The sequence below is a fragment of the Hyperoodon ampullatus genome (genome assembly GCF_949752795.1).
Source record: "Hyperoodon ampullatus genome assembly, chromosome: 5".
In the NCBI taxonomy this organism is placed as follows: domain Eukaryota; kingdom Metazoa; phylum Chordata; class Mammalia; order Artiodactyla; family Ziphiidae; genus Hyperoodon; species Hyperoodon ampullatus.
This window is the reverse complement of record NC_136918.1, coordinates 21,874,114-22,018,292: the sequence shown is the minus strand read 5'-3', so window position 1 is coordinate 22,018,292 and position 144,179 is coordinate 21,874,114. Positions and strand designations below refer to the sequence as shown.

General features: G+C 44.1%; 2 protein-coding genes across 5 annotated transcripts in view; one reads left to right on the top strand and one right to left on the bottom strand.

The window, feature by feature from the left end:
• Positions 1-75,446, top strand: part of RARB (retinoic acid receptor beta) — a gene marked incomplete at both ends in the record, with an annotated part of 424,884 nt that extends 349,438 nt beyond the window's left edge. For 2 of the 3 annotated variants that reach the window (XM_079705320.1, XM_079705321.1), the window contains 5 exons: positions 48,162-48,322; positions 55,391-55,567; positions 72,443-72,647; positions 73,459-73,617; positions 75,250-75,446. In XM_079705320.1, the coding sequence (XP_079561446.1) occupies positions 48,162-48,322; positions 55,391-55,567; positions 72,443-72,647; positions 73,459-73,617; positions 75,250-75,446 (899 nt within the window). The remainder of the gene's footprint in view (positions 1-48,161; positions 48,323-55,390; positions 55,568-72,442; positions 72,648-73,458; positions 73,618-75,249) is intronic. The other variant, XM_079705322.1, reaches the window with a different exon arrangement.
• A 1,304-nt stretch (positions 75,447-76,750) lies between these two features.
• Positions 76,751-142,195, bottom strand: TOP2B (DNA topoisomerase II beta; the record flags this gene model as incomplete). 2 transcript variants are annotated; one of them, XM_079704491.1, is made up of 36 exons in its annotated part: positions 76,751-77,254; positions 78,212-78,306; positions 79,864-79,986; positions 82,379-82,489; positions 83,702-83,778; positions 84,702-84,903; positions 86,358-86,519; positions 86,742-86,886; positions 89,003-89,197; positions 91,019-91,102; positions 91,262-91,417; positions 94,230-94,321; positions 94,466-94,661; positions 95,659-95,859; positions 96,451-96,585; positions 98,847-99,078; positions 99,647-99,795; positions 99,999-100,120; positions 101,508-101,622; positions 101,720-101,812; positions 102,144-102,253; positions 103,535-103,640; positions 103,727-103,837; positions 104,771-104,896; positions 105,029-105,186; positions 105,502-105,640; positions 107,538-107,675; positions 107,758-107,859; positions 109,738-109,911; positions 113,294-113,506; positions 114,211-114,308; positions 115,157-115,302; positions 120,695-120,758; positions 122,082-122,172; positions 123,043-123,213; positions 142,124-142,195. In XM_079704491.1, the coding sequence occupies 36 exons, from the start codon at positions 142,193-142,195 to the stop codon at positions 77,090-77,092; spliced, it is 4,869 nt and encodes a 1,622-aa protein (XP_079560617.1). In that variant the 3' UTR covers positions 76,751-77,089. The 2 variants fall into 2 exon arrangements, with proteins under 2 accessions (XP_079560617.1, XP_079560618.1); XM_079704492.1 differs by having other exon boundaries at positions 123,043-123,198.
• Positions 142,196-144,179: the final 1,984 nt, after the last annotated feature.

Below are 144,179 nucleotides of genomic sequence, written 5' to 3'. Positions count from 1 at the left end.
GTTCTGGCAGACCAATCTCAATCTTTAACAGGGTGATATCTAAGCTGGTTCCTAGAAATGTTCTCCTTCCTCAGGTGGGTCCCTAGTTTCCTATGATTCCTCACTCATGCTTTTAGTGATGGAGTTCTGCTGGTGAAGGAATTGCATCATTTATCAATGATCTTATCAGAAAACCCTGTTTGTGGTTAAGCAGGCAACTGGTGGTGGTCCTGTGTGTGTAATAACCTGGGAGCAAGATGTGGAGGCTTGCACTGGGCCAGGCAGTGTGCTGATGTTCTCATACGATACTTCAGTTAGTCCTCAGGACTGCCCTATGAGGGTGACACCACCCAGCCCCCTGTACAGATGGATTTGGAACCTAAAGCTTAGAGAAGACAGGTCACTTGCTTGAGGTCACAGTGGGTCAGTGGCAGGCATGATTTCCTCCCAGATGCAGATGTGCAGTTGAGAACGTTCCAACCAGCCAGCCCTCCAAATTCTGGGTCTCTGTGGTGAGGTAGTGGCCACAGTTTTGCACCTCAGCTCTAAACACTCACTATTCGAGCATCATTCCTCAGTGAGGCAAAGGCTCTGGAGATTCCCTGGGAGGCACCTGCCTGTGTAAACCCAGTGGTGGACCCTTGGTTGTGACTTGATGTGCTCCCAGAAAGACTAGCTGGGAAGACTTTGATTGAGAAGCACTGAAAACAGTAGTGAAAAATCAGTGTGTTTCAAATAAGCCAGTTCCCTTTAGGATGGAGGTCAGCCGTGGGCTCCATTCCAACTCCAGGCTGTCTGTGGACTGGAGTTTCCTTAAGTACAACGTGAAGCTAAGGCGACCTCAGGGGTGTGTAGTGAGAGGGTTAGCTTGTACAGGAAGCATTTAGTCCAGAACCTTGCAAGCGCAGGGTAAGTGGAAGAAAGGACAACCCTGTTGCCAGCCAGGGTTCTTGGCCTCCTTAATCAATAGAAACTGATTAGAGGCCAGACAAGAAATTCAGGCAAGGCTTTATTGGGGCCCCTGCTGCAGCAGAGGGGAGCGAGGACAAGTACCAAGTTCCCTTGCTCACTCCCCAAGTTGGCGGGGAAGGCGAGCTGGTTCCTTATATGGGGTGGGGGGAGGGGTGTGTCCAGGGCTCAGGCCAGAGGTGTGGCTTAGGTGGTCTGCCCACCCCCTTTGGTGGTGCTGAGTGCGGGAGGCATGCTCAGTGCCCTGCTTTTGCTCCTGACACCCTGCTTTTGCTCCAGGCTCTTCAGAGGTGGCAGTTGGGCTCTTTGGTCTTTTTGTATCTTGTTGTCTGTAGTTTTGCCCCAACTGTGCATGCACGCAGTTACTTTGAGTCCCTCATAGTTTCTTTGTATTCTGTAGCTGGAGGAGATGTTTGTCCAGGTGCAAGCCCTGCAGCAAAGGGGCCCAGGTCCCAGGTCCCAGCCTGTCTCATTACCCTTATGTCTCAAGGCAAGGGGAGCTTTTTTGAAGGTAGCTAGATGTTCTTGGCATTCCTTGAACAAACCAAAAGGTGATGATTGCTCCTTGAGGGAGTAAAAATTAACTGCAGGTCATTAGCTTGGCCTCCACAGAACTTCAGAGGAAAAACAACCAGTTCACTCCATAAACCTCAGGAGAAAAGCCTTTCCCCCCAGATTTCTCGCTTTTGTTTCCTTCCCTCCGTCTTCCCCATTCAAAGCCTCGTGCGCGCTGCCACAGCTGCAGCTCCAAGTCCCCTCACCAAGCCAGGCGGGAGGCCTGCAGAGGAGATGCCCACGGGCTGAGCCAGAAGCCTCAGGAAAATGCTTGCCAAACACTGAAGTTTGGGGGCTTCCCTGGTGGCGCAGTGGTTAAGAATCCGCCTGCCAATGCAGGGGACACGGGTTCGAGTCCTGGTCCACGAAGATCCCACATGCCGTGGAGCAACTAAGCCCGTGCGCCACAACTACTGAGCCTGTGCTCTAGAGCCCACGAGCCACAACTGCTGAGCGCCTAGACCCCGTGCTCCGCAACAAAAGAAGCCACCGCAATGAGAAGTGCGCGCAGCAATGAAGACCCAACGCAGCCAAAAATAAATAAATAAATTAATTAATTTTTAAAAAAAAGAATGAGCTGCTGAGCTTATTGCAAATTCTAAAAATTAAAAAAATAAACAGTGATGTTTGACTAATCGGTCACATCCGGGGCGTTGGCACCAGGAAAGAAGAAAGTAAAGAGGCTGGTAGATGTGGAGAAAGGAGGGGTTGGGCCTGAGCGAGGCATGGAGGTCCGGGAGGAAGGGCCTGGCCAACGTGGGGCTCAGGGTGTTGTTCAGATTGCTTTGAACTGGTCCACTGACACCCCAAGGTCTAGGGGGCTGTGCCCGGGTCCCGGAGTCAGCTGGGGGTGAGGTGGGGACTGGACTGCAAGGCAGGCTCCTTCCAGCTTAGTTCTGTCTGGAGAAGGACTGGGGGAGGGGCGGGCTGGCTCCCTGCCCCATGGTTCCGCCCTGGCCACCCCAGTCCATCAGACAGACCTGTCTCTCCCTGTCCTCCTCCTGTGAGCGCCCCTCACCTCTGGGCCTTCATCTCCCCCTGCTGGGGAGGCGGGGGTCCTGCCACGTAGAATAACCTGGCCCAACCCCTCCCAAAGGGAGCCAGCAACTCTTGGAAGGTAGGCTTTCTTCTTAAAATGGACACATGAAGACGCCCCTCATTAGCTATGATCTAATCTCTTCACCGTAGAGTTTTCTGTCCTTCACGTTTGTCAGCCGCGTCGTTCTGTTGTGTTGTCTCTTGGTCACCGTGGTCTTTCTGAAGCCAAAACACAAGTCACTCATGACTCTCCCGCTGAAAATGGTGCCACAGGATGATGAGATGAGAAGTAATTGGAATATTATTCACAGGAGGGGGACTGGCTGCAACACATTTAAAAATGAATTTAGGATTATTTGGTTAAGTGGCATATGCTTAATCACAGATTAAGGATATTGGGATATCTGAGACCCAGTAACAATTCTCTCTCTCTCTCTCTCTCTGTATGTATGTAAATACCTAGTGTGTGTATATATATGTTTCCTACTACAAAAATGTGTACAAGAATGTTCTTAGCAATGCTATTCAAAATAGCAAAATGGGCGGGGAGGGATAAATTTAGAGTTTGGGGTTAACATACACACACTACTATATATAAAATACATAAACAACAAGGTCCTACTGTGTAGCACAGGGAATTACACTCAATATCTTGTAATAACCTATAAGGGAAGAGAATCTGAAGAAGATATGTATGTACGTGTGTGTGTATAGATATAGATATAAAACTGAATCACTTTGCTGTACACCTGAAACTAACATGATATTGTCAATCAGCTGTACGTCAGTAGAAAATAATAGCAAAATGCTGGAAACAATTCAGATTTCAACAACAGTAGAACACATAAATAACGACAATGAAATTGTCTAGTTGAGAATACAGATGCATCTCAGGTTTTATCCTCACATAAGATTAAGTCACCAAAAATATATGAACATTTTCATTTATATACATTTCAAAACATGCAAGCCGAAACAACCTTTTCTTTATGGATGGAAATGTGGTAAAATTTAAAAAGAAACCAAGGAAATGATAAACACACAATGTGGAGTAGGGTTATTTCTGAAGGATGAGGAGATGGGAACAGAATGGAGGGGTCACCCAAGAGGCTCCCAGGGTGTCCTTGAGCTTAGAAGTACGTGATGGAAATTTGGGGGGAGGACGGTGGAACTATTCTATATCTTGATCTTAGATGGTGTTTACATCACTATGCGTTTGTGTAAAAATGTGTAGTCATTCATGTAAAAAAAAATGGTGAATTTTGGAGTATATAAGCTATAGCTCAATTGAAAACCACTTGTTAAAAAAAGTGTACAGTAGGCACACAGGTGTGTTTATTATATTGTGATTTCTTCATACTTTATATGTAAGTTGTTTCCTTTCTTAGCTACTCAATCTACTGAAAAAAGCAGTTTTTAAAACCCCTCAGTGGCTTGCCATTCTCCTCGGGTGAGCGGCAGACCTTCCGCGGGACGACGGTGCTTCGTGCCCTGCCCCCTGCCTGCCCCCCCCACCCCGTCCTGGGCTCACGGCCCCTGCTGCCTGTCCTCCTCTTCCACATGCTGGCTTTGCTGAACTGTGTTCGTCTGTGGGCTGCTCTGTATCACCCTGGGCTGGAAGCGGCCTACATTCCAACACGTGGTCTGGTACTTCATAGAAGTTCAGCAAAGATTTGTGCAGTTTTGTTGAGGTACAGGCATCCTCTTTGATTCTGTAGGACGAAGAGTAATGGGGAGAAAGGCACTGGGGATGAAGTTCCCTCAGAACATGCCCTGGAGGCTCCATGTCTGAAATGGGTCTCGCTGGGCTCCAGTCAGGGTGCTTGGCAGGGCTTTCTCCTTCTGCAGTCTCTGCGAGAGAATACACTTCCCAGTTGTTTCCAGCTCCGAGAGGCTGCCTGCATTCCTTGACTCCTGGCCCTTTTCTTCCTTCAAAGCCAGCAGTGGTTGGTCACGTCTTTCTCATGTCGTCCCTGTGATTCTAGCTCTTCTGCCCCTCTTCCTCATTTAAAGGACCCTGGTGATCACATTGGTCCACCTGGATAATCCAGGCTAGTCTCAGTGTTTGAAGGTCCGTTGATTAGCAGCCTGAATTCCCCCGTGTAATTTAACATATTCACACATTCTGGGGATTAGCATGTAGACATTTTGGGGAGGTGGGTCAGGAGCATGATTCTTCCTACCACACAGGGCAAAGAACAAATAAAATTCTCCACTGCAGTTTAACAGAATGACAGCAAATGCTTCCTCCTGTTTTCAGGATCTCATCAGGTGGACTGTTGTCTTCGTTTGTGCACAGACCCTGACACGCGTCGCACGAGAAGCAGACCCTGATTTGAGTGCATACAGTGTTTTTGTTTTTTTGGATAATCTCTGGAAACACCGGCGGGAAGTGGAGGGAGATAGGGAAGAGAAATACAGCAATAAGAGCGTGTCATCAAGGTAGCTGCTCTGTGTGCCAATGGAATCCATGCTGGGGACTAGAAAACATGAACCTCAGAGTCCTCCCCTGACAAGTGTTAGTCTTCGGGTGAGGGTTGCCCTTGGGGGAACTTAATTCCCAGGACCTGTGTACACGCGCACTCCGGGGCCAAGGAAAGCCGTCATTCAGAGAGATGCAAGTGTTGGCAGTTGGAGGTTGGGTCAGAATACACTGAAAAAGTCAAGGCCAAGGGGGTACATATACATACATGGGGCACCAACAGTTGTCGATTATAACTTGCGTTGGTTTCTGGAAATCTGAATGTAGTGAAGTCATGGTACTGAGTAACTAAGGACCATGGTACTGGTCCTTTAGTGATAGTTCAGGAACTTTCCAACATGTTTTCTGAAGGATTCTACAGAGAAACCCCAAGGCTCCTTGCAGGACAGTCCCCATCCATCCCTACTTCAACCAGACTCACTCAACTTTCTGTTTTCGACTTTGATAGATTTTTATAAGAAGAAGAAAAAGGTACAGACACAAAGAAAAATAAAAAACCACTTTCTTGACCTACAAATTATAAAAATTGTATGTCAGGAATCTTCTGCCAGGTAGGAATTCGAGAGAGCAGAGGAGAGCTCAGTGTCCTTTCCCTCAGGGTCTTGCCGGAGGGACTGGAGCAAAATCTGCATTTAGTGTTGTTGGTAAAAATAATCTTCCCACCCAGAAAAATGTAGAAAGCTACATTGTTTGGGATCTTTGGACTTAAATTCGTTTCCACACAGGCTGGAAGGTAGGAGTGGGGAGGGGAGATTTTGAGCTGTTTTATTTTAATGAAGTGTTTAAGGCTGAAATAATGGTTCTATATAGCTTTCGACATAATTTATTCTATTCTGTGTCAATTTGCCTGAAGAGTGTAATGCTGTTTGGGGGGAGAGCAGCAAAGGGCTCTCACCAAGGCATGGGCTGTAATTTACATCTAGAAAGTCTACATATTCCATAATTTTGGTGTGCTATGAATTAATGGAGTAATATTGAATATCTCCAACCCCCTTATTATGGCTTCTCACTTGAAATATGTTTTCAATATACATTTATTCAGCAGTGCTTAAACATGGTAAGTCATCAACACATGCTTTTTAAATCATGTGGCTTCATTTTTTTCCTGCTTAAATGTCAGGTCAGATGGTTATTAACAGCAGAGGCAGCGGTGCGGTGGGTAACAAGGAAAGAGGAGCCATTCAAAAACAAGGAGTATTTTTTATTTTAAAAGAAATGTCCTCTATTTATGATACTGTTTCCCTAAAGTGAAAGAGGAGAGAGCATTTAGAGGCTTGTGGTAGTTTCTCTGGTGACAATTTATTTTATGTGTGTAGCACATTGCCTCCCAAGAGCAATGTGTGTTTGAAATCTGCCATATACTATGTGAATACACTTAAGCAACTGATTTGGTTAGTAGATGCTCTTGGGCTAAGATCCAGCTCTCAGATAATTAAGAACATGGTCCAAATGGCTGGAGCCCTAAGAGGCTTCCTATAACTGTCTCCAAAGTGAGAATTTACCTTCATTCTTGGTGGCAAGTGGCCCAGGCACTGAGCCACAAGATGAGGGAATTCCTCCCAGGGAATGTGATGAAGTGTTTTGCAAAGAGAAGCTTTGCTCTCCAGTACACTTAAAGTTCACTCTCAAGGCCAGCCTCTCCATGTCTGGTGCTGAACCTGCCTGAGTCCTGTGCTTGCAATTTCAGCATGCTGACACCAGGTGGCAGGCAGTACTGAGGTCCCGCCAGATTTCCTTTCATACACAGCCAGGGTTCCCTTCAGTGCAGCTAATGAGTTGACAGGTATTGAGGAATCAAAAGAGAATCTTTATGAAAGAATAATACTTGCTAAAAATGCTACAGAGGCTACCTCCACTTTTAAATCTAATGTATTCATTGCAAAGCCCACGTCAGTGTACACTAACAAAAAGCTTTATCTATTTTTATAAATATTGACGTATTGAACATAATTATAATGTGGTTTTCTAGGGGGGAACATTATTGTGTTTACATAAACATAATATGCTCTAGACCACAACTCAATAAGATGTATCAAGTTCTGGATACATAGTTGTTCTACTAACCTTGAATAAGAAATCCCCACAGATAAAGTAAATAATATATTGGTATCAGGAAATAATGGAAAGATTATAATAGTAAAGTAAATCTAAAAGATTGAGATAATGGGCCAAACTTAATGCCTAATGCGCTGCCTGGCTTGTGGCTTGTTATTTCACGAGAGGATAGAATAGTTTCTTATTTTACATCTTGTGCTTTTGGTTTTCCATGAGAAGTAGAAGGACATGGAGGGCTTCCCTGGTGGGGCAGTGGTTAAGAATCCACCTGCCAATGCAGGGGACACGGGCTCAAGCCCTGACCTGGGAAGATCCCACATGCCGCGGAGCAGCTAAGCCCATGTGCCACAACTACTGAGCTGCGCTCTAGAGCCCACGAGCCACAACTGCTGAGCCTGTGTGCCACAACTACTGAAGCCTGCATGCCTAGAGCCCATGCTCTGCAACAAGAGAAGCCACCGCAATGAGAAGCCTGTGCACCGCAATGAAGAGTAACCCCCGCTCACCGCAACTAGAGAAAGCCGGCACGTAGCAACGAAGACCCAACGCGGCTATAAACAAACAAACAAACAAACAAATAAATAAATAAATAAATAAATAAAAATTTTTATTAAAAAAAAAGGACATGGAATACAGGGTAATGTTTGGATATATTTTATTGGTAAGCAGGGGGAGGGGAGATTGCATTTTATATGCCAGCAAATAAAGCAAGTACTTCCTTTGCAAATGATATATCTAGGTTTCTCCTTTGTTGGTTTGATTCTGCTCACTCATTAGCAGAAATCATAAAATGATCTGATAGAAGGAGCAAAAAGTAACCTGTAGGACTCTAGTAGACAGTGCTAAAGGAATAAGAACACCAGTTACAAAGTTTGAGTTAAAAGCAGGAACTGTCTAATTTGAAAGTTATTAAGTTATATAATTGAGAGCACAATTTAAAGAAATATGAACTCCTGGGCAAAATTAAATGCCTTCCTTTCTAACACTTTACCTCTTCTGAATTGATCTCAAATTAAACCTTGGCTTCCTCTCTCATGGTGGTGACACTGACTCTGCTGAGTCCTCCATGCTCTTCTGGGGCTTCTCAGAATTCCTCCATGGAATCAAACTTAAGTCCTTCCTCGTGTCTCCCGTGTATCCAAATTTAATAAATGCTTTCGCTGTGTGCCACCTGAAGAAACCCCCAGATTATGTTTCATTAACTCACCTCTAACTTCTTACAGTATTAAGGGTTCAGTTTATCCTTTCATAACCAATCATCAAAAAGAAAGATTCAAGGCTTCCCTGGTGGCGCAGTGGTTGAGAGTCCGCCTGCCGATGCAGGGGACACGGGTTCGTGCCCCGGTCTGGGAAGGTCCCACATGCCGCGGAGCGGCGGGGCCCATGAGCCATGGCCGCTGAGCCTGTGCATCCGGAGCCTGTGCTCCGCAACGGGAGAGGCCACAGCAGTGAGAGGCCCGCGTACCGCAAAAAGAAAAAAAAGAAAGAAAAGAAAGATTCACTCCATATGAGCTGGAAACCCAGCTTTCCCATTTGCTGGCCGTGAAACCTTGAGCATTTGTAAAATTAGAGTACAATAATACCTACCTTGAAGGTCAGGAAAGATGGATGGGAATCTATGTGCAGCACTTAGGTTCTGTGTACCTGGTTCATTGTAAGTAATCAACTCAATAAATGTTAGTTATTATCAATAGCACTATTATTATTAATAATGGGTCTTCAGTTACCCTTTCTAAATTTGAGGAGTACTCAGGTTCTTAAACTTGGGTTTTTTTCTCTCTTTTCTTAACTGAAGTATAGTTGATTTTACAGTGTTTCAGGTGTACAACAAAGTGATTCATTTATATATATATTCATTCCATTATAGGTTATTATACGATATGGAATATAGTTCCCTGTGCTACACAGCAGGGCCTTGTTGCTTATCTATTTCATGTCCAGTCGTGAGTCTCTGTTCATCCCAAACTCCTAGTTTACCCTCCCCCTTTCCCGTTTGGTAACCATAGGTTTGTTGTCAATGTCCGTAAGTCTATTTCTGTTTTGAAAATAAGTTCATTTGTATTATTGTTTGAGATTCCACATACAAGTGATATATGGTATTTGTCTTTCTCTGAGTTACTTCACTTAGCATGATAATCTCTAGGTCCATCCATCTTGCTGCAAATGGCATTATTTCATTCTTTTTTATGGCTGAGTCATATTCCATTGTATGTATGTACCACATCTTCTTCATCCATTCCTCTGTGGATAGACATTCAGGTTGCTTCCATGTCTTGGCTATTGTAAATAGTGCTGCAGTGAACGTAGGGGTGCATGTATCTTTTTGAATTAGAGTTTTCTCTGGATATATATATGCCCAGGAGTGGGATTGCAGGATAATATGGTAACTTTTCAGTTCTTTAAGGATCTTATACTTGTTTTTATACTGTAAGTAAAAGCAGAGAAAGGTCCCTGCTTCACAGATCCTATGGGATCACCACACTTTCCCCTTCCACTCAGTGTCTGGGTGTCAGCACACACCCAGGGGCCCTTAGCAGTGGCTTTCCTGGGCCCCCTTGGCACGGTGTTTGCCGAGCACACCTGCTTGGATGCAGACTTTTTCTTGTCAGAGACCATATTTCGTTTCAAAGAAAATGTTATAAACAAACACGTTAACCATGGTTCAGGTTTGTGTTTTGTTTTCTGTAAACAGTCCTTACGTGAAGAGGTTCCTGCTTCTGTCTCTAGGCGGGGTCTGGGGTGCCCAGTTAGTCCTGCAAAGACCCCTCCTTCAGGATGCAGCACCATTCCTCGGGAGCCTAAGCCATCTTCTGAACGCTTGCCAAAAACATGGAAGAAACGGCCCAGCATCCAAGTGGCTCTGGAAGCTTGGGATGATGGCAGAGAGGCCACCATTGTCTGCTGTGAGGACAACCTCTGGCTGTGACCTTGGGCAGATAAGCTCTCCATGCCTCTGCGTGCTTGTCTGTAAAATGGGAGAATAGGAATTCCGACCTCACTAGGTTGCTGTGCAAAAGAAATGAGTTATGTATAGAAGTCCTTAAAGAGGCGCCAGAGCAGCTGGCCAGCAGTGTCAACCAAGGGAGAAGGCTCCTGAAAATGCTGACAGGGACCCCAGGGCCCCGGGGCATCCACGCTCCCCACTCACGACACAAAGCTATCTTTTTCTCCTACCTGCTGTTTAACCCAAGTGTTAGGGTTGATGGGAGCACGAAAAAGCATCTAATCTCATTTTAGAGTGGTTGGGTCTTTGCTGCAGTCACACAACTGGTCAGGACAAAAGCAGGCCGGCAGCTGTGGCTGCAGAATCCAGGTCTAGAGCTCCTGACACCTGCCCTGCGACATCCCCGGGGAACAGGGAATTCCAAAGTGTAAATGCCCAGGACGGCTTGGCAGGTCCAGTCTCTTCCACCTGGGAGCTTCAGTGGAAGTTAGATGATGCCAGTTCATTCCAACCACACGGCGGGTTTATTGCAAAGCCCCCGACGGGGTAAAAGACAAAATGGAATTGAGACATTTGTAGGATGGAAAAATGTTCCAAGTCAAACCCTTCCTCACAAAGGCGAGTGCAAAACTAGTTAATAACATTTGTGATTTCAAAACAAAAATAATCAAAGGTTTTTTTTATCTCTGGGCTCTGGCCCTGCGCATGGGGAATTTAGTTTGGTATAGCTAAACTGCAAAGAAAAATAAAATGCTGAAGTGTTGCTGTTCTGAACAAATGTGGCTGGGTATTTCGGGAAGAAGTAGTATCTCCGAAACTGATGGGTGGATGAGGTGTAAGGGGTGAGGTTTGTGAGGTAATGGGGAGTTACCATCCGAGTTTTATGAGCCGCTGGGGAAGAGGGGAAGAGCATGACCATGAAACAAGAACTGCAGAAGCCCCCGAAAAAGAACGTCGGGGAGCTTTCCAGTGAAACTTTGGATTGAGAAAGAAAATAAACCCATGTTGGACTGAACAAGATGGCAGATCCAGTTCAGAAAATTGAGTAAGAGACTACATTCCCAGAATCAAGAGAAAAACTCCTCAAGGGCTTCCCCAGGGAGCCCCCGGAGGGAAGTGCTGACTCAGGACCCTCTGCAGCCTGCTGGGGAGGGGCTGCTGCCATTGGAGGTTGGAGGGGTGGCCTGGAACCAAGTCAGGAAGAGACCCCAAACCCTCAGGGGCAGAGGGAGTGGAGTGTGCGGCTTGGCCCTAGTGGAAAGGAGAGAGGCCTGTTAACAGAAGAGCGGCTGAAAGCAAGAAGCATCTGGAAAGGCCATTGAGTGCTTTAAACTCATGCCAAGCTAATTGAGTAATGTGACTGTATGTTCTTGTAAATTATTTCAACTGTGTGTAGTTCTTCCCCTGAGATTGGCTTCCCCTGAAGGTCAAGTTTGGTCGTGTGCTTGCAGAGGCTCTGAGTGGGCTGGAACTGTGTGTGTGTGTGTGTGTGTGTGTGTGTGTGTGTGTGTGTGTGTGTGTGGCGGGGTGGGTGTGGGTGTGTGTGAGCACACACGTGGGTTATTGATCACAGTCTGCATTCCCAGTACTATGCATGGACTGATCCGATGTTCACAGTTTATTCCTTTACGTGGCAGATGTTATAATCCCGTATTGCAGATGTAGACACAAGGCTCTTTTGGGCTGTTTGGCTGTAGCACTGTTCATTCCTAACCTCATGCTACCATGTCATGCAGATGCTCATGAATGAGAGGACTGTGGGCCAGTGTGTGTTTCTGGGCTCTTTGGGGGTTTTTTTGAGCTATAACTCCCCATCCTCTGCATTTATTTATTTATTTATTTGGCCACAGGGCATGCGGGATCTTAGTTCCCCGACCAGGGATCAAACCCGTGCCCCTTTCTGTTGAAGCTCAGAGTCTTAACTCCTGGGCTGCCAGGGAAGTCCCTGTTTCTGAGCTCTTTTATCAAGAGGGCCTCTTCTGTTGGCCCAGGCTTGAACGGTGGTGTCATTTGACTTACGAGGCCCTTCTTGAAACCCTAAAACAGACCCTTTCAGCTCACGAAGTGGGGATGAAAGTCATAACCATGATCAGAAGGAACCCTCTTGCAGTTCTTCGCACGGGACTTGCCCCCAACCCTGGTCTCCCACCCCTTCGCTCTCACGGACGGCTCCCGAGATTACAACTCGCCAATTCTGTTTCTGCATGGAAGTCAGAGAATCTAGGTCAGTTTATCCAAATAGAAAGTGTTGTTTTATTGAGTTAACTCTGTGCAAACTGTTGCCTCAGTGCTTTATAGAAACAAAGTCCCTTGTGTCTGGGGCATGTTCTCAGACAGTTTTCAGGGGCCTCCAGGTAATCGCTTAGATTGAAAATCAACAACGAAAACCCTTCTTTTTTTTTTTTAGAAATGGTGGTTCCCGGTAGAAAATGTCTGTCCTTTTAACTGTTTTGTCAGACACTAAATGAATCCAGCCCCTTTGATCGTGAAAGGACGTGAAGTGAGATTGCAGTGCCGCTGCATCAACGTCCAGGAAAGCTGGAGTGTGCCTGACAGAAAGGGGGGCCCCAGACCCCCTTCCTGATTGCAGAATTTCCTTATTATTCCCATCATCTGGCCCAGTAAAGATCATCAAACCCGAACTGATTATCAAAAGAGAAAGGGATCCATTTGGTTGCTAAACACCATTATCTTCTCATCAAGGTTTTAGACGTGTTATCATTGTGATGTTTTACTGTTTTCACATTACAGTAATGCCGCTTTAGAATAATACTTTTTAACATTTTAGAGTTACTCAAAGTCTGGTCTGGGGACCAGAGCTGGCCGATGAACTGTAACCAGATGGGAAAGGTAGGTATGAACAGAAGTGAGGAACAGACTGCACAGCACAGGGGACTATATTCAATCTCCTGGGATAAACCATCATGGAAAAGAATATGAAAAGGAATGTATATATATGTGTATAACTGAATCACTTTGCTGTGCAGCAGAGATTAACACAACATTGTAAATCAACTCTACTTCAATAAAGTTAAAAAGTGAGGAACAGACATTGAGAAACTCTGAGCAATTTGATACTGCTGTAACACCCAAGCAGCCTTTCATTTTTCTAGTGATTCATCTGTATTGTATTTTATACAAGTATTTGTCTCTTATGGATTAGAAGTGGACAAAACAAACAAAAATCCTGGTCCTTTCCCACAGATAGGTTGGGAAAAACTGTTGTTACAGCATCCATCAGCCCATTTCATGCTGTCCCCAGTTCTGTGAGGGACACAGGGATTACGTATTAAGCCCCATTTTACAGGTAGATGCACCCAGGCTCAGAGAGGTGAAGACACCTGGCCTGTCGCCTGTGTCTCCATCTACTGCTTCTTACCTGAAGTCAGCCGTTCTCTAAGACACCACTCTGCTAACCACAGAGCAAGCTCAGCTGCAGATATTCTTGCCTAAGGTTTTTTTTTTTTTAAGGAAGGATCTCTGTGGACAATCAGCCTTGAATGATCTATGAACAGATGCCCTTGGATAACATCTGAGTTCTCCTAATTCAGAAAACCATTGAGACCCCAACAGATGGGCCAGTTCCCTGTGTTTTCCAAAGCAATCGAAGGATCATAGCTGCACAGAAGCTTAAGGTTTGGAAGAGACCCCAGGGGGCCGTGTAGCCCTTGGCATTGACCTGCCCAGTGGGCAGCCCGTCTACCGTGGGAGGGATGCATCGTGGCGGACAGCATTCTGCTTGGGAGTCAGCAGCGGCCGTTAGAAAGTCCTTCTTCATGTCAGGCCCACCTCTCTCTCGCTAAGTCTTACCTGTTGGCCTCAGGTCTACTCCTTCATCCTACTAAGTGCCAGGATTTGGTCATAGGCACTGTGCTACTTCTGAATCTTCTTCCTGGTGTGATCTGGCTTCCAAATCCCACCCTCAGTCTTCCTGTCCTGCTCACCTCCACTCTCTGCATTCTTTAGTCAGTGTCCCCCCAAAATGATCCTGGCACTCCAAAAGCAGTCTGTCCAGGATATAGAAAAATGACCATCTCCCTCAGTCCACACACTGTATCTCTTATCATGCCAACTAAGACCGTATTACTGATTTTGTGGCCGTATCTCATTGCTTTCTTGTACTAGATAAAAATGCTATGTCTCTTTAATGTAACACCTTCATTTGGGAAGTTGTTCTATACATTGACCCACTAATTTATTCATTCACTGATTCCTTCTTTCACCCACCATCCAACCAAGCGTCCATCCAGCCAACCAGGGGAATTCTGTCCTAGCTGCTTCAGGATTTTAATCCTGTCATTTATTTCAGAAGAAATCATACTCAGTGGGAGGAAAGCGGTTTAGGCTTTTCATCATCCCAGTTAATTTGCTCTGGAGGTTCAGTGTCTGGGCACCAGCTCTCCGGTCCACACCTCAGGGTAAGGTTAGCCAGTTAACCAGGTCCCAGCTAGTTGGGGACTGGAGAATCGGAGGCTATCAGCGAGCTCCCCAGGTGGACGCTTCGTTGGTTTTAGCTGCGTCCCTAATCCTCCTTCCCTGTAAGAGGTGTTGATCAAGGATGTCTCTTTGCTGTGACCTTTGTGACCATGCAGATGCCGTGCAGATGGCACATCTGATTATCCCCACATCCCAGCCTCTGACGGTGTGGCCACTGTGTCCTAGAACCACAGCAGACATCGTATGAGGGTAGCCTCAGAGGGCCGGGATGGAAGTGGAGTGGGGGACAGTCATTCACATGATCGGCTCACATGTGATGATAAACACGTCTGCACGTCTGCAATTAAGAGCAGTAGTAATAGAAGAGTTTAAAGAGAGAAGAAAGAAATCACCCCTCCTCATATGTTGGCTGGAGTTGAGTTCCTCGTAGAACCCACCTCCTCTGGGGATGCCTGACTCACGACCCCCTCACTTCCGGACGCCTCGCATCCTGGCCTCTCCCCCAACCACCCTACAGACAGAAGAAAAACCTCTTCTTCCAGGTTGATGAATGACCTGATTCAGAGGTCAGCAAACTGCAGCCAGTGGGCCAAATCCAGCGGGTCACCTGGATTTATACATTAAGTTTTATTGGAACAGCTGCACCCATTTGTTTCTGCTGATTGTCTGTGGCTGTTTTCCCAAATCAACCACAGACCTGAGTCATTGTCACAGAGACTAGGTGGCCCCAAACCCTGAAATATTTACCCTCTGGTTCTTTACAGAAATCAGTTTGCTGACCCTGCCCTGTGTTAATAAATCCATGGATCTGGCCCCCACTGGTCCTGAGTCCCTGCCCATTCTCCTCACCTCTCGGCCGCTTCCACCTCTCACGACCACCCCTCATGGCGATGTCTTCCCTCACCCCGTACAGTGAATTCGCACTGTCGTCTCCTGCTCCCTCTGGCCACGCTTCCAGCCTCCATGCTGACCCCGCTACAACTGGAAGCATGCACAGGGGCGCAGGTTTCCATCTTTTGGGTCACTGCTGTCCCCGCGGTGCCTGGAACAGTGCTTGGCACATGTGTGGTGGATGCATGAGCGCGTCTAGCTCTGTCTAGAGGCACATTCGACCAGAGCTCACCTTGCGGAAAAGTCCTATTTGGACCTCACAGGTGAACAGGTGGATCCCAGAGGCAGTCACGGAGGAAGGCTTAGCTTGGAATCACCAACATATCCCCTTACACGGCCGAGACCCTGGAACTTCAGGGAGTTGCTTTCCATTTCATTGGCCCCAAATCTGAGCCCTTATTCTTACTATGGCCATGATGCTTCTGTAAATCTCCTCTACTCATCTAATTTGTCCCAGTCTCCTGGACCACACAAAGGACAGTAGCTGAGACCCTGGTAAGGGTCACAGGAAGAGTATGGAACAAACAAGCAGGCCACAAAATGGTTCTCTGGCCCCTTCCTCCACAGACGCCTGGGCCCCTCTTTGTCCAGCACCAGGTACCAGACGGGCTCTGCCGTCCGCTTGGGGGAAGGTGGCAGTTTCTCCTCCAGTCTTTTTGTTTCTGACTTAGCTCATGTTTGTCAAATAAATTATCATCTGAAGAAGGAAGGAAGAAAGAAAGGAAGAGAGGAAAGAGAGGGAGGGAAAAAGAAATAAATATAACTTAAGCCTTTTATCATCAAGGTCAGGGCTGGCAAGGAGGTTTTATTTTCTATGCTAAGGCTGATCAGTAGGCAGTGGCTGCTGGGATCTGCTTGGGTCACTGGGTTGAGAAGGATTCTGAGGCTGTATTCAGGTTCAGTTCAGTGAGAAAAAGAGCCATAATCCATTAGCGACATCTGCCGTGGGCGTGAAAGAAGAGGGTTGTGGCTTGCAGGCCGTGTTTTCCATCTCACTTTTAGACTATTAAAACAATGGCTACAAAACCTTTTTCAAACTCGTTACGTGGATGGGACATTGGGCTGCCTGCTTTGCTGCCACCATCTTCCTTTTTGTAGTGTCGTTGAAGCCTGCTGCCTTCTCCTTTAAGCTACCAGGATTTGGTCTTTAATCCGTGGAACAAAGCATTTTGCCACAGGAACTGAGGGTATTTATAATGGCCAAAGATATACGTGGTCATCGACTAGTTAGTGGTAATCTTTAATCATTAAGCTACATTCACTGAATACAGAGGCATAAAATGCCAGAACAAGGGGTTTTGTGTTGGGGCCAAAGAAATAGAAGATGTTTCTCTAAGAGAGTCTTAGCTGGTACAGGGTGAAACTTCCATGCTTCCAAGTTAGACACTCGCTTTTGACATGGGCTGGACCCAGATGTGCACCTGTGAAGTCAAAGCAGGGCTTTTCTTTGATGATGATGATGATTAGGCTGCACCGCGCAGCTTCTGGGATTTTAGTTCCCTGACCAGGGATCAAAAGTGGGCCGTCGGCAGTGAGAATGGTGGTGGGGGGGTCCTAACCACTGGACCGCCAGGGAGGTCCCAAAGCAGGGCTTTTCTGATGGTACCCGATGCCTCTCTGCAAGGTAGCACGTAAGGGACCTTTCATCCAAATTCAGCCAGATTCATCCGTTTATTCATTCCACGAGCATTTGTTAGCTGCCTGCTGTGTGTCACACAACTTTCCAGGCACTGGGCATCCAGACAGAAATCCCTGCCCTCAAAGAGATGGCTTTCTAGTGGGAGGAGACAGACAATACATAGATAAATAAAGTCTATGCTAAATAAATTAATGAGAAATGCTAGTGAGGAAAATCAAAGAGGCACAGGAAAAAGGGAACCTCGAGCAGGCACTGGGGGTTGGAGTGTTTGCTGGTTTAGTTGGCGTAGGGAGGAGAGTAACACCTGCGGATATCTTCGGAAAGGGCGTCCCAGGTGTGAGAACCTGCAAGTGCAGAGGCCCCGTTGTGGTCAGGGACCAGCAAAAAGGCCAGTGCATCTGGAACAGGGTGAGTCACAGGGACAGGGGCAGGGAGGAGACGGGGTCAGAGACGTAACAGGAGGACAGAGAGGACAAAGATGCTGCTGAAATCATTACATTTCTGTTCCTGCGCCGAGAAAAAAATATATGTAATCTTGGAAATTTTGACCATCTGTCCGTTGACTGGAAACTTAATCTTTAGAGAGACAACAAATGTCACCATCGATGGAGAGAATAGTGATTGCTGTTCTGGATGAGCAGATTCCTGCATTCCGTGAGCGTGGGGTCTGAGATGACACGTTAGCAATAACAGGAGTTTTCTTTATAATTCTTTTTTCTCTCCCGTGATCTGTTTGCATTTAGACCAGCTAAGAATGGCTCTCCTGTTTTTCCCTAACTCTTTCACCTTGACTATTTCCCCAGTTTTCTTTTTTTCTCCCCAGAATTTTCTGCAGGTATCCATCAGTCAGGGTTGTTTGGTTACAAGAAACCGACTTGGCCAACTTAAGCAAAGAGGAATTAATTAGAAACCTACTGGGGGCCCCCAGAATAGACTGGAGGCTGGAGAACCAGGTTTGGAAAGGATCCGGAACCGAGGGGCCCTGGGAGGCTGGAAGGAGGCCTCCTTGTGGACCGTTTGCCCAGAAAGCCACCGCCAGAAAGACCGAACCCTGGTCAGGGAACTAGATCCCACATGCGTGGCACAACTGAGGAGCCTGCCTGCCGCAACTAAGACCCGGCATAACCAAATTAATTAATTAATTAATTAACTTAAAATGTCTTAAAAAATAGGTATAAAAAATTAATTCACACCCATAGGCAGGAACATTATGCCACCATTGAAAGCAGTTTTTTCACGATGTGGGGAAATATCCACACTGTTAAATATAAATGAAAAACAAGATTAGAAAATTTGGATATTCTATGATCTATAATAAAAAATATATATACATATATAAATGCATGAAAGGAGCAGAGGAAAATAAAATATTAACAGGGCTTGTTTCTGGGACGTGGGTTAATTATAATTTGTATTTTCTTCTTTGCAGAGTTCATTATTTTTCAAATTCTGTGCAGTGAGCCTATGTGGCTTTTTTTTTAAAGCTACCCTATTTTTTTCTTTCAAAAGAAAGTAGCTTAAAAAAAAAAAGAATGTAGATTTTTCTCTTTATTAAAATTCTCATATTGTATGGACACTCTGGGAAACTAGTTGACCAATACCTAATTTAGCAGCTGTCTTCACTGAAAACCAGTGGTTACCTGGAAGATTAAGGAAGTTAGTTCCTCTAGTGCCTTAGGCTCCTGTTCGCACTCAGAGATGTTCAGTCGAAAACCAAAGAGCTCTCCCCTCCCCCTTCCCCTCCCCCCTCCCCCCTCTTCCCCCGCTTCTCCCTCCCCCTCCTGGTAAACTGCGTAAGTGCGTACCTAGAATTTGCGAAGCAGAGGAAGTTAGTTGCCTGACTTGTTTGATGTGATCATCCCCAAACTGCTGCTTCAGTGATTATACATTTCGGGCAGTGTCTCCAAGGTGCTGCTACCTTGCCTGAGCATTGCCAAATGCCGTTCTTTATGGCCTCTCTCTGCAACATTTAGATTTTTGTCCTAAACTGAACAGCAGCCTGTGGCAGAATCTGCGGTTGTCATAGCTGTATTCAATTCACCTGAACTGATGGTTTCAAAAACTAGGGTCTGAGAGTTTAGGGAATTCTTCTAATTCTCTGTACATCTCCCAGCGGACATACCTCCACACTTTGCTCTTAAGGAGGAATGCAGGGATGGCTCGCCTAAACACCAAGGGAACCTTCTTTTGTCTGCTTAGTCCCCGTCACCTCTAAAGATGCCCCAAGAGTCTTGGCCTCTGCTAGGGCCAGGCCTCTTCCCTGCCATGGTTTGCTCTTGTGTCCTCTCCCGAAGCAGATGCTGCAGAACTGGGTTAAGGGGGGTTTAACACCCTGTGATAGGAATGCACGATTCTCCGCAGGCCCAGCCAGTGCTCAGATGCTCACACAGCCTCACCCTCAGCCTCCTGGGCCTGTGCACATTTGGCATCGTTCCGAGTAGCTGGTGAAAACGGGGAAGCAGTGCGGCCCTGGGGTCAGGGCTTTCTTATTGGACAGGTGCCCCTCACCGCTAGCACAGCTCCAACACAGGTATCTGTGAGCCCACCTACCAGGGGCAGTGCCTGTCACCCCTGCCCAGCACTCAGCCCCCCTTCCAGAACCTTCATCAGCAACAAAGACTTGTCCCAGGCCCTGGATGCCCCGGCAGTGTTCTGGGTGGTGGTGATTGCATGTGAAGAATTCCTAAAATCCCTGCCCTCCAGGAGTTTACATTCTTTGGGGAGAGAAAGATAATTTAAAAGACAAATAAAGGGGCTTCCCTGGTGGCGCAGTGGTTGAGAGTCTGCCTGCCGATGCAGGGGACACGGGTTCGTGCCCCGGTCTGGGAAGATCCCACATGCCGCAGAGCGGCTGGGCCCGTGAGCCATGGCCGCTGAGCCTGCGCGTCTGGAGCCTGTGCTCCGCAACGGGAGAGACCACAACAGTGAGAGGCCCGCGTACCGCAAAAAAAAAAAAAAAAAAAAAGGAGACTGAACTGGGACAGGGACTAGGAGTGTTGGAGATCAGGGCTGCAGTTTTTGATGAAGTAGTCAGGGCAGGCCTCGTGAGAACGTGACGTTTCAATAAAGACTGGAAGGAAGTGAGGGAGAGAGCAGCCAGGGTATCTGGAGGAGAGGGTCCAGGCGGAGGGAACAGCTCATGCAAAGGCCCTGAGGTGGGGGCATTCCCCAGTGTGTTTGAGGGCCAAGAAGGAAGCCAGTTGTCAAGAGGGGCATAAATAGGGACTTTCCTGGCAGTCCAGTGGTTTAGACTCCGTGTTTCCGATGCACGGGGTGCGGGTTCAATCCCTGGTCAGGGAACTAACATTCCACATGCCACACAGCACGGCCAAGAAATAAAGAAATAAAAAAAAAAAAAGAGGGGCATAAACAAGCAGGCATAAGAGAGGAGATGGAATCAGAGAGGCCCAGGGGCTTTGTCCAGACTTCTGCTCTCACTCCAAGTTTGATAGGAGGCTGTCAAGTGTTCGGGCAGAAAGGGGACATACTTGGGTTTTAATAGGTCCAAGATGGTTGTTCTGTTCAGACTATACTGTCGGGCGTCAGGGCAGAAGCAGAGAGAGCTCAGGAGGCCACAGAAGGGAACCAGGTGAGAGACGGTACCGCTCTGACCGGTGGGAGTGGTGAGGCAGTGCTGTTGGTGATGGGAGTTTGCAGTAATCAGTTGACAAGTAGCTGCAGGAATTAGAAGAAGCTCACCATGTCAGTAACATGTTCTGAAAGTCGCCTTACAGTCTGAGAACCTTCTTAGTGTTAGGGAAAAGCTACTTTCCTCTGAAAAGAAAAAACAGAACAACTACATTTTAAAAAGTAATGGAGGCAACAGTAGCTCATTGCAGATGATTTGGAAAGGACTGGAATTTATAAAGAAGATCTAAATCACAATGACTCTCATGTCCCAGATATAAGTCCTATGAATATTTTGATTTATTTCATTCTGCTCTTTTTTCAATATGTGGGTATTCCAGTTTTTCTGACTTTCTTTTTTTAGTTAAGTTTACCGTCGTGAATATTTTACCATGTCATTAAATAGTCTTTGAAGAGATGCTTTTTGATAGCAGTGTGATGTCCTTTCCTACGGGTATGAATTAATTTTTAGAGCCATTTGCTTATTGGAAGTTGCAACTTGCTGTGTGCAGCCTCGGTGGTTCATGGCTTCCTGAACTTCACCCCCAAATCACATGAGCTTCCCTGCCACGTCCCGGGCAGCATTGATACCCGAAGGCCTCCTCCCAGACAGAACCCCCCCGGGAGCTTCCACGGTGTGGAGAGCAGGGCAGGTGCCCTTTTCTGCAGCAAGGTGGGCAGGCGGGCAGGCGGGCAGAGGCAGAGAAGGCCCAGAAGGGCTTCTGCTCCAAAGACGCACTAAGACAGGTCCCTCCTCCTGGGAAAACAAGAAGGAGACGTTGGGAGAAAACCGAGGGTCACTGCCCAGCCACCTGCTCAGGAAACCCAGGGCCCGGGAGCGGAGGGGCCCCCACCCCTGAGGACTTAGGGAGTGATGGATGTCAAGTTCTGCGTCATGGCAAACGCTCAATAAATGTCATCTTCCCCCTTCCCCTACCATTGCCAGGAAAATACCAATATTCCGTAAAGTCAGTATTCACGTATGCCATTCTCGGGGGCCAAGCTGAGTTAGTGGATGGTCATTCCACAGTACGGAATGTCGGGTCAGCTCAGGAAGTTCCCCTTAGATGTCACCTCAGTAGCCCTCGTCCTCACCTTGTACCATGTGAATGTCCTCAAGAGAGAAAGAGTCCCCAGCCGGCCAGTCTCCTGGCGACCTCAGGTGGAATTCAGTAATTGTCGATTGATGGACCAATGTGTTAAGAGATGGGTGGATGGAAGAAAGGAAAGAAAGAAGGACTGTGGGACGGGTGGAAGGAGGGGTAAATTAACAGTTGTACCTTTTTTTTCTTTCTTTCTCTGAAAAGATGTGAGCAGAATCATGTTTTTTACATAAGCCAGAATCTTTTCCTCTTTTTTCTCAGGTGAAATAAAAACCCAATATGGAGATTCCTAATTTCCGTTGGAAGAAAGTAAACAGCCATGTGTGATCTAAGTAGCATATTTTATCTGTCTGAGCTGAAGATGGGTGATTTTCTAGCTTGAGTGACATATATTTGTGCCCCGCCCCTGGAAATATGTTGTCCTTGCTGCGATTCATTTAGCTTTTTTTTTTAAGTGGACTCTGGTTTGTGTGCAGTGGATGAAGTAATTGGAGTGAGTGCTTCTCCCAAGAGACAGAATCAATCAGCATCGTAGAAGATGGTGACATTTTAGAAAGAAACTCTGAAGAAAATGTCAGGCTTAAAAAATTAAACACACTGACTCCAGATTGATTTTTATTACACTCAGATGGATACCCTGATTGACTATCAGTCTTACAAATGTTTAGCACAGTTCTCACTTCTCTGATAATCAGAATAATCTAATTTTTAATGTCATTTAATGTACTCTATTCAAGGTTATAATAGATCATGTTTCTAATAAAACCCAGCAATTATGGAATGAATAATACAGGAAGACTGGCATTCAGATTCCCTGGATTATAAGCAGCACAGAGAGAAAGTCTTAGGCATGCCCATTCCTTTATTTTTTATTTTTTTATTTCATAGGAAAACATTTTTTATTGTAAATGGGATCTTTTTTTAAAATTCATTTTTATTGGAGTACAGTTGATGTACAATGTTGTGTTAGTTTCAGGTGTACAGCAAAGTGATTCAGTTATACATATACATCTATCCACTCTTCGTTAGGTTCTTTTCCCATATAGAGTATTACAGAGTATTGAGTAGAGATCCCTGTGCTATACAGCAGGTCCTTGTTGGTGATCTCTTTTATACATAGTCGTGTGTGTATGTCAGTCCCAGTCTCCCAATTTATCCCTCCCCCGCTTTCCCCCTTGGTAACCATAAGTTTGTTTGCTACATCTGTGAAGCCCATTCCTTTAAATGTGAGGTACACTCTGAATCACTGACTGCATTATATAGGTTATCTCTTTTCCTGCCCATGATCTGAATGGAACTTCACCAGACTTGGCCAGAAAAAAAAAAAAGAAAATTCTTGGGAGGAAACAGCAAGATTTGAATCCTTCTAATGTATGCTATTAGTGCACCTGGAGAAAAGTGACAGGTAGCCAGGTTATTTATTGAGTTTCTCTAGTGATTGCTGCTTTCTCTCCATTTTTGATATACACCCCCTGGAGAAATACCATACTTTAGTTCTAAATATTTTTCCAGTAGCCACTGAAGCAGCAGCTGACATTATGGATGTTTCAGGGTGAGCCACAGGGTATCTAATTTGGAGGAGGTTTGACTCTGTATTTAGAGCCTAATACTTACCTGACTATGTTTCCTTTGGTTTCTTTTTTTTTTTTTTTTAAGGCCTACTCACTTCTTTAGGAATAAGTTGTGCTCTTTATATTTGTGGCTTGTAACCAACTGCAGTCATGTTGGCATCTGGGTAGGGATGGTGGGTCCCTCTGCTATGGCTTGGGGTTTGGTCGGATGGTCTGGCGTGTGTGACGCACTGTCACACCTGGCCACCCAATGAGCAGTGGCACCTCTGGGGTCTCCCCTTTCATGCTGGGCTCTCTGTGAGGGGTCCCAGGTAGGGCAGAGGAGGCCACAGGGGCTGTCAGGCTTCAAGAAGTTTAAACTAAAGGGAGAGACCTTAGACAGAAGGCTCCCCCCGCCCCCAGAATTGGTCCTGGAGGTGAACCTGACAGAATGAGAACTTCAGAAGGGCGGAGGCTTCCCGCAGATCCTCAAGAGAGCAAACGACGGGCGGGTCCAGACGAGATGCCCTCCACAGAGGTGAAGGGTCCTGAGACAGAGCCGTGAGGACGCAGTGCCGTGAGGTCGCAGGGGGAGGAGGGCTGGGCAGACAGCGCGGAGGGGCGAAGGCCACAGGCACGCCTTCCTCCTGAGATCTTGGGTGAATCAGATCCCGGAAGACCACCAGAGCTCTCTGTGTTTGTGGCCGGTCAGAGCACATCTTGGAACATGATTGTTTTTTGTTCTGCGCACCTCATTTTCAGAGGGAAGTCATCTAGAACAGAACATTATCCAAAGCCGGTTGAGAGGGATGATGTGGAATCCAGCTGTCCCACTATGAGATATGACGGAACACGCCGGAAATTCAGAGGGTGGAGAAATTCAGCTGTAGGGAGAAGATAATTGCTCTGAACTGTGTGAGGGGCCATGAGCAAAAAAGAAAGTCACAAAGTGTGCTACCATTAATCGAGCACTGAAGCTTTTCATAGCCTCTGTTAGATGAGCGCCATTCCTTACTGGTCACGGTAACTGACACTGAGAGAGGCCAGGGAAATTGCCCGGATTTACGCAACTCCTGAGCCAGAGTCGAGATGTAACCCAGCTCTCCCCCAGCGCTTGTGACCTATGCCATAAGCAAGAGCTCCAGAGACTGATTCTAGGTGATCATTAAGGTCCCTTTGCAGCTGTAAACCTCCTAGGCCTCCACTCAGGACACATGTTCAAAGTCATTTCCTGATATTCAGAAATATTCCAGGCATAGGGAGGGGGTCCTCTCTCACAGTACCCCAAATAAGGTGGGGTTAGTCTGGGAGCACTTGCTGCTTAAATCAGGTGGTTTGAGAGACCAAGGGCCCCTTTGCAGTTAGGGTCATTGGCGGTAAAAGCTGTGTACATGGTTGAAAATGGCTGGCTTACCATCCTGCACTTTCCTGGAGCCTCCGGAAAGGGAGTGAGACTATGTGCGTATGTTGTGTGTGTCTGTCTGTCTGTCTGTGTGTTTGTCTTAGGGGGTTGAGGAGGTCATGGCCTGAAAAATTAATGAGAAAAATCATCATCGAAGGCTTTAGGGACAGGGTCTTAGCGGGGTACTGAGGGTGAAAGGAGAGACCTTCAATGATGTGCCGTAGCGAGAACCTAAGGTTCCCTGAGCGCTTCACTGAATGTTTTAGCCAGCGAGAGAGAATGAGTCAGGAGACCTCTGCGGAAACAGACAGGCTGTTTCTACTTTACTTTTTATGGTATGATAGTGTGTTTGCCTACCTTTCGCAGATGAGCCATTGTCTGCAAAACATCATTCACAGAGAGGACGCAGGCAGACAGAGCTGACCTTGGCGGGTACACAGGATGAGGGAGAGGGAAGGACAGGCCCGCCTCTGTCACTGGGAGAGGGCCCCTGGCTGGGTGGTGGGTCCAGTCGCTGAGCTGGCAGCACCAAAGGGAAGGAGCCGTGCAAGGGCAGCTGGAGGGGCCCCTCTTAGGAGAGGATCAGTGTGAGGGGTGGAGAGGTGTCTAGTGGGCAGTGCGGTGTGCACGTCTGATGCTTAGGGGAAGTCAGGGCCAGAGGTGGGAACTTGAGCCTCCTGGATGTACGTACTTGGTGGTGGAGGGCTTGGGCCCGGATCTCAGGAGACGTGAAGAGTGAGAAGAAGGCTAGGGGTGCTCCCAGGCGTAGGGAGTCCTTTAAATGGGCTTCCAGAGGGACCTCGTGGGGATCCCAGGATGCAGCTGCCTCAAGTTCAAACAGGCCCTCCATCTCCTCATTATAAATCTGGGAGTCGGCAGTAGTTCTCAGGGAAGAGAAGCCCAGTCCACATTCACCAGCATTTCTCTTTTTGAAGTTAGTTAGCTCAAGGCACTTTTTAATACCACGTTTCATAATTGTTGCTATTTTTTTTTAAGTCCGGACACATCTTAAGAAAGTGCCATAACTTACGGACCTTTCCCTGTTTTTAAATAAAGTGGCTACCAGCGAGAGCCCTGGGATGAGAGGGTCAAGCTGACAATCATAGGTGACCAAGGGCCCCTGTGCAGTTAAGGTGCCTGGTAGCAAAAAGTCCATGTGATTAAAAATGGCAGTTCCCGGAACAGCCCAATCATTGTACAATTTCCTGAACTCAGTCAAAAGATGACGGGGTAAGTGGGGGAACAGGCCGGGCAGGGGATCCAGCGGAATTAATAAAAAGAATGTGACTTTAGAGTCCAGCATTCCTTTCCAGCTTAGGGTCCGGCCCACCTCATCTGTGTGCAAAGTTATGCCACATGTGTCTCAAGACAGTGGAAATGTCTGGGGTCGGGGCGTGGCTTAGGTGGGAGGGTTGCCGGCCCCTGCTGGAAGGGACCTGGTCGTCAGTGGAAAGACGGAGGGGGCATCCTTGTCTCGGTGGCTGGTTAGGGCTGCTTAGGCCAGGGTGACCCCCCTGCTCGTGTTCTGGACGTTTCCAGGGCGGCTGGCTCTGCTTTGAGTACAGGAGGGTCACCATCTCGCTCAGCGTGGTCCAGCTGACAGGTTTTCAGGTCCCTTCTCACCCTTGACTTCTCTCCCTGCTAAAATCTGCAAGAAGGAGACAGAACCTCGCCCCTCTAAACTGAAGCAAGGGTGTGAGAAAAAGTTATGGAAAAAATGGAGCTGGAAATGTTTACAGATGGAAGAATGCGACTCCCTTTTTGACACCTTCCAAAGAAGCAGCGGGGAGTGCAATGACTTTGGAGAAACTTTGAATACATATGTATTAAGGAAGAATAAGGACTTTGGAAGGAGAACCCCTCTTCCCCCCCGCCCCCCAGAGTCATCTGTGGTGTTGCTTCACCAGATTCTAGAGCAGCGATACACCACGTTTATCACGTCTCGTTTGTCTGTGCTCCCTCCCCGGACAAACGTCTGCATCCGCCTTTGCAGCACTGCCTGCTGAATGCACTTCTAGGCATGGTCGTTGGCTGTCACTACACCCTGGCGGGTTTCCAGGCCAAGCTCTGTTAAGATGTCCTGTGAGAAGCGGAACTCCCATCACATCCCTACAACACCTCAGAACACCACGACCTCGAGTCCCTGAGGCTTTCTGCCCCCACGATCTTTGTTCTCGCTTCCCCAAAGCCTGGAATGTTCTCCTAGTTCAGTGCTATCCGCTCCGATGTTCCTTCCGCGGGGAGGGTTTTCCCCGGCCACCTTCCCTCTCCTGCCTCTGCTCCACTGTCCCCCGCTGCTCTCGGGGTGACGGCCCTTTATTCTGCGTGCGCTCTAGGAGACCCTCTAGCTCTCCACCAGGGTCTGGACATACTGCAGGCCACAGTCAGGGGCGGGGGTGGAGGAGTCCCCGGAAGAAAATCTGTTGGTGGGGGCAGGGCTTTGGTGCTGGGCAGAAAAAACAATTGATGTCCAGTCTGTTGCCTGATCGCTGAAATAAAAGGGAAGAACAAACACAGGAGAGTGGGTGTTAAGTCATTTCTTGTTTGTTAAAAAGACTTTCTTCCTGGGAATTCCCTGGCGGTCCAGTGGTTAGGACCTGGCGCTTTCACTGCCGAGGGCCCGGATTCAATCCCTGGTTGGGGAAATAGGATCCCTCAAGCCGTGCAGCCTGGCCAAAAAAACCCCAAAAAACAACCAAAAAATACTTTCTTCCCTAATTTGGATTTACTCTACAAACAACTTCTTACAGATGAAGGACATTTTTTAGAGTACGAGTCTGCAGACTACAGCCTGTGGGCCAAGTCCAGACACAGCCTGTTTTGGTGAAGTTCTGTTGGAACACAACCATGCCCTTCCGTGCACAGAGCCTCTTTTGCCCCGTGATGGCACAGTGGTGGCCACAGAGACTGTGAGTCCTGCAAGATCTACGATATTTACTGTCTGGCGTTTTGCAAGTGAGTCAGCACATAGCTCATCTAGCTTGTGTCTTTAATTTAGGAGAAGCTCTTTTGCCCCAATATATGCGATCCTTTCTGCCCCCAGTTCTTTAGAGGACCTGCTCCATCACCGCTTCCAGCTCCCTCCCCAAAATCCCCCCATCACAGAGACCTTGCTGCGCGCCCGGTGCCCTGCCTGCTGTTCCTCTCCCCCGCATGCCCTTTCTCATAACACCGTCATTATCCGATGGTACACTGTACATGGATTTGGTCATTGTCCACCTTTCCCAAGAAGAAAAGAAACTCCCAGAAGCCGGGGACATCGCTTTACACACTGTTACCTCCCCAGCACCTAGAACAGTGCCCGCGACAGAATGGGAGCTCAGGACGTGCTCTAAAGTTCAAGATCACCTTTAGGGTTGCTCGCAGGCAGCCACAACTTCCCTGAATGTCCTCTGATGTTTCTTGGACGTCTGAGTTGGGACCCTGCACCGCTTTCTCTTCCAGGCCCTGCTTTCCTCTCCCCCGGGTCCCGAGGCTGCTGCCTCTACCCGGAAAGCATTCTTGGATGGCTTTTTTATGAAAAGGAGAGGAGAGCACGCTGTTGGGCGTGGGTTTAGAGGAGAGAGAAGGGAGGGCAGGGGGAGCGGAGTGGGCGGCAGGAACGGTGTGTGGTACTTCCTGGGCTTGTTGTGGGTTTTTTTGATTCCTTAGCTGAAGCTTCCCGGGGATAGAAACTCAGTTCTCTGTTTGCGTCAAACATTGAGTATGTGGCTCTGAGCCGTGCCAGGAATGGTGACGACGCTTTCTTTTCCAGATGAGTCGCTGCAGAAATAAATACCTGAGAATTAAAGTGTTGTAGGCCAGGAGGAGGATTTTTGTGAACTCAGTAGGATTTCAGCAGTCCTTCCCAGACGAAGACAATTTGGGCTGATGTGTTTGTATTGAGACACCGTTCACTCGGGGAGGGTGAAGCTGGCCACGATTCCGGCCACCACTTCACACACTGAGGTGGATGAGGCGGGCAGGGGGGGTTAGTTCTGCTGTTTCATTTTTCACATTTTCTTTTAATCACACGTGTGGCCTGCGAGTCACCCCTTGATGGCATTCAGGGAAGCCAAGGCCAAGGAGAAAAATTCCTTAATTATAGTCCTCGTTGCATTCTTGTTATTAACACTAATCTTTTCTTTAAAGGAAGCCGTTTCGAGAATTCTTTGATGAGCAGCGTGTAGTTTGGAGCTAGAACTGGGTTTGAGTTCTGGCAGCTGCGTGGCATTTAGCTTCTGTTTCCTCCTGTGCAGATTGGGGACTCATAGTATCTCCTTCCAGTTAGGGTGACAGATAATGCATGTCTAGCACTTGACGCAGCCCAGGGAAGACACCCTCCCTCCCAGACGGGATGGGGCTGGCTGTGACCGTGATAGTTCCTGTTAAAGAGAAGACACCAGCTTACAGGCCGCAGCCCCCGGTTTGGGAAGCTGGTCTGTGACCGGAAGATTTTGAGTTGGAATTTTCACACTGGGTTGGAATTTCTCCCACCTTTGCATTTCAAAGCCAAGGGCAAGGAGCAGTGGATATTTTCTCACTGAGCCTTTCTGATACCCAGGGTCGACCGGTCCTGATTCGGGCGCGTCCCGGGAAGGCGTGCAGGGTGGGGCCTGCAGTACGCGTGTGGAGTCAGTTCCCCCCTGTGCGCTTTGCCCCCTCACCGTGGTCTTGTACCCTCACCCAACTATCCCGTGGACTCGGGGACTCTGGTTCCCTGTGGCATCCCCGGTACCTGGATCAGGGCCTGACACCCAGAGCTGGTGGTCACGGCTCAGGAACTGTCAGTAGTAGCAGGAGTCCGGATGTGTCGAGTTCCAGATTGCTGCGTGTGCTTCAGATTCAGCTGATTCCCGGACGTCAGGAAGGGGAAGAAAGAAGCCCAGAGGGGTAAGGGGCTCGCCGTCCCCTCCCACGGCCACCGCTCCCATCAGCAGACTTGCCCTGAGAGCCTGTCTCCACATACTCACGCCTCCTGGGCCAGGGCCCAGAGAGCCAGCTGCCCACCGCACGCTGCACCGTGCCCTGGGGGCACAGGCCCTCCCCCATCGCGCAGCTCGGCCCTGCCCGCTGCCCGGCACCCTGGACCCCTCACATGGGCCCTCCCCATGGCCCCTCTTCTCTCGCTGGGAACTCCTGGCAACCGCGTGAGTGATGTCTCCACCCAGTCATTTCTTCCCCGTGGACAGAGCTGCCCTTCTAAAAGGCAGCTGTGGTCCTGTTGCTGCCACTGCGCCCCTGGTGAACCTAAACCCCAAGTCTCCTTGGCAAGGTTCGCCGGCCACAGGAGCCGCGGTCCGGCCTGCGCCTGGAACTCAGCCCCGGCCCTAGTCTCTGCGGAACTTCAAAGCTGCCCTGTTGCTTCCACGCAGGGTTTCACACCTGCCCTGTCTTCTGCGGGGAAAGCCCTCCCCCCTTCCCACCTGTGGCCACCTGAAGCCTCCTCCTGCGCCTGCGTGGTGGGTCTCCACGTAGACAGTTCCTGCGTGAGTGTGTTAGCCTTCCGGGGAGCCCTCGACAAGGGACAAGGGACAGTTGCAGACTCTCTGGGAAATCCACGCAGCCTTTTTCTGTTTGTAGGCAGGGGTGGTTTCCCGGATGTCTCTAACAGGTTTGATTCTAGAAAGGCAAGTTTTCCAGTGCCTGGACCCAAGTTTATTTCCTGGGTTGGGTTTTTTTGTTTGTTTGTTTTTTGTTTTTGCGGTACGCGGGCCTCTCACTATGGCGGCCTCTCCCGTTGCGGAGCACAGGCTCCGGACGCGCCGGCTCAGCGGCCATGGCTCACGGGCCCAGCCGCTCCGCGGCATGTGGGATCTTCCCGGACCGGGGCACGAACCCGCGTCCCCTGCATCGGCAGGCGGACTCTCAACCACGGCGCCACCAGGGAAGCCCCCTGGGTTGGGTTTTGAAGGGCTTTCCCTGACCGCCTCTTAACCCTCCCCGCCCTCTGGCGGGGCTTCTATCCTATATTGCTCTGCTATAAACGTTCTCTTGAAAGTCACCACTTCCTCAGTCGCCAGACCATGAACTTTGCTCCCTGTCCGTTCTCTCTGACTCTCGGCACCATTGGACACTCGGCCAGGCTTCTGCTGCTTCTCCGAATCCTTGTCTCCGTTGGTCACTGTGACTGTGTCACCCCAGCTTTCCTGCCCTCTGTCCCTCTGCTCCGTTACAGCCTCCCGCCCCCCTTCCCGCCAGCGACAGCCCACACCCAGAGAGCAGTGCCGGCTCCGCCTTACTCTCCTCTCTCAGCCTCCCCTGCTCGTCCAGGCTCCTGACCCCGACAGGCATCTGGGAGGTTCTGATTCCTGAGCCTCTGCAGCCTCTGGGACGGCTGCCTGCTTCCTCACTCACCTGCCCTTAAGCCAAGCTCATCGTTTTCCTGCCCAGTGCTCGATTCCCTATTCCATCCAAGCTACCTTACTTCTCTCCTCTCTGCCATACCGTCGTCATCCCGGAGCCACAGTGCAAATCTCCCCGTGACCTCTAGGAGTCCCCTTCTCCCCTTTCTCCAGCCATGACCAGGTCCCGCGATTTCCCTCCCAGCGCCCCCCTGCATATCCCACCTTCTTTCTCTTTCCATGTATCAACCAGTCTTCGCTCCCCACCTGTCCCCAGTCTCCAGTTTTCCCTCTGGTCACACCAGCCGTCCTGCTCTCCTACAGACATGAGGTGGTCATTCCTGGAAGGATGTCCTCATGTCCCCCACATGAAGAAGGTTCTTCCCACCCTTTAAAGGCCATCGCAGAGCTAACTTCCTCGCGCGGCTGTGTCGGGTCCAACCCTGAGGCCTTGGTCCACACCGTTCTCTTCATCTGGATTGTCTCCCTAACCCTCCAAGTCCTGTCCATATGGACTGTTTGTTGAGCATCCCTTCTGGAGGCTCTGTGCACCGGACACCCGGGTGACTGAGCCTCACTCACACTCCTGGGGGGCGCGCAGCTCCAGAACCCTCCCTGGAGGGGTTGTCATGACGCCCACACGCTGAGTCGTCAGCTCCTGCATCTGTGGGACTAAGTACCGTCTTAAAACCTACTCCTTAGATTTTGTATTCCTGTTGTTTAAACGTCTCTCTTCTGGCATCTAGCTCACTGAATGATAACTTTTGTTTAGGTGACTGTATCTTTTACTAGAATGTGAGTCTTTTGAAATGATACCCTTTCACTCTTGTTTCTTGAACATCTATCACAGTGTCAGGTACAGTGTAAGTACTCAATAACTATTTGAACAGATAGAGAAATAAATGAATGGATGGATGAATGGACAGATAAATTGATGAAATAATAGACAGAAGGACAAATGGATGGATAGGCCAATGGACAGATCAGTGGAGGAAGATGGGACATATGGATGGATGGACAGAAGGGTGGACAGATGGATGGATGTAGAAAACAGCCTGCCGTGAAGACTGAAACGGTTAGCCTCACACCCAGTATAACAATTCCTTTAAAAATAACCTTGAGGGCTAAGCCAGCCTTTAAAACACTAACAGTGAGTTTAAATTTATCCATAATTATTAAGAAAGGAGATTATGGTTAATTGACTAATCATATCCAATAGTGGGCTAGCATACATCTTATATACGGACTGCTGATTCTCTAAAAGTTAAAATTAATAGAATGCATTTAGAACAAAAGCATTTAGAACAAAATGCATTTAGAACAAAAGTACTGAACACTGCACTTCCTTTGTGATTCTGAAAACCCTTAGAAACCTTAGTGTTTGCAGGACCCCAGTGAGAGTCACTGAGGGGAGTGCAGGCTGACATAAACCGTTTAAAGGCCTTAAAGTCTGAGTTTTTCATTTAAACTAATATGTAAAATCAGCACCCACACATTCACATGTAGACCATTTCTGTAATGATGTGGATTTCTAAAATGTATTTGACGATATGCAGGAGCTTCTCTACATTAAAGCCTAAATATGGTATTTGGCCAACATCAGGCAGACTCGCAGACCATTTGTCTGTCTCTCAGACAAGATTCATCAAGTGTGGCAAGCAATATCTAAAAAGCTGGATCCCAAGGAAGCGAACATGGTCACGTCTGTTTGCTAAGCCAACTTCACGTGGAAAGTCCTGCCATAAGAAATGAAACCATTGAATGTTTAACAGCTGTCCGGTTTACCTCTCTCCATTTTCCCCTAATCACTAGTGATGTAGCCCCAGGTGGAGCACTGATCTTGCCGTGGATAAAAATTCTTTTTTCTCCCTCATTTTCTCCCTCCTTCCCCTACTTCTTTCCTTCTTTGCTTTATTCCTGTCTACTTATCCTGCTGTTGTAGCATTTCATATTTCAAAGCAGTCCATGTACAGCAAACCCTTAGAATCTTCATTACCTATCATGTACATTTTATTTATTGAGGGAGAAACCATGCTTTATTTGACTCAGAATCTTCAGTAGCTACAGGACTCAATAAATGTTTGGTGAATAAGCAAATCGGTGTAGGACTCCCACTGGTTTCGTACCATTACACTGTGTTGCACTTATTTACATGTCTAAATATATATTACGAATCCTGTGTATGATGGAAAAATTCATTTCTCCATTTTTCAGATGGGAAACTGAGGCTCAGGAACATTAAGAGACCACCCTGAGTTTGCACAGTTAGTAAATGATGGGCTGAAATTTGGGCCTTTGGAATTTTACCCCAATGTCATCCCACTTTTCCAGGGTACCTTTCATGTTATTTAAGACCCCTGGGGAACATGGGTCTTCATTAATTCCATACTTTATGTGCGTTGTCAGTAGCCAAGCCATGGAAACAACCTAAGTGTCCATCAACAGAGGAATGGATAAAGAAGATGTGGTACATATATATAATGGAATATTACTCAGCCATAAAAAAGAATGAAATAATGCCATGTGCAGCAACATGGATGGACCTAGAGATTATCAAACTAAGTGAAGTAAGTCAGAAAGAGAAAGACAAATACCATATGACATATGTGGAATATAAAATGTGATACAAATGAACCTATCTATGAAATGGAAACAGAATCATGGACATGGAGAACAGACCTGTGGCTGCCAAGGCAGAGGGGGCGTGGGGGAGGGATAGATTGGGAGCTTGGGATTAGCAGATGCAAACTATTATATATAGGATGGATAAACAACAAGGTCCTACTGTATAGCACAGGGAACTATATTCAGTATCCTGGGATAAACCATAATGGAAAACAATATTTAAAAAAAGAAAAAAGAAAAAAATATATATATAACTGAATCACTTTGCTGTATAGCAGTAATTAACACAACATTGTAAATCAACTATACTTCAATTAAAAATACATAAATGATTTGTTTTAAAAAAGAAATTACAATCTTGTAAAGTTTTAGTGCAATATCAAGAATATCCACAATTATTTGCTAAGTCTGTTAAAATACACCTCCCTTTTCTTTCATATATTCCATGAAAAGAACATATTACAAGAGACTAAATGCAGAGGCAGATACGAAAACCTAGCTGACTTCTAGTAAACTAAAAATTAGGGAGAAAAAAAAATTATGTGTGTTGTAACAGATGCGGGCAGGATTTTGAACCTTGAATTGAAGGAATGACAAATTGTTTTCTTTTTTGCCTTAATTGCTGAATAAACACAACCACTGATTCGGATATATCATGTGTGAAAGAGCATGTGGGCGTGTGCTACTGCTGTGTAACCCATCCTTTACACAGACTGTATCTGTTAGCTATCGCTGTGTAACAAACCACCCCAAAGCTCAGTGGCTTGAAACAGTAAGCATTTATCATTGCTCACAAAACCATGGATCAGCAGGGTGGAACTTCTGGGCTCACTGGGCCCTCTCATAAGTCTGTGGTCAGCTGCAGCATGGGTGGCAGTACTGCCCATCTTGCCTGAGTGCTCTCCCAGGTTCAAGGCTAGGCTGGCTCTAGGTTGATTTAGGAACATCTTGGCTGGGCTGCTGGTCTCTCCTCCTCCAGCAGGCTAGCCCGGGCTTGTTCCCACACAGGGGTGATGCTCTAAGAGGGACCAGCACAGGATCTCTCTGGGCCTAGGCTGGCACAACATGACTACCACTGGTTTCTGTGGGTGAGAGTGCATCACAGGCCAGCCCAGATACAGGGGTTGAGGAGCAGTCTCCACCTTTGGATGGAGGAGCTGAGGCATCACAGTGCAGAGGGCGTCCACAGGTGGAGCACTGAGGCATCATTTTTTTTTAACATCTTTATCGGAGTATAATTGCTTTACAATGGTGTGTTAGTTTCTGCTGTACAACAAAGTGAATCAACTATACACATACATATATCCCCATATTCCCTCCCTCTTGCGTCTCCCTCCCACCCTCCCTATCCCACCCCTCTAGGTGGTCACAAAGCACCAAGCTGATCTCCCTGTGCTATGCAGCTGCTTCCCACTAGCTATCTATTTTACATTTGGTAGTGTATATATGTCCATGCCACTCTCTCACTTCGTCCCAGCTTACCCTTCCCCCTCCCCGTGTCCTCAAGTCCATTCCCTACATCTGCGTCTTTATTCCTGTCCTGCCCCTAGGTTCTTCAGAACCTTTTTTTTTTTTTTTGGATTCCATATGTATGTGTTAGCATATGGTGTTTGTTTTTCTCTTTCTGACTTACTTCACTCTGTATGACAGACTCTAGGTCCATCCACCTCACTACAAAGAACTCAATTTCGGTTCTTTTTCAGGCTGAGTAATATTCCATTGTATATATGTGCCACATCTTCTTTATCCATTCATCTGTAGATGGACACTTAGGTTGCTTCCATGTCCTGGCTATTGTAAATAGAGCTGCAATGAACATTGTGGTGCGTGACTGTTTTTGATTTATGGTTTTCTCAGGGTATATGCCCAGTAGTAGGATTACTGGGTCATATGGTAGTTCTATTTTTAGTTTTTTAAGGAACCTCCATACTGTTCTCCATAGTGGCTGCATCAGTTTACATTCCCACCAGCAGTGCAATAGGGTTCCCTTTTCTCCACACTCTCTCCACACTGGGGCATCTTTAGGTGAGCAGCCCTTCCTGGCACTGCACTCCTGCTGCCCAGTTCTGAGGGCTTGTCAAGGGGTCCTGTGTCCCCAGGGGAATCACTGAGGCCGTGTCTCAGAACTTTCTCCAAGCGAAGTGCCTCGTTTCTATTTTTTTTAATTAATTAATTAATTAGTTTTATTTATTTATTTTTGGCCACGTTAGGTCTTCTTTGCTGTGTGCGGGCTTTCTCTAGTTGTGGCGAGCGGGGGCTACTCTTCATTGCAGTGCACGGGCTTCTCATTGTGGTGGCTTCTCTTGTTGCAGAGCATGGGCTCTAGGCGTGTGGGCTTCAGGAGTTGTGGCATGTGGGCTCAGTAGTTGTAGCTCTCAGGCTCTAGAGCGCAGGCTTAGTAGTTGTGGCACACCGGCTTAGTTGCTCAACAGCATGTGGGATCTTACCAGACCAGGGCTCGAACCTGTCTCCCCTGCATTGGCAGGCAGATTCTTAATCACTGCGCCACCAGGGAAGTCCCCTCATTTCTATTTTAAGAAATGTTTTAAAAGGGAAAATAGGAGAATGTCAACCAGAACTGAAATTCGTTTTCTGAAAATTAATTGGGTTTAGAGGACCATAGGAGTGAAAACTTTGGCTGCTAGAATTGATCTTTTTTTTTTATCGGAGTATAGTTGATTTACAGTGTTGTGTTAGTTTCTGCTCTACAGCAAAGTGAATCCATTATACATATACATATATCCACTCTTTTTAAATTCTATTCCCATATAGGTCATTACATAGTATTGAGTAGAGTTCCCTGTGCTGTACAGTAGGTCCTTATTACTTATCTATTTTATATATAGTAATGTGTATATGTCAATCTCAGTCTCCCAATTTATCCCTCCCCCTCCCTTATCCCCTGGTAACCATAGTTTGTTTTCTACATCTGTGGCTCTGTTTCTGTTTTATAAATAAGTTCATTTGTACCCTTTTTTTAGATTGCACATATAAGCGATATCATGATATTTTTCTTTCTGTGTCTGACTTACTTCACTTAGTATGACAATCTCTAGGTCCATCCATGTTGCTGCAAATGGCATTATTTCATTCTTTTTTATGGCTGAGTATTATTCCATTGTATATATGTACCACATCTTCTTTATCCATTCCTCTGTGGATGGACATTTAGGTTGCTTCCATGTCCTGGCTGTTGTAAATAGTGCTACAGTGAACATTGGGTGCGTGTATTTTTTTCAGTTATGGTTTTCTCTGGGTATATGCCCCTGAGTAGGATTGCTGGATCATATGGTAGTTCTATTTTTAGTTTTCAAAGGAACCTCCATACTGTTCTCCATAGTGGCTGCGCCAATTTACATTCCCACCAATAGCGTAGGAGGGTTCCCTTTTCTCCACACCCTCTGCAGCATTTATTGTTTGTAGTTTTTTTGATGATGGCCATTCTGACCCAAGTGAGGTGATACCTCATTGTAGTTTTGATTTGCATTTCTGTAATAATTAGTGATGTTGAGCATCTTTTTGTGTGCTTTTTGGCCATTTGTATGTCTTCTTTGGAGAAATGTCTATTCAGATCTTCCACCCATTTTTGATTGGGTTATTTGTTTTGTTTTTGATATTGAGCTGCATGAGCTGTTAGTATTTTTTATATGTTGGAGATTAATCCCTTGTTGGTTGCTTAATTTGCAAATATTTTCTCCCATTCTGAGGGTTGTCTTTTTATTTTGTTTATGATTTCCTTTGCTGTGCAAAAGCTTTTAGGTTTAATTAGATCCCATTTGTTTATTTTTGTTTTTATTTTCATTACTCTAGGAGATGGGTCAAAAAAGATCTTGCTGCAATTTATGTCAAAGAGTGTTCTGCCTATGTTTTTCTCTTAGAATTTTATAGTATCCAGCCTTTCATTTAGGTCTTTAATCCATTTTGAGTTTGTTTTTGTGTATGGTGTTAAGGAGTGTTCTAATTTCATTCTTTTACATGTAGCTGTCCAATTTTCCCAGCACCACTTATTGAAGGGGCTGTCTTTTCTCCATTGTATACTCTTGCCTCCTTTATCAAAGATAAGGTGACCATAGGTGCTTGGGTTTATCTTTGGGCTTTCTAGCCTGTCCCATTGTTCTACATTTCTGTTTTTGTGCCAGTACCATACTGTCTTGATTACTGTAGCTTTGTAGTATAGTCTGAAGTCCCAGAGTCTGATTCTACCAGCTCCGTTTTTCTTTCTCAAGATTGCTTTGGCTGTTCGGGGTCTTTTGTGTTTCCATACAAATCTTGATGGAGATTGTTGTTTAAGATATGACAGCCTGTAACTTACTATGAAGAATGTATGTGACACAGAGCAGGATACAGGCTCATCTGAAACCGTCTGCTGGGAAATTTCTTTTTGTTATGTGGAGCCCCCCGCCCCACCTCACCATCAGATACTGCTTTGAATGAAGTCTTTGTCTTCATGAAAAGAATCTAAAGGGTTATACCAACACCTCTGCTCAGTCATGTCACTCTGGATACATGGCCCTTATTTTAAGACTCTAGATTCCTGACTCTCAGACTGCCTGCAGTTTTACCGAGTCAAAAAAACCCGCTAAACAGCCTCTCCTACACACGAGGGCAGGTTGAGCTCTGCAGAGCGAACTTCAGCTTATATAATAAAGCATGTCCTGCCCATGAAAATGGTTTATGGCAGTGGGGACTGAACTGTCCTTTTCTAAGCTGGCGGTTTTTACAGACGAGGTGAGTTGATCATGCAGTGGGTGTGAGTTTACTCCTGATTAAAAAGCAAATGGGGGACTTCCCTGGTGGCACAGTGGTTAAGGCTCCGCACTCCCAATGCAGGGGCCCTGGGTTCGATCCCTGGTCAGGGAACTAGATCCTACATGCATGCCGCAACTACGGAGCCGGGGAGCCACAACTAAGGAGCCTGCCGGCCGCAACTAAGAAGCACACCTGCTGCAACCAAGACCAGGTGCAACCAAATAAATAAAATAAATAAATAAAATAAATATTAAAGCAGAAAGGCAAAGGACCACAGCCTCGGTGTCTTCAGTTTCCATTTTTTAGCATCTAGTTTTATAGCATCAGTAAAGTCCTTCATCTCAGCCCTGATCATGCTGGATGACTCTGCCACAGACAGAGCCAGGGAAACACCACCACCAGTGGACAGATTTCGTGAGAGCCATCCTTTGCCAGGGCCCCTTGCTGCCAGAGGCAATGAGCAGAGAAGGACCACGGGTGGTGGAGGAAGGCATCCAGAGGCCGCCTGCACTTTCTCGACTGCTCATGACCAAGTGCTTACTTTTATGCATAAGGCAGGAGTGTTTGTCTCCAGAGTTAAACTTAGGATATTTCCTATAGTTCATCCAAGACTCTTCTCCAAAGGAAAGGATTTGCTCCTTATAGCAGAGCCTCTAAACTCCAAGTCTCCCTGCAAGAATGCCCACCACCCTGGGCCTGCTGAAGATAAACGCGGCCGCACCAGGCTGCCCCCGCCAGCCCCGACAGAGGAGGAAAGTGTTTGGGATTATGCGACAGAAGGAACGCAGTTCCCTCGAGAGGAGATCACATCTCCATAAGTAAAAGCAACCAGTGAGAGGAAAGTGTATTTAAAATCATTTGGAAAGTTTTGTTAGTAGAATATACCACTTTAACTAAAAGAAGGATTTGGCCTTTGTACATTCTGATATTTGGGGATTTTCTGTAAGTGCTTGGGCTGAGCTGGGCTGGTCGATCCTGGTTAAACTCTCAGCATGCTGTGTCCAGACTATTCCCCCCAAGACTTGCATATTTAATATTCTCTAAAAATTCTAAGTATGCTCCCTTGCTCCGTCACCACGAGCGCCATGCCGTTCCTTACGCTTTGCGTTTGTGCTGGGCCCACATCACTCTCTGAAATCCCTGCACATAGGCTGCCACGTGGCAGACTAGAGCAGTCCCTGGAGGATGCTATTTTGACCTCCATTTCAAAACCCCAAAATCAAGGTCCAAACACAGGGGCTGAATTCATTTAACAGACTCTCATGGGTGCCCTGCCCTCAGCCTGGTCCAGAAGGCGTGTGTCTTGGTAGCAGTGGAGAAAATTTAGCTGCAACCTCACTCACTAACCTCCTTTCTCTGTGTATTTGTTCAAATTTCTACGAGCGCCTCCGTGGCTATTGCTGAATCGGGAGAAAGACGCAGTCTCCACCGCGCAGGGGATTCTGACATTAGGTCTGTTTCACTCACCCCTACCCACGCAAGGTCACAGTGGGACCTGCTCTGTTAATTGGTTGAGTCCCAACCGCAAATCCTGAAATTATGGGAAAGTATTTCTCTACTAGTTACAGATCCACCTGCCTTCAAGTTCACGTGTATAATTAGTTCAGAAAATGATGTTTAAACAAGATGAAACTACATCTGTATGTTAGTTAGAGACCCTCCCCTACTCACGGCAAGCCGATAGCTCTCATCACCGACTGTGGTCCATTATTCTTACAGTTAGTAAGGAGGTGAAAAGTCAAGTTGAAGGAATTCCAGACTTTAATATTCAAACGAGAATAAATAGACCATTATGCTTCCTTTGCTAGACTGACTATAGAGAATTTTAATGGACAAAATCACTGTTGATTGTATTTTCCTTTCCTTTTTTTTTTTGATGTGAAAGAATTTCTAGTGAAGCGTTGTTTCATCTCTTCCTGAATCCAAGTGAAGTTTCTGAATTCCGCATGTTTCCTGCATTACGTTTTTATTGTGTGCATAGGAATCAGTATTCCAGATATGTGCACAAGCGCACACATTGAAATGAACATGACTTCATTTATTTTCATGATTAGACATTCAAAAAAAAGTGCTTGGGTGTCTGCTTTCTTATTCATAAGTCGAGATCTGTACATCAGAGGTATTTGTATAAGTGGCACTTTTATTACATTCATTTCATTTGTAATATGATAGTGGATCTTAAATATGTTACTTTTATGCCACCATATCTGATTTGTGGCACTTAGCCCTCACAAGGAGAATACTTGATATCTTCTGAAGCACCTTTCGTCCAAGAAGCACTTTGCAGACACGGAGCCGGGCTCTACCAGGTGTGTCAATTACACTCGTGAGCCTTTGCACGCCTCCCGCTTTATCGGCTGCACTGTTGGGGCCGAGAGTGGCCATGAGTCCCTTGCAGGCCTGGAGCTGATGATGAGACCTTTAATTTCTGGAAGAAAGAGGCTCAGGTGAGCTCTGCGTTGCTGCACCCAGGCCCTGATGGCCGACAGAGCTCCGCATCTGCCACATGCTCACCCTTCACCATGGGCCAGACAATGTATCAAGCCCTGGGGACGCAGACATAATAAAATATGGCCCTTGCCTTCCTGATGCTCACAGACTAGGAGGGGAGGGCCATGTGGAAGAGTAATTGCCCACCTACACCGTGATGGGGCGCTGATGCAGAGGTGACAGTAGGTGCCCTCCTCCTGCCCACCCCCGCCACCGGCCCTCCCGGGGATGCACCGTACCTGAAAGCAGTTGTCAAACCCCCAGGCACGTCGCAGGACTGGACACGTGCCAGCCAGTTGCAGTCGGGCTGAGAGAAGAGACCACCCCTCACACATCGCAGGCGGCCTTCAGGGCTGAGCACCGCCCACCCCAGACTTGCAGAGAAGAGCATCGTGGGCTCCCCACCTACCAGCCCATCCCTCCATCCCTCCCCCATCCCCCCCCCTTCTCCAGCATCAGTTCCCGATCCTGGACCACCCGCTGCCCCCTACACACACAATACACACACACACACGCACACGCACACACACGTGCACACACGCAGTGCTCCTGCAGCCTCCTTCACGACACTCACCGCATCGTGGCGTCACATATGAGTGCGACAGATACGGCTGAGGGCCCCGGAGCCAGGTTTTCTGAGTTCAGAGTTCACGCCACATCACTTAACAGGAGGGGGCAGGTTGCTTACTTTCCTGTGCCTCAGTTTTCTCTTGTGCAAAATGGGCATAATAATGATACTTCCTTGTCAGGCGGCTGTGAACGTTGAATGACCTAATATGAATAAATGGCTTCACCGAGCGCCCAGAGCTGCTGGGAAGCTGTATTAACCTTTTCAGTCTTATCATAATTAACACTTTAGGGAATTCCCTGGAGGTCCAGTGGTTAGGACTCAGAGTTTTCACTGCCATGGCACGGGTTCAATCCCTGGTTGGGAAAGTAAGATCCAGCAGGCCGTGTGGCATAGCCAAAACAAAACAAAACAAAGAACCCACAAAAAACAAGAAAACACTCTAGTACTAGAGTCTCAGTATCTGTAGTGATAGTGAGGCCAACAGTCCTATCAGTGTCACTGCTATCACATGATTCATGACTGTCTCCCACCATGAGTGAGCCCCGAGGCAGCAGGAGCCAGCTGTGTGGTCTCCACTCCGTCCCCACGGCGGATGGCACGGAGTGGAGGCTCACAAAACATTTGGTGAATGAATGAGTGGACAAAGCAATGGTGCACCTGCTCACGTGGTGCCGCTATCAGCCGCCTTCTCTGAAAGCATCATTGCCACTTACAGCCACGGACCCACAGTGCTGCCCACAGGTCGACCCACGTCCACGTGGAAGGGCTTCCATCCTCCTTCCTGTGTGACTAGCACACAGAAGCTTCACAGGAGACTCACCCTTCCCACCCAGCCCACCATCCATCGAGGAGAGAGGCTGTAAGAGGGGCCGGCAACTCCGGGGTGGGGAGTGGTCAGATCCCCGGACCCTGCAGCAACTGTGAGTGGCCCCCCTGCCCCGCACTAGAGCCCCGCACAGGGGCGAGCTCCTGCCCCGCCCTGGCAGCTGCTGACATGAGTCCCCCGAGACAGGACGGAGACGCCTCCCCAGCCCTGCACCGCTTCATCCCTGGCACAGGGAGGGCCCTGTGATGGTCTCCTCTCTGACCTGGATGCCGCAGCCCAGCAGGCAGGCAGCAGAGCCACTACCCAGGAGCTTGGCCTGGCCCCACCGTCTCAGCTCCAGGCTCACCCCTGCCTTTCCTTTGCCATGCTGAGTAGTACAGTGATCAAGCCTCCATGTGCCAGGGTCCCATCCCGGCTCCATCCTTTCTGTTTGTGTGACCTTGGGCAGGTTCTTAACCATTTTGTGACTCAGTGTTCTCATCTGTACAATGGGGATAATGGTACCTACCCCATAGGTTCTTCATGAGGGTTAAATGAGTTTATTTATAAAAAAGCATTTAGAATAGTGACTGGATATAGAAGGCATCCCTTATTCTGGACATTCTGGCAGCCTTCCACCCGCCTGGCCCAGATACCACATCTGTGCTCCACAGCAGTTCAAAACCATTGAGCAAAGCGAAATGCTGAAGCCAATGTTTAGAGAATCCATCCATCAACTTAGGAGCCTCTACATAATTGGGGTGTTATCGCGCACGGGGTGGCTGCAATTTGCAGTTGCTGAGGAGTCTGCGATAGTCCCAGGAATCCTTTGGTGATGGACACAGTTGGGGGCTGGGGATTTTGCTTTGGGAGGGCAGGAGCCATCTGGAAGGCAGCATGAGGTTATGCACTAGTCCTCTGGCAACCAGTCAGCCGGTGAGAGTGCCCCAAGCTTGGGCCCCGGAGCACAACAGATGGAGCTCTGGCTTTGCAAATGAGGAGTGCCCCCGACCCGGTGCCCTGCGGCACTCTCCGAGGTCCCCTTCCCACCTCACCTCTGCTTTCTGCCTGGGTGCAGATGCTCAGTGGTGGCAGCTCACAGAGCATAACCCTCTAGAGCTGTGGTTGCTCCTCTGAGTTTAATTTTCCAGGGGGCCATGGGTGGGCTGTGTGGCAGTGGATGATGCTTAGGCGTGCTGGGGACGGACTGCAGGTACTGTGTGTGCCCCCTGTCTTTGCTTTTGTGTGTCTTCCACTGAAATCTTGACGAGTTTCAAACAGAGTGATCTTGGGCCTCGGGTTTCTAGAGTGTAGACATGGAATTATAATGCCCACCACTCCTGGTTCACTGTGGAATTTAGTGAGCAAGAATTCTTCAGTTACGTGAAGGAGGGGCTGGCCCTCGCTGAGAGATCGGTGAGCAGCATTGCTGCCGCGGGTGAGTCAAGCGGTCCAGGTGCCATCGTGGTCAAAGCAGGTCCAAGTGTTGGTGTGGCCTCCCACCGGGGCTTTGAGTTTTTGTGGTTGTTCTTGTTGTTTTAAGATACAATTCACATAGCATAATACTAATCCCTTTAAAGTATACAGTCCAGTGGTTTGTAATATATTCACACAGTTGTACGGCCATTACCGCTGTCTTATTCTGGAATATTTTCATCTCCCCAGAAGGAACCCTGGGCCCAACTGGAGTCACTTTCCATCCCCTCACTCCCACCCCAGCCTTTGGCAACCACCGACCTGCTTTCTATCTATGAATTAGCTTGTCGTGAACATCTCATAAGAATAGAACCATACAATACATGGCCTTTTGTGACTTGCTTTTTTCACTGACATCATGTTTTCAAGGTTCATCCATGTTGTAACATGTATCTGAATTTCATTCCTTTTTGTGGCCAATAATATTCCACTGTCTGGATAGACCAGTTTTGTTCCTCTGCTCATCAGTGGATGGGCACGTGGGCTGTTTCCACTTCTGGGCTGTTGGGAATCACGCTCTGAACGTTTGTGTGCAGGTCTGCATGGATCATACGCTTAAGTTTGTGAGGACCTGCCAAACTGTTCTCCTCGGGGCTCTGTTTCAGAAGGACCATCTTGCTCAGACAGGACTTTAGTGTTAGCTGAAGGAGAGGGTTCTCGGCAGGGCCAGGAGGGGGCAGGGGGGCTGGCAACCTGCCCTCAGAGCCACGGTGCTCACAAGGCCTCGGGCCGCAGCCTCCCTGTCGAACGCAGATGCCCACTGCCTTGGGCTTGTCTCCCCTGTGCTGACCGTGTTCTCTGCATTCTCCCCACTTTATTTTTTTTTATTTATCTTATTGAAGTATAGTTGATTTACACTGTTGTTACTTTCTGCTGTACAGCAAAGTGATTTTATATATATATATATATATATATATATATATATATATATATATATACATACACACATATATTCTTTTTCATATTCTTTTCCATTATGGTTTATCACAGGATACTGAATATAGTTCCCTGTGCTATACAGTAGGACCTTGTTGTTTATCCATCCTGTATATAATAGTTTGCATCTGCTCACCCCAACCTCCCATTCCTTCCCTCCCCTGACCCCCTCCCCCTTGGCAACCACCAGTCTGTTCTCTGTGTCCATGAGTCCACTTCTCTTTTGTAGATAGGTTCATTTGTGTCATATTTTAGATTCCACATATAAGTGATATCATATGGTATTTGTCTTTCTCTGACTTACTTCACTCAGTATGATAATCTCTAAGTCCATCCATGTTGCTGCAAATGGCATTATTTCATTCTTTTTATGGCTGAGTAATATTCCATTGTATATATGTGCCACATCTTCTTTATCCATTCCTCTATCGATGGACATTTAGGTTGCTTCCATGTCTTGGCTATTGTAAATAGTGCGTCTGTGAACAAAGGGGTGCATGTATCTTTTTGAACTAGTTTTCTCTGAATATATTCCCAGGAGTAGGATTGCTGGATCATATGGCAACACTATTTTTAGTTCTTTGAGGAACCTCCATCCTGTTTTCCATGGTGGCTGTATGACTTTACATTCCCGCCAACAGCGTTAGAGGGTTCCCTTTTCTCCACACCCTCTCCAGCATTTGTTATTTGTAGACTTTTTGATGATGTATAAGTCTGATTAGGTCCCATTTGTTTATTTTTGCTTTTATTTCTATTGCCTTGGAAGACTGAACTAAGAAAACATTGGTTTGGTTTATGTCAGAGAATATTTTGCCTATGTTTTCTTCTAGGAGTTTTATGATGTCCTGTCTTATGTTTAAGTCTTCAAGCCATTTTTTATTTTTTGCAATATATGTTTTATTTATTTATTTTTGGCTGCATTGGATCTTCGTTGCTGTGTGTGGGCTTTCTCTAGTCTCAGTGAGCAGGGTCAACTCTTCATTGCAGTGCGCAGGCTTCTCATTGCGGTGGCTTCTCTTGTTATGGAGCACGGGCTCTAGGCACACAGGCTTCAGTAGTTGTGGTGCATGGGCTTAGTTGCTCTGCGGCATGTGGGATCTTCCTGGACTGGGTCTCGAATCCATGTCCCCTGCATTGGCACACGGATTCTTAACCACTGTGCCACCAAGGAAGTCCCCTTTAAGCCATTTTGAATTTATTTTCATGTACGGTGTGAGGGTGTCTTCTAACTTCATTGATTTACTCCAACTTTCCCAGCACCACTTGCTCAAGAGACTGTCTTTTCTCCACTGTACATTAGTGCCTCCTTTGTTGAAGATTAATTGTCCATAGGTGTGTGGGTTTATTTCTGGGCTGTCTTTTCTGTTCCATTGATCCATATATCTGTTTTTGTGCCAATACCACACTGTTTTGATTAATGTAACTTTGTAGTATTGTCTGAAGTCTGGGAGGGTTATGCCTCCTGCTTTGTTCTTTTTCCTCAGGACTGCGTTGGCAATTCTGGGTCTTCTGTGGCTCCATATAAATTTTAGGATTATTCTAGTTCTGTGAAAAAGGTCATGGGTAATTTGATAGGGATCACATTAAATCTGTAGATTGCTTTGGGTGGTATGGCCATTTTAACAATATTAATTCTTCCAATCCAAGAGCATGGGATATATTTCCATTTCTTTGAATCATCTTCAATTTCCTTTATTAATGTTTTATAGTTCTCAGTATATAAGTCTTTCACCACCCTGGTCAGGTTTATTCCTAAGTATTTTTTTTTTTAATTTTTTTGATGTGATTTCGAAAGGTTTTTTTTTTTTTTTTACTTTTGCACTCTCCCTGCTTTAAACCATGCTGCCTTCACCTGTGTCCTGCACCTGCGGGAGTGGTTTGGGCACACAGCTAGCCTTCCTGTGAGGCTGAGACACCTCAAACTGTCTTTATGCACTCGCCCTAGTCCTGGAAATGTTCTGAGCCAAAGAACAGTGTCATTTCAGAGTCCTGGAGAAGAAAATCACCTGCACAGGTTTTCTTCTCAAATGCATCCACTTGGTTACAAACAAGCGAGTGGACACGACGAAGGGTCGTGCCAGCTGTGTAGTCATGGGCACATCCCTTAGCCTCTCTGAGGCTTTGTTTCTTTGTCTGTAAAATGGGTTTAAACTTGCCTACCTGGGAAGGGGGTGAAGTGAGGCACTCTAGACACGGCTCCCAGTATGATGCTGCAGATACTCAGAACTACCCTCCCCACTGCAGGTGTGAGGCGCTTATACGGACCACTCAGACCCCTCCCTTTTCCCTCCCTCCCCATCTCTTTCCTTTCACCTTTTCTCCTCTCCCTGCGCCTGTGCCTTGCTTTTACTCTGCCCTCAGCTCCTGCCCCAGGCGGCCTTGTGGTCCTTACGGTGTGGACCCAGACCCAGACACCTGCCAGCTCTCAGATCGCCCCGGGGTTCTCAGGAAGGACCAGGCCGAATCCTCTTAGAGCGGATCAGATCATGCCCTGGGTCGTTTGCAGCACAGACTCCCAGGTCAGGGTGGTGGCAGACACAGCAGGCAGTGTCCAGTCTGGCAACCCTGGGTCCCCGGGCAGTGTGGGTTGCATGACCTAGTTTTACTGTCAGCCTCCCTGGGTCCCAGGTTCCTTCCCCAGGAGACCCTTGCCAGAGCCAGAGCTCTGAGTGCCCCTCGAATCTGAGTCATCTGAGAGGCTGTGCTGTGGGACGACCACCCAGCATGGAGGCCAAGACCATGCCCATGAGGTCCAGGGCCAAAGTGTGGGGATGAGGGCTGCGGGCAGATAAAGGATGAATGAATGAACAGCTTTCCAGGCTGAGGGCTCATGATGCATAGATTATTACTTTTTAAAACTGTAAGTAATAAAAGACTGTATGACTAATACAGAAAGTTTAGGAAGCAGAAAAACATGAAGGGACAACACCCCAAATCCCATCCCCTTGGAGATGAATTTCTTCGAAAGTGTCAGTTAAGGGAATTCCCTGGCGGTCCAGTGATTAAGACTCTGTGCTCTCACTGCTGGGGGCCCAGGTTCGATCCCTGGTGGGGGAACTAACATCCCACAAGCTGGGGCCAAAAATAAAAAATAAAAAGGTGCCAGTTAATTCAGAAAACTGAAAAGCAAAAAAATGAACCAAAAGGCCCAGCTAGGAATCCCTGGCTCCATTCTGGGACGTGTCTCCCAGGAAAAAGGGGTTTCCCTGGAGCTCCTTTCAGGCCATCCCCTCTGGAACTGCGGGGAACCTGCCCGGAAAAATTCTTCCAGGAACGAGTCCAGATAGGAAGTTCCCTCCGAACAAACAGGCTCTAGGCCCTCTGGGTGAGCTGAGCTCTCCTTAGGAACCGGCTGGCGGCTGCAGCGCAAACAAGTTCCCCGGCAGCTACCCCCTCGCCTCGGGAGATGTGCTGGTCGGATCTCCTCCCCCCGACCCCCATCCCTTCCCAGGCAGCATCGGGTAGCGCAGCCCTGGCCACGAGTGACCCTGGTCTGTCTGCTCTCTCGTCTGCAGCGGTCAGGAATGACAGAAACAAGAAAAAGAAGGAGCCTTCGAAGCAGGAATGCACGGAGAGCTACGAAATGACGGCCGAGCTGGACGATCTCACGGAGAAGATCCGAAAAGCCCACCAGGAAACCTTCCCCTCGCTCTGCCAGTTGGGCAAGTACACCACGGTGAGAGGCCCCACCCACCCCGCCCCGCCGCGCACGCGCACTCGCACGCAGACGCGCACGCAGACGCACGTGCGCACGCTCCCCGCCCCGAGCCTGGCAGGCCCGGGCGGAGGAAGGAGACGCCGCGGCCATTCCTCCGTGCCGTGGTTGCAGCAGCCGCTGAGTAGGGTGGGCATTTCCTCCCGCTCGGTCAGGACGCACAGGTTGGGCACGTGCGAGGCTCCGGGCCAGGGTGAGTGAGACGTGGCTGCTGCTCGCGGGGACCCACAGCCGCGTGAAGGGGCCGAGGAGGGCCAGGGAGGCGGCCGGGAGTCCCGGCGGCGACTCCCGTGCGGAGCCTAGCGGGGACGGAGGGCCGGGCTGAGCCTTTCACGGTCCCCGCTCCAGCTGGAAGAGCCCGCCTGGGGGACTGGGCCTCACCCGCCCAGGGTCTGGCTCCACAGAAGGTCTGGGCGGGGGGCTGGGAAAGCGAAGGGGGACCGAACTGGGAGGTCCCCCTCTGCTCCCCCTGGGAATGGCCTCGCTGAGGGAGAAGTGAAGAGAAGGGGGTGAGGGACAGGTGAGGTCACAAGGCAGGAGGCCTTGTCGGCTGGTCTGGATGTGCTGGTGGAGATGTCTTTCGGTACTTGAATTTTTTTAGTGGCTTTTCCAAGTGTTTTTGTGCGCTGACGTGTATTCCCAGCATGTGGCGCTCAATAATATTCGTCGACTGAATGAGTGAGTGCAACTAGAATGTTGTTCTGGCCTCTTCAGTGGCGCACGTTGCCCGCCCAAGATGCTGGTAGACGCGCTTTTTAAAAATCCAAGTATTGCAGTGTTTGCTGGTTTGATTGATTGAGACGTGCTAGAAAAAGAATAGTAGGGAAGGTCATGGGGATAAAAAGGTGAAATGATGATGCGGGCAGGGGCGAAGAACAGCAAGTGGGGCACCGAGGCTGCACAGTGGGTGGCACCAGCTTCTAAAGAGCTGGCGCTGGACTTAGCCGCAAGTCCCCTGGCTGAGCTGCCCAGAGAAGAAGAACCTAAAGCTTGCTCCCCAGTCCTCCGCCAGCTTACAAAGCACCTGGCAGCTATTAAAATGCAGGTTCTGGTTCAGCAGGTGTGGGCGGGCGTTGCTCACAGGCTCCCAGGTGCTGCTGGTCTGCAAACTACACTCTGAGTAGCAAAGGCCACGAGCGTACTTCGAGTAGCGAGGCCCAGGGCGATTTTCTGGGCCCCCAGGCCCTGGTGTCAGGGACAAGGAGAGACGCTGGCCAGTCTGTGAAGCTGCTGACCTGGCCTGCTGTTGACTCAGCAGACGAGTCCCCCTTGCGCGCAGGGGCGCCATCCAGCCCAGACGCAGGACCGGGCGGCATCTGGAGCCTTGAGGTCGGCCTGCGAGGGAAGGCAAGCCCAGAGACCTGGGTGGCGGGTCATGCCGTGAAGTCAGGAGCAGGGGTGCTAGGAATGAATGTGGTTTAAATCCTGCTCTGCCGCCAACCAGCCGTGCGACCGTGTGCATGTTACTTCACTTCCCTCGGCCTCTTATTGAATTTCAGTCTGAAGTGGTGGAGAGAAGTCGACACTTTTGATCAGGAGTCTTTATTGTTGTTATAGTCATCATTACAGCCAGTACTCGCTGAGCGTTTCCTCCGTACCAGGGGCCGCGCTACGTACTCTCTCTCTCGCTGTGTGAATTCTTTTACTCCTTACGGAGCCAGCGCGAGGCGGGTGCAGCGCCCCGTATGACAGAGGGATAAGTCACGTTCCCCACGCCCCGTAGCCAGCGGATGTCCTTGGACGTGGGCAGTCTGACTCCGGGGCAGCTCTTCTAACCCCACACGGCACACCGTGTCTCAGGAGGGTGGGTGACAAGGCAGGGTGGAGACAGGGGACACCAGGCGTCTAGCTAGGAGGACGGGGCTGTTACCCAGGGATAAATCAACTTTCCCTCCAGAAGACAGAGTAAAAGAGAACAGTCCCAGCAGGGAGGGCTTCCTGGAGGTGGAAACTTGTAAGCCAGGTCCCGCGGTAAGGGACAACCCGTGGGGTCATTTGCAGCCCCCCTGGGGCCCCGGGTTGGGGTGTCAGGGTGACCTCGTCCGTGCCCCAGACTCTGCCTCACCTGGTCACCAGGTGAAGTGGCCGCCACTCTGGTCTGGAGGAGGGCAGGGCAAACACAAGTACACACGCCCTGGTGCGGCCTAGGACCAAAGCGCACCCTCGGGACCGTCTTCCCTCTGCGGGTCAGCACAGCCAGGGACTCTCCCCCAGGCCTCCTGGCAGAATCCGAGAGCCTCTCCTTCTGGATTCTCTTTGTGCCCGAGGTCTGATTTCACCTGCTTCCAGGCCAGTGGGGCCGCTGCCAGCATCCGGCATCCCGCATCCCTGTGGCTCATTCTGCAGCCCCACAACGCTGCCTCAAGGCTTTTTGCGCCTGTGGGGCAGCATGCTTCACACGGGGGCAGAGGGGGGCGGGGTCGACACTCCTGGGAGCAGCCCCGGCCTGAAGGCTCCCAAAGCTCTCCAGAAAGGTGGAGCCCGGTGCCCACGGCCCTTCCACTCCTCTCCCAGTGCTTCCCAGGACCTTTGCCCACATAAGCTGCTCGCGTTGGAATCCTAGTCTCAGGGTCTGCTCCCAGCCCCAGGCCGGGGCTTCCCCGAGAGCCACCAGCGCCCCTTCCCTGATCCCTCGGTCCCCAGTGAGGGCCCTTAGTCCTAAGCACTTTGCAGGGGCATTCCGCGCCTCTTTGGATCCAGCAGGGAAAGTGGCCATACCCGTCCCGTCTCCAGGGGACGATCCCTAACCACGGGGTGGCCTGACGCCCTGCAGGCACTGCTGCTTCCTCCAGTCCTTCTCTGTGCACAGATCTAGCTCTGTTTTTATTGTAAGCAACTCGCAGTCCTTTCGGGAAGTAGGCGCAGGTGTAAATGAAGAGCAGCCACCATGACGCGTCCTTTGCAGACACTTGGCCACGGGGCGAGCGCTTTCCATAAGGAGCTTGTCGACGGGCAGCTGCTTCCACTGCGAGGGGACTTCGGTGCCTTTGCCCAGCTGGCTTCCCTGTCAGGTGGCCTTGGAATAAGTGGGCAGGGAAGAATTAGAAAGGCAGCTAGCTGCCAGCCTACAGATCATTGAAAGAGTAGCTCCTTTTTCTTCCTGATTAGGGTTGGTTTGGGACCCTGGTCAGGACCCAGCAACGGGAGGGGAGGGCAGGAAGCTAGCGCCCACCCTCCACGCCTGGGCCTGGACAGGGTGCTCACCTGCAGGCTCAGCGCCGGGCTCCTTGGCGAGGCTTCTGACCAGTGACCTTTCTGAAAAGCAAGGGGGCACTCTGGGGACCAGGGTGGGGCTGTGGACGATGCACTCTCCGAAGAGTACCCAGCCCGGCTCTGGGGGTGTTTGCTCTGCTTCCTCGGCGACCGTGACGCTGGCATCCAGGCTTTAGGGCTTCCTAGGCCCAGGTTCACATCTTGCCTGTGCTGCTTGGGAGCTCCGTGACCTTGGAGTCGTCGTTGGAGCCCAGCTCCTCATCCGTGTAACGGGAGTCAAAGCTGTGACTCGCTCGTGGGGCTGCCGGGGAGGGTAGATGAGGGAAGCATACCGGTGCACCCTGTACCGTTTCTGGCCCAGAGACATACAGAACAGACAGGTCTCCTCCTCCTGACTCTGTATGAATGCTTTGTCATTTTTTGGAGCCACATGCGCAGTCCTGGCAGCGTAAGTGTGGCTGGGACAGCAAGGCAGTCTCCCGGGGGCGCGGCCCAGCCTGGGCTGTCAGCTCCCGCTTCCCACCGTGAGCGGCTGTGCACTCCCTCGCAGGCCCTGCAGGACACGGGCTGCTGTCCGAGGGCTCGGGAGGTGGGGCTGTGGAGACGTGAGGAGCCCGTAATCCACCCACAGGATCACGAAGCCACCCCGAATCTAGCATGTGGAACGCTGGACACCCTCCATCTTGCAGCTGGTTCCCTCAGGCCACACCCTGCCCTCCACCAAGGCCCCTGCATTCTGAGACCACCTGGCTGTCCAGAGGGGCCCCTCCAGCCTCCTGTCCTGGCCCAGGCATCTTGGGGGGGGGGGAGGGGTCCAGGAGCACCCCTGAAACATTAGCTTCAGGGAAGTCCTGCACCGTCTCCCTTGCTTCTAGCCAGACGTCCAGGAAACACTTGGGGGCCCTCAGAGCCCCGCCCCTGCCCCGTCCCTGTGTCTCCCCCTCAGTGGCGGGGCGGTTGCCACATGGTTAGAAGCGTCCGGGTCTCAGTACCACATGGCGTGTGTGTTGGGGCCTCTGTGTGTTATCCTCCTGCGGATGGACATGCCCAGCTGGCAGTTGGTGTGTGTCTGTGGACCGTGGACGCCGGCCACGCATCACGTCCTCGTCCTGGCAATGCCGAGCGTCTTTCAGCCTCTGGGGTTTCTCACCAGGGGACAGGCTTCCGGAGACAAAGTTCATTCAGGCCGTGTGGTGCCCCAAGAGGGTGGGCCCAGGGCCGCAGCACGAGCTGCCTCTGCGCTGGCCGGTGGGCACTGAGGCAGCTGCCAGGTGAGGGTGTCCTGAGAACTAGAGGGAGTTCATCATACAGCGCTTTGAACAGGGCCTGGGTCCCGGCGAGCCCCGGGGGAGGGCTTGTTCCACGAGAAGTGTGGCCAGTGGAGAAGTGGGCCGTGGATGCCAGGAGCATCCTCAGGTGGAGCTTGAAAGGACATCAGCTTCTCAGGACGGTCGGGGGGCAGAGACTCTGGACCCGGGCCCCCGGGTGTTCCAGCCACCCCTGGGAACCTTCGCTCCTCATTCCTTTTAAGACTTTCTGTGTTTCCTCCTTGGCTGAGAAGGAGGACAAGCAGCCCTGGCTGAAGCACTGTAGGGCCTGCAGCTGCCCCAGATGGGCTTAAAGACACCGCGATTACACCTCCATTCATGGGCCTCGTTCTGAAAGTACCGCCAGTCAGAGAAGCAGCAGAGAAGCGCACGGCAGCAGGAAGGGGTCCGTTTGCTTGACCAAAATGGCCCTTTAACTGGATCTCATGGTGGGGTTGGGCTTCGCCGCTGCTCAGGGGGGCCGGGGGGCAGCGGCTGCCTCTGCCCCTCTGCTGTGCTTCCGCTCCCCTGAGCTGCCGGCGAGGCCCCTCCCAGCCCGGGCCTTTCCCTTTCTCCCTCTCCCCTGGTTTCGGGATCGGCCCCCGCCCAGGGCCCCCCTAACCGCCTTCACTCCCCCTGGACGGGCCGAGCTCTGCCCTGTCTGTGCTGGAGGATAGCGTATAAGCCATTTTAAAGATCATGCTGTGTGAGTCCAGCAACCGGAACGATAAGACGCCAGGTTATTCTGTGTTATCTCAACTGCCTCTTCCCTTCGGTTTGCATGGTGCTGAGTTAGATTCACATGCCGTTAAGACGGCTGTGCGTTACTTTTAACAGAAGGGTGGCGGGCCCGGTGCGTCATGAAGCCTCCTCGTACGAGGATGATGGAGGCCCTGTTCACACGTGCTGGGCCGGGCAGTGGATGGGCGCTGCGGTGACATGACTTCCTGCTGTCCGCTCACCTCTGTGCCCCTCCCCTCCCGCGTCATCTTCCCACAAACCAGACGAGCCGACGATTACGTTGAATTACAGACCCAGTGGCCACACGCTTGGGCTCAAGCTCCTCCGGGTGCGCCGTGTCCCCAGGTCCTTGGGGACGGATGGGGTGAAGTGACGGGCAGGACGCTGGCCCTTCCCGCAGGAGCGCCATGGGGCGGCCAGCCTCCACCTGTTTTAGGGCCTCTGTGCCACCCCATATGCAAACTTCCCTTTCCAGGTTCCCCGCCAACCTTAAAAACACAGCTCATTTTATAGACACCGTGGATGTGTCCTCGGGTGTCGGGCCCAAGCGCCAGCCTCGACCTTGCCAGTCGCTGCACGTCTGGCGCCCCCCGGGGCCGCCAGAGGCCGCGGCCCAGGGCAGCCTCGTCCTCGCGTGGTGGTTGCCCTGAGACATCCTACACGAGTGTGGACTCATGGAGGCCTCATTCACTCACTCATTCACTCAACAAACGTTTTGAGCCCCTGCCGTGTACCAGGCGCTGTTCTGGACACTGAGGACGCGGCAGTGACAGTGAGGCAGGAAGTAAACGAGAGTGTGCGTCGGGGGCTGAGGGCTGGGGCCGCAGAGCAGATATGGAGGCCACAGAGTAGTCGGGCGGGGGCTCAAGTTTGCCCAGCCGGGAAGGAATGAGGGGTGTGTCTGCGGGCAGAGCAGGCCGGGGGGAGGGGCACGCCCGCCAGTCCGGGGACAGCAGGGCCCTGTGGAGCCGGGGGAGACGCGAGAGAGCGGACCCGCCTTGCAGGCCGTGGACAGGACTTGGCCTTTCCGTCTGAGTGAGGTGAGAGATCACTGCAGATTTTGAGCAGCACAGTGACTTGCTCTGACTTGTGTTTTTGAAGGATCCCTTTCTTCCTCTGGTGAAAGAACGGACCGTGCGGAGGTCAGGGTGTAGAGTGAGGGTGACCCGTGAGGAGCTGTGGCAGTAATCCGGGCGGGAGGCGTTGGTGGCCGTGGAGGCGGGCCCCCTTCTCTACGCCGTGACTCGCTCTTTGGGTGGAGAACGCGGAGCTCTCCCACCTAAACCATCTCAAACTGTGACTGAACGTTAGTTAGAATTCTTCCTGTTGCAGGTGATAGAAACCAGACTCAAACCGACTTAGACTAAAAACTAAAATCCTGGTGTGGGTCAGGCGTGGTTGGATGCAGCGTCTCGGGAAGGGCCTCTCTTCCCACGGTTCGCCTCGGCTCTCCTGAGGCGGCAGAGCCGCTAGTCCATCCAGGTTACAGGTGGTGGCTCCTCCTCCCGTTTACTTCATTTACTAGCTGCAGTGATTGCCGAACCAGAGGTTCCCACATCTGTTAGTTGACTATCCAGCGGCACAGAGATAAGATTTTGAGCATTTTTTAAAAAATGACGCTAAGCTACAAGGTCAACCCTCCCCCACCTTCCGGAGCCTCCCTGTGGAGAGTGAATTGTCAGCACGTTCGATGGGAAGCGTGTTCGGTCCCCTGCCTTCCACTTGGCTTCCCAGAACTACCCCTGACGGTGTTTTCTCTCCTTCGTAGAATTCCAGTGCCGACCATCGAGTCCGACTGGATCTGGGCCTCTGGGACAAATTCAGTGAACTGGCTACCAAGTGCATTATTAAGATCGTGGAGTTTGCTAAACGTCTGCCAGGCTTCACCGGCTTGACCATCGCAGACCAAATCACCCTGCTGAAGGCGGCCTGTTTGGACATCCTGGTATGTGGCCTGAGCCCGCCATCCGGGTGGGCAGGGGGGAGGGGTTGAGGCGCTCTGGATCCCTAGCCTCTCCTTCTGCTGCCCGATGGCCAGAGGCGTTCCCGGAGCTGGACAGAAGCTTCGTATTCTCTCCCCCGTGTGGGCACCCCTCTGCGTGGCCTGGGAAAGGGCCCCAAAGCCCTTCAGTGCCACACTGTGGCTCCAGGGCCCTGGAGGGGTGAGGCCCGGCCCAGCCCGGCCTCTGCAGGCCTCGGCCCCCGTGCCAGTGTCGTCGGGCAGGGAAGCACTAGAGGTGGCAGGGGCGTGTCCCGCCTGGGGAAGTGTGTGCTGGGCCTCTGGAGGAGGTGGGGGGCAGCCCCCAGGGATGCGTCAGAACGTAGGGAAGGTAAGATGAGCTTCTGAGGTGCTTTAAAAGCATAGGTTTTTCTTCTTATTACGTCTTTCATAGCTTTGGGTGTAAACAGTTCTGCAAAGCAAATACAGTAACTGTAATTAGAGACACGCACACACGCCTCCCACGGTCCCTCTCGGGAGGAGAGGGGGCTCAGGATGGGGCAGTTGTGCAGGAAGCGCGAATGTTTGTGTGTCTTTTCACCGGGAGCCGGATCTTAGGAGGAGTGGTAACGGTTACTCTGTGACCTACAGGGGCCGGGGGTCACAAGGGTATCTATGATACTTTTCTTCTCATGAAATCAGAGGGTCTTGGATGGACCTAGGAACATTCAGAAAAAATGGAACATCAGAGCAGCATTAATCTGTCACATACCGGGACTTCCCTGGTGGTCCAGTGGTTAGGACTCTGCGCTTCCACTGCAGGGGGCACGGGGAGCTGCTCCATCCCTGCTCGGGGAGCTAACATCCTGCAAGCCACACGGCCAAAAAAACCCCCAAAAAACAGAATCTGTCACATACCCACACGCTGTCAAGTTTGCAAACCTCAGCTCATCTGAGCTGCACGTGACAGAGTGGGCCGGGGGTGGAGACCCAGCCCATTTTACAGGAGGAGCTGCAGACCAGGTGAGTCACCTGAGTGCTGGGTCGCATGCCAGTGGCGTGAGAGGCATTGCAGCTCTGAGGCTCTAGCAGCACAAGCGGGGGCTGGGCCTGGGGAAGAGCCCGCCCGGCCCCCAGGGTGAGGGGCAGCTTGCCTGTGGGTCACGATGTAGGGATGAGTTCTGGGAGCAGTGAACAACGGGGCGCCGGTGTGTCCTCACGAGTGCCGAACGCGAGGCGCTCAGCCCAGTTTCACCTGAGCCGCTGGACGCTGCCACACGGCGGCACCGCGACCATGGGGTCCTGACCCTGTGCCGCATGGCCACTGCGGGGCCTGGGACCTCCCGACGCTCTGGCTTTGGCCTGTGCCTGCTTCTTGGTCCTCCTTTTGTCTGGTTGCCAGGTGGCGGCCGTTTGTGATTCCCTCCCCTGCCGCCCTTCGGGAAAGGACGGGTGAGAGGATGCTCTGAGGTCCTTGGGGTGGGGAGGGCCTTGTTGCCACGGCGGCAGGTGCTCAGGTGTCAGGGCCCCACCCGGGCCCAGCAGCCGTCTCCCCGCGTCTCACGCTGACTCGGAACCTGGCAGCTCTCCTCCCTTTGCCCTTGGGGGACTTGGGAAGGACAGGAGCCACTTTCTGTGACCCCTCCTGGCCTCAGTGTACCCGTGTGTAAGATAGGAATGCGAGTCAACCAGGGGAGGCCCTTTTTTGCAGGCTCACGCGGCCCTGGTGGAGCATGGATCAGGTGGGGGGCTCGGCAGTGAAAGCAGGGACGGGGTCGGCAGGGCACGCAGGGTGGAGTCCAGACTCTGGGCCGGGAGACCTTTCCACTGCTCCCACTGGCCTCTCGGGGTGCAGTGTGGGGTTGGCGTGCAGAGGGGAGAAGCCCTAGTGGGGGCAGGGCAGGATCTCCAGTCAGATGAGATGGGCAGAAGGAATACTTATTTGGCCCCAGACAAGTTCATGTCCAAAAATTTCTAGCAAAGGCACAAGATCCTGAAAAACGCACAACGTCAGAGAGCATCTCTTGAGTGTGGATATCAACCGGCTGACGGGAGAGGCGGCTTCTCAGCGAAGCCACTGGCGTGTGGCGGGAGTGGGCCCGCGAGGCGCGAGGGTGGGCACACATGGGCTGCAGCTGTTCTCAGGCCCTAGGAAGGAGAGTCCCGGGGCACCAGGCCTGGCCGCGTGCTGCCCCCGTGGCCACCAGCGCCTGTGCTCTGTCTCCTGCAGGACAGGCCGAGGAGGCCTGGGCAGGGGCGGGTCTGCTTGACAGTCCCTAGAGGTCCACCCACCCTCCCCTCCGCCATCCCCCCGCGCCTCGCTCCTGCCCTGCCTGGCTTCCAGCACCATCTGTGGCTCTGGGGCCCCGCTAGGGAGGGCTGTTCCTGCGTGAACCTGTCCCCCCAGGGACTCGGTGGAGACAGGACCCCGGCCTGAGAGGGGCCAGCTCTGCTCTCGGAGGCCCAGCCGCCTGTGCTGTTGCAGGATCCAGGGTCCCTGTGAGAAAAGCCACAGCCTGCCAGCCTCGGGGCGCTGAGCGGTCCCTGCGAGGTGGGCGTGCTGGGACCGGACTCGCGGGCTCACACCCCGGCTCTGCGCCTCCGAGCAGCCCCGCTGAGGTGGGTGTGACGGTAGCTCCTCCCCAGTAAGGGACAGTGGATGGGGTTAGTGCACGGGAAGCACTTGGCTCAGTATCTGGCACTCAGGAAGAGCTCCTGTGCCGTAGCCGTCATCCTCCTCACCACCACTGTCATCGCCGCTAAGCCCAGAGCGTCTCTGTGCACGTTCATGGACACGCGTGTCTGCACGTGTAAGTGTGTACACAGACGCCCACACACCGCTGTCTGGAGCTGTGCTGGAGTGTAGCCGGTCTGAGTGCTGTGGTGTTAAAGGAAGTACGTGGTTTCAGACTTAGTGTTTAATAATACGAAATATCTCCTTGATGAGTCTTTATGTTCTTAAAACAGTAGGTTGGATCTGTTAGGTTAATTAAAATATATTATTAAATTTTTAAAAAATTTATTTATTTATTTATTTATTTTGCGGTACGCGAGCCTCTCACTGCTGTGGCCTCTCCCGTTGCGGAGCACAGGCTCCGGACGTGCAGGCTCAGCGGCCATGGCTCACGGGCCCACCGCCCCGCGGCATGTGGGATCTTCCCGGACGGGGCAGGAACCCGTGTTCCCTGCATCGGCAGGCGGACTCCCAACCACTGTGCCACCAGGGAAGCCCTTAAATTATTTTTTGATTTTTTATTTTATATTGGAGTACAGTTGATTTACCGTGTGTTAGTTTCAGGTGTACAGCAAAGTGAGTCAGTTATACATACACATCTATCCACTCTTTCTCAGATTTTTTTCCCATATAGGTCATTACAGAATATTGAGTAGAATTCCCTATGCTATACAGTAGGTCCTTGTTCATTATCTATTTTATATATAGTCGTGTGTATATGTTAATCCCAAACTCCTACTAATTTATCCTTTCCCCCACCTTTCCCCTTTGGTAACCATAAGTTCGTTTTCGAAGTCTGTGAGTCTTGTTTCTGTTTTGTAAATAGGTTCATTTGTATCATTTTTTTTAGATTCCATATATAAGTGATATCATATGATATTTGTCTTTCTCTGTGTGACTTGCTTCGTTTAGTAAGTATAGTCTATAACTAGGTGCATCATGTTGCTGCAAATGGCATTATTTCATTCCTTTTTCTGCTGAGTAATATTCCGTTGTATGTATATACCACATCTTCTTTATCTGTTCCTCTGTCGATGGACATTTAGGTTGTTTGCATGTGTTGGCTATTGTAAATGGTGCTGCTGTGAACACGGGGGCACATGCATCTTTTAGAACGATAGTTTTCTGAGGATATATACCTCGGAGTGGGGTTGCTGGATCATATGGCAGCTCTATTTTTAGTTTTTTAAGGAACCTCCATACTGTTCTCCATAGTGGCTGTATCAGTTTACATTCCCACCAACAGTGTAGGAGGGTTCCCTTTCCTCCACACCCTCTCCAGCATTTATTGTTTGTAGATTTTTTGATGATGGCCATTCTTACCGGTGTGAGGTGATACCTCATTGTAATTTGATGTGCATTTCTCTAATACTTAGCGATGTTGAGCATCTTTTCATGTGCTTTTTGGCCACCTGTATGTCTTTTTGAAGAAATATCTATTTAGGTTTTCTCATTTTTTTATTCTATTGTTGTTTTTTTGATATTGAGCTGCATGCGCTGTTTGTATATTTTGCAGATTAACCCCTTGTTGGTCACTTTGATTGCAAATATTTTCTCCCATTTTGTGGGAGAAAATGGTTTTTTTTTGTTTTGTTTATGGTTTCCTTTGCTGTGCAAAAGCTTTTAAATTTAGTTAGGTTCCATTTGTTTATTTATTTTTTTATTAGTTTCTGCTTTATAACAAAGTGAATCAGTTATACATATACATCTGTTTCCATATCCCTTCCCTCTTGTGTCTCCCTCCCTCCCACCCTCCCTATCCCACCCCTCCAGGTGGTCACAAAGCACCGAGCTGATCTCCCTGTGCTATGCGGTTGCTTCCCACTAGCTATCTACCTTACGTTTGGTAGTGTATATATGTCCATGCCGCTCTTTCACTTTGTCACAGCTTACCCTTCCCCCTCCCCATATCCTCAAGTCCATTCTCTAGTAGGTCTGTATCTTTATTCCTGTCTTACCCCTATGTTCTTCATGACATTTTTTTTCTTAAATTCCATATATATGTGTCAGCATACAGTATTTGTCTTTCTCTTTCTGACTTACTTCACTCTGTATGACAGACTCTAGGTCCATCCACCTCATTACAAATAGCTCAATTTCGTTTCTTTTTATGGCTGAGTAATAGTCCATTGTATATATGTGCCACATCTTCTTTACCCATTCATCCGATGATGGACACTTAGGTTGTTTCCATCTCCGGGCTATTGTAAATAGGGCTGCTATGAACATTTTGGTACATGTCTCTTTTTGAATTATGGTTTTCTCAGGGTATATGCCCAGTAGTGGGATTGCTGGGTCATATGGTAGTTCTATTTGTAGTTTTTTAAGGAACCTCCATACTGTTCTCCATAGTGGCTGTACCAATTCACATTCCCACCAGCAGTGCAAGAGTGTTTCCTTTTTTCCACACCCTCTCCAGCAGTTATTGTTTCTAGATTTTTTCATGATGGCCATTCTGACTGGTGTGAGATGATATCTCATTGTAGTTTTGATTTGCATTTCTCTAATGAGTAAAGATGTTGAGCATCCTTTCATGTGTTTGTTGGCAGTCTGTATATCTTCTGTGGAGAAATGTCTATTTAGGTCTTCTGCCCATTTTTGGATTGGGTTGTTTGTTTTTTTGTTATTGAGCTGCATGAGCTGCTTATAAATTTTGGAGATTAATCCTTTGTCAGTTGCTTCATTTGCAAATATTTTCTCCCATTCTGAGGGTTGTCTTTTGGTCTTGTTTATGGTTTCCTTTGCTGTGCAAAAGCTTTGAAGTTTCATTAGGTCCCATGTGTTTATTTTTGTCTTTATTTCCATTTCTCTAGGAGGTGGGTCCAAAAGGATCTTGCTGTGATTTATGTCACAGAGTGTTCTGCCTGTGTTTTCCTCTAAGAGTTTGATAGTGTCTGGCCTTACATTTAGGTCTTTAATCCATTTTGAGCTTATTTTTGTGTATGGTGTTAGGGAGTGATCTAATCTCATACTTTTACATGTCCCTATCCAGTTTTCCCAGCACCACTTATTGAAGAGACTGTCCTTTCTCCACTGTACATTCCTGCCTCCTTTATCAAAGATAAGGTGACCATATGTCCGTGGGTTTATCTCTCGGCTTTCTATCCTGTTCCATTGATCTATCTTTCTGTTTTTGTGCCAGTACCATACTGTCTTGATTACTGTAGCTTTGTAGTATAGTCTGAAATCAGGGAGCCTGATTCCTCCAGCTCCGTTTTTCGTTCTCAAGATTGCTTTGGCTATACGGGGTCTTTTGTTTCTCCAAACAAATTTTGAAATTTTTTGTTCTAGTTCTGTGAAAAATGCCAGTGGTAGTTTGATAGGGATTGCATTGAATCTGTAGATTGCTTTGGGTAGTAGAGTCATTTTCACAATACTGATTCTTCCAATCCAGGAGCATGGTATATCTCTCCATCTATTTGTATCATCTTTAATTTCTTTCATCAGTGTCTTATAATTTTCTGCATACAGGTCTTTTGTCTCCTTAGGTAGGTTTATTCCTAGATATTTTATTCTTTTTGTTGCAATGGTAAATGGGAGTGTTTTCTTGATTTCATTTTCAGATTTTTCATCGTTAGTGTACAGGAATGCCAGAGATTTCTGTGCATTAATTTTGTATCCTGCTACTTTACCAAATTCATTGATTAGCTCTAGTAGTTTTCTGGTAGCATCTTTAGGATTCTCTATGTATAGTATCATGTCATCTGCAAACAGTGACAGCTTTACTTCTTCTTTTCCAATTTGGATTCCTTTTATTTCCTTTTCTTCTCTGATTGCTGTGGCTAAAACTTCCAAAACTGTGTTGAATAAGAGTGGTGAGAGTGGGCAGCCTTGTCTTGTTCCTGATCTTAGTGGAAATAGTTTCAGTTTTTCACCATTGAGGACGATGTTGGCTGTGGGTTTGTCATATATGGCCTTTATTATGTTGAGGAAAGTTCCCTCTATGCCTACTTTCTTCAGGGTTTTTATCATAAATGGGTTTTGAATTTTGTCGAAAGCTTTCTCTGCATCTGTTGAGATGATCATATGGTTTTTCTTCTTCAATTTGTTAATATGGTGCATCACATTGATTGATTTGCGTATATTGAAGAATCCTTGCCTTCCTGGAATAAACCCCAAACCCCACTTGATCATGGTGTATGATCCTTTTAATGTGCTGTTGGATTCTGTTTGCTAGTATTTTGTTGAGGATTTTTGCATCTATGTTCATCAGTGATATTGGCCTGTAGTTTTCTTTCTTTGTGACATCCTTGCCTGGTTTGGGTATCAAGGTGATTGTGGCCTTGTAGAATGAGTTGGGGAGTGTTCCTCCCTCTGCTATATTTTGGAAGAGTTTGAGAAGGAAGGTGTTAGCTCTTCTCTAAATGTTTGATAGAATTCGCCTGTGAAGCCATCTGGTCCTGGGCTTTTGTTTGTTGGAAGATTTTTAATCACAGTTTCAATTTCAGTGCTTGTGATTGGTCTATTTATATTTTCTGTTTCTTCCTGATTCAGTCTTGGCAGGTTGTGCATTTCTAAGAATTTGTCCATTTGTTCCAGGTTGTCCATTTTATTGGCATGTAGTTTCTTGTAGTAATCTCTCACGATCTTTTGTATTTCTGCAGTGTCAGTTGTTACTTCTCCTTTTTCGTTTCTAATTCTGTTGATTTGAGTCTTCTCCCTTTTTTTCGATGAGTCTGGCTAATGGTGTATCAATTTTGTTTATCTTCTCAAAGAACCAGCTTTTAGTTTTATTGATCTTTGCTATTGTTTCCTTCATTTCTTTTTCATTTATTTCTGATCTGATCTTTATGATTTCTTTCCTTCTGCTAACTTTGGGGTGTTTTTGTTCTTCTTTCTCTAATTGCTTTAGGTGGAGGGTCAGGTTGTTTACTCGAGATGTTTCCTGTTTCTTAAGGTGGGATTGTATTGCTATAAACTTCCCCCTTAGAACTGCTTTTGCTGCGTCCCATAGGTTTTGGGTCGTCGTGTCTCCATTGTCATTTGTTTCTAGGTATTTTTTTATTTCCTCTGATTTCTTCAGTGATCACTTCGTTATTGAGTAGTGTATTGTTTGGCCTCCATGTGTTTGTATTTTTTACAGATCTTTTCCTGTAATTGATGTCTAGTCTCATAGCATTGTGGTCGGAAAAGATACTTGATACAATTTCAATTTTCTTAAATTTACCAAGGCTTGATTTGTGACCCAAGATATGATCTGTCCTGGAGAATGTTCCATGAGCACTTGAGAAAAATGTGTATTCTGTTGTTTTTGGATGGAATGTCCTATAAATATCAATTAAGTCCATCTTGTTTAATGTATCATTTAAAGCTTGTGTTTCCTTATTTATTTTCATTTTGGATGATCTGTCCATTGGTGAAAGTGGGGTGTTAAAGTCCCCTACTATGAGTGTGTTACTGTCGATTTCCCCTTTTATGGCTGTTAGTATTTGCCTTATGTATTGAGGTGCTCCTGTGTTGGGTGCATAAATATTTACAATTGTTATATCTTCTTCTTGGATCGATCCCTTGATCGTTATGTAGTGTCCTTCTTTGTCTCTTCTAATAGTCTTTATTTTAAAGTCTATTTTGTCTGATATAAGAATTGCTACTCCAGCTTTCTTTTGATTTCCATTTGCATGGAATATCTTTTTCCGTCCCCTTACTTTCAATCTGTATGTGTCTCTAGGTCTGAAGTGGGTCTCTTGCAGACAGCATATATATGGGTCTTGTTTTTGTATCCATTCAGCCAATCTGTGTCTTTTGGTGGGAGCATTGAGTCCATTTACATTTAAGGTAATTATTGATACGTATGTTCCTATTCCCATTTCCTTAATTGTTTTGGGTTCGTTATTGTAGGTCTTTTCCTTCTGTTGTGTTTCTTGCCTAGAGAAGTTCCTTTAGCATTTGTTGTAAAGCTGGTTTGGTGGTGCTGAACTCTCTCAGCTTTTGCTTGTCTGTAAAGGTTTTAATTTCTCCATCAAACCTGAATGAGATCCTTGCTGGGTAGAGTAATCTTGGTTGCAGGTTTCTCTCCTTCATCACTTTAATTATGTCCTGCCACTCCCTTCTGGCTTGTAGAGTTTCTGCTGAGAGATCAGCTGTTAACCTGATGGGGATTCCCTTGTGTGTTATTTGTTGTTTTTCCCTTGCTGCTTTTAATATGATTTCTTTGTGTTTAATTTTTGACAGTTTGATTAATATGTGTCTTGGCGTATTTCTCCTTGGATTTATTCTGTATGGGACTCTCTGTGCCTCCTGGACTTGATTAACTATTTCCTTTCCCATATTAGGGAAGTTTTCAACTATAATCTCTTCAAATATTTTCTCAGTCCCTTTCTTTTTCTCTTCTTCTTCTGGAACCCCTATAATTCGAATGTTGGTGCATTTAATGTTGTCCCAGAGGTCTCTGAGACTGTCCTCTGTTCTTTTCATTCTTTTTTCTTTATTTTGCTCTGCATCAGTTATTTCCACTGTTTTATCTTCCACCTCACTTATCCGTTCTTCTGCCTCAGTTATTCTGCTATTGATCCCATCTAGAGTATTTTTCATTTCATTTATTGTGTTTTTAATCAATGCTTGATTCATCTTTAGTTCTTCTAGGTCCTTGTTAACTGTTTCTTGCATTTTGTCTATTCTATTTCCAAGATTTTGGATCTTGGAAATAGAATCTTGGATCATCTTTACTATCATTATTCTGAATTCTTTTTCAGGTAGACTGCCTATTACCTCTTCATTTGTTAGGTCTGGTAGGTTTTTATCTTGCTCCTTCACCTGCCGTGTATTTTCCTGTCTTCTCATTTTGCTTATCTTACTGTGTTTGGGGTCTCCTTTTTGCAGGCTGCAGATTCGTAGTTCCCGTTGTTTTTGGTGTCTGTCCCCAGTGGCTAAGGTTGTTTCAGTAGGTTGTGTAGGCTTCCTGGTGGAGGGGACTAGTGTCTGTGTTCTGGTGGTTGAGGCTTGATGTTGTCTTTCTGGTGGACAGGTCCACGTCTGGTGGTGTGTTTTGGGGTGCCTGTGGCCTTATTATGTTTTTAGGCAGCCTCTCTGCTAATGGGTGGGGTTGTGTTCCTGCCTTGCTAGTTGCTTGGCATAGGGTGACCAGCACTGTAGCTTGGTGGTCGTTGACTGAAGCTGGGTGCTGGTGTTGAGATGGAGATCTCTGGGAGATTTTCGCTGCTTGATATTATGTGGAGCTGGGAGGTCTCTTGTGGACCCGTGTCCTGAAGTTGGCTCTCCCACCTCAGAGGCACAGCACTGACTCCTGGCTGCAGCACCAAGAGCCTTTCATCCACCCGGCTCAGAATAAAAGGGAGAAAAAGTAGAAAGAAAGAATTAGTAGAAGAAAGAAAGAGAGAGAGAAAGAAAGGAAGAAGGAAAGGAAGGAAGAAAGAAAGGAGGGAGGGAGGGAGGAATGAAAGAAAAAGGAAGAGTGAAAAGAAGAAGGGTGGGAGGGAGGGAGGAAGGAAAGACAGAAAGGATGGAGGGAGGAAGGATGGAAAGAAAGAAAGGGAGGGAGGGAGGAATGAAAGAAAAAGGAAGAGTGAATGGAAGAAGGGAGGGAGGGAGGAAGGAAAGAAAAAGACAGGAGGGAGGGAGGAAGGAAAGACAGGAGGGAGGGAGGGAAGGAGGGAGGAAGGAAAGGTAGGAAAAAAAGAAAGAGAGAAGATGAAGTAAAATAGAATAAAGTATAAAATATAGTAGCGTTATTAAAAATAAAAAAGTGATTATTGAAGAAAAAAAACGGACGGGTAGAACCCTGGGACCTATGGTGGAAGCAAAGCTATACAGAGAAAATCTCACACAGAAGGATACACATACACATTCACAAAAAGAGAGCAGGGGGAAAAAATCGAAAATCTTGCTCTCAAAGTCCACCTCCTCAATTTGGGATGATTCGCTGTCCATTCATGCACTCCACAGACGCAGGGCACATCAAGCAGACCATGGAGCTTTAATCCGCTGCCTCCGAGGCTGCACAGAGAGATTTCCCTGTCTCTTCTCTGCTGTCACAGCTCCCGGGTCTCAGCCTTGGACCTGGCCCCGCCTCTGTGCGTAGGTTGCCGGAGGGCGTCCGTTCTTCGCTCAGACAGGACGGGCTTAAAGGAGCCGCTGATTCGGGGGCTCTGGCTCACTGAGGCCGAGGGGAGGGAGGGGCGCGCAGTGTGGGGCGGGCCTGCGGCGGCAGAGGCCAGCGTGACGTTGCAGCAGCCCGAGGCGCTCCGTGCGCTTTCCCGGGGAAGCCGTCCCTGGGTCCCGGGACCCCGGCGGTGGCGGGCTGCACAGGCTCCCCGGAAGGGGGGGGTGGACAGTGACCTACGCTCGCACACAGGCCTTGTGGCGGCGGCAGCAGCAGCCCCAGCGTCCCACTCCCGTCTCCGGGGTCCGCGCCTTCAGCCGCGGCTCGCGCCTGTCTCCGGTGCTTCCCCAAGCAGCCCTCTTAATGCCCTCTCCTCGCGCACCAGGAAACAAAAAGGAAGAAAAAGTCTCTTGCCTCTTCGGCAGCTCCAGACCCTTTCCCCGGACTCCCTCCGGGCTAGCCGCAGCGCACCAACCCCTTCAGGCTCTCTTCCTGCCGCCAGCCCCAGTCCTCTCCCTGCGCTCCGACCGAAACCGATACCCGAGCCTCAGCTCCCAGCCCCGCCCGCCCCGGCAGCCGAGCAGACAAGCCTCTCGGGCTGGTGTGTGCCTGAGGGCACCGATCCTCTGTGCGGGAATCGCTCCGCTTTGCCCTCCGCACCCCTGTTGCTGTGCTCTCCTCCGCTACTCCGAAGCTTCCCCCTCCGCCACACGCAGTCTCCGCCCGCGAAGGGGCTTCTAGTGTGTGGAAACCTTTCCTCCTTCACGGCTCCCTCCCACTGGTGCAGGTCCCGTCCCTATCCTTTAGTCTGTGTTTATTCTTTTTTCTTTTGCCCTACCCAGGTATGTGGGGAGTTTCTTGCCTTTTGGGGGTCTGAGGTCTTCTGTCAGCGTTCAGTAGGTGTTCTGTAGGAGTTGTTCCACGTGTAGATGAATTTCTGATGTATCTGTGGGGAGGAAGGTGATCTCCGCGTCTTACTCTTCCGCCATCTTCCTCCGGATCTCCAGCCAACTCTTAAGTAACTACTCAGCACGGTGGGCAGGCGGGGAGCTGCAGGGCCAAGCCAGTGGCCAGGAACCCGGGCTCTAGCGGTGTATTTATTATTAAATTTAAGTCAGCATACTTCCTGTAACATTTAAGCAGTGGCTCCCTGAGCAGTGACCTCAGAAGCCGCACAGTGCGGAGACATGTGCTCCCAGCACGTGGGTTTCCTTCTCAGGAATGGCAGGCTGGTGGCACGTCCCCTGGGGAGACACTTTGTTCCCATGTGGTCATCACTGCACGTTCACATACTGCCAGGGAAGACGACCAGGCACAGCTCTGTGTGTGTATTTGTTATCATTATGGCGCATCAACATTCCCACAAGCACTGGAGGATAAACAGTCAAATCAGATGAGGACCTGCCCCCAAATTGCCAAACACAATTAGTAAAGAGAACAAGATCAGTGAGCAACTGGAGTTTTCTCCTTTGCTGAAGTATTTAGAAATCCCTGGATTTTGTAAGCCCGTTTCAGGGGATTTCCTTAATAACTGGATAAGTATTCATTCATCACCTGCTGTGTGGACCACCCTGCCTTAGGTGCCAAGGAAACAGCAAGGGGCAGGACAGATAAAGAGCAGTGTCCTACTAGAAGCTCATCTCCTGGGGGGGTAAGCTCAGAGAGCAAAGCTGCTATGAAGAAGGTAAAGCAGGGTAAGGGGTCGGTTGTGGAATATCACACAGCAATGAAAAAGGTGCCTGCCCCACGAGCCAGCATGGGGAATCTCCCAGCCGCCACGTGGAGGGAACAGAAGCCAGACTAGACTGCGATTCCATTCACCCAAAGTTCAAATTCAGGCGGAACTAACTGATAGGAACAGAAGTCAAGATAATGGTGCCTCTTGGGGAGGGGGGTTCATCGGGAAAGGCCAAGGGTGCCTGTGGACGCCAGAACCGTGGGGGCCGTGATGTGGTGGTGCTCACGCAGGCGCGCCCACTTGGGGAATGCATCCAGCTGTGTGTGCGCCAGGCTGTGCACACGACCCCACAGCAAGTATGTTGTGTTACTGTTAGTGACCTATTGCCATGTAGCAGGCTGCCCCAAACTGAGCTGCTTAAAACAATAAGTGTTACACAGTCCCTGCTGGCCACGAGCCGGGTGGGTCTGCCAGGGGCTTTCTGAGGTTGCCGTGACGACATTGCGGGCTGCCTCATCTGAAGGCCTGACTGGGGCTAGATGGGCCGCTTCTGGGCGGGCTCAGCACACCTGCCCGGCAGGCTGGTGCCACTGTTGACCGGAGGGCCAGGCTCCTGGCCGCATGGACTTCCCCGGGGGCTACGTGCACGTCCCGGTGACACGTCCGCCAGCCTCCCCAGGACAGGAGATTGGGGAGAGCAGGCACGGGAGGCCATGCCTCCTGGCCGCATGGACTTCCCCAGGGGCTACGTGCACGTCCTGGTGACACGTCTGCCAGCCTCCCCAGGACAGGAGATTGGGGAGAGCAGGCACGGGAGGCCATGCCTCCGGTGGCCTTGTGACATGCCCTCACTGCCCTGCATCCTGCCTGCGGGTCAGGTGCTGGTTCAGCCCCGTCTCCAGGGGAGGGGACTGAAGCTCTGCTCTGCAGAGGGGGTAGGAGCAGAGAATGTTTTAAAACCACCACGCGTGCTGTGCCTCAACTTTTAAACCAGTGTGTTTCCTATTGAAGAAAATGGGGTGGAGTGATTGATACGAAGTAATGGTTTTTAGGACACGTGTTGCCTGCTCCCTGACGAGGTGACGTTGAGCTGAGCCCTGAATAGAAGAGTCCCCTGCGTGCAGGCCAGCGGAGAAGCGTGAAAGGCGAGGGAGCAGCCCGCGCACAGGCTTTGGTGCGGGCGGGGGCGGGGCCGCGGGGAGAAGGGGCGGGGCGGGGCCTGGCGAGGACCGCATGTCCGGCGGATGGCTGCGAGGCCCGGGCGCCCTGATGACCGTGCTGAGCAGTGGCTCCGGCTGCAGAAGCGGAAGGACAGAAGCGGACGGGGCTGCTGCGCCCCGTGCTCCACGGCCCGGCAGGCAGTGGGCGACCCTCGGCGTCCCTGGGGGTGGGGGAGGGGCGTCGTGCCCTGAGGAGGGTCAGCCTTGCCCATCAGCGGGCTCTGTGTGTCTGCCACGCCCCTCCTTTGGAGGGTCGACCTGGCTGGGCCTGTTTTTACGCATCTCGTGGGGCCCACATGCTCCACCTCCCAGACCAAACCCCCTCCTTTCAAACGAAGGGCGATTTTTCCTGGAGCAGCGCTTGGCGGCGGCTGCTGGCGTTTGCCTTTAGTGTGACAAGCCGGAGCTCCGGGGTTTCTCCCCAGGGCGGCCTGGCCCAGCCCCAGGCCTTCCCCGCTGTACGCCCATTTATGCCTGGTTTCGCCTTTGAACTTTGTAGGGCTAGGGGCAAGGACTTTGGGCTTTGAACTCTGTAGGGCAACAGGACGGGGTTTCACTGCTTCATCAGAGTCCACGTATTTTGCAGCTTGTGAGGAGGAAAGCCCTGCCACGTGGAATGGGCGCCACGTACGCTGCCATTTGGGCTTGGGTTTCGGGGGAGCCATGGGCGGCCCCCAGACCCAGCTCTTCCACCCCGGCAGGCGCGGCGCTCGTGCACGAAACTGCCGAGGCTTGCTGCCTGTTTGATCCAACCTGGAAGCGTGTGTAGAGGTTCCAAGCTCCCCAACACCGAGCACGCGGTGACTCCCGCCAAGGCCATGCTCCTGGCGCCTCTCCACGCGCTGAGGGATCTTGGGCTGGGGGTTGGGAGTCTCTGCCGGCACCGTCACGCATGTGGTCACACGTGTGCTCCAGGGCCTCCGAGGGAGTGAAGGCTTGTGCCCGACGACGTTCAGGTCCCTCTGCTGTTCTGACGCTGGCGTGGCTTCAGGCCCTGTTGGCCACCAAGGTGAAGGGCCACAGGCCGGCCAGAGGGACCCAGAGGGAACGGCTAAGCCCGGGGGCGGGGGGCGTCCCTGGACAAGTGTCCGAGAGGTGCAGGTGGTCCCCTCCAGGGAAGGAGTCTCTGTGGTGCTTTGATAACCACGCGCATTCACGCCTGGGCTGCCACGGGCTCCGCGCCGGGCACACAACGCCTGAGCGCAGCCCCTGGGTCCGCCCAAGCCCCTCCCGCGGAACGTGAAGGCTGTGCGATGTTCTCTCTCCAGGCCACTGGACACGCGCCACTGCGAGCCAGGTAGGTCCTGTGAAGAGCCGCCCAGGCTGGGAGCTGCAGAAGGCCCTCGGCAGGGCCAGTGGTCACCTCCCCCCGAGAGGGACACCTGGGCTTGGGTGGTGGCCTGAGGAGCCCCGAGGCTGGCTGCCGGGAGCAGAGGTGGAGAGCACAGGCCCGAAGCAAGCCATGCCTCCTGGGACTCACGTGACCCAGGACAAGCTGCTGGGGTCTGTGCCCTGCCTGTAGGATGGGGTGACAGTAGCGTCTGCCTCGTGGGTTGATACGGAAGTTAAGTAGCGGTTAGACGCACCAGGCAGGGGCCCCGTGTGGTCGGCGATCCGCCCTGCATCAGCTGCTGCTGCACTAGGTGGGGCGTGCTCACGGCCGTCTGCTGCTCTCAGACGTCTTCGGACCGGGAAGGCGCGGCAGCAGACCTTCTCATCAGCAGGGCCCCCACGGCCTCCCTCCACAGGGCGTCCACGCTGGAGTCCTGCCTGTCTGCGTCTTCCTGGGGACTGGGGGGACACAGCCACAGTGCGGAGCATCAGGCCCTTCCCTGCAGCGGCCCGGCCCCTCCCTGGTTGCTGTGGTCCAGTGGCTGTGAGGCTCCTGCACCTACACTGCCCATCAGATTGGAAGGGCTTCCCCGCCGGAAGCGTCCTTGCCCCAAACCCCTGGCACTTCCCTGAGACGATGCAAGATTCGGCAGTTGTTCTTTCGGGAGCCCTGGTGGGATCACGGAGAGTGGGCGGGGCTTTCTCGGGGCCGGCCGGCCCTCTGCCACGCCATGGGACAGGAAGGGCCCCGGACCCCCTGGTGGCAGTGTCCTCTAGGCTGGCGGCCGTGGGGACCACACCCAGTCACATGAGCATCTGGGAGAAATTCTCAGCTCCCCCAGCCTGCTGGGTCCAGGCGGGGTGAACTTGTCCAGCAGCTCTGAGGCCTCCTCCGAGGGAGGGTCCAGTGTGGAGGGCCGGCTGGTGCAGCGCTGCGGCTATGGGCGGAACAGCGCCGCGGGTGCGCAGAGCCCTGACGGGCACTGGGGGTTGAGCGGGCGGTGCGGTGACCACGGGCCGCAGGGTTACAGACCGAGGGCGTGTCGGGCGGGGCTGGCAGATGTGGCAGGAGGCCCAGGCCGCTTTTCCAGAGAAGCCCACCAGACGTCCGGGCTGAGCTGATGGCCACCTCCTGTCCATGGGCCTGCCCGTGGCTTCCTGCCGGCTGTGCCCAAGCTCCGCCTCTGCTGGCACCCTGGCACCTTGCTTGCTCCGCTCCTGCTCCGTGGGTCACGGTCATCTGGGGCTGCGTGATCGGGGCATCCCAGTGGGAATCCCACTTGGAATACATCAGTCAGCCATGTCTTAGCTGTGTGGCGCTGGGCACCCGGCTTAGCCTTTCTGAGCCTCCGGCCCCTCATCTATAAAATAAGAAACATATTCACCTCACCGAGTTCTTCACAAGATTGAATGGAGAGCACGTGTAATGCTTGATGTACACCAGGCATTTAATAAGTGGTAAATAGTGGCCTTCTTTTTTGGTAGACTGTAAGCTCTTAAAAAAAAAAAAAAAAAAAAAATCTTGTCTTTTTATAAGTACCTGGCACAGTGCCTGGGACATAAGTAGGTACTCAGTAAATGTTTATTTGAGTCAGATGAATTACTTTTAGCATAAACAGATATGCTCAAATTCTGTGTCCTATTTATTATCCCCTAAAGAACTTTAGCCATGTTTTGACTTCTGTGGTCTTTTGAGGGAAGAGCTGGAACACACGTTCACCCCTGAAGGGGGGGTGGGCAGAGACTCATGTGCAGCCAGAGCTCCTCGGAAATCTTCCCGTGATTTCCTGCCCTGATCCGATGGAGGCCGCCGGGCCAGGCTCGCTTTGATGATGCAAACGTGGTTGTTTTCTTCCAGATTCTGAGAATCTGCACCAGGTATACCCCAGAGCAAGACACCATGACGTTTTCGGACGGCCTGACCCTGAATCGAACCCAGATGCACAACGCCGGGTTCGGCCCCCTGACCGACCTCGTGTTCACCTTCGCCAGCCAGCTTCTGCCTCTGGAGATGGACGACACGGAGACAGGCCTTCTCAGCGCCATCTGCTTGATCTGTGGAGGTACCACCACCTAGAAAACCCTCGTGAGAGTCAGTGAAGAGCAACTCACACTTGTAATTTATGGGAAATTCCTCATCTCCACTTTGGAGTTATTTTGCATGGAAAAGGACATGTGGATAAAGCCAGGCATGCATGCTTAGAGTTTGTTGCATTTTTCCATATTTATATAAGTTAAATAAAGGCATTTGGGGTTTTCCTGCTCTGAAATCCCAAAATACTATTTCTCCAGTTACCACAGGTGCTTTTTTAAAGGTAGGATCAGACTGTTGTAACATAAATTGCCCCAGGACATTTTTAGGATGAGCCAAGGAACTTGCATGTGCTATTTGCTCTTCAGGGGCTGAGATTACAAGTCATTGTGTTGGCCCCATACCATCCTTGGGAGGTCGGGGGTGAAACATGGTTCTTCTTTGTAGTGACCCCTCCTGGCTCACGGGAGGCCGAATCAGGCGTGGTTAATGGGTTAACTGGCATCACGTAGGGGGCTGATGGACCTTTTGCCTTTTTAACCATCCTGCTCGTTTCCTTTAATCCAGTTCAGTAGTGACACCTCCTGGTCATGAGACGTAATTCTCTGCTGGGGACAAAGGCAACCAGCCTTCAAAATGTGGACAGTCATTTTCAAGTATCACTACTTAAGGCAGTTGCACACATCTTCAGATTTGTTTATGTGATTGAATCATCAAATTAATAAGGTTACGATATAGTGGAACCAAGGAGGGAGGGGAACTGGGCAGAAACTCCAGCCTGCAAATGCGTAACTCTTTCTCTCCTGATGCTGATTGTTTAATACCTTACTCCTGGAATCTAGACCGTCAGGACCTTGAGGAACCAACAAAAGTAGATAAGCTACAAGAACCATTGCTGGAAGCACTAAAAATTTATATCAGAAAGAGACGACCCAGCAAGCCTCACATGTTTCCAAAGATCCTCATGAAAATCACAGATCTCCGCAGCATCAGTGCTAAAGGTATGTCCGCCACGCTGCACTCACCCACAAGGTGGACTTGCGGTCCTGACCACATTGTATTGCTTTTTAAAACCCTGTGTTTTAATTGAGGGTGTTTGATAGTAGCTGTCTTTTTGCTATTATTCTGGAATTCATTTCTCATTGGAATCAAAAGGAATTAAGTAGTACCTGCCCTTAAAAACAGTAAAACCTCAAGTCTTACCCTACTGAGTGACCTCAGTAGATTAGGAGAGCTTTAAAATTCAGACGACTAAGTGAGTGATTAGAAAAACCGTTTCCAAGAGAGCATACTATATGACCAGCATTTTAATTTTCTCGTTTTGTACATTTCATTCCAGCTTTCCATACGTGCTCTGGTTTGTGTAAACTTGATTCCAGTTTTTCCTGAGCACCCAAACCTCAAGAAAAAATGAGTAGTGCTTAGGGTGACCGTGACTGGTTACACATCTCTCTCCACCAGTCTAGCCGTTGTTCTCTCGGTGTGTAGGCAGGTTTAACTTCTGCACCTCTAAGCAAAGGGATTCTTGCCTTCCGGAGAGGTGTAACTACTTTTTGCCTAGTGATTTCCAGTTAATATGGCAACTGGAGCAATTACAGAAGTGCCTGGAGCCACATGGCAGCTGAGTGTGAGAGCAGGGCTTTCCTACCGAGAAGGCTCAGCAGCGTCCCTGGAACAGACGTGCTGTTGTCACTCTCCTTCCTTGAAGGCCTGGTGAGCCAGGGAACAAACTGGACATGTCAGGAAGTGCCTAGAAGCACAGCGAACGTGTTTGACAAGGAGTTTCAATTCCTGAGCTCCTTCTAAGAGTCAGTGAGACCCTGAGTTCATGCCTAGCCTGGGATTAAGTGTAGAAGTCACCAGTCTTGACCACTGTCAGTCACTGTGACGTCTCAAGATTTTATTTTTTAACATCTTTATTGGAGTATAATTGCTTTACAGTGGTGTGTTAGTTGCTGCTGTATAACGAAGTGAATCAGCTCTACGTATACAAATATCTCCATATCCCCTTCGTCTCTGATTTTAAATGCACGAGGCTGTGGAACTTCATACCGCCCCTCCCTGTACCTAGCTGGACAGTGCTAACAGAGCGGACACGTTCTGTAACCCGCATCGTCCAGTGGCCATCAGCCACACGTGGCTCTTAGGCCCTTGAGATGGGGCTGATGCGGCCGAGGCACGCCTTTCCTTCGGGAGTTAACCTAGCAGGTGTAAACACTCGCGTGTACATAGCGGCCACCCTTCTGGGCAGCGCAGTGCTACATCGAGTGGGTTCGCCACACGTGTGTTTCTTAAGTCCCTGCCTGCACTTGTGGGGAACTGCTCTCCGTTCACCGTCTCTCTTCAAGATTAACAGGAGCTTCTCTTTGCAAATCTGTCGAGTAAAATATACACTGATACTGTTTCCTAAAACTGACAGAGGTGTGGAGTTGTCACATTTGTATGTCATCCTATCTCTGCTGCTCTTCTACAGATGAAGTGGAAATGTTTTAATGGTGTCAAATTAGGAGAGCCTCTGGGAGGCCCTGGTAGCACGGTTTTCACCCACCCTTGTTAAAGTAGATGAAAGTTGATCCCTGGTTATCACCTTGACTCCGTATCTCTACCAGATTTCTCTGATCTCTTTCGAAAAGGTGCAGAACGTGTAATTACCTTGAAAATGGAAATTCCTGGCTCGATGCCCCCTCTCATTCAGGAAATGCTGGAGAATTCTGAAGGACATGAACCCCTGACCCCAAGCTCGAGTGGGAACACAGCAGAGCACAGTCCTAGCACCTCGCCCAGCTCCGTGGAGAACAGCGGTGTCGGTCAGTCACCACTGCTGCAATAAGACACTTTCTAGCCACTTCCAACATTCCCCAGTACCTTCACTCCTGGGATTTAAAATGCAAGGAAAAAACATTTTTACTGCTGCTTAGTTTTTGGACTGAAAATATATTCAAACTCAAGAAGGACCAAGAAGTTTTCATATGTATCAATATATACCCCTCACTGTCTAACTTACCTAGAAGTACAAACTTTTTAAATTCTAAAAATCAATCAGCCATTTCATGCAACCGAAAACCAGTTAAAAGCTTCTAGTCTCCTCTGTGAACACTCAAGATTGCATGGCAAAGACCCAGTCAAAATGATTTACCCCTGGTTAAGTTTCTGAAGACTCTGTACATACAGAAGTATGGCTCTGTTCTTTCTCTCCTATACGTTTGGTGCTTTCCTTTTGTCTTGTATACTCCAAATAACCAAGACACCAAGGTTATGGAACAGATTACTACTGTACGTGTCCAGTTAAGAAAGGGTCAAACAGGTAACTGTCTTGCCTTTGCAGATCAAGACATGGAGGTAAGGAAACGGGACTGTCGTACAGTGTGGCAGGTAAGGCTGAAGGTGTTCTACTTCGGTTAGTGGAGAAGCTTGTCCTTGCTCTCTGGATGCTCTCAGACCGCATCTTTTCTTTCATGTTGCCCAATGAAGTATACTACAAATTCACTGCACTAGCAGAAGAGAATTCTGTATCAGTGTAAACTGCCAGTTCAGGTATCAAATGTCATTTGTTCAATTGTGGATGTCACTTTAAATTAAAAGTGGTTTATTACTTGTTTAATGACATAACTACACAATTTTTTAAAAAAGATACATTTTTACAGTAATGATAGCCTCCAAGGCAGAAACACTTTTCAGTGTTAATAAAAGTTTTTGTTTACCTATTCACAAGCCATTAGGGAGGTTTCATGGGATAATGACGGGCTGGTCTCTCACCTGCACCGTGTAACTAACTCTGTAGCCTTCCTGATTCCCGCTTGATACTGGGGGGATTTGCATCCTCTGGCCTGGTTCAGTCACTACGAACAGAGTGGAGGCTGGGGGTGGAGTGGTTAACAGACCCAAGTGTCTGTCAGTCAGTTTCTTAGTTCTCATTTAAGCACTAGTGGAATTTTTTTTTTGATATATTAGCAAGTCTGTGATGTACTTTCACTGGCTGTTTGTACATTGAAATTGTTTAACAATGCTTCTTTCTATGTTCATATACTGTTTACCTTTTTCCATGGAGTCTCCTGGCAAAGAATAAAATATATTTATTTTAAAGGTGTATGAGAGCTTTTACTGCACGTTCATCTTCAGTAAAGAGACGGAGAACACAGTTCCATTTTTAATGTTTAAATTTCATTTCAAAAAGCAGGTCTGTAGTCTGCAATCAATCATGACAGTTAAAATCTGTGCTAATGCACAACAGTCTATAACAATTCTACAAGCCAATCAGACAGTAAGTACATGACGTTTCAATGAGTAAAAAAGAGCATAAAACTGTATGTGTAAGAACAAAATGTTAAAAGGCCTACCACAATAATAAAAAACCATCAATTACATCATCACATTAAAATAAGCCAGATGTACAAAAGTCTGAGACAGAAAAGACAAAAGGGACAACACAAGTTATCTGCTGAAAATTGTTTTCTGTGCTCTGTGGGCACCTAATTAAAACATCGCAAAATCGACATCTTCTTCTTCATCAGACTCTGCAAAATATTTTACTTCTTTCCTAGCCCGACCAGTCCGTGGCAGAGAAGGTGGTTCAGAAGTGAAGTCTGATGGGAAGATGTCCACATCTGAATCCTGATCGAAAGATGTTTTCTTCGGTTTCTAGACATTTTTTAAAAAAAGAGATTTAAAACCCCAAAGTTAAGGGAAAAAAGGACTAGTGTTAAAAAGAATTATTATTCCTTACACTTCACTTATATTTGGGAAATACTAGCAACAGTGGTTCTTTTAAAAGCAGAACTGTAATGCTAACTTAAGTGTGAAGCCAGTTAACTAATCATTTTCATGAAGGGAAGAGGAGGATTAAGTATAATTTGCCACCTTGGTGATCGCATAATACCACCATTACTTATTTCTGTCTGAACTTATGTTACCCAGCAAATCTGCACAATGCAAACAGATGAGTTAAAATTCAAGTTGTCTTATTGGTAAGTACCTATCAATTCATAAGAGGAAAATAAGACTTATGGACACTATGTAGTACAGGCAGTAAGCGTCTATAAAAGGCAGAGGAGAGTCGCCAGGATGGGCCACAGTCACAGCAGATGACTGGATGGAAAACCTCAGTGTGGAGAGCACCACGGAGCTAAAGTCATCTGTTCGTGTTTTTTAAGTTTTAAAATGAAGGGGGAGAGAGAGAAAGGGGTGGTATTTGATGTTATTAATTTACCTTAAAGAGATACTGTACTGCTGGAGAAGGGTCAGATGAATTGGGAAAATTAGCCACAGTCAAATGAATTCAAGTTAAAAAGAATCAAATCAGTCCTGGTCAAATAAATTTGAGTTCAAAAGAAATAGCCTTTATTTGGCCTGGAAAGTAATATTTTAGGGTAGCATGTAACTTCTGCCACAGCAGGCTAATTTATGCCGCCCTTTATCCAAGAGGTGGTCCCGCTTATATAAATTTTACACGTGGATAATTTTTTAACCATATACAAGCCCCCTATGGATAAGAGATGCTAGGTTTAAATGTTACAAGACATTACAGTAACAAGAGAACTAAGCCAGTTACATAACATTCTTAAAACTGTGCATTATTAAAAAGATGCTCCTAATTACCTTGCTTGTTGTTCTAGAGGTTTTCCTGCCAGGGTTATAATCACCTTCGTTTTCAGAGCCAGATGCTTTCCTCTTCTTTGCCCCTCGGCCTTTACCTTAAAATGATACAAAGGGGTTTTTCTCCCAAGGTTAATAAGTGCAATATAAAAAGTGTCAAAGCATTATACTTTTACTTCTTTGGCATGCCCAGTTAGTACTGCAATCCTGATCTCTTACTATAATTAACATAGAAACAGTGTGTCAGCACCATTTCAGTTCTGGGGTTGACAGGACTAAGGAGTATTTCACCAATACATTTAAATTAGTCAGAAAGTGCTGGTGACAAACTTTAAGGACCAAACCCCTAATGCATAAAAGAAACCTTGGCATTTTGCACAGGTGGTACTTGGCCTGAAAAAAATGTCTTGGAAGAGAATTTGTTAAATTGTATGCAATGAAAAAAATTAGTTTCTAATTTGTCACAGACCAATACTTCTAAAAATATAGCATGAATTACTAGAAAAGCAAGACATACTTCCTTATTAGCACAGATTGTAGAGGTCTGGATGCTTCCTGTAACTCTCCTGCCACACAGCAGCCAGCCGCATGTCCCACTTTAAGTAGCACAACAGCCCTAAACTAAATTCCCCAGTATTAATCATGAGATCATCCGTCAAATCCACATTCCTTCTCAGACTAGAATCACCCCATGCAGCCTATTTTTTTTTTCATCCACCTAATCGCGCATGCTCAGCATCGGAGGAGCAGGGGCGAAGGTAACATGTAAATGGTCACCAAACATTCTCCATCCTACAGTGATGCCAGAGAACGAGAAAAAGGAAGTAAACGGCAGTTCTAAATTTTTTTAACTTTAAGAGCTATGACTAACTGATTGTACTAGTAAGAAAAGATAGCCTAAATGGTCTTGGAATATCATACTTGATCAAATGAATCAGTGAGATGGCACTAGTGAATTTACAAAGGTTTCAAACCACGCACAGCCTAAGACCAACCTCCCTAGTCACTATGTTTCTTTTCTGCCCCTTCGGTTCCCTGTAGGTCTGTATCTCCTTATCCCAACCACCGCTTTAAGAAATAAACACGTTGATGATAGTATCTATCAGTTGAACGAAAGACTGAACAGCTACCCTTAGAGAAATCATGTCTTACATATTATTTTAAGCATCTTTAAGGACTTCGTAGATTCTGGAGGCAAAGAGAAGACAGCAGGGAGAGGAACTGGTGCTGTGCCCTTGCGGGGGCCCTGAGGACAGCTGTTTCAGCTCCCAGATGAGGACAAGGCTCTGGTCTAAGAGTTCCCACTCCGGCCTCAGCCAAGGAGTCTCACACTTTAATGAGGACCCCCCACTGCCTTTTATAACCACTTCCAGGGAGTCCGCTGCAGGGGGTCTCTGAACCATTCTTTGGTACGCAAGTTGCTGACTTACTTGACCTCTTTGAGTCTCAGTTTCTTGATTTGTAAACAAAGTGGACTAAACTGCTGTATTTCCTTTGGACTCTAATTCAGCACTGATTCTTAGAACATTGCTTACTGAGGAGTGAAGCAAGTTAAAATAAAATAGGTACCCAGTCTCTCTAAATTCAGTGAGTAGAAGAGACTAAACACTTGCCACATGGAATATGCCAGAGGGTTATACAAAGATAATCCTCACCTTTGGGTGCTGTTGTCTTCTTTGGAACACCAAATTCGGAATCCGAGTCAGAGTTTACAGTCTCTACTTTCTTCTGTTTGGGAGTTCTCTTGGGCTTAGGGGCCGTATCTAAAGATGGTTTTCCTATTAAGCAAATTTCCATTTCATAGATCAATGTAATATTCTTACCAACGATTCAAGCTGGAGTGAGTCCTATAACGATGGAATTTCTTACTGCTGATATGAAATTGAGTAGCTTTAAATAATGATTTCTTTCCATTTGGTGCCAGTGTAAAGGCAAACAACTGCTCATAGGTGACAAAATGCTTTTTTTTTTTTTTTTTTGCGGTACGCGGGCCTCTCACTGCTGTGGCTTCTCCTGTTGCGGAGCACAGGCTCCGGACGTGCAGGCTCAGCGGCCATGGCTCACGGGCCCAGCAGCTCCGCAGCATGTGGGATCTTCCCAGACCGGGGCACAAACCCGTGTCCCCTGCATCGGCAGGCGGACTCTTAACCACTGAGCTACCAGGGAAGCCCAACAAAATGCTTTTTAGCATAATTTGCCTTTTGTTAATTCAACTGAGGTATTTTAAATTAACAAGGGCCATTAAAATTAATTAAGCAATAACTTTTAAAAAGCAGTAGTAAAAAGACATATTAATGATAATGCAAGTATAACCACATGTTAAGTTCTAGCTTTTAAAATGTTTTAGAGAAAAAAAAATTATGGGACCCTCAAATACCATGATTAGAAACTTCACTTCCATTCAGAGGTTGAAATCCAGACTTGGTACTTTTATGTGAAAAGAAATATGAAAATTCTAGGCAAGTGGATAATAGATCCAAAGGCCTTTATTTTGATGAATTTTGTTTTTAAAGACCTTGCTTCATTTTCAGTCTATGGAAATTGATAAATCAGCCTTTACTTGTGTGATCAGTAAAACCTAATTTGAAAAAAAAATGTACTGAATTAACCACACACTTTTCTATTAAAGAAAAACACCCACGCTCCTTCTATGGAAAACGTGATCGTGATCCAATACACGGCGCTCGAGGTAAGGCCCCTTGTTGGAACAGCAGGAGAGGCCCGCAGGCTCTGTGGGCTTTCCTACCGCTAGAGCCACGGGGCAGCCCCCAGCAGGAGTGCGGGCTCCACATGCGGGGTGGTGCAGTGACGACCCTTTCTCCTGGGACGTTTCCAGGCCTGCAGTGTTACGTGGCACTGGCGACGCTACTGGGCGGGTGTAGGTCGGGTGAGTCCTCTGAGCCAGTCTGCTGTGAAGGGACTGGAGCCACAGGACGGGAGTGGCTGCGCATGCTGGCCTTTCAGTTAATGCTAAGCTAACTCGTTAGGTCCAATGGGGGTGAACAGCCTGATGAAGGAAACGGGCTGACATGTTCGAGAGGAAAAGGGCTCCCCAGTTTTCAGGGTGGTTGTAAGATGCTCATATCAAGATGATAAAAAGATGCTTAAAGGGAAATTACAGGGCCCGTCTCAGTTTGCGTTCTCCAGAAGCAGACCCCACCTGATCCTAACGCAAAGACTCGAGTTAGGAGTGCCCACTTGGGAGGTACAGGAAGGCAGTGCAGAATGAGACAGTGAAGAGAGGGCCGGGTAATGGGAGGGTGTTGAGCTGTCGTCACTCTGGAAGCTTCAGCACGTGAGGAAGCGGAGAGCTGGCATGAAACCCGAGCGAGCTAACCTGAGGGGCACGAACCCTGAGAGACGTGCAGACCAGCTTTCCTCAGTCACGGGTAAAGGGTGGCGGGCACAGCATCAGAGAAAGTCCTCAGTAAAGAAAGACAGACCATGGCCAGGGCGGGGCTAGAGGCTGGAGGGCCAACCAATTTCTCACCACCGCCCCAGTGTGTTCAGAATAGCAGGGGCTTTTACTGTTGTAGACACATATGTGTCTACAATGGTGGGTGTCTGTTGTGCGCTTCTAAGATCCTGAAGGGACATTCCATACTGTTTATTTACTTGCTGGGTAAGTGGTGATTATCTTTTAAACCCAAAGCACTAACACTGACCTCCTTCAAGGTATGTGCCTCAGTACCAGTAACATTCATGAATCAACTCCAATCAACTTATTCATATAAACAATCTAAGGTTACGGAAAAGAAAGCTGCATGACTCAAACAACAAGAGGCCCAGACTGAGCTGAGCAATGGCTCCCAGGAGGAGTTAAGGCATGGCCTGCACAGCTGAGGCGGCCAACTGCTATCAGCACAAACTCTCAGCCTCCTTCACAACCCAACAACTAACCAGCACAGCTTTACCAGAAAGCTGTCTTTCCATATCAATGCATGGGATTATTTTATAATTGCAGCAGCTTTAAAATGAAGTCTTACAGACATCTGAATAATTACCTCACATGGTTAGAAGACAAGAGGGATTTTCCTCATACACATTTATACTTGATACCTATTTTCTATTGAAGTCCTAGTGCAAACAGTTTCAAATAACATTAAATTTCCTTTAACCATCTCTATACGTTTTATGTGATGCTTAACAAAATCAAATATAAGTACATACCCTTTTTAGCAGCTACTGTTTTACTTGGAACTTTTTCTGTTTGTTTCAGACCAAATGATGGTGAAAAGACAGAAGCAGAATCTTCTTCATTACTGTCAAATTTAGCTGAATCTAAAAATTACAGGTTTTTTTCAGTAAAGAGATTCTATAAGGACCACTTAGTAGTTAGACTGATTCTTTTTACTGATGACATCTCTTTAGCTAGATAATAGATCTTGTAAGTTTCTATTTTGTGGTCATATAATCCACAGTATACAAACAGCGGAAAATAAAAAATATAACAATGTTATATTTCAAAAAAGTTAACTCTGTTGTAGAACAACATAGAAATGCATACAGTAATAAAAATTCCTAATAGTCCCAAAGGCTAATCATTTAAAACATAACTGACCAATTCAAAAATACTGACGACTTATTTTAAAATGAGACATTAAAAAGTTCTCACTGTGATTATTTTAGCATCTACACATCTAATTAACCATTTCAGGAATATCAGTAATAACGTTCATCAACTTTACGTCATTAAAGGTTAATTGAAAAGGCATGTAGGCTTACCTTCAGTTTACTTTTACACTCAATTTAATTAATCAATTCCTCCCTCCATCCTTCCCCCACTCAAACCAAAACAGGGACTCGTAAAATGGCAACTTGGATGTGAAAGTTTTATATAGCTGTTTTGACATGCTTTCAAAAATGGACATCTATCAATACATATAGAACCTGTACCAGATCTGTCTATCTACATGTATGTGTCTATTTAAAAAATGGAAAACAGTAATTCAAATGTAACTAGGTTGTTCTGACCTTAGAAATTCCACACAGAAATGTAGGCAATAAAAAAGTATGCACACTGATTAAATGTGCTTCTATGCAGGTTCTAGTCTTTCAGCCTCTAGGGTTCAGTAAAACAAATCTGCATATTGGTACATTTGTAGCTTTAAAAAAAAAGCTGTCATATATCCATTCACATTGCCATGAAAATTAAATTTTGATCTTCCAGAATTTCTGTCTATACTTTTTTCTCTCCTTAAAACACTCACACTCCCCCCCACACTCCACCACACACACACACACACACACACACACACACACACACACACACACACACACACACACACACACACACACACGTTTGCATCTGCTTCTCCACCTGAATGCTTCCATAATGCTGATTTTGACCAATCAGTTGGGAATCACCTCAGGAAAACTAAATTAACCTTATTACATTGGGGAAAATGTAAAAAGAAGGTAGGTTTTTTACTCATAAAAAAAATCCATAGCAATAATACGTAAGTAACCAACAAAAAGACTAAATGAGCATACCATCTTCTGACTTCTGAGAGTATGAAGGAAATGAGAAGAGATTCCCGTAATCCTGACCTTTGTCATGGGAAGACTTTCTAATAGAAAGAAAAATTAAACACAACAATATAATGTAAATATCTGGTTTCAACTTTGACAATTCATATATAATATGTACTGCAGGATTATAATTACAGAACAAAATTTTAGTTCTTTCATTTGTTTCTCTTTGCTAAAGACAGGGCAACCAAACTCCTTTCTTCTCTCTCATAAGCGTAAGTGTGCATGCATACACACAGAGACACCAGACAAACCAATGATTTAACAGAAAAGCAAAACTTTAAAGTCACTCAAAATATCACTGAATTTTATGGTTGACAGAACCTCTTCAGAATTTAACATCAGTAAATTATTGGCAAAAATCCAAGAAGAAAGAATCTCCATCAGAAGAGGCAATAACCTGACTTCTAATACTTGACTGCTTGTGGTTAAAATACTTCCTTAAAAATCTGAAATAGTTCACAGACTTCACATCCTACATATTACGTGTTCACGCTCACCAGAGGCAAGAAAAAAATCAAGGCCAAAGCTAGGGAGGAAAATTAAACCTTCTCAATTCTAAAGATTTAATAACTTCTCTGAACCAGGGGTTGTCAAGCTATGTCCTATATGCCTGCTGCCTAATTTTGTAAACAACATTTTACTGGAACACAGCTACGCTCGTTCATTTACATATCATTTATGGCTGCTTTCCTGCTACAAGGGCAGCACTGAGTAGTTGCAACAGAGACCATATGGCCTGCAAAGCCTAAAATGTTTACTATCCAGCCCTTTATGGAAAAAATCTGCCAATCCATGCTCTAAACTATAGCAACAGTTATGTAAACAGCTGCAATATTAAGCAGATATATTACTTCATGAGAAGGACCTGACCTAGGATGGAGCTTACTATAAGATTGCTGCAGCTGCCCAGACACCTAGCTGCACCATATAGCTGAACAGCAGTTGCTGTGTTACTTACTCTGGACTAGCTTTGGATTTGCCTGGTGAAAACGTATATTCATCTTTATCTAGGCCATCTGAAGGGACAAATTCATCTTCTCCATCATTTGTTATGGGAGATGCTTTAACCTTCAATTCCTCTAAATCATTATTGTCATCGTCATCATCGGCATCATCATCCTCTTCTTCTGAGAAATCAAATGTGTACTTAGGCCTTTCAGCTAGGACAAAAATAAGAGTGAGTGTTAAACTCAAACCCAGCTTTATCAACATGAAATACTATTCCAAACAACGCACTTGAAATATATGCCAGCTGTCTCTTAAAATATACAAGAAAAAAAGAGAAAAAGACAAGCATTAGAGAACAAAAGTCGACCACTCTGCCTCAGTTACGCTGATGGTGCTGACATCTGTCCTGTATTCCCTGGAGGCTCTGGGGCAATGCTGCATGTCTCGGGAGAGGGTAAGCTGATGAGGCCACTAGGATGCTGCTTGTCATGCTTAAATCTTACTCAAAACAGTGAGGAAAGCAGTCATTATGGCCACTGTGAAAGTGACTGCTAATATGAGATTTCCCATTTCTGCAATTACGAAAGACAACTCTTACAGGTCTTTAGAAAGTGCTGCACTTTCTCTTAACCACTTCCATAAAAACTCCTATAGCAAAACAATATAATGCATAAAAAGGTACCAACTATGGAGAAAGGCACACTGGTATAATGCAAGTTAAGTTTTACTATAATTTCTAGCATATACTATGGAATAAAGTTTTAAAGTCATTTGGATGCTATGCAATTTTACACTTCATTTTAATGTATGGAAAAAGCCTAAATACAATTTGAAAGCATTTAATAAATTAATTTTCAGGTAACTTGTTACTGTGTTAAAAATTCACCTCTAAACTACTGCAACATTGTAAATCAACTATAATAAAAAAAAATTTTTTTAATTCACCTCTATTATACAACCTATGCACATTAGGAAAAGAAATTCAATCACTTAGTGACTGAAGGCCTGAGATATAATTTTAAAAGTATCTCCCAGAGATAAAACAATCATAATATTTTATTATTCATTTTATGTAAATTAGGACTTAACACAATTTGAGAAGAATCTATAAAATAGGACACATCAGTTTTTAATTATTTGAAGACTTCAAATTAATGAATCAGAAAGGATCAAATCACATGCTTAACAGCAATATATATTAGCAAAATGGGATTCTGCAAGCCTAACTCTAACACTGTAATTATCTAAGTTATGCTGTGTGCATATGGAACCAGACTCCTAATGTAGGGGAAATTCTTCATGATACAAGGAGTAGAAAACGAAAAGAACACTACATAGCAGTTCTATGGATCCATCACTGCTGGTATACTACACCAAGGTATGTTTTTTTTTTTACCAAACATCTTCCAACCATGGAGGGAATACAACCCAAACTTTGTAACAAAAATCAATAAGAAAACGTGATTCACTTTAGAGAAATTCAGTCCAACTTTGCTAGAAAAATAGCATTTTGTAAAGGTTTTTTTGTCTTCATGAACTATAACTTCTGAAATACTAATGGTTTAGTACTTCAGAAACACTGATGATACTAATAATACCAACTTATGAGTAATACTAACTTTGTCAAACCATAATATATAATAGAATATAAAATATATCAGAATACCAGCCGCTCTCCTAAGTAAAGAATCTCGTGGAATAACCACAGGTTCTGTTTCTTCCAAGTCACTTTCTGACTTGGATTCATCGTCTGACCAAGGATTCCGTTTCTTCACTTTCTTTGCGCTGGGTTTACCAGATGATGTAGGTGCTTTTCTCACTCTGGTACCTAAAAACAAATGAGCAACAATAAGATATGTATCCATACTTATCCAAACGTCATTAGTAAAAATAAAACTATTGTAATGAAAACTTCATGATAAAGTAACAAATGTTTGTGAAAACTGAAGACATTACTTCAACTACTAGAAAAAAAGTACAATCAAAAGAATCTAGTAATGTCCTGAACATACAGATTTTCTGACACAATAAAACTCTACCAATTCCTCACCAGGCTCCTTCTTCTCCCTTTTGGGTTTGGGACCTTTACTTATAGGAGCTGACGGGATCAATGCCTCCTCTCCGGCACCTTCTACTTGTGCTCCACTGAATTCTTCATCAAATTCCACTTTCACTGCTGTGGTATCGAGATCACCCTACACATTGAAAAGAAAACCAAACCATTAAGTAAAAATAGAAGTTAAATTAACACCATATACTTTAGAGATACACTTCCAGCCAAGAGATCGTTTTTTCTTAAGAGTAAAAAAACAATATAAAGTGTGATTCTATTGAGGTCCTAAGAAATGACTTTCATCAGACCCTGCTTCACTTTATCTCATGCAGCTGTAGAAGATGACACTGCTTATCACTCTAATCTTGTAGTACCTTCTATGAGATGACAGCTACTTAAAACCAACTATGAAAAATAAGAAGGCAGCTTTTGATTATCAAAGGGGCTTTCAGACTCATAGCTAAGTATACCAAAAGGTACCTGAAAAAATACATTCCCATAGCTCACGCCTCTATATACTAGAAAAAAATCTTCAGATTACTGAATGAAAATAAGCAATCCATGTCCTATAATGCCTGGCAGTACATAATGAAGTCCCCTGACCCTGAGACAGACGGAGGGAGGCCTAGGGCAGGGTCAGAGCAGACACCACGGAGAAGGGAGGCTTTCCGACTGGGCTTTGAAGAATCAGGTAGATTCGCCTGGTGAGGAGAAGGAAGGAGGGAAGCGCGCCCCAGGCACAAGATAAAGACTCCTGTCTGCTAGGACTCAATGAAAGGTGAGGGGAAAGGGCAGCCAGATGGAAGCAGGCAGGCATGCAGGTGCTAAATCACTGTGCACCAGGAATCACCTATAACAACAGGCTCGTTGTTTGGAAACATCACTCTGGTGGTGAGAGACAAGACTGAGAGGACTGAAGTGAAGAAGGCAGAAGTCGTGACTGGATGACTAGAGACAGGATCACTGGAGCCACACGGCTCACCTTAAATTAGCTCAGGGAAAATACCAAATTCTAAGACAGTGTCGGTGTGGACCAAGATAAGAGGGTGGTATCTGGAACTTTCATAGACAGTCAGTAGGACTGAGTTACAGACTAAATGAGAACACTCCCAGGTTTTCGGCCTATGTTAGTGACAGCTGGTAGTGCCAGGAACTGAGATCAGGCGCAGAGGTGGGAGGGCAGTTTTGAAACCCAGATAATGGGTCCCTGCAGGCATGCTGAGTCTGCGGGGCGTTGGGCGTTCTGGTGGCTGTATTAGCCTGGCCCTCCTGGAAACATTACAGCTTCAGGACATCGATTAAAGAGTCACCAGTGTAAGTGATAAAAGCTCTGGGCACAAACGAGGTCACTTGGGGAGACCATGAAAGGTGAAGAGAAGTGTGCTGAAAACGGATCCTGGCTAAGACCTTCAGAAAAGGAGAGAAACATTTTCCTAAAGAGAGAGCAAGTTCTATGTGCAGGGGAACCTGTGAGACCTCCGTTTATCAGAACCGTGGAAGAGAGGGATCTCCCTGGTAGCACAGTGCCCCCAGGCTTCAACTCTTAGCTCTTCTGTACAGACCACCGCTCTCAGGCTCACCTTCCAAGCTCTACTTAGACTGTGGGATGCATCTACGTATATATCCCCTGGGCTCTAAATCAACCTGCCTAGAAAAATCAGACTCTCTCCCTGAGACCGTCAGGCCCCTGCTTCTCGGCTCTGAGCAGCCTTCTCGACACTGCTTTCCTCTGGCTAACTGTTCCCATCCTGCTGGAGGGTAGGCAGATCTCACACTTTTAAATCCCCTCTAACTCTCATCAATGCCAATACATGCGGTGTTTGATGACTTTTTAACTAAAGGTAAAAAAAAATAAATAGTAAAAGTTGACAGCTTACTTTGAAAGCCAAACAGACTCTTTTCATAAGACTTCCTTAATTGCTCATGATATAGAACTAAAGTTTATATTTTAAAGTTGATAAACTTCTTGTTGTGTTGTTCCATGATTTTAGTTTAGAATGCTGAGTAGAGTATTCCTCTCTCTCGTTTTAGAAATGGAACCAAGTGAGTAGGTCTTTACACATATGTGGGTCCTTGACTAATATGTCTTCATTCTATGTATGGATCAACTGCTCTCAGAACAAGTGATTTCCAATCACAGTGAAACATATTAGAAACAAAAAATAAAGCATGACTGAAGTACACAGTAAAATTAAAATACCTACATACATCATTATGGAGGTGGAGTCCACCAACGAGCTAAAACAAGAGACATGTACCTTTTTCTTCTTCAGCAACTTCTTACTGGCATCTGCCTTCATGGCAGTAATTTCAGGAACTATTCTTCTCCCGAAAGGCGAGGGCATTGTCTCTTCCAGTTGAAGCTTCTTCACCTTAGGTTTGCCAACTTTCCCTTTTATTGCTTTTCCAGCCATCCCAGCCATAACATCTTCTCGTTCTTGCACTTCCACTTTCTGGAGTGTAATGATTAATGATGGGGAACAGGGTGGGGGCATAAACAACTCATTAGAAAAGAGAGTTACTACTGCATAAGAAGTCAAATCTAACTTTATTCATTCAGTAAGGAACAAAGCTTTCCTTTCAGGTGATCTAATCTAAGGAAAAACCAAATAATTCTAAGTCAGAAGACCTGGGCTGGGGACTTCCCTGGTAGTCCAGTGGTTAAGAATCTACCTTCCAATGCAGGGGACACGGGTGTGATCCCTGGTCAGGAAACTAAGATCCCACATGCCATGGGGAAACTAAGCCCACGCGCTCAACTACTGAGTCCGTGTGCTCTGGAGCCCATGCACCACAACTAGAGAGAAGCCCGCGTGCCACACCTAAGGCCCGACATAGCCAAATAAATAAATAAAATAATTAAATATTAAAAAAAAAAAAAAGAAGACCTGGGCTGTAGTCCCAGTTCTATCTAACTAGCTTCTCATTTGCAATACAAGGGGGTAGTAACTAAATGACCTATATGGTCCCTTCCAATTCTAGGATCCTACAGTGTATTATGGGATCAAGACTTTTGATGACCTGGTATCATCAGAATCCCAGCAAATCACACAAAAAGGCAGTTCTGTTAACAAATATGAAGCTATTCTTTACTATTGTTTTAGTTTGCTTCATTTTTAATGGATATTAATTTTTAAATGTATAAGTCAGCAGTAAAAAAAAAAAAGGGTCTGCAATTTTTAAAAAATCTAACTCATAACAATGTAAGAAAAGTATAAATCAAGGCATAATTATATCATGGCACTTGAAAGATCATTAAGGGAACCCAGAACAATAGGACCTAAACAATTCCAGAAATTTTATTAGGCAACTAATACACCACACTCATTCTTAAGAGTTCGAATTCTGACTTGGGCCATAAAAATAAAATTAGAACATGTGGACAGTAAATCAATGAAACAACTAAAAAGTAATGAATATAAGTAATGTCATATGAGTAATAATAAATAGTAATTTACCTTGTGCTACTCAAAATCAGATGATCATACTGCTACTGTGAATTTAATTCTAAGATTTTAAGTGAGTTAATTGCTTAAAAACAAATTAGGCAATTTTAGAAAAAGTTTATAGTTTATTTACATCTTTCTCTACATTTTTCTTTTATTTTTAAAATTGGAATTCTACCTGGAGAAAACTAAGCTATAACAAAAAATATTAAAATTTCTTGATTAAAAGTCTCAAGAGAGGGCTTCCCTGGTGGCACAGTGGTTGAGAGTCCGCCCGCTGATGCAGGGGACACGGGTTCATGCCCCGGTCCGGGAAGATCCCACATGCCGCGGAGCGGCTGGGCCCGTGAGCCATGGCCGCTGAGCCTGCGCGTCCGGAGCCTGTGCTCCGCAACGGGAGAGGCCACAACAGTGAGAGGCCCGCGTACCACAAAAAAAAAAAAAAAAAGTCTAAGGAGACTATCATTCTACTTTTTAAAAATCAAAGTACCTATATTTAATCATATATATTGCTCTTACCTCTTTGGGGGAAAACATTAAAATTGAATCAATAAGCTAATTTGAAGTCAGTTAAGAAATTTTAACTAGCAGAGAGTATTAGAATTTAATTTATTCTAAATTTCAACTCCATAGCTTTTATTCATCTGCATCAGATATAACTTTTCTTTATGGTTTCACAGAGCTAGAAGCTTAATCCTCTGCAGCTTATAAACATATTAACTTTTGTACAGTTAAAGGAAACCCTGAGATAATTTAATTTAAAAAATTTTCATTCTTGTTTCGTAAACATTACTTTTCCAAATATATTTTAATGGAGACTTAACCTACATCCAGTTCTTCAACAAAAGCTGCTAAATCTTCTTTCCAAAGATCTGAAGGAGATTTTCTTTTAAGATCACTGACCTCTCGCCCCTATAATAAAAAAGTAGTACAATTCAAACATTCAATTTTAAATGTATAATTTTCAAATGTATAAATAAAGGCTAAATAAAACTTTATTTCTGGAAAAGAAAAATAAAGATATGGATAGCACTTAAAGTTTCAAATTATTTAACCCACAAAAGTTCATACTTTTCCATCTCTCTGTTTAATCAGTTCTTCAACTTTTTCTTTAGTAAGAGACCATAGAGACATATTTAAAATATAATTAAAATCAGGGCCTGAAGGAGTTCCTGAATCAGAGGAACTATCATCATGCTGGTTTTGTGTTTCTTCCTCTTCTGCTGCCTGTAAAAAATAATAAACTTTATATTAAAGTCCTATATAATATCAAATCAATGTTGAATTTTATTGAATACTGAGTTTAAAATTCCATAATGCTATACTCTTAAAGCTACATCTTCAGGATGGTGGGTTTATTTTAGATTATCTGCGAGATTATCTATGAAAATATATTTCCTATAAAAAGTTTAAATTTTCTAAAAATGCACAATAAAATCATCAAAAGGAATGGTATATTCAGCCTCTATCCAGGAATCTGGTGGAAAATTAACTGCTTGAGAAGACACCACATCTTAAAATTAATAGAGCAGAACTAATGTTTTATCATGCATCTTGTCAGATCTTTATATTGGTGAGTGAACAATCTGAAATCTAAAATAAATATCACTTATGAAGAATGTTTTACAGTTATAATAAATATGCTAAGGTAGACAGTCACTATGGATGAATTCTTGATAAAGATTCCCTCAAGCAAGAACATTCATTCAAGGACTAAGCTGAAGCTCACTCCAGCATTTAACAGCTGGTGAGTCAGAGTCACAAGGGCTATTCTCAAAGTTTATCTATAAGGCCTTCTTTCATAGGAGCAGTTGCAATAAAAAATTTTATGCTAATATTAAATTTCAAAGTCCAATGAATTTAATAGAAGTTATTATAGGTGACATCTTTAAAATTTTTTAAATAACAACAGCTGTTAAATAAAATTGCATCTCAATTTTTGAAGGCACTCAGATAATTAAAAATGACTGAGTTAGCCATGATACTCCATAAAACAAAAGTTCACTTCTAGCAATCAAAAGAGAAAAAAAAAAAAAGCTTTACAATTTAATTTAAAATTTTCAGTAAAATAATGTGTATATACAAAGTAAACGTTAGGTGTATTTTAGAAGTAAAGGAATAAAAATAAAAATTGCAAAGCAAGATGCTTCATTACATAAACAAAAGTATAAACTCAATTAAGTAACATTAGCCAAATAAAGAATGCTGTTGTTGAGTTGATAATAGATTATTAAGTACCTAGATAATTTATGACAAATTAATACAGTCTACAGTTTTTAAAATTTCTTCATGAAATAGTGTGTTGCTATGGAATTTTAGGTTGCTACACTACTATTAAAATATTATTAGGGTGTCATAAAATCCTATTTAGACCCACACTTTAGAAGTCTATTTGCTCTAGGTTTTGATGACACACCAAGTATTGTTAATGAGTGCTCCATGAATATGTGTATCTATCATTGTTATGAAGATGACTAAGGATACTTTCAGGGAAAAAAAACAAAAACCAAGAAACTTCAAGTTCCAATGACAATTCTACCATGTTTTTGATCTTCTAATTATCGGCTTTATAATTATCTCCTCTCCAACTCTACACAACAGGACACTCTTTCCTTTTGTTTCTTGAACCCCCAAAGTGAACACACGGCCAAGATGCTGGGAACATTTTGAGGGTAACAATGAAATTACTGAAGCCAAGCACTAGCTTTTACCCATGAAGTCTACTTCCGCCAGAAGGGCATTCTCAAACCCTAAACACCTTTATTTTTTTAAACTAAACATTAAATTCATTAGCTTACTAGCTTTTCTTTTTTTTTAAGATATAATTTAAACCAACAATGATACAGAAGGGCAAGTAGTGTATAAACCATAATTTGGGGTTTAAGAATGCAACAAAACACATTGAAAGGAACGCAACATGCTTGAGTCATCTTAATTTTGAATACTCCCCCAACTTGTCCTACCCAATTTTCCTCAAACAATGAATAAACCTATTCTCTTAACATGTAATTGCTAAATATGTAATTTATTCTAATTTTACTCACTCTAACATATGGCAATCTATTGACAGTTCAAAATTTAAAAAAAAACTTAATGTAAATGAAAACACTATTTCAATGGAGTTTGATGAAAAATATGAAAAACATTATGGTTGAGAACTCATGAATGTTGGGAAGTTTAAAGTTTCAGTTCAAATTACATCACATAATCATAACTATTTTTTAAAGATGTGAACTTTATCAGTATTACATATATATAAAATATTCTAATTAAGTACCTGAAAATTAATCATTTCCAACTTTCTTCCTTTTGTACATGTGTTCTCAATCACAATGCTGTACTGCCTTTTCAATTTTTTTTAAATTGTCCACAACAGCAAGAAGCTATTCTTGAGAAGAATCTCAACGTTTCAATATCCCATTTACTGAATTAATATTAGTACTCTATGATCTAAAATGGACAATTTAATAAAACATCAGACTTTTAATCTGAAGTTCCAGGGTTTAAGATCTCCAGCTAAAGACCTAAGCATAGGTCAGAGCACATACTTGGTGCTCGATAAATACTGATAAATATTGACCATTCTCTGTCTCTAGTCTCCCCAGCGTACACCAAAACCAGATCAAGTGAGTGGTGAGTGGATTCCACATTGTGGCCACAAATTGCCCAGGGGGAAATGATTTCTGTGTTACCAGTGTAGTTCCCAGATAGTGACATGAACCTCACAAAACCACCACCACCACCGTCCTTTAACGGCAGGCTCAGAAAGAAGGCTGAGGAGACTAAGCAACCTTCTCCAACCAGAATCATTTCTCCAGGCCCTGGCTGAGCCACACTGGCAAAGTGCTTGGCAGTGGGTGTGCACTGCAAGTTCCTGCACCCTATCTGTTTTGTGGATACACAGAAGACTTCAGTCTCCAAACAGACTACTCAGCACCTTTAGCAGTACTAAATTCAAAATTTAGGGGTTGGGGTTTTTGTTTGCTTTGGAAGTTGCTTTCAAAAGCTTCTCTGAATGTCTCGTTCTGCAAATGATTACCTTTTCTTGTGCTTCTTTCCAGGCTTTCACTGGGTCAGATTCATAACCTCTCTGGACTAACATTTGAATCAAATCTTTCTTTGACCTATTCTCTATGTGAGGGAAAAATAAAGTTAGGATCAAGAAAAGAGTCAATTTGTATTTGTTTATATTCTACTGATAAAAACGTCTTCTATTAATAAAGTTTGTTTTTTCCATTTTAACTAATGTTCAAATTTTTAAAGGTTGCATCTTACCTATAGTAATCTTCCCTTGTATCTTCTCTAAAATGAAACGGGCTTGATTATTAAGCTTTGTAGATTCTGCTCCCAGCATTCCTACAAGCCACTCCTTACGTAAACCATAATAGCTTAATCGTAAATCAAAGAATTCTTTCAAAATGTCTTGCACAGTTTCATACTTCTTCAGACATCCCATATGATCAAAGAGTACCTAAACAAAACACAAAGTTTTTGAAGATTATATAAATCTGTGTTGGTATTTTTAACTTGTATGCTACAGTATTTAAAATAACCATAATACACGTATATGAATACACACCACCCCTAAAATCCAGAACAAAATTATTAAGTAAATATTCCTTTGGTGGCTCCAAGAAACTGATAAAATTCTATTCTCAAAACTATGAAAATATTTAAAATTGGAATAATTTTGAAAGATAAAAATAGGTCCTTAAAAAAAGGTTACTTAAAACTATATGAACTATGGCTATAAAGCCACCTAATAAATTTTTTTTCAAACTAAAAACAAGCATATTCTATCTGTAAGTTTTTAAATATTAAAGTTCTCTCTCTCTCATTACTCAATGGACATGCATTTGCCTCTCTCTTTGTTATTTTTTATGAATGGGCTATAATTCACTCAAACTTCAATTTAGAGGGAAATTTTACTTCTTCTCTATCTTTTTCTCCTTTTTCTATCAGCCTTGCCTGGCAGATTATGGCACTTTTTCTCAGTCACTGTGCTATTGCTGGATTTTTTTCTTTTACTCTTTCTCAAGTCTAAAAAGCTAATTTGGAATGGAACAGGGTAATCATACATGTTCACTTTTTATCTTCCTCCCCAATTATCTAAAGTTTAATAAAGCAGATTAGAGTCGTGAGGAGATAAGAACTCCACAACGAGAATGCTAATAGAGACAGGCATGAGGCAGAAGGAGACCCTGTGACAATCACTCTCAGAACTTCCAGCCAGTGTGTGTGAGGGTATGTGTATTCTGTGTGTTCAAGCCCAGATGCACAGATGCAGGGTTGGGGTTAAGAGCAGAGGATAACATTAGAGGAAAGGGAATGTACCTCTAGATTCTTTAGCAGACATACAGGGGGAAACGCATTCAGACTTACTATAGCTACTCCCCATCATGAAGCCAATTACAAAAATCCAACTCACAGAATGCAAGGTTACATTCATAGTAAATCTAGTCAATTACCATGGAATTACAAGTAAGAGTAGTTTGAAGTTTAAAAACTTTGTGCAATCCAGCAGCTTCTGCTTGTGCTAGTTTCTCTTCAGTCATTTTCACCACAAATTTCACAGTTGTATCAGTATGGTATTCTTTATAATCAGAAATTAATGCTGGTGTTTTATCTGTTCCATTTAGCATAGGTTCTAAAACCTGTTCTTTGTATACCTATAAAAGATTCAAAAATAAGTAATTCTTTCATGACACACATTCATGTTCTTATTCTACAAGTCATGCAATCTTTAAAACTTCTCGATTCCAGTGGGGAAACCTCACCTATATCATCTCCTGCCCAGTCACTATAGTTGACAATACATGGGGATCTCAATGGAGAAAGACGATATACAAGGTACAGGTTCTGATCTGCTCATACTCAAAAGGCAACAAGAGGCTGAGAGTACAAAGCGTATGGCATCAACTAGCACTGACGAGGTGATGCGTGTACTTTTAGATCCAATACTGAATGACATGAGTTTATTGACCATATTTATAAGGGTTCAAAGCACTGTTTGTTACATACTATTCTAGTCATTGCAACGTAAACAAAGATAATAGTCTTTTTAAAAGCTAGCTAAGTCATTCTACATTTAGATAACTTTTAAATTACCATTGGAATATTCCAATGAATGTGTCAAAAGTGTATACATGAATGTTTAAACATTCTACAGACACAGGGCAAACAATCATATTCTCACCAGAAAGGATTGCCTAACACAACTGCCACAAGCAGCTCACAGGCAGCTCACGTCTTATACCAACCTGTGTCCAAGTTCTAACGGGAAGCTCTGTAATCTCCACTGTGTTTCTATCCACCACAAATATTTCACCACTGACTGCATATTGGTTTTGACCAAGTTCTTGGATTGTTCCTTTAAAGTTTTTGTAGTTTGGAAGCTGTAGAGAAAAATAAAAATACCTAAAGGCCCCGAATTCTCACTTGAGTGCCAGTGCCACCTCTGAATGCCCCTTAGTCGATGACCTATTGCTACCGACAGGTTCACACAACTGAAACTAAATTCCTCTCCTCGGCAATAGGCCCTCTCCAAATAATCACTCAATTTTGAATTCACGGCTTCTGTTAATATACTCTCAACAGCCCCCCAAATCTCAAAACCTCAGCACCACCTCTCCTGGTCTTCCAAGAATATCGCCTTTTTTTTTTCCAGCTTATTACCCCTCCATCCTTCCTTCTCCCCTAGATTAAAAATCCTTCAAATCCAAACTCCTCAGACATTACATTACAAGCCAAGCTAACCTTCTAACTTTTCTCCGCTGATTTGCCTTCCAGATCACTACTCTTCTTCCACATTTCTCTTGAATATTTTGAATATTCTCACTTTCACTCACTCTATCCACCAGGCCTGAAGGTTATTCAGCTCTCCACACCCCATCCATCTATATACATCTTACTTAACCTTCTCAGCCTAATTACAAGTGATCTCTCCCTCTTCTAAAATTCCTATTTGTTATCATCACTAAGAAATCAGGCATATAGCATAGGACACTTCTGCTCACTGAGCAACTATTAATATCTTTTGTCACTGTAAACTTCATGCCCAGAGGTCTCGCCTTGACAACAGATTAACTTTTTGAAGACAGAGATCATGGTTCTTTATCTTACCACCTAGCACAGTATCATATACAGAAGATATATATATATATATATATATATATATGAAACAAGTATTGATCAAATACACTGAGACAATAAATACTCTAAATGTATCTGAAATAAAATGCTATAATCATTAAAAGTAATTTGATACTTGTTAGAAATATTTTAAAGTACTTTAAAGTATTTAGGAGAAAAAAGATGTTAAATCATCCCCATAATCTAATTTTCTTTTAAAATACAAACATGAAATCAAACTTGGAGAGAAATACTTAAAAATATTAAGTTTGTTTCTATATAATGGAGTATTTTTTCCTCTTTGCTTATTTATTTTCTACAATGAGCACTATCATTTTTGTAATAAAAATATTCTTGTATTTAATTGTATCATGATAAAGGGAAATTTCTAGATGATTTTAAATCATGTAGAAGAGCGTAAGACAATTTTTTGAGGGTTTTTCTTAGAGGGAGTTTGGGGAAGAACTGAACATGATGAATGATGTAAGGTAAGGGCAAAAATGAAAAATATGGGGATTATTAAAATATATACAAGGTGTCTTTAAGCATTTCTTAATGACTCTAATATGACTTAGTAGTTTAAAAACAATAACATAAAGTTGCATATAACTGTGTCATAAAAACGTTATTCTCTATATAAGACATTTGAAAGCCTGAACTACAGGGTACTTTAAAATTTTAATAAACCTTATATCCAGGCTTTTTCCAAATTCTATATCTTTTTTTTTCTTTCTTTCTTTCTTTCTTTCTTCCTTCCTTCCTTATTTATTTATTTATTTATTTATTTATTGCTTGCTTGCTTGCTTGCTTGCTTGCTTGCTGCGTTGGGTCTTCGTTGCTGCGTACGGGCTTTCTCTAGTTGCAGCGAGTGGGGGCTACTCTTCGTTGCGGTGCGTGGTCTTATTGCGGTGGCTTCTCTTGTTGCGGAGCATGGGCTCTAGGTGCACAGGCTTCAGTAGCTGTGGCTCGTGGGCTCTAGAGCTCAGGCTCAGTAGTTGTGGTGTACAGGCTTAGCTGCTCCATGGCATGTGGGATCTTCCCGGACCAGGGCTCGAACCCGTGTCCCCTGCATTGGCAGGAGGATTCTTTTTTTTTTTTTTTTTTTTTTTTTTGTGGTACGCGGGCCTCTCACTGTTGTGGCCTCTCCCATTGCGGAGCACAGGCTCCGGATGCGCAGGCTCAGCAGCCATGGCTCACGGGCCCAGCCGCTCCGCGGCATATGGGATCCTCCCAGACCGGGGCACGAACCCGTATCCCCTGCATCGGCAGGCGGACTCTCAACCACTGCGCCACCAGGGAGGCCCAGGCAGGAGGATTCTTAACCACTGTGCCACCAGGGAAGTCCCCCAAACTCTATACCTTTTACAGTGAGCACACAACAAGTTACACACTAATAGGGTCCTTACTGTCTACAATACGTTCTAAAATGAAAATGATTCCATTACTTTTCTAAAATGACTGGCCTTTGTAGTTTACACATTATCATTTGTTAAAATGACACAAGCAATAAGTTCTACGTAATCACCATGGGATGAGGATCCAAGCCTTCCAGCATCCGTCTGACGTTGTTCACAATCTCCCTAGCATCATAGTTGGGTAGTTTACAAGCCCATCCTGTGCCGATGCCCTCAGCACCATTTATTAAAACCATGGGGATTATGGGAATATACCACTCAGGCTCTACGCGTTGATTATCATCATAAAGGAATTTAAGCAGGTTGTCGTCCACAGCAGGGAAAAGCAGTCTTGCTAAAGAGCTAATAAAAGGAAAAAGAAAGACATGGAGCAATATCATGGTTTTAGAAAATAAAACTTCATACATAATTAAAGACTTTACATTTCGAAAAGTCTTTTAAAAAGAATGCATTTGTTAAGAATTTTGGTTACATGTGCTTAATTTAAATTTAACAATAAAATTTACCTAACCTTATTACCAAATATATTTCTCTCAGGCACAAAGACAGAATAAGACAGTCTTGTTTTACTTAAGTTATTTACTGATTTACCTTCCTAAATTCTTAGTATTGATAAATAACCTCTTAAGGATTTCCTCTTATTCTGACTAAACCACAAAACCCATCTTCAGCCTAAAAAGTAAAGTTGGATCAGAAAAAATCCTTACGTTCATTAGGACTGGTTCCACCAATAATTCATAAAAACTGAGATCAACAAATTTCATTCTATATGTGATCAAATAATTTGGAACATTCACCCTCAACATAATACCCAATCCCCTCTCTCCATAGTTACAATTCTATTACACATTTAGTTAGTTCCAATAAACTTCAAATAGAGCTTTATACCATTAAATCAGCAAATGATTACCTTAACATTGTGAAAATGTAACGAGGACTTGCAGCATCTTTGCCCCCGTGAAGCCGAGTTCCAAACTGACCGATGGGCTGAAGCAAGTTAATGTTGTTACTCCCCACAAAGTTCTGAGCCAAGTTCACGATAGTCATCATCAGTGCTTGCTGCAGAACAGAAACAGACAGAATACAACGTTCACATTCCAAATTTTCTAAATGGATTTCCTAATTTTTATTAAAACCCAAACTCTCAACTCTTTTACATTTCCAAAGAACTTATAAAAAACACTTTATTATGCTGAATTATCCTTCTACTACCCTCCTTCATGACCATAAGTATAGTTCTCAATTCCAATCTCCATGCTTACTTCTCCATGATGATAAGCAGACATCTCGGCAACAGATCCAGCCAACTGTGCAACTTTTACTTCGCGTTTATCATTCCTCTTGAAACAGGTAAATAAGACTTTTCGTTGGCCTGGTTTAAAGCCTATTAAAAACAACAACACTCTTTTAAAAATATTGCTCGGGATATAGTTGTAATGTTTCTTTTAGTGACAACAATGTTTATATATTCAAGTGAAAAAAGCAAAGATATAGTTTGCTTCCGAAAAATAAGTAGAATTGTTTACTTGAGATTCTGTAACAAAATGAGTACATACTAACACATTTTATACCATCTCAGTCTATTCCAAAGTGAAGAACCAATAGAAAGACACCCTCTGGTCTTAAAGAACTGCTCAGTGGCACCAAATTCCTTTCATAGGAAGTCCCAAACACTCATGTGCCCAAAATGCCAGTTGTGATTAAAGTACCAGCAAGCCATCAATGAGCCTGAAAACTTATTAGAATATCCTAAATCAGGAAAGCTCTTATAAAGAAGAGATGTGTTCTGGTAGTTAAGAATGCAGGCTTTAGAATCTCACTAATCTGGATACGCTTCTCAACTTGGCCACGTGACTTTCCACAACCTATTAAACCATTAAGTCTCAGTGTCCTCACCAGTGTAACAGAAATAATTACCTTCCTAATAGGGTGATCATAAGGATTACATGAGACAATGCAAGCAAAGCACTCTGCCTCCTGAGCACTCTTCTTGCTCTAGGCCAATGAGCACAGTAATAAACTTTTCAGTATATGCTAGCTATCATCATCATCATCGTGGGCCCAGAGCATGGCAGAAGCAAAAGGATGATAAAATATGGCCACTTTCCTTGAGAATTTTACAATCTAATTGAGGAGGAAAATTAACACAAGTAAAATAAGAGGCATGCAATTATTGGCATAAAAGTTTATAGGCATCTGAGACCAATTTAGACAGCAATTATTAGGGAAGACATCAGAGAATGGATGTAACTTAAAGCTAGAACTACATGGATTAGTAGAATCATCTGCTATTAGCTGAAATACCAAGGAACATGAAGATCAACTAATTTGCTGAAAGTTATAAAAATCAAAATGCTCTAGATAGAAGACTAAAATCTGCTCTAAGTACTGGGTAACAGTTTAACTTTTCTGTCAAGTTAAATAAGTTAAAAGCATTAGGTTTTGGGTATTGAGGAGTAAAGGTGTTTTTAAAATTCAGTCTCCAATAAATACTTTAGAACTTATCAAAATCACATTTTACTTTTTATTTTAAAAAGTCTCCAACAACTTGGGGCAAAAGCTTTAAAATTTTGCAAGTTAATTTTCTTTAAAAGTTCAAAAAGGGTTTGAAAGATTCAAATAAAGAATATAAAATTTCAGAACTACTAAACATCTCGAGAGCAACTTCAGAGTTTTTAAATTTATTATAAGGATGGGTTAAAGTACATGAAATTAAAATATACTCAATGACATACAAAAATGAAAAAGATTGTTAAACAAAAGCTACTTACCATCAACAAGAGATGGTATAGATCTTTCATTGTCTGAGTTTGAGAAGAGAATCAATTCCTTGTTGATGAAATCATTGTAAGTCAAATGCTTTGTTGCTGTACCATATAAAAATTGCTAAGAGAAAAGTTATACAGCAATTATGTCATGATTACTGCATGAATTTTAGCCTTTTTCTCTTTCTTCCCCCAGATCACCACTCTTTATGACTAACCTCTGGTAAGCCATGTAACCTACGCTGTCTCCGATCTTCCATAAAATTTGTTAACCATTCTTTTCTGTCATCGATCTTCTTCTTACTGAATGCCTGAAAGATTCCAGGTAACAATTTCATACATTAAAAATAAAAATAATTTCATTACAAAATTAAAATTTATAAAGGCAAATAACTAATTATTAATTTCTGGGAAATTAACTTTTTTCCAATATGCTTTTATCAAAAATACACTTGAACAGTGGTGTCTGAATTAAAGAATTATGAAAGGGCATAATCTGTGGTGATGGGGAATGACACCAAGATTAACTAGGCTGGGCTTAGAATTCTAAAGAGACATCACAGAAAACCAGGATTGGAAGAAAAGTATGGCAGAAAGAGGGAATGGATATTAGGAGAGATTTTTTTAAATGAACTTTGTTACCAAGGTAATGGCAGCATCATCTTCAGGACCAGCATATCTAAATAAGATGCGGTGCCTTTCCATATCAGCAAAATATTCCTTGGCTTCCTTAGCTGTACTGGTACCCAACCCTGCACAATTTTAAAAATAAAAGTGGAAACAAGCCAGACAGAGACAGACAAATACTGTATGACCTCACTTATATGTGGAATCTAAAAAAAAAAAAAAATCTATGTCAAACTCATAGTAACAGCATAAAACGGTGGTTGCCAGGGGCTGGGGGGAGAGGGAAATGGGGGGATGTCAGTCAAAGGGTATAGACTTTCAGTTTAAGATGAGTAAGTTCTGGGGAATCTAATGTACAGCATAATGCCTATAGTCAATAACGCTATATTGTATACTTGAAAATTGCTAAGAGAGGGACTTCCCTGGTGGCACAGTGGATAAGACTCCACGCTCCCATTGCAGGGGGCCCAGATTCCATCCCTGGTCAGGGAGCTAGATCCCACATGCATGCTGCAACTAAGAGTTCACATGCCGCAACTAAGAAGCCCATGAGCCACAACTAAGGAGCCCACATGCCACAACTAAGGAGCCGGCAAGCCACAACTAAGAAGCCAGCAAGCCACAACTAAGGAGCCCAGGAGTCGCAACCAAGGAGCCCACAAGTCACAACTAAGTAGCCCACCTGCCACAACTAAGACCCGGGGCAACCAAATTAATTAATTAATTAATTAATTAAAGAAAATGGCTAAGAGAGAAGATCGTAAAATGTTCTCTCCACAAGAAAAAATATATATATAGGGATAATGAGCAATATCCAGAATATGGGAAATTACACAGGACAAACAATCCAACTTTTTGAACAAATAAGTTACAAGAAAAAATATGAAAAGAGAAGTAATATATTAAGATTAAATAGACTTATCAACCAAATGCAATGTGTGGGCCTTGTTTGGATCCTGATTCAAAAAAAAATAAAAACTATAAAAATGAACATTTTTAATACAATCAGGAGAATTTTAACCTGGATTGAATATTTAAGGTTATTCAAGAAAGGTATGATAATGGTATTATGGACAATAAAAAAAATTCTCTTAGAGATACATACTAAAGTAGTATAGAAATAATTAATGCCTGGAAGTTATTTCAAACTAATGGGGTGGCAATGACAAGAGTTCAGATGAAACAAGACTGGCTGCAAAACGGTGACTGTTTAAGAACATGGGAAGCCCATTATACTACTCTCTCTACTTACATAAAATTTTCCCTAACAATTCTTTTAAAAATCAGCCATAGCTGTTTCTGAAAGCTAAAAGAGACAAACTTTCAAAATATTTTACAATGCTCTCATAAAAATAAATTTACGTCACTAGTAACTTCACAAAATTTAAGTGTTTTAGAATACAAACCTTTGTAATATTTTATTTTCCAGGCTTTCTGGTTTTCTATATGTTTCTTCCACTCATCAAATTCAGGAATACTATAGAAGGAAAGTTCCTGCTTATTTTTGCTAGCCTTAAATGAATAATAATAATAAAAAAATTAGTTTTTCTGCCACTGTTTAAGACAACAGTATAAAAATATATTAATGTAAATAGTACCTTTACAATAGGAGTAATGAACTCTTCAAGAAAACCGTGCTTCAAAAGTGATGGCCAATTGTGATGGATGAAATTAATAAGCAGGCCTTTTATGTGAGAACCATCTTGATCCTAAATAAATGTTAGTAAAGAGTGCTATAATAATTTATGAAATATAATTACTTACAAAACCAAATTTTTAGATGTATGAATGCAGCAATGAGGCAAAATTCCATTCAAATTTTACAACTGTGCTTTACAAAACATTCTTTGGATGATCACAGTAAAGAATTTTTTTCTTAAAATTCAAATAAAGAATATAGCTAAGTGACAGACTAAATCTTTCTGTCATTAAATATGCTACCATTATCTTTTTTATAGTTTGCCCAGATTTCACTAAAAGAATGATTTAAAGATGGAAATTAATGAAACAGGGTTATAATGCTACTTCACTGGAAGGAGAAATCCATGGAGTACAGGTATTCACAAGTCTTCTCTTAACATAAAAACTGATAAATTTCTGCTTAAAACTATACAGCAGCTTCTCATTGAATATTTTCTCTAGAAATCCTTTCAATTAGAGGATGTAAGAGACAAGCAGTTGGATGCATGTGGAATTCTTCCTTTTCAATTTTCTACTTCTTTCCTAATTACTGCCATTTCACCATTCAGGTCCTCCAATTTTTTTGTGCATCCCAAAATATGCCATCATATACAAATATTAGCCATTATCCTATTGATTAATCTTTCTTGTAAATTTCACCATTTCCTTCCTGCTTATAGATAGGTGGGTTTCAACCCCATAATACTACAGTGTGTTCTACTCTTCCCATACTTGTTGCATTTAAAAATATTTTTAAAATACCTAACCAAAGAGGTGGTTACCATAAATTAGATAATGTAGAACGTGCTTCACACAAACTGTGCCATTAAACAATAGCTTCCCCCTGGATGTAAATACAATCACTTCCGCGTCTACTATCTTGGGACAAATCTCATGAAACAAATATCAAAAGGACATTCTGAAAAAGATATATTTTAATATGTGGCAACTTTTAAACCAACCTGATCAGTCATAATCATAATCTTCCCATAGCGTAAGGTTTTCAGCGATTCTGCATCATCGTAACTTTTCTTGTATTGTAGACCAACTATCTTAATGATATTGTTTATTTCTGCATTCTCCATGATCTGTGCAAACATGAAAAGGATGGAAAGTGTTTTAGAGTGTCTCCAGAGACCAAAGGTGAGTCGCAGGGACGCATAAAGCTCACAGTGCTAGCAAGGCACTCACGTGCCCCGGGCACGGGCGCAGATACGCACCTGCTTGTGAGAGGCCTCCCGCACGTTGAGGATCTTGCCCCTGAGGGGGAAGACCCCGTACCTGTCCCTCCCAATCACGCCCAGTCCGGACACGGCCAGCGACTTAGCAGAGTCCCCTTCCGTCAGTATCAGCGTGCACTCCAGGGAGTGCCTGCCACCTGGGGGCAGAGGACACACATTCCAAAGTTCTCGAGTCCGCCCATGAGAGCGCGGAGCCGAGAGACTGATGATCGCAGTGACCACGGAGCGCTGTAAGAGCATCTTACACCATGCTCAGGGTAACTTAAAAATTAAGTGCATTTTATGGAACTCCTGCCCCCCAAAATCAGTAATCTGTGGTACATATGGCAATTTTAGTGAAGTAAAAACCATACTCTGAACTTAGAACCCTATGCTCTATATGTAGAAAGTTAAAACAGTCTCTAACTGAATAAACACAAACTTAAAATCTAAAAAAAAAATCTGAACCTTACCAGCATCGTTAGCATCGTCCAGTTTGGGAATACCTTTGATTTTACTGTACTTTACTGATGAACACTTCTTGTTCAGCTGTGTCTGAGCCTTAAATTTCACCCAGTTCAGGATACTTTCCACAATGCCACAGTTAGAGGCCTAAAAATCAAAGAGTAATAATATACAAGCAAGCAAGAAGTTTATACACTTAGCTAAAACTAGTGTAATACTTGGAATCTGTGCAGTTATAAGGCAAAACAATAGTAGTGATGATAGTAATTGTGATATATGCTGGTAAATATTATTCTAACTACAGTAAAACTCACTCAGGCAGCTATTCACAATGACCTATTGTACTGAAATGTAAACACATGAAAAAAAGGCCAACTTTACTACATATGAAAAAAGTTCTATTACAATAAACTACATAAGAAATATACATAGCTTTTGTTACAAGTTAGTTTTGTGAAAATTAACACAGTAAAAGCTGATCCACCTATGAATTTACTACCTGGGAAATTTTAGACACTGACATTTTTGATGTCCCTCAACACAAAAATGTGAATCTTGAATTCCCTATGACAAAGAAATATTAACATGAAGGAAACATTAGGATAAACTCAAGATCTTATGGGAAATTCCCTGGTGGTCCAGTGGTTGGGACTCTGTGCTTCCACTGCAGGGGGGCATGGGTTCAATCCCTGGTTGGGGAACTAAGATCCCACGTGCCTCATGAAGTGGCCAAAAAAACAAAAACAAAACAAAACAAACCTTATGAATAGTCCTTATTTTTTAAAAGTTTGGTACTGAGGATTTCAACATTACATATGTGTCATTCTGCAGTGAATTAATGTGTGACAAGATGTCAAACCTCCCCCGAACCTCCCCGCAAGAAAAAGTAAAGCGTCTCCAAACAAAAGTTGGAGTTATTTATTTTTCATCAACCTGGGTAGTTTGATTTTAGGTGTATGAAATAGTTTTCTGGAATGTTTCAGATATAAAAAGAAGTGAACTATGTTGTCAAATCTAAACTTTCTCTGCCAAAAATGAAAATGTGTAAAATCTAAAATCAAATTACAACTGTTAATGAGGGCAGAAATTTGGGCTATCATTAACACTAGGTCATCTGTATTCAGAATTCATTATGATTAGACCCAACAGTACTATTCTATAGGCCTTTAACTAAAACCTAAAAAACATGTTTGTGAGACCCTACCTTTGAAATTCCAATACCAGAATTTGATAAAAATATTATTTCTACTGCAATTACATGATACTCCTCCAAAAAACTATAAACTTACAAAGAGGAGGGACTGTAATTTATTCATCTTTACATTCCCAGGGCAAACATATTTAAAGGCACTTTAGATATGATCATTTAACATATGTTTGATGGTCCTGGTGAACAAGAGAACTGAGGCAAATCTTGCTGATACATAAGAGGCTATGAGAAATTATTAGTAGCCACAAGGCTCAGTTATAAATAGAAGATTTATTATTTATTTATACTCTCACCTTGTTTCAGGAAAGTTAAGGCAGCCGAAATAAATATGCACAAAGTAAAATGAAAATTTAAAATATGTAGAATATGGTAAATTTTATGTTATGCATATGTTACCAAAATTTTTTTTTAAAAACTACATAAACGTAAAAATCAGTATATGAATTTGAAATAAGTAGAAAGGATGAAATCAGGAGTCCTATAAGGACCAGTACACTTTTTAGAGGCAAATCTGTCTTTATAAAGGACAATGCGAAGCTAAAAACACAATTAGTTACATGAGTACCCACTTTAATGCTTGGCAAAATAATCGATTGCTTTATGAAACAGTGTCTATCTACCCTTTGAAGTTTTCAGAATCAAAGCATATTAGTTTTTAGTATAAGGATGCCTGTACCCACAATTAATATAAAAAAGAAACTAATCCAAATAATTAGAATGATTTAGAATAATTAGAATAAATAAATCAAGAAATCTACTTAATCAACTCTCAATAAAAAAGCAAAAAACAAAACAAAACAAAAAACACTGAAAAATAATACAGATTTTACTCACTGCTTTAAAAAACTTTTCTGACAGTTGGCATTTGGATCCAAAACTTTTGGGCTGCAAAGTCATGTTTTCCTTAGTCTGAGAATCAAAACTTGGATTTTCGATAAGGCAGTTAATAAAAACCCATATATGGTTTTTTACCTGTTGAAAACATATCAAAAAAGGTCAATATCAGAACTGATATTATTTAATAATTCAACAGAATATATAAAACATCACTTACTTGAAATGGTTTCACTGACACACCAGCTTTGTTCTTTTTCTTAACTACTTCAATCAGTTTACCAACAACTTGGTCTACTACATAATCCACATGCCGTCCACCCTAAAGACGGAAAAAAAATAGAATCCAAAATCTTCTATAGTTAAGGTAGCAAAATAGTTACATATTCATTTTTTTCTAGAATGAGCATTTAATCTTCACCACAACTTTGTGAATTCAGTATGACTATATTATTAACCCTATTTTCCAAAGAGTTAAGATGAGTCTCAGAATGCCAGAGTTGGGATTTAAAAAATAAAGTCTTATTTGGCCATGGAGCCAATTAGCAACTCCATAAGACTCCATACAAAGTGAAAGCAATCGAATAAAAGGAAACATGGAGGGCTTCCCTGGTGGCGCAGTGGTTGAGAGTCCACCTGCCGATGCAGGGGACATGGGTTCGTTCCCGGGTCCCGGAAGATCCCACATGCCGCGGAGCGGCTGGGCCCGTGAGCCATGGACGCTGAGCCTGTGCTCCGCAACGGGAGAGGCCACAGCAGTGAGAGGTCCGCGTACCGAAAAAAAAAAAAAAAAAAAAAAAGAAACATGAAAGTGAGAACGAACACTGGCCTAGTGGTGGCAGTGACACTCACAAGACTGACACTTAGGGACCGTGGCAGCCACTGACAGTTGTCCAATCAATATCCATTCTCTCCTTTTACCTTACTGACAAACCCAAATTTGTTTGTTTTTAACTGGCAACATACCCAATTAAAAATATTCACCAATCTAGACTCCCTCGCAGCTAGAGGTAGCCACTTGACCCAGTTCTAGCCAGAGATGCTAGCAGAGGTCTACTGGATGGGGCTTCCAGAAAAACTATTGCATTCTTTTTTTTTTTTTTTTTTTTTGCAGTACGCAGGCCTCTCACTGTTGTGGCCTCTCCCATTGAGGAGCACAGGCTCCGGACGGGCAGGCTCAGCGGCCATGGCTCACGGGCCCAGCCGCTCTGCGGCATGTGAGATCCTCCCAGACCGGGGCACGAACCCGTGTCCCCTGCATCAGCAGGCGGACTCTCAACCACTGCGCCACCAGGGAAGCCCCAAAACTATTGCATTCTTGATCAAAGGGGAGAGGCTCTAGTTGGCATATGCATTTGCCCAAACTCATTCTCTCTCCCTATAACTTGGAAGGGTGCAGCATGAGAACGAAAGCCAAATGCTAAGCGTGGCAGAAGAGAAAGCCAGGAAGAGCATAGGTCCCTGATGACACTCTGGAGTCACAGAACCAGACTAACACTGCCTACCACCAGTCCCCAGTCATACAAGGAAGAAAAAGACCTTTACATGTTTACAAACCACTGTATACTAGGCTTCTGTTACACATAATAAAATGCAATCATATATGATACAGATTTCTGTTGACTAGAGAAAGTGATGCTAGATTATAAAAAAAATAGAAAACAATAAAAAAGTAAGTTCAAACTTGAACAAGAGTGACAAAGTGACAGATCACTGCTTTAGCTTATTCTAAAATACACACTTGTAGTGCCTAATATTTTCTATGGTCAATGGATAAGTGCTTATAGATGAGAAGAATTTCATTTGATTTGGAAATTTAAAAGCCTACAGAAAAAGGGTTCAAACTCCTCAGAATGGCAGATAACGCATTTCACAATCTGACACCAAAACAGACTCATCCCCTATTATTTGTTGTTTTACACTCAAAACTCAGAGAACACAAAATAAGGAATTTGTTACCATTCTAAATGTCATAAAATATAAATGTATTCAATTATGAACACTAATCATATAAACTTATTTCTCAATGGATGTTTAAACTGTAAGACAGCTATTTCATAGAAAATAAGCTTTTCTTTTCATAAGTCAATTTTGATTTCACAAAAGGAGATCTGGGTTTTTGTTTTTGTTGTTTATTTTATTGTCTTTAATGAAGCACTGTTCTACCACTGACTTGGAAACAAAGAATTAGTGTACTTACTTTTGTTGTTGCAATGCTATTTACAAAGCTGATTTGCTGGAATCCTTTTTCACTCAGTGTGAGACAAACATCCCATCTTTCATTTGCAAGTTCATGAATAACTTTTAGGGCCACTCCAGTTTCATCCAACTTGTCTTTCACATAAAGATCTACATAACTGCGAAATCCATTTACCTAATAATTTGGAAAACAAAGACAAGAAGCACTTTCTCTCCCACTGGCAGCTGAACTAGGTGAATGCCAGCAGGTACTCACACTCTCATTTCCCCTCATCAACAACACCTCTCAATCTGCAGATCCCAACCTTATTCTACTCCTTGATTTCTGCCCTTTAAAAAGGAATTCATTTCCGTATGTACCTGACAAAGAGAGGTTATGAAGGGACAGCTGGACAGGTAAATTATTATAAAATCTTCCAAAAGTTTAAATTTTTAAAATGACCAAGTAGACCTCCAGTTTGAGTTGACATGTAGAGGACAAAGAAGGAGAAGTTTTCTTCTCCCTTACAAGAAAACAGCTGGTCAGGTGACAAATTTTTTATGTATCTTCAAAAGCTTGAGATCACAGGACAGCTGGCCATCCTAAGTCTGAAGAGAGACAGGTGTCTGTAGGGAGACACAGAACCTAAGCCTTTTGCTTAACTGGGACAGAAGCTACTTGGTTACATAAGCCCATAGGAGCCTTAAGCCAGAGCTTCTGACGAACTGCTACAGGACACCTGCGGACTGGCGTGAGTGTGTGAAGAACTTGAGGGCTGTGGTCAAAGGGTTCCTACTCTTTTCCAGGAACCGTAGAGCAGGTTTTCACAGGGCAGATCAGAGAGAATCTAGAACAAGTTCCCCCATGGGGCCAGCTGGGGGAGAAGAGCAGCCACTGGGAATCCCACCCAGACCCCCAGACCCATCTCCCTTATCAAAAAGAAAAACAAACAACAACAACAAAAAAAAACCTTAATCCACAGGGGGAAGGGCACTGCCAGGAAAGCCGTGGTGAAGTATCACTGCAGCTGGGATGAAGTAATTCTGCCCCAGGCCACCCCATCTCACCCCCATCTCATTTAAGTTTACATTTTTAAAAGGCTTATTCTGCAGGGCAGGGAGCCTAAAGGATACTGAATGAGAACACTGGCGGTTACCTGCTGCAACTAGGGCAAGAGAACAGAGGACGAAGGGACAATCCCCACCTCCAGCGGAGGGGCAGACACTCTTGTGAATGCCAGACCCCTGAGACACGGGCTCACTGTGTGCTCTGAAGCCGGAGACTTGGTCAGACATGGGCGTCTCCACAACCTACAACCGGGCAGTGGTTCTCAGCTGGGAGAGCTACACGAGACAGACCCTCCTTGAGGGGCAGCTCCAAGGGAAGGCCCAAAGCAAAAAGAAGGGACAAAAAACAATCTGAAGTATCTGGTGCCCATAGCAACAACAGACTGCAAACTCGGCCCAGTCCCTGTCCAGATTAACATAAACCCTCACACTAAAGCCTAGGTACTCCATATCTACTACCCTATACAACATAGCTGACTTTCAGCAGAATCTTACAAGGCATGCCAAAAGGCAAGAAAAAACAGTCTGAAAACACAAAGCAATCATCAGAACCAGACTTAAACGTGTCACGGATGTTTTAACTATCAGATAAGACATTTAAAATAACTATGGCTAATCTGTTAATCTCTAGTGGAAAAGGCAGACAATATTCAACTTCAGCAGGGAGACAGAAGCTTTAAGAATGAATCAATTGGAAATCCTAGAAATCAAACACAGTAGAAGACAAGAAGAATGCCTTTGGCAGGCTCAGCAAAAGAGTTGAAACAGTAGGGGAAAGAGATTAATGAACTTGAAAATACAGCAATAGAAATTAAACTAAAACACAAAGAGAAAACAGAGTGAATAAAGCAGAGCAAAACGTCCAAGATCTTGGGACCCTACAATATATGCATAATTGAAACACCAAAAGGAAAAGAAAGAAAAGCATGTAAGAAATATTTGAAGAAGTAACAGCCAAAAATTTTCCAAAATTAGTGACAGACACCAAACAACAGATCCAAGAAGCTCAGAAAACACCAAACAGAGTAAGTACCAAGAAAACCAAAAAACACCACCAAAAAAACCAACCAACCAACAACAAAGAAAACCGTATATATACCTAAGCATAGCATACTCAAAAACCAAAGACAAACAGAAAATCTTCAAGGCAGCCGGAGGAAAAACAAACACTTTACCAACAGAGGAAGAAGGATATGAACTACAGGAGAAACCATGCAAGCAAGAAGACAACAGAGTGACATTTTTAAAGTATTGAAAAAATTAAACTATCAACCCATAATTCTACATTCAGTGAAACTGTATCCTTTGGAGTGAAGGAAAAGAAGGACTCTCTCAGACAAACATAAACTGAGGGAATCTATTGCCAGCAGACCTATTCTACAGAAAATAAATATTAAAGGAAAATCTCCAGGCAGAAGGAATATGATTAAGATCAAAAACTTAGATCCATACCAAGAAATTAACAGCATTGGAAATGGAATAAATGAAGGTAAAATATAATTCTTTATTGTATTTTTAATTGCTCTAAAAGATAACTGACTGCTTAAAGCATTAACAACAACATCACTAGTCGTGGAAACATTTCTGCCATCATTTTTTCAAATATTTCTTCCATCTCATTCTCTTTCTTCTTCTGTTGTTTACAGCACATGTAAAAGTGAAATGTATGATGTACTGTTATAAAGTCCTTCCACTACACATGGGCTACACCCACCCCTATGTTCACAGCAGAACTATTCACAACAGCAAGACGTGGAATCAAGTCCATCGACAGGTGAATGGATAAAGAAGATGTGGTACATGTATACAATAGAATACTACTCAGCCATAAGAAATAATGAAATAATGCCATTTGCAGCAAAGTGGATGGCCCTAGAGATTATCATAAAAGTGAAGTCAGACAGAGAAAGACAAATATCATATGATATCACTTATATGTGGAATCTAAAAAGATGATACAAACGAACATATTTACAAAAAGAAACAGACTCACAGACTTAGAGAACGAACTTGTGGCTAACGGCAGGGGAAAGGTGGAGGGAGGGATAGTTAGGGAGTTTGAGATTGACGTGTACACACTTCTATATTTAAAATAAAATGCCTTTGCATGAAAAAGTAAAGTCCTTTCACTACACATGAAGTGATAAATTATTTGAAGGTGGACTCAAATCATTTACAAATGTGTATTATAAACCCTAGGGCAACCATTAAAAATGTTTTAAAAACAGGTATAATAACAAGTAAATAGAGGAGATAAAATGGAATCATAAAAAAAAAAGCTCAATTAAAACCAGAGAAGGCAGGATACAGGGAAATAAGAAACAAACAACAAATACAATGAATAAATAGCAAGATGGTAAATTTTAATCCAAATGTATCAATAATCACTTTAAATGTGAATCATCTAAACACACTGGTTAAGAGATTAACAGATTAGATTTGAAAAGCAAGATCTAACTATAAGCTGTCTACGAATTAACAAAGCATTAACTATTTTAGAAGACACTTACAGGCAATTTCTTTCCATTAAACATAACCTTGACTCCTTTGCATGAACCAGCCAAATCGTAAGCTCTTCTGGTCATGAGAGCCACAATGTCCTTGTCAAGTTTCTCCATCTTAAACTTGGACAGATCTGGTTGGAATGTTATGCATGTGTAATCTTCACCATCAAAATGTTTAATTTTGGCTTCAGAAGTCTTCATCATATTATTCATCCATGTCTTTAAAAGAAAAAATATTCAAATGTTTCTATAATGCTTCTATATTTGATAACACATAAAGACTCAACTAATGAGATAACACTCATTTACCACAACTATGTTTTCCAGCTTCACAACAAAGCAAATTCTTAAAACTTCTATTATAAATGAAAAAATTTTAAATACTACTATTATAACCTCATGCTGAAAATAAACAAAATAAACTGCACAACTTTATACATTGTTAAACATCTTTCAAATTCTTCAACATGACCATACAGAATTTTACAAAAATAAAAAGGTATGATGCTTTTCCTGACAAAATTATTTTAGCCTATGTAAAATTTCAAACTATTTTCAAAGGTCTACAAAAGTGAAATATAAAATTTTGAAATTTAAATTTGATGAATCAACAAGGAATTTTTCAAACATGCTAAGCGGATGTATTTCAATCTGCCTATGAGGGTCAGGACATTTTCCTTATTGCTTAAATAGGTTAAAGGAAAAGTCTGTTAAGTAAAGCATTTGTTTTAAAGGAATAGGAGAAAGATAGGTTTATGTAAAATATCCCAGGCATTCTGAAGTCTTTTTACTGATTACTTGCTTAATGCTTTTTAAAAACTTATATAGGTATCATTGCAATTTACCTAAGGTCTATTATCTTGGCAAAGCAACAAACATGATTATTTAAAAAAAAAAAAGAATTAGGCACATTTCTATCATACCTGCTTAAAACTATGTTTGTATTCTTTGCAAGCAGTTTCTACTGTAAACTTTGTACTGAAAATATTACAAAGTTTTGCACCATAACCATTGCGACCACCTGTAAAAACAATTAAATGTGAAAGGTTTAATGAAAATGATTTTAAAGAAACTTTGTTAACTCACCTACCATACAGAAGGTCTGTTGCAAAACAGTTTCCACTTACTGAAATAATCAATTGATGATAATGCAAAGTATATTTAGATTTTTCATTTAAAGAAAAATACAATTAAGATTTAGCACATATAGTAAAATTAAAATATGCATTTTGTAGATTCATTATCTTCATCACAACTTCAAAAACATTAAGCTTTGTATCTCTTATAATTCAGTAAGTCTATGTATGAAATCTGAGCTTTCTATCAAAGTTACTTCTCTATTACAAAATTTTAATCTATATAACTTCCTAGAGCCTTGGTTTTGGAAAAAAAATTATCAATCTACTTAGGAAATGTAAATAAGTAGAAAAACATCTGGTTTTGGTCAAAGCACTTTCAACTCTATTCATAGAGTCTAGGCTGTCAATCTTGACCCTCTTAAAGAAATCAGTTCAAAAGCAATTTAATTGATACCAAAAGACATGGTGCTTATGTAAAAACAAATTCACATAAACAGGAATCATACACATCTTATTTTCAACAGGACTCTAATTCAAAACCCAAACCGTTAGCCAGGTTAGGAGCTCCAGGAGTTCTAGCAGAAGTCAGCATACTACGAGAGTTAAGTCTCTATCAGACTATAACCAAGAAAACAATTAAACATGATAGTGTTTTATATATTAATTCTGAAAAGGATTTTCTCATAATAAAACTATACAGATTTCCTTTTCTGTAATATTTTATATAGAAATAGTAAGAGAGGGCAGTATTTTTCAATAAAAATTCTGATCAGCCTAAATCAGACTTTACCTGTTACTTTTTTCTCATCATCGTCATAGTTACTGGATGTTAAAAGCTGTCCAAAAATTAATGCAGGAACATAAACTTTCTCTACTTTGTGTTCTACTACCGGAATGCCTTTCCCATTATTCCAGATGCTTATAATGTTAGATTCACTGTAAATAAACAAGCAGAGTTTAGAGCTTAAAATAGTTATAAGCTATATCAATTACTTTACATCAAAAGTAATGTAACCCAGAATAAACCTGAGTTTGCCAGCCATTACCAATTGGAAGACACTCACTCGTCTTCCAAGAAAATACTTGCTGAGGACACACATTTTTATCCCTGAGTCATAACTCAAATTAGGATCACTAAGATCTGCAGGTAATATTGCAAAATTTCTCAGGAAAAGAAACTCTTCTCAGTAGTAAAAGCAGTGAAGCTTTTATAAGAAGCCAGCTATCAATTTCATTTTCTTTTCATACATATTAGCCATGATCTTCCTGCTTCACCCTGCCAGTCAACCACCTGTGAACCCGGGCTCTGCAGGGCCAGTGGACATGGCCATTTTTACTTCCTACCTGACTGCTAAGCAGGGCAGAGAGAAAAGGAAAAACAGCCTGAAATGTACTCCATTCTCCCCCTAAATGTTAGAGGGTTGTTTGTATTGTGGCAGTCATTATTATAAACTAACTTTAATGGTTTTAAAATATGTTAAGTATTACCTATTTTAGGTATTTTAGGTTTTTCAATCACAAAACCATCCATTTTAGTCCTAAATGGTATGGAGTAGAGGTTCCTACAGTTAACAGCAACTTGACGTAGGCCATAGTCCTGATGGAAAATTCTGCCTACCCTATTGCTTCAGGGTAGTATATATTACGATGCCTTTACCCACTTAGCCAAATGTGCAAAGAAACACAGCTTCACTGAGAATTACCTTAAAAAGCTACCATCTGCCAATATGATTCACAATTATTCTTAGACACACTGTTTCACTCACATATACATAGCTTAATCTCTCTAGAGTTACTAGAAGTAGTTATTACAACTAAAAAAAATTGTGATAAAAGCCAAAATGAAAATCAAAGATCCTGTAGGAAATTAAATTTTTAAAAGTTTAAGAAAAAGAAACTAAAAAATAACTTAACACATCATCTTCTTTCCCTCACTCTACAATATAGGTTCAACTCTCCGAATCACGGAGACTCAAATTTTGATATCTTTTTTTTTTTTTTTTTTTTTTTTTTTTTTTTGCGGTGCACGGGCCTGTCACTGCTGTGGCCTCTCCCGCCGCAGAGCACAGGCTCCGGACGTGCAGGCTCAGCAGCCATGGCTCACAGGCCCAGCAGCTCCACGGCACGTGGGATCCTTCCAGACCGGGGCACGAACCCGTGTCCCCTACATTGGCAGGCGGACTCTCAACCACTGCGCCACCAGGGAAGCCCCTTGATATCATTTTTATTCATATCTCCTGATCATTCTCTAAAGTCGTTTAGTCATCAAGACATTAATTTGTCCTATTAGATTCGTTTCAGCAGTATCTGACCTTCCTTCATTCCAAGTGCCAGTATAGGAGTCTAAATTAGCATCACCTTAAACACTGTTACTGCAACACTGCTAAAAAACAGAGCTAGCCACTCCCCTTAACTATATTCTGATATCACAGCTCTCACACTACTGTTTGCTCCAGGACACATCAGTAGTTTAAGTGTCTTCTATTGCATGTTCCAGGCCCATTATCCGTATCATTACTTAGAGTCAAACTGAACTACCACTATTCTGCAACATGCATCCTATTTTCCTGCAGGTCAGTTTTATTACTTGTCCATGTTCATTCCCAATTCTTCCATTTCTTTGTTTATTGGTCTTTCCCTTGCCTATACTACCTTTTCCCCCTTTGTCTAGCCAAATTTTACCTTAACTTCAAGGATCAATTTACGACTTCAGTTCTCCCACAAGCCTTTTACCCAGCCTAAAACAATGTTTCCCAACCCTCCTTATATTGAAACTTGCAAAAAAATCTAAAGTATTTACGGGAGACCTCAGGACATAATTAGGTTAGCTCACTTGTGGGTAAACACTCTCTACAGAATACACAGCTGAATATTTAAGTATGTAATGGTTTCAAATTAGCTACTGTACTTTACCTTGTGTGTCTTAAATGCAGATGTCAAAATAGTGGGCCTTAGAAACAAGGGCCGTGTATTGCATTACTTTTTTAGACTCCCAAATAGTTCCTAGTTTGAGCTTAAAACCTGTAACTTATTAAGCACCTTTTTTTTTTTTTTTTTTTTTACAAGACACTTCATGGAGTTTAAAACTATAGAGAAGAATTCTGAAGGAAATGAAGAAAGACAACGAATAGAAAATTACATATATCAAACATCTCAGAATGACACAAAAAGTCAACAGACTCATGAGAAAACCCTTAAAATTTCTTCATCCTACTTAGTATATGTGGTACTATAATTAAAATAAGGCACTTTGTAAATGCGTTATCTTCATCACAGTTTCAAAAAATGAGGCTTGATATCAAGTACATTCTATAAGCCTGTATGAGTATGAAACTGAAATTTTCTATCAAAGTCACCTATTACAAAATTTCAATCTATTTCACTTCCTAGATCTGGTACTTATTTCTATAATCTCTAAACAATGATTCAGAATTCTATATATCCTTTGCTCCATCAATAATCTTCACAGAAGTATTAAGAAAAAGAATGATGTTCTTGAATAAGCTATAAATAAAGTTTTGAAATAATTAAAGCTAACGAGAAACCTAGAAAACAATCTAAACATCCCATATTCATTAGCTGGAAAGAGGTTAAACAATGACGACATACTGACATAATAAAATACTTAGGAACATTAAAAAGAATTAAGTCGATCTACATAGGTTAATAAAGAAGGCTGCCCACAGTATGTCAAATAAAAATTGAAAGATACAAAACAGTATACAGAAGGCGATTTTTAAAAAATGTATACCCATATGTACATATATTTCAGTATGAGTGTGTATTATTTTTTGAAAGCTACAGCTTTAAGTTTCAACCCTGAATAAATAAGAATATGTAAGCTAGAGAAACAGAACTCTGGTTAATGTGCTTTCCATGTTTATTTGATTTTAATCAAATAGATGCCAACAAATAAGTTGTTTCAATAACAACTAACCATTATGTTATACTATTTAATGGGCTTGAAGCTCCCCTGTAAGTTGCTTCAAATTCTCTTTCTAGAATTGCTGTCCAAATTCTGCATGGCACCCCTTGCTAATCTATTCCTACTTTTTGTTTTGTTTTGTTTTTGTTTTTTTACAACCATGGCTGTTTACTTAAATTTTATTCCCACGTCACAGAGTATTATCAAAAGAGGAATAAGAGCTAAACTGTGCTGTGTATCCTCTACACTTAACCCATTAGCTATCAAAATTTAACCTCTCTTTTACACAAAGAGTTCATGTACACACATGCACAAAGAAAAATAAAATCTGCTATACAAAAATGTTAAAAAGAATGAAACCCAAAGAATATAAAAAATGGACAGCAGAGAAAAATGGGTCAATAAAATAAACAGCCTCATAGCACTTTTCCCCATCTGAATTCTGCTTTTAAATGACTTCTTAATTTAGAAATCTAACTTAAGCAAAAATTGCATCTCTGAAATAAAATTTATTTTAATAAAAGTAGCATGAATTCTGTAATATATGTAGTAAAGGAAAAACATAAGGAATGATTTTATGGGAGAATATTCACAAAAGTCAAAATGTTGTTGTTAAAATTAACAAATATAAATAAATAATAAAATATAAGGATCAGCAACATGTCCCAAAATGGTTGTCTGTTGCCAATTTTAAATGTGTGTGTATAAAATATATATTTTAATTAAAAGCAGGAGAAAGATTCAAGAGTCTCATCAATAATTTATAAACAAAGTAAAATAGGAAAGGAGAGGTGAAAAATATACTACCTTCACCCTTTTTTCCTTGGAATAGTCGACTATGAATTTTTGTTTTATATACATATTTTACATGAAATAAAAGAACTTTCCAGCAGCAGTTAAAATGACTTAGAGATAAATAAGAGAAAAGAAACTGTTATCTGATTGCCATTAAGAACCAAATAAATTTAGTTATAATTCTATGACACTCTTATACTCACACAAAAATGTCTGCTGAATGAAAAGGGAGTTAGAAAGAGAGCAATAAAGGCACTAGTTACATAGAATTACTTTGTCCCAAATCTGTAATAAACTTAAAGTAAAGCCTGCCACCAAGAGTCATTATTTGGTCTACAGAGCTGTTTTATAGCTCACTTCTTCATCACTTTGTTATGATGAGGTTCTATCTAATCTTTTTTTTTAAAGTCCACATTGTTGGATCAATGTGGTCAAAACAATTAAGATAAAAGAACCAAATATCGTAACCATGTTCACCATGAATGTATTTAAGAAAAGGCCTTCTTCCTTAGTTTTCAGTTCTGATTTTTTAAAAAGCTTAAAGATATCAAAAATTCAACATCTACTACTCCTTACTAGCTCTCCTAAAACATAATAAATGATACCATTTTTGACTGATAATTTCCTAAATATGGAAGAAAAGAAATCCTGGCAACCAAAATTTCCTTTTAAATGTCTGCCTAAGTTGCAACTTGTAAGTGTCCTGTGCATCTTACCATACAGATTCTCAAGAATTTATTTGTTATAGAAATGATGCAAATGAAAAACAAATAAAAAAAGAAAGGAAGAAAAAGAAAAATCAAGAACTTCAACAGTATAGTTATGTGGTAATATTTTCATATAAGATACAGTCAACTTCACGGTATAACCAAATATAAATTATATCTTTATTATATCATTTATCTTAACCATGTCCTTAAAATTAGATTACTGACAGTAAGGCTATAACTGAGTTATTAAATTTTCATGTTAAAGAAAATTTTCATGGTAAAATCATGCTAAATTACTAATTATAAAGGATAAATGTAACGTAATATCTCACAAAAGCATACTGGTGAAAACAGGATAAAGTTTTAAGTTAGAAATACTTTATTATTTTCACTCCCCCCTCAGTCCTCCAAAAAAAAAAATCACTGTAGTTATCAGCTGAACACCTGGTATATATATTCTATAATACCAGCAGTTCCCAATTTACAAATGATATAAATGGAAAAGTCCAATGTTGGTTATGAAAAGGTAAATTTAACCCATAATATAACTGGAATAGTACTAACAATAGCCTGTAGCCTTGAGTACCAAAGCAAAAATAAGAAAAGATTGATTATTCTAGCAGCTAAAACAGTATCCACAGCATCAAAGAGGGAGAAAAATGGTCTCCAAGCGCTCCCATAAGGAAGTACTGAATACTTTGGAGAAAAAGATCATGAATGACAGAGGAAACTATAAGAGGGTAGCATTCTGGCCAAAAGAGGCAAAAATAACAAGGTCTCAAGCAACAAGAAACTCAAGAGTACTAACTGTATGCATTATTCCTTTGAGGAATGTTCGAAGTTGAACATCTGAATAAAACAACTTTAGCATAAAAAATTAAACTTGAAATATACTTACGGATCAATAGAAACTTTAATACAGGTCATGTTCTTATCCCTCTGTTTATTGTCAGCTGCATTAACTACAAAATTAAATATTTTGATAAGTAATAAAATATATAAAAAGTTATAATAAACAAACATATAAGGACATACATAAATAAACAGCTACATGTGCATCACTACTTAATATAAACATTTACATGAGGTAATAGTTAATGAAAATAATACTGCTAACTTCTAATACAAAATCTTATTTTCCAAATAATATTCTTAAATTTTATATCACACCAAATTACGGTTATGTCTTCTACCACAAAACAAGGGGGGGGGATGATTCTATGATATATAAAAACAAATTAAGTAAAAACAAACATCTGCAGTTTACAAACCCCTATCCAGGTCTAAAAGTAAAATATCGGGTTTAATTATATTTTATCATAGCAACACATAACTACTTTCTCTTGCTCTCCTTCATTCAATAAACTAGTGATTTTATAGACAGATTGAGCTGAAACCAGTTATTTTTGAGTTAGAAAAGCACTCTTTAGCATCCTCAGAAATCAAAATTTTAAATCCTATGAACTATAACTGATAATACTTGCATACATTAACCACAGCTTCAGTGGTTAGCTAGCTGTCAAATTGAACTTCAATCACAGAAGGAATATGTTCCTGATAAACACTGTGTAACCAAAAAGTAAAACTGGCAGATAGTTGGCAGACAAGAGTGAAAAGTACAAAACGTAAGTAACCAGTTTTACTCTCCTATGCTTTTCCCAAAGACCAAAAGAAGCTTCAAGAGACCCAGACAACCCTGATAGGAAACCTCAAGTAGCACTGACGAGTCTCTATAGAGAATCCTTGGCTAAAAACGTTTCCAAAGTGCAAGCCTGCCCTAGGAGTCAATTAGGTATCCACACTTCGTTGTGATTTAACTAATCATGTGATTTGGAAAGGACAGAGGTATTTGGAACAATGGTTGTTAAACCTGGTTGTCCAATAGAAATACCTAATGCGTTGGTGAAAAACCCATTTTTATGTGTCTCGACTGAATCTGCAAGAATCAGGCCCTGAAATCTATATTTTTAACATGCCCTGCCCTGTTGACTGGGATGTGAGCAGCCCCGAGACGACTGCACATACAGGACCATAAAACAACCCTGGGATTACTGATTAAATACAGCACATGCATTTTACAGATGAACAAACTGAAACACAAAGACTTGATGTCCAGAGATATGAACATATTAGAGCAGGTAATACAGATTTTCTGAAAAACATTTATACTCAGCATAAAAACCAGAGATATGCCTTTAAAATTTATAAGCCTGGCTTTACATATATAGGGACATTATAATGATATCAATAGAAACAGATGCATTAAATCTTAAGCAAGTACTCACCCAAAATTTCATCAAAGATCTTGTATAAACCCGGCACAAAGGTAACCTCTCTGCAATTCATTCCTACATCTTCATCATACACCCACATGAGCTGCATTGAGAGAAAAGTTCAAAAGAACTTATGGAATAAAAAATATTTAACATCAATTCTACAAAGCATAAACCCGTATTTGTCATTTAGTCTGTAAATACTTAGATCTTCAAAGTAGAAAAACATACTATTTCAGCTGCAGTCAACCTCGCTGTATTCATCTTCAATTTAAATAGCCTCAAAATTGAGAAACTGTTCATTTTGTATCAAGTCTGTATTCTTACTCATACATAAAGTCAGCTTTAATATAAGGCACCAAAAATTGTTAGAAACAGTATTTAAATAAAATAGGAAAAAAATTATGTTTACTTTACACTTTTACTTCACACATGATATTTTTCTGTAGTATAAGTAGCACAGAGTAAACAGTATGAATGCAGCATGATTTTGGAGTCAAAGACACCTAGCTTTGAATCCCAGCTCTCATTAGTTGAGGTCTGAGCAAGTTACTTAAATTTATTTAAACTTCAGTGTCCTCATTTATAAAATGGAGATAATAGTACCTACTTCACAAAACTGCTAGAAAAAAATTGCTATGCGTAAGCCAAGTCCATAGTAAGTATTAAACAATAGTCAATGTATATATATAAATTCTAGAATTTAAAATAAACCATAGCATGAACTTCAGAACTTTTAAAAAGTTCACATAGCACCCTTTTACCTTATACTTCCCTATACTTCTCAGATAGTTTTTAGGTCCCAGTTTTTTTAATTTCTAGTGAAAAATTAAGACATTTCTACCTCTTAGATCTCTCTCCCTACTTTCTATTATTACCAGAGACATGAAATTGTGTACTCACAGAGCATATACTTACAAAATTTTATTAAAAAGTAGATACACATCTAATTTCAGTAAAATTTAATAATTACCTGTGTCAGTGGCTCCACCGACCCAATGTATGTATCAGGACGAAGGAGAATATGTTCAAGTTGTGTCTTTTTTTGATACACTCTCTCGACAGACAACTTCTTTGAAGAATCGTTTCTGTTTGCAGTTTCTGACTCTTCTTTTTTTGCAGCATTGTTCTGATCAAAAAGAGTCTAAAATTAACCAAAAAATCAAATTTAAATAACCTACCAAGGGGTAAACTAAAATGTATATGGACACATAACATAGGTTTTCTCTTTAACAACAAAATTATCTTTCAGGCTCTGATTTTTAAGTTCTAAAGGGAACACAGGTCTATTTACTGAAAATCTAGTACCTTTTATAATATAGTGTGAAACTGCAGTTTTGACTGAGCCCAAAAAAGTCGGTATACATAGTCACCAGAATAGCTAGAACAGCCTAAAACTATTCAATCAAAAAATAAATATTGGAAGAGCTTCAAGATGGCGGATGAGTAAGACGTGCAGATCACCTTCCTCCCCACAAATACATCAGAAATACATCTACATGTGGAACAACTCCTACAGAACACCTACTGAACACTGACAGAAGACCCCAGACCTCCCAAAATGCGAGAAACTCCCCAGGTACCTGGGTAGGGCAAAAGAAAAAAGAATAAACACAGACTAAAGGATAGGGACGGGACCTAACACCAGTGGGAGGGAGCCGTGAAGGAGGAAAGGTTTCCACACACTAGAAGCCCCTTCGCGGGCGGAGACTGCGGGTGGCGGAGGGGGAAAGCTTCGGAGTAGCGGAGGAGAGCACAGCAACAGGGGTGCGGAGGGCAAAGCTGAGAGATTCCCGCACAGAGGATTGGTGCCGACCAGCACTCACCAGCCCAAGAGGCTCGTCTGCTCACCTGCTGGGGTGGGCGGGGGCTGGGAGCTGAGGCTCGGGCTTCAGTCGGATAGCAGGGAGAGGAATAGGGTTGGTGGCGTGAACACAGCCTGAAGGGGGCTAGTGCACCACGGCTAGCCGGAAGGGAGTCCGGGAAAAAGTCTGGACCTGCCCAAGAGGCAAGAGACCATTGTTCTGGGGTGCGCGAGGAGAGGGGATTCCGAGCACTGCCTAAACAAGCTCCAGAGACGGGCGCAAGCCGCGGCTATAAGCGCGGACCCCAGAGACGGGCATGGGATGCTAAGGCTGCTGCTGCCGCCACCAAGAAGCCTGTGTGCAAGCACAGGTCACTATCCACACCTCCCCTCCCGGGAGTCTGTGCAACCCGCCACTGCCAGGGTCCCGTGATCCAGGGACAACTTCCCTGGGAGAACGCATGGTGCACCTCAGGCTGGTGCAACGTCACGCCGGCCTCTGAGGCCACAGGCTCGCCCCGCATCCGCACCCCTCCCTCCCCCCGGCCTGAGTGAGCCAGAGCCCCCGAATAAGCTGCTCCTTTAACCCTGTCCTGTCTGGGTGAAGAAGAGACCGCCCTCAGGCGACCTGCACGCAGAGGCAGGGCCAAATCCAAAGCTGAACCCCAGGAGCTGTGCAAAAAAAAGAAGAGAAAGGGAAATTTCTCCCAGCAGCCCCAGAAGCAGCAGATTAAATCTCCACAATCAACTTGATCTACCCTGCATCTGTGGAATACCTGAATAGACAACGAATCATCCCAAATTGAGGTGGTGGACTTTGGGAGCAACAATATATTTTTCTTTTTCTCTTCTTGTGAGTGTGTATGTGTCTGCTTCTGTGTGTTATTTTGTCTGTATAAGCTTTGCGTTTACCATTTTTCCTAGGGTTCTGTCTGTTGGTTTTTTTGTTTCTGTTTTTTTTAGTATAGTTTTAAGTGCTTGTTATCATTGGTGAATTCGGTTTTTGGTTTGGTTGCTCTCTTTCTTTTTTTAATTAGTTTTTAAATTTTTTTATTTTTAATAATTATTTTTTATTTTAATAACTTTATTTTTTTCTTTCTTTTTTTCTCCCTTTTATTCTGAGCTGTGTGGATGACAGGGTCTTGGTGTTCTGGCCGGGTGTCAGGCCTCTGTCTCTGAGGTGGGAGAGCCGAGTTCAGGACATTGGTCCACCAGAGACCTCCCAGCTCCACATAATATCAAACGGCAAAAATCTCCCAGAGATCTCCATATCAATGCCAAGACCCAGCTCTACTCAATGACCAGCAAGCTACGATGCTGGACACCCTATGCCAAACAACTAGCAAAACAGGAACACAACACCACCCATTAGTAGAGAGGCTGTCTAAAATCATAATAAGGTCACAGACATCGCAAACACACCACCGGATGCGGACCCGCCCACCAGAAAGACAAGATCCAGCCTCATCCACCAGAACACAGGTACTAGTCCTCTCCACCAGGAAGCCTACACAACCCACTGAACCAACCTTAAACACTAGGGGCAGACACAAAAAACAACGGAAACTACTAACCTGTAGCCTGCGAAGAGGAGATCCCAAACACAGTATGTTAAGCAAAGTGAGAAGACAGAGAAACACACAGCAGATGAAGCAGCAAGGTAAAAACCCACCAGACCAAACAAATGAAGAGGAAATAGGCAGTCTACCTGAAAAAGAATTCAGAATAATAATAGTAAAGATGATCCAAAATCTTGGAAATAGAAGGGAGAAAATACAAGAAACATTTAACAAGGACCTGGAAGAACAAAAGAGCAAACAAACAATGATGAACAATACAATAACTGAAATGAAAACTACACTAGAAGGAACCAATAGCAGAATAACTGAGGCAGAAGAATGGATAAGTGACCTGGAAGATAAAATAGTGGAAATAACTACTGCAAAGCAGAATAAAGAAAAAAGAATGAAAAGAATTAAGGACAGTCTCGGAGACCTTTGGGACAACAATCAACGCACCAACATTCGAATTATAGGGATCCCAGAAGAAGAGAAAAAGAAAGGGACAGAAAATATTTGAAGAGGTTATAGTTGAAAACTACCCTAATATGGGAAAGGAAATAGTTACTCAATTCCCAGAAATGCAGAGAGTCCCATACAGGATAAATCCAAGGAGAAACACGCCATGACACATATTAATCAAACTACCAGAAATTAAATACAAAGAAAAAACATTAAAAGCAGCGAGGGAAGAAAAAAACAAATAACATACAAGGGAATCCCCATAAGGTTAACAGCTGATCTTTCAGCAGAAACTGCAAGCCTGAAGGGAGTGGCAGGACATATTTAAAGTGATGAAAAGGAAAAACCTTCAACCAAGATCACTCTACCCAGCAAGGATCTCATTCAGGTTCGACGGAGAAATGAAAAGCTTTACAGACAAGCAAAAGCTAAGAGAATTCAGCACCACCAAACCAACTCTACAACAAATACTAAAGGAACTTCTCTAGGCAGGAAACACAAGAGAAGGAAAAGACCTACAATAACAAACCCAAAACAATTAAGAAAATCGTAAGAGGAACATACATATCGAAAATTACCTTAAAAGTAAATGGATTAAATGCTCCAACCAAAAGACACAGACTGGCTGAATGGATACAAAAACAAGACCCATATACATGCTGTCTACAAGAGACCCACTTCAGACCTAGGGACACACACAGACTGAAAGTGAGGGGATGGAAAAAGATATTCCATGCAAATGGAAATCAAAAGAGAGCTGGAGTAGCAATTGTCATATCAGACAAAATAGTCTTTAAAACAAACACTATTACAAGAGACAAAGAAGAACACTACATAATGATCAATGGATCAATCCAAGAAAATATAACAATTGTAGATATTTATGCACCCAACATAGAAGCACCTCAATACATAAGGCAAATGCTAACAGCCATAAAAGGGGAAATTGACCGTAATACAATCATAGTAGGGGACTTTAACACCTCACTTTCACCAATGGACAGATCAGATCATCCAAAATGAAAATAAATAAGGAAACAGAAGCTTTAAATGATACATTAAACAAGATGGAGTTAAATGATATTTATAGGACTTTCCATCCCAAAACAACAGAATACACATTCTTCTCAAGTGCTCATGGAAAATTCTCCAGGATAGATCATATCTTGGGTCACAAATCAAGCCTTGGTAAATTTAAGAAAATTGAAATCGTATCAAGTATCTTTTCCGACCACAATGCTATGAGACTAGATATCAATTACAGGAAAAAATTTGTAAAAAATAGAAACACATGGAGGCTAAACAATACACTACTTAATAACCAAGAGATCACTGAAGAAATCAAAGGGGAAATTAAAAAATACCTAGAAACAAATGACAATGAACACACGATGACCCAAAACCTATGGGATGCAGCAAAAGCAGTTCTAAGGGGGAAGTTTATAGCAATACAATCCCACCTTAAGAAACAAGAAATATCTCGAGTAAACAACCTGACCCTGCACCTAAAGCAATTAGAGAAAGAAGAGCAAAAAACCCCCAAAGTTAGCAGAAGGAAAGAAATCATAAAGATCAGATCAGAAATAAATGAAAAAGAAATGAAGGAAACGATAGCAAAGATCAATAAAACTAAAAGCTGGTTCTTTGAGAAGATAAACAAAATTGATAAACCATTAGCCAGACTCATCAAGAAAAAAAGGGAGAAGACTCAAATCAATAGAATTAGAAATGAAAAAGGAGAAGTAACAACTGACACTGCAGAAATACAAAAGATCGTGAGAGATTACAAGCAACTGTATGCCAATAAAATGGACAATGTGGAAGAAATGGACAAATTCTTAGAAAAGCACAACCTTCTGAGACTGAACCAGGAAGAAATAGAAAACATAAACAGACCAAGCACAAGCAATGAAATCGAAACTGTGATTTAAAATCTTCCAACAAACAAAAGCCCAGGACCAGATGGCTTCACAGGCAAATTCTATCAAACATTTAGAGAAGAGTTAACACCTATCCTTCTCAAACTCTTCCAAAATAGAGCAGAGGGAAGTACACTCCCTAACTCATTCTACGAGGCCACCATCACCCTGATACCAATGCAGGGGACATGGGTTCGTGCCCCGGTCCGGAAAGGTTCCACATGCCGTGGAGCAGCTAGGCCCGTGAGCCATGGCCACTGAGCCTGCACGTCCAGAGCCTGTGCTCCGCAACGGGAGAGGCCCCAACAGTAAGAGGCCCTTGTACCGCAAAAAAAAAAAAAAAAAAAAAAAAAAATCTACAAACAATAAATGCTGGAGAGGGTGTGGAGGAAAGGAACCCTCTTGCACTGTTGGTGGGAATGTAGATGGATACAGCCACTATGGAGAACAGTATGGATATTCCTTAAAAAACTAAAAATAGAGCTACCATACAACCCAGCAATCCCACTACTGGGCATATACCCTGAGAAAACCATAATTCAAAAACAGTCATGCACCACAATGTTCATTGCTGCTCTATTTACAATAGCCAGGACATGGAAGCAACCTAAGTGTCCATCGACAGATGAATGGATAAAGAAGCTGTGGCACATATATACAATGGAATATTACTCAGCCATAAAAAGAAACGAAACTGAGTTCTTTGTAGTGAGGTGGATGGACCTAGAGTCTGTCACACAGGGTGAAGTCAGTCAGAAAGAGAAAAATAAATACCGTATGCTAACACATATATATGGAATCTTAAAAAAAAAAAAAAGGTCATGAAGAACCTAGGGGCAGAACAGGAATAAAGATGCAGACCTACTAGAGAATGGACTTGAGGACACAGGGAGGGGGAAGGGTAAGCTGTGACAAAGTAAGAGAGTGGCATGTACATATATATACTACCAAATGAAAAACAGATAGCTAGCAGGAAGCAGCTGCATAGCACAGGGAGATCAGCTTGGTGCTCTGTGACCACCTGGAGGGGTGGGACAGGGAGGGTGGGAGGGAGGGAGACGCAAGAGGGAAGAGATATGGCGATATACATTTATGTATAGCTGATTCACCTGGTTATAAAGCAGAAACTAACACACCATTGTAAAGCAGTTATACTCCAATAAAGATGTTCAAAAAAAGTGTATACGGTTCAGAAACTCTTCTCATTTTAACAGTATTATGCCTCTATAGATCTCATAATGGAAATAAATATTTGCAGTGAAAAAATAGAAAAAGAAAGAAATATTTGGCAATTCTGTAAGGTATCAGGTTAATTTTTGTAGTCTTCAAAACTTTCCAAGGAATGTGAATTCTTATCAGGTTATAGGCTGACAACGACTGAACCTGGCTGGCTGCAGGGCTCCCCAAAACTTCCAAATGTAAGCCTTTGCCATTAAGCTACTGAAGACTATAGTAAAGAGTGGACAAAAATAGTAACCTATGTAGTTAGCATATACTGACAGGGCTGAGAAAACCAAGCTGGTTTTATGACATCTCAAACTTCACACTTTTGTAGGCCATGACAATAATTCCTTACATACCAGCACTAATGCCCCATTTCTGAGGCACCCTATAATTCCAGTTTCTCTGCTAATTCCAAGGAGGCAGAAGTTGTGATCCTAATTCTAACTCCTACAGAGATAAGGATCCCAAACAAAAATTCCCAGGGTCTGCAGACTTCCCTGTCTTCTTAATAGCAACAGAGAACACATCTCTCTCCTTCTGGGATTCCCTAATGCTGACAACTAAGACATCCCACTAAGAGAAAGTTATTATGATGGCCGTTTTTTCAGAGCCCAAAAATAACTCAAATATAAGACACAGCAAGATATTTTCATAGGTTATTTGAATTTTAGGAGAAATGAAACAATCAGACAAACAATGGGGGGTAGAGAGATTTTGTGCATTTGAACAAGCAACATACCACTTCAAGACCTAGGCATAGCCATACCATCATCTTTAAAGTTATTATTTTCAAAAACATGTCAAATGTATGTTTAAAAAATCAAAATAGGTCTTCCCTGGTGGCGCAGTGGTTGGGAGTCCGCCTGCCGATGCAGGGAACGCGGGTTCGTGCCCCGGTCTGGGAAGATCCCACATGCCGCGGAGCGCTGGGCCCGTGAGCCATGGCCGCTGAGCCTGCGCGTCCGGAGCCTGTGCTCCGCAACGGGAGAGGCCACGGCAGTGAGAGGCCCGCGTACCGCAAAAAAAAAAAAAAAAAAAAAAAAATCAAAATACATAACTTCTGAGTAGTCTAAAGCAAGACAAGAATTTTAACAGATAAAACCTATGGAAATTCAAACATCAATTACAATCTTCCAATGTCATAAATTTTACATAAAATTAAAGAGATTTTCTTATACATTCTTTCATTTATAAGGTTACCCATTAACACTGCTCAGTCAATTAAAAATAGCTTTGGACATAAGAAAATTCTGTTTCATAAAGTCTTCACATTCTATTTCTGTCAAGCTAATTACATGACGAAACTGCTGGCCAGAAAAATGAACTGTATTTTTAAAATGCCAGATAGTCTCCAAATTTCTAATCATGTCCCTTGCTTTTCGAGATGAGATAATTTATAGAAACAAATCTAATAATAAAAAACATAACTGATTTTTTAAAATGGGTCCTCAGAATAGTTAGAACAACGATCATAATGACCAAGATCTCATTCTTTAAGAAAGTTCTTAAGGATGATAAGTGCTATGCATTCAAAGGTGGATAACAGTAACCTCTCACCATTAACTTAGAACTTTGCAATTTTGGCATAAAGCTCAGGAACTTATAATAACCATGCGAGTAAAGGCTTTCCTATCCCAGGCTACTCCTCCAAAACAAAGCCCACCACAAAGAAAACATTTTTAAGATTAGACTCCAACAGAGACTTCTGCACTTAGCCCTGACGAGTTAACACTGAGCTAAATTGGCACACTGGTATGGAAAACAGGGTAGAGCCCCACCTCACTCCTTTTTCGAGGATTTATAACTTTTTCCACACCCTCTTACAACCAGTCGCCATCTCTTCCTCCCAAATCGGTACATGAGAATAGGGAATGTTTGGTTTGCACCTGCCAGATCCTTATCCAGTTCAAAAAGTTGTCATTCTTGCTAGAATAATGTCTCAAAAATCAAAGACTATGTAATATGTAGTCGGCTTTGTCAGATTACTATTTGTAATCTTTTCCAGGAATATAATAATACATAAATACTTAAAAAATAAGTGTGACAATATACTTAAAACATTTTATGCCAAAAGATTTCTTCCTACATGTCATATGACAGGTGTTGAGGAAAGAAAAAAAGGTACCATTCTATTTAAAGTAATGAAAAGCTTAAGGACTATGCACTGTTTATAGAACACCATAATAAAATAGATGATCTGTAGATATTTCAAATCAACTCTCCATGATGATATTAAATAATTTCCAAAACTTCATATAAACCTTTAAACCTGGATATTTAATTGAGTAAATATTTTTAATTAGCTATACCAAAAAATAGGTGTGTTAATTAGAAACTTCTCTTACTATAACTTTTATATATTATATATAATCAAGTATTTTTAAATCAGTAGGTTATTAAAATTATACTGTTTAGTGAACAAAGTTACAAAAGGATATAAAAAATATGAGCCCATTTTCATCAGAAAAAAATTACACACAATACATACACACCTAGGAAAAAATATGAAATGCTGTTTACCCAAGAGAATATAAATAAAAATTGTGAGAAGTAGAAATATTTTTCATGTTCTTTTCTGATAGACATTTTCTAACTTTCTACAATGAACATATATTAAACTATTTTAAAGGCTTATTAATCCATGTATATGAGAACATAAGCTAGAATAAAACTGAAGGTTCTTTTTTTAGAGACACTGTTCGTACCTACTTATTACTTCTGCAGTCCCAACTTTCTCACCAGAATCTAGGCAAAAAGGTTCAGTGAAACCAAAACAAGCCGGCAGTCCTGGCAGCGTAGAAGGCAGGGAGTGCTGCACGTTCCTACTCTCAACTAGGGGCAGCCTGCACCGTGCACTGACTCAAGGCAGCAAACACAGAAGGGTCTCCCCTGAGAGGTCTGTCAGCTTTTCTGACAGAAGCCTGGATTAATGGTCTCTTGCAGCTCCTGTTTATTAGCAGAAAGTGTCCCCCTGAATATTGTCCAGGCCACTAAAATTCAAAATATGAAGGTAAGGGGAGAGAGGGCAACTCCCCCTGCTTCAATGGGATGGCCCCATCCCTAGATCAAACAGGTGTGAATACAAACATCCTTGGCCTGAGAACAGAGAAACTAAATGAGAAAACTTCACTGATCACCTTCACCACAGCTATTATTACCACTATCTCTAGCTCTTGAAAAGAAAGTCACTCTGAGTAGAAATTCAGTTCAATCAGTGTTGCTGATAATATCCAGAAAAGAGATCAAGAAATCAGCTTCTATAAAAACAGTCCAGCAAACTCATATCTACACATTTATAAAAGTACTCTCAAGACCACAGATGAAAAGGAGAGTGATATACATTTGATACCTATAGGCTAACAGAATTATGCTCATTTTCAATGATGAAAACAAGGGGTCTTCTGATAAAAAAAAAAAAAAAGATTTAACCTTTTCTTATCTTGTATCTTCATAGTAATACGGCATCTTGTACTACAGTAATTGCACTAAGTATTCCACATTGAATAAAAATTAACAGTATGCCGTTGAAAATAATCAACTACAGGGCCTCCCTGGTGGCGCAGTGGTTGAGAGTCCGCCTGCCGATGCAGGGGATACGGGTTCGTGCCCCGGTCTGGGAGGATCCCATATGCCGCGGAGCGGCTGGGCCCGTGAGCCATGGCTGCTGAGCCTGCGCATCCGGAGCCTGTGCTCCGCAACGGGAGAGGCCACAACAGTGAGAGGCCCGCGTACCACAAAAAAAAAAAAAAAAAAAAAAAAAAAAAAAAAAAAAAAAAAAAGAAAATAATCAACTACAAAGAGCATTCTGAATAAATTTTCATTAAGGCATGATAGAATTGAAATCTTATGAGTTAAGTTTATTTGTAATTTATTTTATTGTCTTTGTGCAGACAAAGCACCAAACTATTTACAGTAAAAAAATAACGCCAGCACCCAATTATACCGGAATCTAAGCACTCAGGGCACATTTTCATCCCCACATAAAACTAAAGACAATGAAAATGCAAAATAAACCCATATTAAGATAAATATCCTCCACATATCTAAAAAAATTTTAATTCTCTCATTTGTGATTTATACATATGATGATGCCATAACTGACTTTTTCTAAAGTTCAAAAGCTGGCTGCCAGTTAAACAATGCATTATTGAGAATTCTTAAATTATAACAAAAATGTCAAAATAATATATTAAATCTATTTTAAAATATTAATCTATTTTATAGCACTTTTTGCAATATTGCTAACTTCTAATAAAAGAATATAGATTTAATATTTATCAAAGACTCAACCTTTATCAAGAATACTTCAACTACCAGAAAAGGAAAAAAAAACATTCCAATAAAACAAACTCCTAATTTCACAAAGAGTATGTACCAAGATCATTCTGTAAAAAGAAAGATTCTTCCATTCACAGAGTGGTCACCTGATATACAGCAATTTGAGACAATCGCCCATAGTTTGTTTTTCTGTGATAGAATGAATTGCTGCCAAAGAGGGGAAAGGAGATGGTTTGCCAGTTGGTGCAAAAAAGGAACTGAGCCACTCATCCACACAACAGGCACAGAAATCTCACCATCACCAAGCCAACAAAAGTGTGACCAGCAAAAGCTTAGCAACAAGCCTCTTTTCCTGTCTTCTGTAAAGACTGTCTCAGACTCCACATTACCCTTTTACAATATCTCCTCTTCTTTTCTCCCTCAAGGCTGCCATGCTTTGATATTCATTTCAGCCACATTTCACCCATATAACCACGGAGAGGGCCATGTTATCTACCCACCATTAATGTACCTCCAGAAATGCCCTCCCAAACCAAGGGACAAGGAGAGAGGTAGAAGATGAGGGATACTTAATATCATAAGAAATGCTTAAATGTCCATAGTGAAAATAAAAAATATACTTTCTCTAAAAACCATCCAAATCAGAAAGAAAAGTATAATTGTCACTAATTGCAGAGGAAATGATATTATGTAGAGAAAACCCTAAAGACTCCACCATAAAACTATTAGAATAAACAAATTTAATAAAGTTGCAGGATACAAAATCAATATACGAGAATCCGTCGTGTTTCTGTAAACTAACAATGAACTATAAGAAAGAGAAACTAAGAAAATCCTACTTATAATTGCAACAAAAACAATAAAAATTAAAATACCTAGGAATACAATTTTTTTTTTTTTTTTTTTTTTTGGCCACACGGTGCAGCATGGTAGCTCCCCGACCAGGGATGGAACCCGTGCCCCCTGCAGTAGGAGCATGGAGTCTTAATCACTGCACCACCAGGGAAGTCCCTACCTAGGAATAAATTTAACCAAGGAGGTAAAAGAACTGTATACTGAAAGCTATAAGACATTGATTAAAGAAATCGAAGACAAAAATAAATGGAAAAAAATTCTACGTGCATGAATTAAAAGAATATTGCTAAAATGTCCATACTTCCCAAAGCAATCTGCAGATTCAATGCAATCCCTATCAAAATTCCAACATTTTTCACAGAAATAGAACAATCTTAAAATTTATATGGAACCACAAAAGACCCTGAATTGCCAAAGCAGTCTTGAGAAAGAAGAACAAAGCAGGAGGCATAATTTAAAACTATATTACAGGGACTTCCCTGACGGTCCAGTGGTTAATACTCCATTCTCCCAACACAGGGGAACTAAGATCCCACATGCCGCATGGCATGGCCAAAACAAACCAACAAAAAAACTATATTACAAAGTAATACAGTAATCAGAACGGCGACATCATTTAAAGAAGACACATGGATCAACGGAACAGAACAGAGAGCACAGAAATAAACCCATGCGTATATGGTCAATTACCTTATGACAAAGGATGCAAGAATATACAAGGGAAAAACGACAATCTCTTCAATAAGTGGTGCTGAGAAAACTAGATAGCCACATGCAACAGAATGAAACTGGACCCCTATCTTACACCATACACAAAAATTAACTCAAAATGATTAAAGACTTGAATGTAAGACCTGAAACCGTAAAACTCCTAGAAGAAAACATAAGCAGTACATGCCTTGACATCAGTCTTTGCGATTTTTTTTTAACTTGATCCCAAAAGCAAAAACAAACAAGTGGGACTACAACAAACTAAAAAGCTCTGCACAGCAAAGGAAACCATCAACAAAATCAAAAGGTAACCTAGCAAATGGGAGAAAATATTTGTAAATCATATACCTAATAAGGGGTAATATCCAAAATATATAAAGAACTCATACAAGTCAATAGCAAAACACACACACACACACACACACACAACCCAAAAAACACCAATTCATTAAAAAAATGGGCAGAGGATCTAAATTGACATTTTTCCAAAGAAGACATACAGATGGCCAACAGCTATATGAAAAGGTGCTCACCATCACTAATCTCAGGGAAATGCAAATCAAAACCAAAATGAGATATCACCTCACACCTATCAGAATGGTCATTATCGAAATAACAAGTATTGGCAGAATGTGGAGAAAAGGAACCCTTGTATACGTTGGTGGGACTGTAAATTGGTGCAATCCAGATGTAGAGAACAAACATATGGACACGAGAGGGGAAAGCCGCGGCCGCGGGGGGGTGGGGGTGTGATGAACTGAGCGATTGGGATTGACATGTATACACTGATGTGTATAAAACCGATGACTAATAAGAACCTGCTGTATAAAAAAATAAAATTTAATTTAAAAATCAAAAAAAAAGAAACTACAGACTTGTATGTATGTTATAAACAGGAGAATTTTATGGTATGTAAATTGTATCTCAATAAAGCTGGTTAAAAATTTTTTCCTTAAAATAAATAAATAAATTGGTGCAGTCACTATTTAAAATAGTACGAAAGTCCCACAAAAAATTTAAAATAGAACTACCATGTGATCCAGCAACTCCACTCCTGGGTATTTATACGAAGAAAATGAAAACAGTAATTTGAAAAGATATGTGTATCCCCATGTTCACTGCAGCATTGTTTACAACAGCTGAGACAAGGAAGTAACATAAATGTCCATCAATGGATGAACGGATAAAGAAAATGTGGTGTTTATATACAATGGAATATTATTCACCCATAAAAAAAGAATGAAATCTTGACATTTGGGACAACATGGGTAGATCTAAAGGGCATAATTTTAGTGAAATAAGTCAGAGAGAGAAAGACAAAAATACTGTATGATCTTACTTATATGTGGAATCTAAAACAAAACAAAACAAAAAAACCGAACTCATAGATACAGAGAACAAATCAGTGGTTGCCAAAGTTGGGGGGAGCGGGGAGATAGGTGAAGGTGGTCAAAGGTACAAACTTCCAGTTATAAAATAAATAAGTCCTGGGGATGTAACGTACAGTAAGGTGACTATTGTTAATAATACCCTGTTGTCTATCTGAAAGTTGTTAAGAGTTGATTTTTAAAGTTTTTGTCACTAGAAAAAAATATTTGAAACTATGTATGGTGATGAATGTTAACTAGACTTATTGTGGTGATCATTTTGCAATATAAGAAAATTTTCTCAGACAAAAGAAGTGAGCGGGGCTTCCCTGGTGGCGCAGTGGTTGAGAGTCTGCCTGCCAATCAATGCAGGGGACACGGGTTCGAGCCCTGGTCTGGGAGGACCCCATATGCCGCGGAGCAACTGGGCCCGTGAGCCATGGCCGCTGAGCCTGCGCGTTCGGAGCCTGTGCTCCACAACGGGAGAGGCCACAACAGTGAGAGGCCCGCGCACCGCGATGAAGAGTGGCCCCCGTTCGCCGCAACTACAGAAAGCCCTCGCGCAGAAACAAAGACCGAACACAGCCATAAATAAATTAATTAATTAAATAAAAATTTAAAAAGAAGTGAAAATACTGATTCCTTGATTTTTTAAAAACGAAGAGGGGTAAGACAAGTGTGTGTGTGTACACTCATCTAAGAGCTTACCATACCATGCGCAAAGCACTGTGGGAATTATATGATTACTCTCATTCCTCATAAAAGCTCCATGAAGTAGACACCATTACTAATGACTCTCTCTTTTTTTTTTTTTTTTTTTGCTGTACGCGGGCCTCTCACTGTTGTGGCCTCTCCCGTTGCGGAGCACAGGCTCCGGACGCGCAGGCTCAGCGGCCATGGCTCACGGGCCCAGCCGCTCCGCAGCATGTGGGATCTTCCCAGACCGGGGCACGAACCCATGTCCCCCGCAACGGCAGGGGGACTCCCAACCACTGCGCCACCAGGGAAGCCCCATGACTCTCTTTTTACAGCAAGGAAACTGAGGTCTGAAGAATGTAAGCTAACAAAGCTAGTATTGAAGAAGCTGAGTTACGAAACCAGGTGATGTGATTTCGTAGCCCATACTCTTAAAAGGCATCACACAACATTATTCAAGATACATACACCCTTAAAGGGAAGTGTACTCCGTAGCTTTTTGTGTGAAAGTAAAAGAAAGGTCAGTGGAAAGATATCACGGTATAAAAGACAAATTGTTTTGGTTGTTACTGTCTTTAAGCCAGGGGAATGTGTAAACGATGGTTAGGAACATAGGCCTGGTTTAAATCCCACCTTTGCCTTAGTCACATGATTAACAGTTTGTTACCTAATCTGTAAGCCCCTGTTTCCTTCTCTGCAAATGGGAATAATTAAACCGATCTCGCCTCTTCTTTAAAACTGAGTCCTATTTATATTAAGATTATTAAAAATACAAAAGAGGTTTATTATTTTTTAACGTACTTAGTAAAATGCAACTGTTGCTACCACCCAAGTATTAAACATATCTGAACTACTGATGGACACACCCACTTCTATTCAGAAAAGTTAGCAGTTTCTAAAAATTGTTCTCATTGTAACTGCAATTAGTTACTTGAGAATGTATCTAAAGTACACTGTTATGTAACCACTTGTCCTAAGAATGACAGAAGAATTTTGAGGAAGTTAGTATGTCAATTATCTAACTGGTTAACAATAACTGAGGCTGGATTATGTATCCAGCTCTTTACTAAAAACTATAAAGGATATATGGTCTCTGACTCCAGGAGTTGATAATCTAATTGTTAAAAGTATCACACATGGAAGTTATATTAAAAGGAAAGATATTTATGTTTTATGCTCCAAAAGGGTGACAGAAAAAGATGAGTATAAACTGGAGGATAAACGTTTGGTGAGACCCTGAGCTAGCCTTGAAGAGTAATTAAGATTTAGACTGGTAAAGAGAAAGAGGCATTTCTGTTGAAAGATAAGCATGCAAAGTGACAAAAACAAACATGATGCCCAGGGGACAGGTGAACAGGTAAATCCAAATATGAGGACGATATGGAATAAATTTCAATTGTCACATAGTTTATAAAAGAAGTGGCTTGAAAGTCTGGTTGAGGAGTTTAGACTTGCAATAAGCCACTATAACAAAGTTTTTAATACAAATCTTTAAATAATATTTAAATATAGTCACGTTTCCTAAATTAGAAATATTCACAGTCAAAACAAAGTATGTTTTATATTTCATTGAATTTTACTTTTAAAAAACTCCAATGTCAATAGTAGTTTTATATTTAAGAAACTTACATTTTAGAGGTGAATACTGAAATATCTACAGATAAACTGGATTTGCTTTGCTTCAAGATAATGAGAGGGGAAAGGTGGGTGACCTTGAGCTATAACTGCTGAAGCTTGATGATAGAGGGAGTGTCCTTATACCATTCTGGCCACCATAATTTTATAGGCTTAATATTTTCCATTACAGTTCTTTTTTTCCCTTAATCTACTAAATTAGAGTAGTACTAGGAAAAGATCAATATCCACATAGTGATTGACTGTATTCTAATAAAACAAAATTTGTTTTTTGCAACCACTTAAACATGATAAAATACTGACTGAATGAATAGATTATTAGGGTCTACAAATCAAAGCTTTACAAACCAGGGACTTCCCCGGTGGTCCAGTGGGTAAGACTCCGCGTTCCCAGTGCGGCGGGGGGTGCTGGGAAAGATCACTGGTCAGGGAACTAGATCCCACGCGCCGCAACGAAGACCCGACTCGGCCAAAATAAATAAATAATAAATATATATAAATAAACATTTTTTAAGAAAAGCTTTACAAACTAAAAGTTAATTCAAGAAATTCTGCTTGCTTCAGAGAAGCTTTCATAGCTGTTGTCAATTTTAACTCAAAATAGTTTTACTACAGTACTTATATTTTTCACTTTTTTTTTTTTTTTTTGCGGTACGCGGGCCTCTCACTGCTGTGGCCTCTCCCGTTGTGGAGCACAGGCTCCGGACGCGCAGGCTCAGCGGCCATGGCTCACGGGCCCAGCCGCTCCGCGGCATGTGGGATCTTCCCGGACCGGGGCACGAACCCGTGTCCCCTGCATCGGCAGGCGGACTCTCAACCACTGCGCCACCAGGGAAGCCCTCACTTTTTAATTTTTTAAAGTATCTTGTTAAGATACTGCGAATCAAACACAAACCCAATGCACTATTATAAGGAGAAGTTAATAATCTTAAACCACTTTGCTTTGTGGTTTCAGAAATGTAAACTTCTGTGCAGTGACAATGTTAACACTACCCTGTAGCACACATCCCAACACAAGTTACTACCAGCAACACATGGCATTACCCACCCCCACCCCCTAAAAAGAAGAAAGATAGCAGGGACTGATTCAATTTTTACTTCTTCCTGTTACCCACAAACAAGTAGCAATATAACATGTTTCAATAAAGCAGGCAAAATTAACCCTCTTCAGAAATAGATGACCTCCGCAACAAACTCCTGAACTCTTGCAAAGGAATAATCTGCTTTCACTCTGGCTCAAAGATATTTTATGTAAAAGCAACTTTACTCTTCTCAGTGTGTATTTCTTGAATTTCACCGATAAAGACAAACATTTATTAAGCCCAGCAATGTGCTATGTATATTACTCATTTAATTATCAATGCAACCTTATCTTACAGATGAAGAAACAGGCTTAGAAAGATTAGGTCCCTTTGTGCAAAGTCCCAGTGATTACGTGTCAGGCAGGATCAGAATCTACATCTATATGATACCAAAGCCCATGCTCATAACCACCTCCCTATATTGGCCCCCCATAAAATTAAACTATGGTCTATGGTCAATGGTGTAAAATATGGACATAAAGATGCTCATATAACCTGACAAATTTAAAGCAAGCATCAAATCTTAAAGTGGACTTAGGGAGTGGTTATCTTATTAATAAATTTCTAATTCAACAAGAGGATATAATTTATAAATAAAAGATTAAGTGGGCTTCCCTGGTGGCGCAGTGGTTGAGAGTCCGCCTGCCGATGCAGGGGACACGGGTTCGTGCCCCGGTCCGGGAAGATCCCACATGCCGCGGAGCGGCTGGGCCCGTGAGCCATGGCCGCTGAGCCTGCGCGTCCGGAGCCTGTGCTCCGCAGCGGGAGAGGCCACAACAGTGAGAGGCCCGCGTACCGCGAAAAAAAAAAAAAAAAGATTAAGTGATTTTTATTTCTTATTTTACTATATTTCCCATATAGGTTTACAGTGAGAAAATACTGAATCAGTAAGTCAATTTTAGTTACAAATGAATTTTTCTGATATTGAATGACACCCTCTAAGTTTCACGAAATTTCTTCTGTAAATGAAAGGAAATTTTCCTATTGAGATTGAAAGAGAAAGTGGTCATTTCATTAGCTACAAAGTTAAGGAACAGTAAACAGAAATATTGCTTTTAAATGTTAAAGCTAACCAATTCAATCTTGGAGCAAAATGTTTACCGTTACGGAGAATCAGAGGTCCTGAGAGGAAACACAGATGAGGCCTCAACACTTCCAAACCGTGAATGAGAACCATCTGGCTAACTCCCATTTTCCGAAGTTGTTTGATTTTAGTAAGGAGGGTAAAGGCCTTCTTTTGCATTTATGCAAACCTCCCCCTCCTCCCCCCGCCGCCCCACCCCATGTTCACATGGACGGCTAACTTACTATCTGACGTTTATCTCTCTCCTGGCTCTAATCTGTTCCTACTTCCTACATTATTGAAGTAATACACAAAATTCGGACAGATCCAACAATGACAGTCTGGCAAGTTAGTCTGCAAAGCATCTTGGCATGCAAACATAAATGGTTAAAATATTTTCCTGTTAGCGGTACAACTCACCTAAACCTCACCCAACCAAAGAGAAAATGAAGAACTTAATAAAACTGCCCATATGAAAGTCTCCTTGGGTGTTTTGGAAAAGAGAGGTGCATCCAAAGTCCCCTAAGCGCGCGCGCGCGCGCGTGTGTGTGTGTGTGTGTGTAGGAAGTGACCCTGGTCTGAACTCACTGCTGAGCCAGTGAAATGCGGGTGAATTATCGATCCGCCGTGAGAATCGGATCTCTCTAGGTCTTCCCTCTACTACTTGCCAGCAGCAGGAACCGAGCGCCGAAATGCTCTGACTCCAGGACAAATCACTTGGGTCACCTCGGCGACACCGTCCACGCAGCCCCCCGCCCATTTCGCCTGCGAAGCTGACGCAGGTAAGCGCTTTTAATAATCCCCGTGACAGACGTACGAGCTACAGGGTATTCACTGCTGTGAAAGAGCCATCCCGAGCGCGCTTCCAACCAAACGAGACCCTCGGCACTGAAGTGCACACGGCTGCAGCCGCAAACCTCACCAAATCCATTCTTCCCTGAGACGTGAGAGCGTCACACATGGTGGCACTTACAGCACACGCACACGGGCCCGCACCTCTCTCCCGGCTTCTCTTAAGACACGTTTGGAGCAACCGCTGACCCACACGGACACACACGCACCACTGCCATCCCCACCATCTCCTGCCCCACCGCCCTGCAAAGCCTGCGCAACAGCAAAGAAGATGAAGCGGGGGAGCCCCCCGTCCTGCTCACGGTCTGTCCCCCAAAGTTTCAAGTGCACGCTGCGCGCCCGCAGCCCGAGCCCCCGCCGAGGCGGAGAAGAAAGAAAAGGGGCGGGCTCGGGGTTCCGCCGGCAGGCGCCCCGACGGGGCGCGCCTCTGGGGGCCCGGATTTCCCCGTCCTCCCCCACCCCCAGCAGGATCCGCCGGGCGGAGCCCCCCACCGCCGCCCCGGAACAATGCCCCGGCCCGGACCCCCGCCCCGCCGCCCCCACTCACCACCCAGGTCAGCGCCCCGAGGCCGCCGGCTCCCGCGCCGCTGCCGCCGCCACCGCCGCCCGCCTTGGCCATGGCGCGCTTCTCCGCTCCCGGCCCGAGGCCGCCGCTCCGCCTCCCGCGGGCCGCCCGGCCCCGCCGCTCCGCACCGACCGCGCGCCCGCCGCGCTCCTAGCGGCGCCGCCCCCCGTGCCCCATCGCCGACCCTGGGGCGGACGCCCGGCCGAGCCCGCCGAGGAGGCCTCGCCGCCCGCCGCCCTCAAACTCGAGGCGCGCGGCCGCGGCGCCCGGGCCTGCGCGGCCGCTGAGGAGGCGGCGCCGGAGCAGGAAGCGCGGAGGCCGGCGGTGGGCGGCGGCGCTGCTTCCTCCCCGCCGGGCCGGCCGAGGCCCCGAGCGCGGGCGTCCGGACGCGGCGGGGACGCAGCGGCTCCCTGTCCTTCCTCAGGCTCCGCGGAAGCCGCCCTCGGGGAGCGGAAGCGGGGCCGCCGCCGCCAGCGCCTAAGCCGCTTGTGTCGGCCGCGCCGCAGCTCGACTTCCTCACATGCACTCGCCGAGAGGGACAATAAGCGGAGCCGCCGCGGCCGCGGTCGCCTCCCTCCTGTCCGGCATAACACCGCACACACTCGCACCCCGGGGAGGGCTGGGGAGGCCGGGGGAAGGGCGGGCGGGAGCGGCAGCCGCCCCGCTGTCACTCACGCCGCGGCGCCCAATCGGCGCCCCGTCGGCCAAGCTCTCGGCCAATCCAAAATTCCCAAGCCCCCGGAGGGGCGGGACCCGAGCGGGAAACGTCATTGCGGGTAGCAACCGAAGGGAAGACTTGGGGTTTTTTGTTTGCGTGTGTGTCTGAGGGTTTTCCGTTTGAGGGCAGAGCAGGGGGCTGCAGTCAAGGGTCGTTTGACGGCGGCAAAGGGAAAAGGTCGACTTGGCCTTCGGTCGATTTTAATCCCCCGAGCGTGCCGTTTACTCTAGCCATGAGGGCGAAACCCAGGCCCTTCCTCGCCCGGGGCCGTGGGAGGGGGCGGGGAGGGGGCAGGAAGCAGCCGGGAGCCGCCGTCCCAAAGGGAAAGTATTTTTAAAGAGCGGTTGTAAACCGCAGGCGGGACGTTGCAGATCACTGGTGCAAGGAGGGCCCCGTGACCCCGGCCTCCCGAGGCCCCGAATGGACGCTGCTGTGGAAGAATCCTCTGCTCAGGCCTCCCCTCCTCCATCTCCTGCCGCCCTCTCCTCCCCTCACCGCGAAAGAGACCCGGTGTGTTTCAAGAAAACTGCTTTTAAAGAACTTAAATGATACGGGACGCACAGAGAACGTTCCCGGGAAAGAATGCCCGGTGGGCCGAGGGTTCCGAGTCTACTCTTTGTTGACCTCTCTTTTCTGAACAATGAGGACATATCACTGTCACGTTTCATTCTCTTCTGTCCAGAACTGTGCCTTCTGTCTCTAAGAGTACGTTTAATTCTTTAATGTCCCAGTGCACGCACCAAGGAATCATGTCATTCACATCAAAGCTTTCTAAGGAAGAAAATTACCCACACAGCCGCAGCACGGTCTGGCAGAGGAAGATGGCTTGACTTTGTCCTGCTTTTGGATGGAAATTCATGCCACACTCCGCCACCCTGTACCAGGCTCTGCCGTGGGCTCAAAATAAAGCCGGGGCCCCTGATTTCAAGTCACTGATAGCCTGGCTTGTGAGACAGGCTAAAAGGGAGTCAACTATCACCAACATGCGTACTTGAGGGCATGAAGTGCCACCAAATCGTTGGGACAAGAGAGCTTTTTAAAAAGATGAAAACCTTATTGCTGCCTCTTGGAAAGGTGTTTTTGTGAACTTCCAACTGTGCATTTCCTCTCAAGGGAAAACAAAAATGTCTCGGGTCACAGCTTTCAACTGACTTCTGAATCCAAAGAGGAGGAGAACTCTGAAACATGGAAATAATTTAGACATAGTTTTTCTTAATTAGCTCTCTAGCGGCCATATAATTTTGGCATATTTGGGACTTTAGTTCAGAACAGTGAAGCCTTTCTTTACCTTGAACTTGAGGTGCCAGCTTGTAAATCAGA